This window comes from Heterocephalus glaber, unplaced genomic scaffold (assembly GCF_053883595.1).
Source record: "Heterocephalus glaber isolate CG9 unplaced genomic scaffold, H.glaber_assembly_v1.0 deba00001744, whole genome shotgun sequence".
Taxonomy (NCBI): domain Eukaryota; kingdom Metazoa; phylum Chordata; class Mammalia; order Rodentia; family Bathyergidae; genus Heterocephalus; species Heterocephalus glaber.
In genome coordinates this window covers 3,048,653-3,171,013 of record NW_028258450.1, presented here as the reverse complement: position 1 = coordinate 3,171,013, position 122,361 = coordinate 3,048,653, and the positions used below count along the sequence as shown (strand labels likewise).

Genomic DNA, 122,361 nt, shown 5'->3' with positions numbered 1-122,361 from the left:
CCCAAACCATCGCCTGACTCTTCCACCCCCTGCTTCTCCCTCTCCTGGATGAGATCAGAACCCCCACCTCGGGGTGAACCCCGGACCTTGAGCCAAGACCCGACTTGGTGCTGGCCTCACAGAAGGTTCCAGATCGCCCTAAGAAAGAGCTCCTCCTCCAGTTTCCATGTTTCGAGCAGGGAAACAGAGGCTTAGGGAGGGCCAGGCTCTCTCCCAGGGTCCCACTGCAGTCCCAGGCAGCCAGACTCCAGAGCCTGCCCTCTGGATGCCCGCTCTTCAGAGCCCTTGGCTGGGTGGGCCCCAAAGGGCCTCTGAGCCTCCGTCTCCTCCTGTGTAAAACTGAGTGACTTCCCTTCCCTGCAGGACCACGCGGGGGGGGGGGTTCAGAGGGCCCACGAGGCCTTGAGGGGACTGGGAAGGGGCCTCCCCTCCCACCAGGCTCCTCCTTCTGCCCCTGCTTGCAAAAATCTCAATCCCCCTTCTCTCTCTCTCCCTCTGTCTCTCTCCCTCCCTCTCTCCCTCCCTCTCTCTTCCTCTTTTCCTCCCTCCTTCCCCCTCCCCTCACTCTCTCCCCTCTTCCTCTCTTCCTTTCTCACCTCTCTCCCTCCTCCTCTGGCTCCTCTGAGTCCTCTTTCTCCTCCTCCCCATCTCTCTCTCCTTTCCCTCCACCCTGTTTCGAAGCCCCTCTGAGGCCCCCTGGGAATGAGGGTGCCCCCCCTGGAACTCCGCCCAGCCCACCCGCCCCTCCACTTCCTCCGCTCGTCGTGTCAGCCAGGCAGCCCCACGCAGGCAGGAGGGGGAGGGGAGGAGGGGACTGCCGGCCGCGCTGTCTCTTCTCCTTAGGGAAGGGCACTGAGCAGAACCGCGGGACCAGGGACCAGATCCGCAGAGAGGACAGAGATGCAGGGATGGGGACAGAAGTCAACAGAGGGAGCGGGCGGGACCAGATCTAGAGAGGGAGCCTGATCCACACATAAGAATGGCACAGAGATGGGGGGTGACATCCAGCCACAGGGAGGGGCAGAGACACTGGGGAGGGAGGAGAACTCTGGGGAAGGGAGGCAGCTGAGACCAGAGTGAGGGCGGGGTCAGCCAAGGAGACAGAGGGGCTTGGTGACAGCCAGGGAGGGCAGACCCCAGCCGAGGGAAAACGGGGATCCAGTGACTCCCGGAGGTCAGGGCACAGGGAGCCACAAGGCCAGCAGCGTGCGGGCCACAGGGAGCTGTGACACAGGAGGGACAGGGAGCTGTGCACTGGGCCAGTCAACCCGCCACATGCGTAGGTACTACATGCACAGATTTAGCCAACTACAGATAGAAAATATTTGAAAACATTGCATTCACATTGAACAGGCACAGACAGTAATTCTCTAAGCAATGCAGCCTAACGACCATCTCCCCAGCCTTTACACTGTATTAGGTATTAGAAGTTCTCCAGAGATGGTTCAAGGTAATAGGCTGGACATGGTGGTACATGCCTGTCATCCCAGCTACAGAAGAAGCAGAGGCAGGAGGATCTCCAGTTAGAAGGCCGCTTGTAAAACATAGTGCAATCCTATGTCAAAATAAAAAAAAATTGAAAGGGCTGGAGATGCAGCTCAGGACTCTCTGGGTTCCTTCCCCAGTATGTATCTCACACACACACACTAAACCTAATCTGTCTATTCTGTCCTCCTTGCACTCCACCCTCTGGTAATTACACGGCTTCTCCCCCAGCCTGGACAGTGGCAAAGCACACTGTGTAGCCTGTCTCACTCACTCCAGTGTGCCCAGCATGTCGCCGACATCTGGGACAAGCATGCCTCTCAGTAAATATTGGTGGATCAAATAAATGAACCTTTCTGCTGCCGACTTCTGGATTCAGAGTGTGAGTAAACCCAGGGGCATGGAGCAGAGAGCCAAGGATTCAGAAATCCATGGTAAATAGTGTGCATTGCCAATCCCCCTCCACCTTTCAAAGGAAAATTCATCTTTGCACCACGACGATGATGCTATGTAGGGAACTGAAGGTGATTGTTTTCCTTGCAGTGCTGGAAATCAAACCCGGGATGCTAGGCCTGTGCTCGACCCCAAGCTACACCCCAGTCCTGGTCCTTGGTTCCGACAGATTTTCTTTTTCTATTTAATTGTTTTATTTTGTTTTTATAAGTGCATGTTTGTAGCGCTTAATGGTTACAGTCATCGTAGGGAGTTGGTACATATACGTGACACATCCCAATTCTGTTAGGACCCCTTCCCTGCCTCTCTCTACACCTCTTGGTCTCCTTCCTGTTTGCAAAACATCCATCTCCCTGTTTCCCGTTATCTTTTCCACAGATTTTCATCAGGGGCCATGGCCCATGGCCCGTTCTGACAGATTCTCTCCCTCCCCCACCTCTCAGGACACAAAGTCTGACTGCATTGCCCAGGCTGGCCCCAAACTCCTGTGCCCTAGCGATCCTCCTGCATCAGCCTTCCCAGTAGCTGGGACTACAGGTGCAGGCCACTGTGTCTGACAGCTCATTTTAATTTTTTTTTCTAGTACCAAGGATTGAACTCAGGACCTTTCGCTTGTGAGGCAGTCACGGCGACACCCTGGCAGCTTATTTTTTTACATTTTACTTTTGAAAGTCAGCTATTTTTTCAAACCTTTAAAAGTAGACTTTTTATGCAGATAAAGCAGATCAGAAGGTCAGCTTCTAGTATTTAGGCTTCTGGTTTGTGGCCTCTGATGTGAGCACTTTCCTCGATGTCAGTCACCCTCGAAGTGCCACCACCGCCTCCTCCCAGACTGGAGGCCACCGCGCTCACTGACACACCCACATCACCATTCAGTGCCGCTGCTCCGGGTGGCTGAGGAGCCATTGCAGGGGCCCAGGTGCAGGGCCTGAGCTGAAGGTGATCCCCGCTTAGAAGGACTCTGCCATCCAGGGTCCCCCCCAGATCCCTGCCTGCCCTGTCCCAGAGGGTGAACACCCTGCCTATCCTCCCTTCTCCCAGGATGACCCAGATGGGGAACAACTTTGACGGGAGAAGCATCTTTGAAGCGTGAGAGAGGAGGTTGGTCCTTGGGTGCTAGATTGATACTGTACAGGCGCCTCCCTCGGTTGTACAAACCCTCAGTTTTCAGCCATGATCACTAGCAGATGCAAAAAAGACCAAACCAAGCACCATGCAGGTAAACACTCATGAGTCTCTTCCTACCTCCCTCCCTTCCCTCCTTCCCTCCTTCCTTCCTTCCTTCTTTCCTCCCTTGTTTCCCCCTTGCACTGGAGATTGAACCCAGGGCCTTCACACCGGGCTGCATCCCCAGTCCTTTTTTACTTTTTTATTTTGAGACAGGGTCTCCCTAAGAAGCAAAGTTGTCCAGGCTGGGCTCCAGCTTGTGATCCTCCCTCCTCAGCCTCCCAGATTACTAGGGTTCACACCTGTCTCATGAGTGTTTCTGTGCTGATTGTATTTTGGGATACAAGTTACAGAAAATCTCACTTATGTTTATGGTAGACGGTGGGATCTTTTGATGAAGAAACAGGAGAAATGAGACTGGGTCAAATATTGCAAGCACACACCCTCCTGCACTGGCAGAGCTATGTCTGGAGGAGGTGAAAGGGACTTCAGCCAAGTTGGGGCTTTGGCTGAAAGGAGCCAGAAGTTGGATGAGTGACCAAGCTGCTGCTCCTAGAATGAAGAGTGGCAGGTGTTTATTGATTTGCTGGGACAGGATGGAGTCCAGTAATTCCCATGGCCAGAGGCTCTGATCTGAAAGAAATGGCAGACCAGGATCAGGGGTGGTCAGGGTCATTTCATCCTAGAGAGCTTGTTCAGGTTTTTTTTCTTGGTAACAGTTTCTCATATCATGCAAACATTCTGCTTCCGTGGTTTCATCAGTATCTACGATGGGTCGGGTGATGCTTGCTGTGCTGGGAGGGTGACAGATGACTGCAGTTGGGACTTTATTCCTTCACCCCAGCCTTCTATCCCACCATGGTGGCCCCTGCCTGTCTCAACTCAGCTTAAACAACGAAGGTAATATCCAGAACATATAAAGAGAGACAAATCAGTAACAAAAAGATGACAACTGAGAAGAAAAACCAGGGAATGACCTCAACAGACTCATCACAAAATACAATATCCAAATGAGTAATAAGCATGTGAAAAAAATCCTCAATGTCATTGGTGTTCAGCAATATTCAAATTCAAAACAGGAGATTCTACTTAGGAGACACCACAATAAGCTACATACTGGAACTGCCGAAGTGAAAAGGTCTGACAATACTCAGTGTTGAAAAGGAGATGAGGAAACTGGAACCTCTGAACACAGGTGGTGGGAGTAAAGTGGTACACACATTTGGTTGCTATGGGTTGGGAGTGGGCAGAAAGGGATTGCCGTAAAGGACACAAGGGGATGCTTGGGGACAGTGGAAGTATTTTATATGTTGATTGTGGTGACAATGACTCAAACTTATCACAGCTGACATTAAAAAGGATATATTGTATCAGATGTTAAGTATACTTCAATTAAACTGACTTTTTTTTTCAATCCTGGGGACTGAACCCAGGGCCTCCACTAAATTACATCCCCGACCCATTTTATTTTATTTTTTTATTTTTTTTTTGGTACCGGGGATCGAACTCAGGACCTTGTGCTTGTGAGGCAAACACCGAACTACTGAGCTAAATCCCCGGCCCCCCGACCCATTTTAATTAAAAAAATTTTTTTTGGATGCAGGGTCTCACTAAGTCACTCAATTTCCAGGCTGGGCTCAAACTTCTGATCCTCCTGCCTTGGCCTCTCATAGGTGTGTACCCCCACACTCACCTTAAACTGAATTTTTAAAAAATGAAAATAAAGGTGGAACAGTCTGGAGGTGGGGCTTCTACCTTAATAATGGGTAAATTATTTAAATTCTATGTCTCGGTTTCCTCATCTTTGAAATGAGTTGATAGTAACAATCCTTACTCCTATAGGTGTCATTAAAAGCTCAAAAAGACAGAATATGAGCCTGGTCTGGTGGCACAGCCCATAATACCAGCTACTTGGAAGGCTGAAGCAGGAAGATGGCATTGAAGTCAGCCTGGGTAATTTAGGGAGACCCTGTATCTAAATAAACAAATACCAATAAATAAAGAGCTAAGGATATAGATCCACACTTCCTGGGCTCAATCCCCAGTACTGGATGATGGCAGAAGAATCTCTGTTTTGTTTTGTTTTGGGTTTTTTTGGTACTGGGGATCGAACTTGGGACCTTGCGCTTGTGAGGCAGGCAGCGGAACCACTGAGCTAAATCCCTAACAAGAATCTCTGAAATGGCAAGAATGTTGGCTGTGTAGGTAGTTATCTGTGACATGGTCCAGTTGGATCCTGATTTAGGGTTTTTCAGCTTTCTAATGGTGCAAAAGCAATATGCATTCAACCCGGGTGTGGTGGCGCAGGCCTGTGATCCCTGCACTGGGAAGGCTGAGGTAGGAGAATTGCTGATCTATGCCGTGCAGTGGGTCAGGCAAATTTCAACACAATATTTTCCATGTGGGATGGGGTGAGGGGCTGTAGCTCCAGCGTAAGCCCAGGAACATTCTCATAAGTAAATGCCAAGGCCTCCTGCACCCTGGAGCTGGGGCTGTGCCAGCACGGTGCCTGCGGAGCGGGGGAGCGGGCAGCTCTGCAGGGTGTGGCGGCACATGCAATCCTGGGCTCAGGGTGCTGTAGGAGAGCTCCTACACTGCAGCGATGATGCTCGAGAGACAAGGCCACAGAAGGACACGTGTCAGTTTGGGGACATCCGTCCCAAACTGGATGACTTAATATTAATGGAAATGCAGGTTTTTTTAAATGCACCAACCCAACCTCACCCTAAGACATCCGGATCCAGCAGGTTGGACTCAGGAAACTGTGATTTCTAAAACTTTCCTCAGTGATTCTAATGCATACCCAGAAATGAGAACCATTAATGTAGAGAAAGGTGCTGAATGAATGAACAATGTCCTCAAACTACTGACTTTGCCTCTACACCCACCAAACAGCTTTCAGATTTGATGGACTTGCTGATGGGGGAAGGGACCCCATGCAGTGGGCAGTGTGTTGACCACAGTGCTGCTTCTTGCTGTATCTTTAGGGAACCTACTTCTGGCCCTGGCAGCTAACCCATTGGTATCTGGTTCAGAACTGTCGATAATTTGCATCGTGTCTATTCTAGACAGGGTACTCTGATTTCTGGGCATTTAACACTAGGAACAGGCTAGGCAGGATGTTGCATGCCTGTAATCTTAGGTCTCAGGGAGGCTGAGGCAGGAGGATTGCCAGGAGCTCAAAGCCAGCCTGGGCTCCATAGTGAGTTCAAGGCCAGCCTGAACTACAAAGCAAGACCCTGTTTCAAACAACAAGAACAACAGATTAGGAACAAATCTGATGATTGTGTCAAGATTATAAATGTCACCGAGAAGTCTTACCACGAACCTTACTCAGCATGCTAGATAAATAAACAAATAAATATAAAATGGCAATGAAGGGTAACAGAGGGATTTGAGCCATGTTTTGTTTTCATTCTCTTTTCTGATTTTTCATTTCTTTTAAACAAATAAAAAGTCAGAGCTACAGTCATTGGGTTTTGTTGCTTTTTTTTTGTTTTTTTGTTTTTTGGTACTGAGGATGGAACTCGCGACCTTGCACTTGCAAAGCAGGTGGCAGAACCACTGAGCTGAATCCCTGGCCCAGTCATTGGGTTTTTATTCCCTGTGGCAGCTGGAGAAGGGTCTTTCCTGCCAGAGGCCTGGGCATTTAAGATACCCACAGCAGAACTGCTCAGGGGTTGCACATTTAGAATTTTGACTTCTAGGATGATACTGTCTGCCTTGCATACACACCCAGATTTTTTAAAAAAGCAAACAGAAACCCCAAACCAAACAATTATAGGTGGACACAGTGATGAACATCTGTAATCCCATCCTTCTGGGAGGCTGAGGCAGGAGGACTGCAAGTCCTTGCCTGGTTTGGGTAATTTAGCGATTTAAAGAGACTCTGTCTCAAAATAAAAGATAAAAAAGGGCTGGGGATGTAGCTCAGCGAGAAGGCCCTGGGTCCGAAGAACCCCAGCACCAGAACAAACGAACACAAAAACAACTACAAAACGCCAATTTTTCATCTGCGAAGTCACCGCTTGGAAGACGACTCCTCAGACTTGGAATTCTCCAGCCAGCATTCTCGAAACCTTTGTGTCCCGACATTTACAGTTCCTAGCGGCCTCTATGAGGCGGCCTTTCAGGGAAGCCAGCTCAGGGGCTGAGGCCCAGGGGAACCCGATGGGGAGGGGCCGAGGTCCGACTCAGTCGCTGCCCCGCTGGATCCCTGGCTGCCATGGAGACCGCTGTGCGGAAGCTTCCCCGAGGGAGGGGCGGGGTGGCCCAGCTGGGGCGGAGCAGGGGAGGAGGAAATTCCGGGAATCCCCAGGACCTGGCTCCAGGAAAGCAAAAATAACCGGAGCACGCCAACGCCAACACCAAGGCTCGCAGAGACCGGAGACCGTGAGGCCCTCCACGCCCTGCGTCTTTGTCTGTCTGTCTGTCTGTCTGTCTGTCTCTCTCTCTTTTCCCACCCTTCTCTCTAAACATCTCCCTGGTTCCTTCCCAAATTAAATAAAAACACGTGTTGTGAGTTCAATGAAATTACTCGTGTTCATTTTTATAGCGGTATTAAAGTCAACTTCGTGTAAGTGGCTTTTGTCCCTTAAAAAGATACTTTTTTTGCAGCTGTGTGTCGCTGTAAATTAGTTTCCTTTGCAATACAATGGATGTAATTCCCTGCTTTGAATGACTTTGTTCTGAAAAGGGTCGGGGTGAAGAAGGTGGTCAGTAGCCATGGATGGGCAGCTGAAGGGAGAAGGTGACATTTGAGCATAAGGCTGAGGAAAGTGGGGGAGACTGACTAGAGAAAGGGGGTTGCAGAACACTGGCTGGGAAAGGAACGCATGTGCAAAGGCCCTGGGGTGGCAGCAAGCCTGGCCTGCTGGTACGGAGGGAAAAGGCAGGCATGGGGAAAAGGCAGATTTTGCAGCAGTTACGGGCTGTAGGGCTGTGCCTAAGACTTGGTTCAAACATCAGGGCCTCCGCTTAGGGGTGTGTGGCTTCAGACCAGCCTCAATCCCCATCCACGAATAGGCTCCAGGCAAGGTAACCACCACTGTGATGGTGGTGGTGTGGTCTGGTTTGTTGCTGAGCTGGCTGCCTCAGAATTACCCAGGAAACAGTAGCAAATCCTGACCCAGGATGTTTGTGGTGGAGTCTAAGGACCTTGGATTTTATTGAATTTATTTTAACTTTTGTGTGCATGTGGCAGTACTGGGGATTGAACCTATGGAGCACTGAGTTACATCCCCACTGCCTTTTAAAATTTTATTGTGAGACAGGGTCTCACTAAGCTCTCCAGGCTGGCCTCAAATTTTCAATCTTCCTGCCTCACCCTCCTGAGCAGCTGGGATTACAAGCGACTCGCACCACCCTGTCTGGCTAATTAACGTTTTTGATTGCTGAGTATCCAAGTAATTCAAGTGAAAGCACACATCTCTCCTGCCTGGGGGGCAGGGTCCTCCCTTTTCCCAGAAATAGGCACTGCTGGCAGCTCCTGTATAAGTGACAGCCCAGGTACACGTCTGGACTCTGCTCTGCATGGAAAAATCAGGCTGTGCTGGATGAAAATCCAGGCTCCTTTATGGTGAGGTTTTCATAGAAAGCATATAGCTCAGTGGCTCCACTGCCTGCCTCCAAAGAGCAAGGTTCTGAGTTCGATCCCCGATACAAAAAAAAAAGAAAGAAGGGCCGGGGATTTATCTCAGTGATTCTACCACCTGCCTCGAAAGTGCAAGGTCCTGAGTTTGATCTTGGGTACCAAAAAAAAAAAATTAATTTAATTTAATTTAAAGAAAGAAAGCACATAGAATAAAGGTGGTCCATGAAAAAGTGCTCCATAAATCTTGCCTAGCCTGAGGCACCTTATTCTTTTCTTTGCGTAGCATTTCTTTTTTTCTTTTCTTTTTTTTTCAGTGCCGGGGATCAAGCTCCGGACCTTGCGCTTGTGAGGCAGGAAGCGGAACCACTGAGCTAAATCCCCGGCCCAGGTGCATGGTATTTCACTATAAGTATATTCTTCCTGGTGAGCTTAGGTTTGTTCGTTCACTCTACAGTATTTACTGAGCGTGAACTGTGTAGGAACCGTCGCGCTAGGGACCAGCCCCATGGGGTACGGGGTTGGAAGTGTTGGTACCCACGGTGCTGTGAATTTACAATGGTACTGGTTGGTGTCATGGCTCCCCAAGGCCCCCTACATCAGCACACGAAAAGAGGGCAGATTGGGGCACACAGCCTTTGGGGAAGGTGCTGACGTGGGCCCCAGAGAGGCTGGGGGCGCGGCCTCAGGCCTGGAGGAGGGGAGTGAGGCGGCCCCGCTGGGAGCGGCCGGCGGCCCTGTCAGTCTCGGCTGTAAATTTAGAAGGGGAGGTGGGCCTCGCTCCGGAGGGGCGCGGAACTTCCTGCCCGGCGCCCCAGGGCTCAGGGCTCTTCAAGGTCGCTGTGACAAGGGGCCGGGGCGGCCCCGACCCTCCCGCGGACTGCACTGAGGCCTCCGGGCGCCTCGGCCTGCTGAACAGCCACACCGAGCTGTCTTTGTCTACGAGGTCCTCTCCTAAGTCCCCCGCCGAGTTCCTGGCGCGGGACGGGAGCAGGAAAAGCTCCCGCAGCCCGGGCGCCCGTCTTGGAGCCGGGATACCACGTTGGCACCTCGGAGTGGGCCCTGACCTCCTCCTGGCTCACGTAAGCACGTTGGGAAGGGATTGCCACCAATCCTGGGCAACAAGGCCCGGCCAGGACTGGACTTGCTGCAGGCCGCGAGCTTGGGCGGGACTGGCCCCCACCCCTGGCTGGGAGGCGCGACTCCGGCCGCTCGGCTGGGACCTCTTTCCCCCTTCCCCCGGCACTAGGGGCTCTAGGCAATTTGTTTGGGCTCCTTGCCCCCAACCCCAGATTTCACCCTGGAGATCTTGAAGACTCTGGAGAGAAGCCATGTGGGGGGCTGCTTCCCCTGGGGCTTCCTCCCGTCCCCCGACTGCCTGATCCTCTGGAGCGTCCCCGATGTCTGCAAAGATGTCGATCTGGACGTCCTCGTGGAAGCCTTGAAGCCCGTGGGGACCTTCAAGAAGATCGGCAAGGTGTTCCGAAAGGAGGAAGACTCCACGGTGGGGATGCTGCAGATCGGGGAGGACGTGGACTACCTGCTCATCCCCCGCGAGGTCAGGCTGGCCGGGGGCGTGTGGAGGGTCCTCTCCAAGCCCGCCACCAAGGAAGCGGAATTTCGGGAGCGGCTGATCCAGTTTCTGGAGGAAGAGGGCCGCACCCTGGAGGACGTGGCGCGCATCATCGAGAAGAGCACCCCGCACCCGCCCCAGCCCCCCAAAAAGCCCAAGGAGCCCCAAGCCAGGAGGAGAGTCCAGCAGGCGGTCACCCCAACACCTTGCCTGGTCGTCGGCACCTACGACAGCAGCAACGCTAGCGACAGCGAGTTCAGCGATTTCGAGGCCTCCAGAGTCGAGGGCAACCGAGGCTCGGGGCGGGCCCGGAAGGCGCGCAGAATGCCCGTCAGTTACTTGGGCAGCAAGTTCCTGGGGAGCGACCTGGACAGGGAGGACGACGAGGAACTGGTCCAGGCCTTCCTCCAGCACCAGGAGAAGCAGCCCAGTGCGCCGCCTACTGGCCGCGGCGTCCACCTACCCGTGCCCGTGTTTGAGGACAACCTGGGGCTCCAGCTGTCCGAAGCGGACAGGCAGCAAGAGTATGCCAGCCAGGTGCCCTGGGCGAAGCTGAAGCAGAGGTTGAAGGGGAGTTGGGCCCTGAGACCTGGCCCTGCGGAGGTCGAGGCTCACCAGGCCCCCGTGGCTGCGGAGAGAGATGGGGCGTCCACCAGCGGGGGGGCTGATCCGGCCAGCGCAGGAGCGAGGGTTGTGCCCGAGCGCTCCCCCAGGCGATGGAGACCCAAGATCACCTGGGCCTCCTTCAGGCGTCGCAGGAAAGATGAGACCGCGTCCTCGGCTCAGGGGGCAGAGGTCCCAGCTGAGCAGGGTGCCGAGGCTGCAGATAATCAGGGGGCAGAGGCCTCAGTTTCCCAGGGAGCAGGAGCTGCAGATGATCAGGGGGCAGAGGCCATCGCTGAGCAGAGGGAAGGGGCTGGAGCCCAGGCTATCCAGGAAGCTGGATCTTCAGCTGGCCAGGGCGGCACAGGGACAGCCCCAGGAGCCAGGCCCCAGAAACAGGTCAAAACAGTGAGGTTCCAGACCCCTGGACGCTTTTTGTGGTTTCGAGAGTGCAGGAGAGCCCTCTGGCACACTCCCCAGCCGCCAGCCCTGCCCAAGAGAGTCCCCAGGGCAGGGGAGGGCAGGAGCCTCAGGGTGCTGAGGGCAGAGGCCAGGGCAGAAGCGGGGCAGGGAGAGCAAGAAGACCAGCTGTGAGGGGGGCCCTGCTGCGGCCCTGGGGTCCCCACCTCCCTCCAGAGGCAGGTGGCGGGGCAGGCAGTACCTCCGTCTCCCCTGGGGACCCTCTCTCTGACTTATTATATCTCGTGTGCATTGATACTTGTTTCAGTACTGACTCCTTTTAGCATCCCAAAGACTGTCAAGAAAGGAACTGAGATGGTGGGGTTCTGTTGCCCATGCTTTTAGCTTTCTCAGATGCAGCCCTCAGTGTTCAGCTTGGAAACTGAGGGTACAGGTCGGGAGGGAGGGTTCTGTCCTGCATCCCTTTGCCTGCACACTTAGCATCTATGCCTCCTTGAACTTGAGAGGAGGACTCAAGCCAACATTCGAATAAAAACATTTACCAGTTGATTTCTAGGCCTCAGACTGGGCAATTCACAAGCACTCTGGGGTGATATGGCCCTTGCTGGGTGCTCTCCCATCCCGGATGACGGGCACCCTCTCTCTGTTGTCACTTTGCTTTCCATCCCTGTGTCCCTGGCCTTTGTGAGTTTGGCAGTACAGGGCCTGTGGTTCTCACACTTCAACCAGATATTGGTAATGAGCTACAAAAAGTCAACTGGGAAACACATTCAAAGCACAGATTCTGGGGTCCTTGGCACTGAGAAGTAGCTTTGCCTGAGCTGACCGTGGGACCTTCAAAGCTGTTTAGATCAAGCCCCACAAACTATGGGGCTTGGCCACTGGATGAACTGAAAAGTTGTTATGACCGGAAGCGGGTCTGGAGTCCTGTGCCATGATGGTTCTTATAATCGGGAATGAGGAGTGGTCAAGGCCTTGTGGGGCCGGGGAGGAAACCGAGGGAACATCTCTATTGGCTCATGGCCCTGTGACGCCCAGCAAAAAGACAGCGAAACCAGCTCAAGTCCACCCTGCTCATGGCAATCCTGTTTACAGGTGGGGGAGTTGAAGAATTATACCCACTCCCCCCTTTTTTTTGTACCTGGGATTGAACTTGGGACCTTGAACTTTTGAGGCGGGAGGTGGAACCACTGAGCCAAATCCCTGGCTGGTTTTTTTTTTTGCAGGGTGGGGGATCCAACCCAGGGCCCCATGAATGCCAGGCAAGTGCTCTGCTCGAAGGAAGCGGTTGCTCCTGATGACGCATGGGGCTGTGTGGGGAGCAGTCGGGTTGGTGGGGCTGGTGGAACTGCGCCGTGCTGCTGCAGCCGCAGAGGACAGTGAGCTCATGACCGCAGGGACCTGGGGAGCTGGACGGTAAAAGGGACAAGCAGAGCGATGGTGACACCATGGAGCCTGAGTGGGTTTCTACACGATCTCCCTGCAAGGTCTGGAGCTCAAGGGGTCTTGGGGTGACAGCGGGTGCTCCGGAGAGAAAGAGGTATGCACCACACAACAGAGGAAAGAGAAGTTTGACACAGGGCTGTGCCCTGCACAGGCCTCAGCCACACCCAGCCACACCTCCCTTGCTGCCATGCCAGTGTGCATGTGACACACGCAGACATGACCACAGCACATCCAACATGGGCACAGACGGCAGAGCTACGCTCACCCACAGATCCACTGGCTGATCAAAACAGTGTGGGCTTACACTTTTTTTTGTTACTGGGGATCCAACTCTGGTTCTTGCGCTTTCAAGGCAGGCGGGGGGGAACCACTGAGCTAAATCCCCGGCCCAGGTTTACATTTTAAAAACTTGTCAGAGCAAAAGATGCTACCATGAATCCCCCTGAAAAGTCTCCCCCCTCAGGCTGGGGTTTTAAACTCAGTGGCGCCACACCTGTGTAAGGTCCTGAGTTTGATTCCCAGTACCGGAAAAAAAAGTCTACCCCTCACTTCAGACACACTTATGTCATCATCCGAGCTGCTTCCTGAAGCAGTCCTGGAAGTCCTCTTTTGAGTTCAACAATAGAGTGAATACCGCAGCGCAGCGCCATCCATGGGTCGACTTCCGGCTCTTCCCCAAAGTCCAAATGACCATGAAAGGCAAACACTGAATCGATTCAGGATACGAAGGACCACAGAGCAGCTAAAGGGGTATGCAGCGCTCACGCTTAGCCTCAGACCCATTGGTCTGCACATACAAGGAAGCCCCTACCCGGCACATCCTCGCCCTCACTGCACTCACAAATGCCAGCAATCGTGCCTGGGCACGGGACGCGGGCACACGCACGTGCAGTCACCGAAAATCGTCACTCCTCCCTAGGGTCTATTTTTTACAGCCTTTCTGAGCAGCCCTGAGACATGGGCAGATCTGTGTCCCCTGAGCCTCACTGTCCCTCCCCCGGCGGGGGACACAGACGTCTCTGCCCTCCTGGCCCCAGATGTCCAGCCTGAGCAGCCAGGGAGGCCCCGGAGCGGGGGAGAGCCCCTGGGTAGCAGGGTGTCCAGTACTGGTGTGAATACAAAGGGGTTCCAAGAGGTACCTGTAAGGCCCAGCCCCCGAAGGCGCCTGGCGGTCCGAGGCCCAGTGGAGCTGGGGGTTCAGGGCGCAGAGCAGTGGCCCGGCCCCCGCCCGGCGAGCAGCGCGGTTTGAAGCAGCGGGGTCAGAGCGCCTCCTGGTGGGCATCACAACTCGCGCAGGCCTTTGCAGGCCCTCGAGTTCTCTTTTGGGCTCGAGGCAGGAGAGGGTCCACTGCCCCTCTGCTCTTCCCTGGGTCAGGTCTAGAAAGAGGCCACACCCCTGGGGGTCCCGGAGGCCCCTTTTCCCGACTGAGGAGGCGAGTCCACGTTCCCTTCCTGTCCCTCTGAGCCTTAGTTTCTTTACCTGGGAAATGAAAGTGAAGACCCTTCTTTCACCCTGTTCCCCCCAAAGGCACTCTCTTCCCCGCAGACATGAAACCGAGGGAAACCTTAAATAAACCCTCCAGCTTTACTTGCTTTTAGTTGGGTTAAAAAACCCCTATTTTAGCAGGGGGTGGTATGATGGGATGGGTGGGGAGCCTAGTCCCGGTGAGGCTGGCGGCTGAGGCAGGAGAGCAACTTGCAGTTAGGAGTTTGAGGCCAACCTGGGCAACACAACACAGACCCTGTCTCAAAAAAAAAAAAAAAAAAAAAAATCTAGAGGTCACGCAGTTGAGCAATGTGTTATTCATTTCCCCTAGCCTGACACCAGTAGATGACACCTAGGACCGAACAGGTCTATCCCAAGTGGGGAGACCACGGAGCCCTCACTTGGGCCCAGGCAAGTGTGAAATGTGACTTCTTTGGCTGGGCGTGGTGTTGCACGCCTGTAATTCCAGCACTCAGGAAGGCTGAGGCAGGAGAATCACTGCGAGTTCGAGGCCAGCCTGGACTACATAGCAAAACACTGTCTCAAAAGCCCCCCCCCGAAAGAAATGTGACTTCGTTGAGGCCAAACATAAGATCACGCTAATGTTGCCCCCTCCCCATACTGAGGATTAAACCTTGAGCTTTTGCATTGAGCTACATCCCCAGCCCTTTTTGATTTTTGTTTTTGAGACGGGGTCTCGTTAATTGCCCAGGCTGGTCTCAGGTTTTCAATCCTCCTGCCTCAGCCTCCCAGAGTGCTGCGGTGACAAGTGATCCCCACTGCGCTGGGTTTAGTGCTACCTTTTTCTGAACAGGGCCCGTAGCGAGCCTGGAAGGTAAAGTACAGGTGCGCGGACCACAGGCGCCTTCCCCAGAGATGTCCCCAAGGCTTATCCCCGGGGAGGCGGCTCTCATCTCACAGGGCTGCCTCAAGAATAAACGCTTTCTCCTCAGCCAGGTCCTTGCTCAGTGATTGCATCCTGTGTGCGGGGTAAAATGGGCCAGGTTTGGTGGCGAACATCTACATCCCACTCTATTCAGCCCCAGATCTGAGCAGAACACAGACTCCAGCGAGCTTGGGGGCCCCGCTCCGCCTGGTCCAGCTGGGCTCGGCTTCCCCGCGGCCCTGCCCAGCCGCCCTGCTGCACTCTTGCTCTCTGCTCCCCTGCTCAAAACTCTCTGCGCCTTCCAACGACTCACCGCGGCCTTCAAAGCCCTGCCAGGCCGCAGGTCGCGCCCAGCCCCAGCCCTTTCCTCTCCTCTTAAGGCTGTGTCACGTTCTAAACTCCATTCCACCGAAACAGCGACCCCTAGAGGCAGGTGGCCTATTTTGGAGCGGCATTGAGCCTGGCACGGGAGGGGCCAGTGTTTATTCGCTAACAAATTCCTAAGGTCATGGCTCCCAGACTGCATTTTTTTTTTTTTTTTTTGAGATAGGATCTGAATAAATCGCTAAATTGTCCAGGCTGGGCTTGAATTTGCGATCCTCCTAGCTCAGCCTCCTGCGTAGCTGAGATCACAGGTGCACACCAGCACACCTGGCTGGAATGGATTACAATTCTAATGGGGGGGGGGGGGTCAGGGAGCCCTCCTCAGCAATGTGATGTTTGAAGAAGGGCTGCAGGAAGGAAGAAGCCATGTAAGTATCCTGGGGAAGGTCAACCGCAGTGCAAAGGCCCTAAGGCAGGAATATGCTTGGTGTTCCGGAGATGGGGTGGGGGGTGAAGCCACTTGGGACTCGGAGAGGGTGGTGGAAAATGAGACGGACAGATAAGGTGGAGGCAAAGTGTGTGGACCAGAGCTGGTCCAGACGGCTCAGAGACATAGATGCTTAGTTTTTATTACACTGAATTTGACATTGTCCCATGTGGGTAGTGGCTACTTTCCTGAACAGAACAAAGTCCGTCATTATAAGGTCTTTGGCTTTGACTCTAGTGACACACGAAGCCATTAGAGAGTTTGGAGAGGGTTTATAAGTCACACAGGCTAAGCCTGGCCCGGGTTCAAACTAGCAGGAAAATTCTGTCTCCGAGTGGGAAGCACCAGGAGGCTACAGGGAGCCCACGATGCGCACGCTGCGCCCTCTGGCGGCCGCGGAGAAGCGCCCTGGCATCCAACTCTCCGGAGCATCAGGTCAAGGTGGAGGGGTCACTTTGGTAACCCGGAGGTGGCAGCAAGGATGCTCATTGTTTTTGGGTGCAAAGAGGGTTAAATAGTGCCTGAAGGGCCAGCCCCCAAATTCAGCCTTTGGGCCTGTGGTTTCAAACACGGTGATCAGAGCGTCACCCTAAAACCGAGGCCTCCGAATCTGCCGTCACCTGGACCAGCTCAGCCGCCACTCACTTCTCAGAGAAGAAGGAAGTGACGCAGATGTGGAGGGGACAGAGCCCGCTCTCCTGTCCCAGACCGGCCAGGGGACCCCACCCCCACCCCCGGTTATCTGCCTCAGACCTCAGGCCCGTTACTGCCTCTCGGTGCCTCCGTTTATCCCGAGAATCGCGCTCTGCTAGCAAGCAAAGCGGGGACCTGTGCTCCCCGAAAGCTTCAACCCTGACCCCTACCGGCCATGACCCCTCGCGCTGGGTCCTGTGTTCCCCCAAACCTGCTTCCTTCTGCTTTGGGCTTTTGGGGGCAGCAAGCTGGGGTCATTCAGTCAGAGCCCGGAGTCCCGGGGTTGGAGTCAAGTCAGACTGGCTCAGATTCCAGCATTTGTGATAGATAGCATTTTGGCAGATAGCTCCTCTGAGCCTAAAATGTGCACAGTGAAACCTCCTCAATTTCCGCAAGAGCAATCTGAGCGCTTTCAAAAGTGCCTGGAACGTAGTAAGCGCTATCGAAATATTATCGTTCTTATAATTAGTATTAAACCCTAGCCTCCAATCCAACGCTGCATCAGTCTGGGCACATTATTCCCATCACATACCAGCGCGTACAGGAAGCGCCATTGCTGGGGTTGTTTTGTGTTTTTGAGCCAGGGCGTCGCTCCACTCAGTAACCCAGGCTGGCCTGAAACTCTCGATCCCCCTGCCTCAGCCTCCCTCACGCTGGGACTACAGGTCTAACTCATGGTCCTGGAGCACTGCCCAGTGGGACAGCTGGTCTGGGTCCTGGTCACACTCCAGGAAGTATCGGCCCCTCTCCTGGCCTGAGTGACCTGGGCCTGTTTAGCAGCTGCAGATGGGTGGAGTGGCCAGAGGCGCACCTTGCCCACAGGCTGGTGGTGCACACCTGTGATGCCAGCATTCTGAGAGGCTGACACAGGAGGAGTGCAAGTTTGAGATCAGCCCGGGCAATTTAGTGAGTCCCTGTCTCCAAATAAAACAATACACAGGGCTGGGGATTTAGCTCAGTGACACCGTGCCTGCCTCCCAAGCTTGAGGTCCCGAGTTCGATCCCCTGTACCAGAAAAAAAGAAAAATAATAATAATACAATACATAGGGCTGGGGATGTAGCTCAGTGGGAAGGCCCTGGGTTCAATCTCTAGCACCAGAGTTCCAACTCTATGGACAGTGGGGTGACTATTACAGTGTGAGTGGGGTGCTCGATTTGGCAGCACATATACCAAAAGGTGCAGTGTGTGAGTTGGGAGTGTCTAGTACAATCATGTATCCCTCAACTATAGTGAAACCACTGTATCGACCTAAGTCATCTTAGAAAATGTTGTATGCATTTTGTCCCATATATACTCTTTCAACTATAAGAACGTATGTAGGTAAGGTGGGAAGTTTTGTTTTGTTTTTTGAGACAGGCTGTAAGTTGTCCAGGCTGGCTTCAGGGTTGTGATCCACCTGCTTCAGCCTCCCTAGTGCTGGGATTACAGGTGACACCTACTGTGGTTTTCAATTTTAAAAAGTACAAAGCAGAACAAAATGATATAGAGCTTGAAGCCCTGTCCTAGGGGACTTGTGTTTTCTGTAAATGTTCTTACTGAAAACAACACAGGAGCGCAGGGCAGTGCTGGGAGGAAAGAAGTCACATTTGGAATGGGCAGCAAAAGCTCATTCTCAGCAGAGATTCGCAGTGGCAAGAAGGGCGAGCAGGGCAGGCCTGACCTGGCCCTCTGAGAGGGGAAGGGGAGGTCCTAACCATGCTGTGTGTCCTGTCTGAGGGGCACACGCACTCACAGGTACACAAGGCGACACACCCTTCCCAGCACACGAGCAGCTATTCTACACCCTGAGGGCTGTCACAACAAAGCACCAGCCATGAGGCGGCTTACACAGTGGGAGTTTTGTTTCCTCACTTCTGGTGGCCAGAAGTCCAAGGTCGGGCGCTGGCAGGGCTGGTTTCCTTGGAGATCTCCGTCCTCAGCTTGTGCTGCTTTGCCGGTGCTAGGCTGACCAGGGGCTACACGGTGTGGTTGGCACACACTGGCCCTCGGAGCTGCACCCCATCCTGCTCTTGGTTCCCTCGTGGCTGGCTATGTGCTCCCCGGGCCTTCACACCGCTGTCCCTGTGATCTCTTATGACACTACTCACACTGGACCAGGGCTACCTGCGCGACTCCACTTTACCTTAATATTTCTTTACAGGCTCCATCTCCAAATACATCCCAAGGGGCTGAGACTTCCAGTGTGAATCAGGAGGGCACAGGCCTGGCCAGAAGCCATGCTCAGCCGGGCGGAAGTGCTGCTCTCCACCACGACTGTGGCCACAGGGAACCTGAAACCTGGCCGTCTTCTCGGCGCTCTTCCTGTGGGCTGGGGAATCCTGGACTGAGACAAAACTAACCTCGATTGTTCTCAAGTATAAAGACAAGGCAGGAGTAATGAACAGTGATCTGACCTGCAGGTGGCTGTGTCATTAAGTGCCAGCTAACTGACTTTGTGGTTTCTTATTCGGAATTAAGACTTTCTTTCTGGCTCAAGTATTTTTTGAGAGGTGGTTAAAAAAATAACTGCTCCTGCCCACTGGGCCTGCGAGGCTTTGTAATAAGACATTAAAGTCACTCAGCACAAACTTGCTAGGTTTGTGAATTTGAGGTTAATTTTCATAGCTGTGAAAAAGCTTGGTGCAGCTCGTGGAGGTCAGCTTTGCTGTAGTTCCTCTTTTTGCAATAGCTGAGCTGTTAACAGTCATTGTGAATAGTTTTCCTGAAATGTAAAAATATGCCAGTGTGTCTGTTTTGTGGACCTCACATAGTCCTAGTTTTTAAATTAGATGGATGGGCACAGCAGACTGAGGGGTGCTCACAACCAGCTGGAGCTGAGGCTTCAAACCAACCTGACTGACACGGAGTTAGTGCGCCCTTTTGCTGTGTGGATGCCTACAGCTACTACAGGGCAGGGGGACTGAGGCTCCCAGCCCTGAGGCTCCACAGGAGATGGCTGCCTCAACCCCAGCGCCCGCTGGCTGGCTCCACGGGAGACAAGGTGACTTACAATAATGACTTTATTTTAACATATTTAATTACAGACATAAAACAGCTGGGGAGGGGATGGCCCCCAGCCTAGCCCCACCCTGGGGCTCCCAGGAGGGAGTGCAGGCGAGGCCTCCCTGAAGACCCTCTTCCTCGGGTCTGTCTGCGGCGGGGCCCTATTGCTTTTAGCGGGGGAGGAGCCATGCAAACGAGGGGGCGGGGAAGCATCGAGGCCCCGCCCCCGAGGCGGCCTTCCTCCGGAATGCCCTGGCCCCGCCCTGCCCCAGCGCCACCTCCTGCACGGTCCAGGGAGCAGACGCTCAGGCCAGCCCCGCTCTGCCCCACCCCCTCTGCAAACCTAAAGGGGAATAAATACAAACTTTACAAAGTAAAATGGGGTCCAACGTTGCCCTGGGGTGGGGCCTGCTCTGCCCACCCGGGCTGGTGGGAGCTGAGGGGCCCTGGCGTGCAGCGCCCGCCGGCTCACATCATTCCTAGCTGCAGCAGCGTGTTGGCGTAGGCCATGGGCTTCACGTTGGGATGAGGCTACGGCAGAGGCGGAGGGGACACACAGTGAGCACCGCACCTGGGGTGAGACCCGCTTCCCAGGCCCAGCCCGAGGGGCAAGGGACCCCGGGGCAACTCACCACTGCTGTGAACTGGTGGAACTGGGGCCGCAGGTCGGAGCCCCGGAGGTGGATGTAAGAGGCCTTGTTCCCCATCTGGTCGCTGTGGGGACAGAAGCACAGTGAGTGTGGTCAGGGCTGGCCACTGGGAGAAGGGGGGCAGGCAGAAGGGAGAGAGGGAGACAGGACATCACCAACACGTGTGAGACAGATGTGGAGAGCCCTGGAGGTGGGGACGGGCAAGAGGAACCCGCACAGGCAGAGGAAAAGAAGGGGTGAAGGAGAAGGGGGAGCAGGGTGGGGCGGCAGAAGAGGGCACAGCCCAGGCCATGACAACACACCGGAGGTCAGACCCTGCCACCCCCGAGCACCAGAAGACACAGGGGATGAAGCACTGTCACAGGGCACTGAGGGAAGTCAGCCTGGCCTATGCCAGTCTTGCACAGAGAAACGGGGCGCGGGGGAGGAAAGGCAGGGAACTCACAGGTAAAAGGTAAAGGAAGGAAAAACGTTCCCTGCCAGAAAGGTTGTGGGGTGTCAAGGAAAGAAGATGGAAGGCCTGGGGCTGCCTGGGGCTCCAGTGTGGAGCGGTGACCGTGACATGGTGATCACGATGTGGTTCATCTACTCCTGTGAACCTTTCTTCCCATCACACAAAGTAAAAATCAAATGAGACAAAACCTGTGGCACAGGAAGAGGCCTGGGCAGGGAAGGTGGAGACGCACCAGTAGTTGGGGGCAGAAAAGACAGTGACGCAGCGGCCGCCATGGGCAACCTCATAGCCCTCGGCCTTGACCTCGTGGCTGCGGATGATGTAGTCCAGGTGGTTCTCCTCCAGGAAGGCCGCGGTGATATCCGGCCCAAACTGACAGCTCACGCCCCGCTTGCTGACCGAGCGCCCGTTCTGGGGGTGACAGGCAGGTGGGAGGTCCAGGGCGGCTCCGGCCCCACCCCGCCTGCCGCCCCGACCCCAGCCCCAGGTACTACCACTCACCTGGGGCTGCGGATCCGACCACAGCAGGTCACACATGGGGCCTGTGGGGAGGGAAGGTGTGTCAGGGACCTGCCCACCTCCCAGGGCTGGGCTCGCAGGTCACCCCTGGCCCAGCAGTTAGGCCTCAGTACTGACCCACACTGCAGGCAACTCTTGGCCTTGGGGATCCTTGCCAAGGGCACAAAGCCCATTGGTGGCAGGGCTCGGGTACAGCTCGGGTCTGGGCCCAAGGCACTCTTCCCCACTGGAGACAGAGGCCCTGGAGGAAGGGGCACTCACCAGACCAAGCCCACTCACCCGAGTCTGGGGGCTGCCGATTCCGCTCGATCTTCCGGATGTCATCCAGGGTGACACCGTCTTCACTGAACAGGCCTCCGTGCATGATCTGGGGGAAGCAGGGAGCTGCTGGGATGCGGGAGGAGCCACCCCTCCCCTCCCCTCCCCTCAGCAGCACGTCTGCTGATTGCCCAACTGCCGGATCGTGGGGTGGGGACCCTGCTGCATCCTCACCAGCACTTTGCCATTGATGCACTGGGCCAGCGGGAGCCACTCAAACACCTCGCTGAAGAGCTCATACATCTGGGCTGTGTACTTGGCCTTCACCTCACCCTCAAAGCCATAGATCTGGTTCATGTTGTCAGTCTCATGGTTGCCTGGGTGACAGAGGTGGGAGAGGTTCCTCAGCACCCTCTGCTGGCCACCCTCAGGAACAGACCTGGGGACCCAGGAGTGTGGTCCAAGGGCACAGGCCCCTCAGAGCAGTGTGGACAGCTGTGAGGGAGCACATGGAGGCCGAGAAGGGCCTCTGTACGTGCCACCAGGGCCAGGGCCTGCCCCGTGGACTGCAGACCCCCCTGGTGGGGCTTCCAGGTCGGGCTGGAGAGGATCAGCACACGCAGCAGTCATCTGCCACAGCCAGGTCCCATGCTGCACTGTCCATCATCTGCTCACCTCCCTCTCACCCAGCTGGGGAGGTGAGGCAGGCCCCACTGCCAGGAGCCTAGGTCTCACCCTGGCCTGAGCTCTGTGCGGCCCGCAGGGTCCCTCACTGCCCTTTCCTGGCTCCTGCCTCCACTTTGGTGGCAGACCCCATCTCTGGGGGCTGCTGTCCTGGCAAGCCTTGCTGTCCCTTACCTGTCCACCCATGAATCTGAACTTCACAGCCCCTGGGGACCTACCCCCGAGACATCCCCAGGCCAAACGGGGCCCACCAACTGCAGCCAAGGCCCTCAGGTACCTCAGCTGGAAACCTGCAGGCCCCTTCGGCCCCGCTTTCCCCACTCCCGAGCCTACTCTCCGGCACACACTCGGGGCTCTACCTGGAAGGCCTAAGCCGGCTCCCACTGGGTCTAGCAGCCCCTCGCATCACCTACTGGCACCTGGTCCTCAGTCTGTGCCCATGCTGAGGCTGGGGGATCTGCTGACACCGCAGGCAGCCCAGACCCAGCTCTGCTTAGGGCCCAACAACCGCAGTGTGCTCAGAGGCCCGCAGGATCCATGCAGCCCTCCCCCAGGATTCCCGCTGCTGAAGCCCCACAGACATAGCTGAGGGAGGGACCTGCCAGAGCCGCCCCACTGCCCCAGGACCTTGGTTTGTGCAAGTCCCTGCCTGTCAGCTCCCACTCCCTGTTCCCGTCTTTGCTTCAGCTGCACACTCTTGGCAGGTCTGTCCAGGACAGCCCGAGTAAGGGGAGCCCCACATGCCCCAGCTACCCACTCTGTCTCCCCCTGGAACATGGCACTCCCTGGCAGTGCCTGTGCGGCCTGGAAGCCCTCAGGCAGTCTCCGTTCCCTGCAGTCCACAGGCTGACATCCTTGACTGGCCCTCACCCTGTGGGCCAGACGGAGGCATGGGGAGGGGGCACCAACGGCCTGGGCTACAGTTGAGCCAGCTGGTGACCTCATCACTCCAACTTTGCCTCACTGTTTTGAGGGCTTTTGTTTTTAGAAACGTGATGTATGTATTTCTTTTGGGGGGTAATGGAATAGACTCCCCTGCCCTTACAACCATTGCTTGCCATCTGCGGGAAAAGCCACATACACACACACTAGGATGTGAACGTGTGGCATCACCGGGCAGCCCTAAGAGGCGGCCCTGGGCGTGACTGCTGTGAATTCACCAGGTGAACAGCAACAATGATTTCCCTTGATTTCCAGATAAAGAAATGGAGGCTCAGCTCGAAAGGCAAGTGCTCTGCCCACAATGCCCCAGCCCCTGCTGCCTCCAAGCTCACCTCGAAGTAGGTGAAAGTGATCTGGGTACAGGAGCTTAAAGCCGAAAAGGGTGAGGATCACTTCAACGGAAAAGGAGCCTCGGTCCACGAAGTCGCCATTAAATATCTGCCCGGCTAAGGAGAACGTGGCAAGTGGGGGTGGCCGAAGACGGCCAGAGGGGCTGTTCCTTCCTGGGTCTCCCCCACCACTGAGGCTCCAGCCAGTCCTTCCTAAGGAGGACCAAGGGGGCTCAGTGCCTGTAATCTGTCCCCAGGGAGGATGGCGCCGAAGCCCAACCTCACCTGTGTCTTGGGGAAGCCCAGGCTTGGGGACCCAGGCAGGTAGCTGCTGGGACTGTCCCTTCAAAGTAGGCCCAAAGCCAGAGGCAAGATGGGACAGGCTCCAGCGCAGCGCACAGGCAGCTGGCTCTGCAGAGGTTGTTTATCAAGCAAACAGCATAATGTCTGATCCATGTCGCAAGTGTGGGCCAGGGCCTGTTCTGAGCCCTGCACGTGAACCGGCTGATCTATTCTCAGCCCCCAGGTTGCCAGCGAGGAAACAGGGGCTCTAGGAGGTGAAGCACCCCAGATAATGTGGGCAGTGCAGGTGTCTGTGCGCTCTGGGGGGAGACAAAAAGAGCTGTGGCCCAGAGACACAGGATCCCGGGCCCTGGAGGGGGCGCCTCTCCCTCCCTCCACAGGTCCGGGTGGGGTGGGGGCCAGCCTGGCTGTGCTAAGAAGGATACGTAGGGGTTGGTCTCTGAGGGTAAACCGTTGAGCTCAAATATGTTGAGGAGGTCATAGAACTGGCCGTGGGTGTCCCCGCACACTGTAATCTTCTCTGTCTGGAAGAAAAGAGGCCACCGGAGAGGGAGGGGCCCAGAGAGAGAAGTGGGGAGGGGGCAGAGGTCAGGGCAGACCGAGGAGATCCATGCAAGAGACAGGCAGGGGACACAGCAACAAAGCAGGCAGGGCAGAGATGAAGAGGCCAGGGGGAGAGAGGGACATGTGGGAGGAAAGAAACACAGCGGGGAGTCAGGGACGGAGTGGGGCAGACTGTGCCGGGTGGGCTCGTGAGCTCCTGAGCTCCTGAGCTCCACGCACCCCCACCCCCAGCCAGGGAGCCACCCGCCCCACAGCCGCCCCACAACACACACCTCTTTGAGCGTGGTCTCCACGAGTGTGCTCAGCTTGGACAGGACCTCCTTGACCTGCACCAGGATCTGGAAGGCCGGGTGGGCTGTGAGAGAGCGAGCCGGGATGCCCAGGAGATGCTTCGGGGCTGAGGGGATGGGGAGGTAGGGGCGGGAGGCCCAGGGCAGTGGGTGCTGCCCGGCCCAAGGTGGCCCAAGCGCTGTTCTCAGTGGGCAAACATGGGGATCAATTCATGAGAAAACATTGAATTTTGGTTTCTTGTAAAGTCCTCAGCATAAAGAAACGTGAGGCTGAGGTAACATCAAAGACTTCATCCAAAAGTCACTGCTGTAAAAGTCCCTTCCAAAAGGGGTGAGACTTTCTCTGCTTGAACAGATGTTCTGGGGAAAACGAAAACATCTGAAAATGGAGCTCGTACTACTTTCACAGAGTGAAGACAACCTTGCCAGTGCTTCCCTATTTTATGCACACACCTTGTGGGCCGCATGCACCAGTCAATACTGTCACATCAGCAGGGGGCACAGCTGACCGGAATGCCTTGTTTTTAGGAGGTACAGGTTATGATGTTTGCAGCTTATTTTCAAATAGCTCCAGAATAAAAAGGAGAGAAAAAAGTACACACGCAAACGTGTGTAAGAAGATACTTAATATGGGGTGAAGTGTGTACAGATGTTAACAGCACTGTTCTTTCAACCTCTCTGTAGGCTGGACAGCTTTCAAAATAAAAGGCTGGGGAGAAGAGTGTTTTAAAAAAACCAAACATAGGGCCGGGGATTTAGCTCAGTGGTTTCGCTGCCTGCTGTGCAAGCGCAAGGACCCGAGTTCAATCCCCGGTAACAAAACAAAAAAACAAAACAAAAAAACAAAACAAGTCAGAGGTGTCTACTTCTGGTGAGAATGCAGAAAATTATACAAGATTATTGCTAAGGATGAGAACAAGTCAAATCACCAACAATATTAAATTGTACAAGTCAATCAAAAATCGGAGAGCTAGGATGCAAAGAAACCGAAAGGAATGGACTTGCAGATGGCGCGGAGCCAGCCCTTCCGCAGGGGAACGGGCCACGCTGCTCTCACACTGGCGGCGGGGGGCGGCGTTGCCCAGGCTGGGTGTGAGGGAAGCCGGTGACTGCTGTGGCCAAGCGTGGGCTGTGGCGACAGATGAGACGCCCAGGGAGGCACAGCCACAGCTGGCTCTGACCTCTGCTCTCGGCACTGCCTCCCATGACCTTCACAGCGGTCGTGACAAAGCTGGGGGCAGGAGACCTCCGAAGTGTGACAGTGGGGGCAAGACTGAAGACAGAGAACTCAGCAACCTAAAAATCTGGCAGGCGGGGCTAAGAGTGGCGGCCCCCGAAGTTCCAGAGGCTGGTGACTGAGACACAGGGCGCCCCTGGAATTTTGCTGGGGCTGAGATCACTCGGTCTGCTAAAGGGAAAGTCCTGATTCCTCCCCGAAGCACCAACAGGGGCTGAACAATCTCCAGCCAAAGCCGCCCCGAGCCACAGATGAGGCCGGCAAGGCCCTCGCTCTCAAGCCCAACACGGGAGAGGTGCGTCACTTGGAGGAGAAATTTTATTTACCTCAGTCTCTACGATCTTTCACACAGAATGTCTGGCATGTGTAGGGCTCAGAAACTACAGCCCCAAAACATGGCACGACGGCATGCCGAACCCTCTGAACTGTGAAATAAAAATGATACTGGGCCACTGTTTTAAACTTCCACACGTGGCCCCACAGACCAGGCCTAAAATCAAAATGAAGTCACTCTTGCTAAAACAAAGTGTCACCAAGCCCAAGCCATGTTTTGGTGAGGGCAGGGAAGGTTGAGACAGGGTCTTGCTATATAGCCCAGGCTGGCCTTGAACTCCAGGCGATCCTCCTGCCTCAGCCTCCTGAGTCCTGGATTACAGGCATGCGCCACTACACCTGGCCAAACCATGATATTTATCTGACCTTTTGAGAAGCCAGGAGAGTGAACAGCCAAATTTCCCAAACACAGTATTTTCAACAGGCGTGATAATGAGATTTCCTTTGGCTTTAACCCTCACAACTTTTAATCCTTCCAAAAAGTAACCTAAAGTAATTTCATATTAACCAATTGTTCTCTTTCTATTGTTCTGTCTTAAAGGAAAGTAATGACCAGATCTGCTTTTTGTTCATTTCTGCTTTCTGCAGCCTTTCTCATCTACAAAACCAATCTCCTTCACTTGGTGCAGCTCACTGGGTTTTTGTGTGCCACTGTGCCCGGCTTCACCGGATCTATTTTATGGAATTAAATGTAGGCTCTAGAGGAAAAATAAAGCCAATTAAGATCTTGAAACTCATTGCTCTAATTTATTTAGTCCTTTGACAGAGCTAAAGGAAAATGGAAGGCCTAAGAAGTAGCCTCAAAACCAAAGTGTCTCCGACCTTTTGCACACAACTCCACCCCAACCAGACGCGTTCTGGGGAAGCCAACTTGCCTCAGGGGAGGAGACACCAGGCCCAGCGACCCTGTTACAGTGATGAGCTACTCCACTCTCAAGGCAACTCTGGCTACCCGAGGCCTGTGCTGACCATGCATTTCCTCTCTTGCCCTCCTAACTTGTGCCAGCCACTTCCCCTACCCACCCCAAAGAAAGCCCCTTCCCAAGTCCTCTCTCCAGGTATCTCACACCTGGCCCGTGTCCCTGCACCTGATGAATGGCATCGCCTGTCACTCTGGAAATGACTGCAGCCCTTGGCAAGTGGTGGCAGCTGTGCAGCCTTCTCTCACTGCTCAGCGCTGGCACCTTGTCAGGAGGCCCCAGGGTGCCAGTGTGTGCGTTACCTGGTAGGCGCATTTCCGGTGCAGTTTCTTCTGTTCCTTGTACCACTGCATGAGCTCCTTCATGAAGGTGATTGTCACTTTGCCGTCCTCGAGCTTGGGCCCGCTGTACTCATCCTCGATGGCTGTTGGGTGAACAAGAGAACGAGTCAGTGGCCTCAGCCATCATGGGGTAGGAAGGGGGACCTGGTTTCTAGCCATGGGGCAGACCTGGCCTTAGACACAAAGGTGAAGAGGGACAGAGTGAGCAAGGGGGCCTGGGATACTGGAATGTGCACTTCTGACCTTTCTGGATTTCAGGATTAGTTGCATGCTAACCCTAAAACCCTAAATCGCCTACCTGAGTGTGCTGATGGCCAGTTCTAACAGAGGCTGCTCCTTTGGGAGTTGCCTTTTTCAGAGGTGCCCCCCACCAACATTTTCAATTCTACCTCCATGTTTATTTTTATTTTATTTATTTATTTTTTTTGGTACCAGGGATTGAACTCGGGTCCTTGCACTTGCAAGGCAGGCAGTGAAACCACTGAGCTAAATCCCTGGCCCCATCATTTTCAATTCTAAAAGCACGACCTAAATGACTAAGATGCCAGCTGCTCAATAATCTTCCCTCAGATTTACAGTTTCACAACATCTGGAATATCACATAACATCAGCATGGGTGGCTGGCTGGGCTGGGGAGTTAGCTCAGTGGTTCCGGGGGCTGCCTTGCAAGCAAGGTCCCGAGTTTGATCCCTGGCACCAAAAAAAAAAAGAATATGTAGCTGGGCTTCGTGGTGTACACCAGCTACTTGGGAGGCTGAGTCAGGAGGACTGCAAGTTCAAGGCCAGCCTGGGCAACATAATGAGATAATGTCTCAAAAAAAACAAGGTAGCTAGGGCCAGGGATTTAGCTCAGTGGTTCCGCCTGCCTTGAAAGTGCAAGGTCCTGAGTTCAATCCCTGGTACCAAAAAAATTGAAACAAAACAAAACAAAGTAGCAACTATACAACATACTTCCTTTTTCCTTCTTTAGTTCAGCACGCAGTATATCAACAAACACAAAGGATGAAAAGCATGCAAACTGCTCTGCAGTGTAACCTGCACAAAAGTAGTTTGTCTAGAATATTAGAGAACTAGTCCTGTGGCCAGACAAAAAGAAGATGCATGCCTGAGATGAGGAAGACCCTGCCCAGCATGCGGCTCTGCTCACTGCCCTCTGGCCCTCCTCTGTCCATGTATGAGCACCCTGCACAGCTGAGTTTCTTAGCTGGTACTTTCTTGGAGGATGATAGTTCCTCCACCATCTCAGGGTGCAGGCCCTCAAATATAACCAATTTCCTTCCCAATTTGTCTCCAGCATTGGCTTTTAGGGACTTGGGTCTTTAGATGGACTTGGGTCTGCTGACACATGGCTGCCCATGTGCTCCATGCTATCCAAGTGCTGTAGCCTCCACAGAAACCCAGAGAGGGCTCATTGAGCTCCCACAGCGGGACAGGCAGCAGCCCCAGAACCGCAGCACCCCTTCCTGCGTGCCTGACCCTGGGCATCCCCTCCCCGGCATCCTTTGTAACGTCTTCCTTCATGATAAACTGGCAAACGTTTTCCCTGAGTTCTACGAGCCATCTGGCAGATGAACCAAACTCCTAGGAAAGTGGAAATTTTTAAAGGGTTATTAAGAGTAAGTGAATAAAACTTTTATAGGGATGAAAGTAAAAGGAAGAAGGAAGCATTGAGAATCTTCTTGGTTACTAAGAAACAGGTGAATAAGGTGGAAACTGATGGGGTTAAAGGCCAAGGATGGGTTGGCTGAAGGGGTTTCTGACACCAGGGAATCAGGCAAGTTTGCTGTGCTTCCCCCAGTCTGGAGAGGTCTGCAGCTGCCTGGGGCAACAGGCAGACTGATCAGATGAGGACTGAAAAATGGACGAGGGTCCTTTTGTCCAAACCCCGATAGGGGACTCAAAGCCTCATGTGCACAGCTGTGTGAAATGGTCAGAGTGGGCTACAATTAGACTGAGAGAACAGAAGCATGCAAGGGTGGACAGGAGGACTGTGAGAGCCCGTATGTTGCAGCTGACATCAGGTAAAGGAATGTTGTCAGGGCTCACAAAATGATACCCCAGGGTATGGTGCTTTGGTAGGTGAGCACACTGAATTGACTCAACGCATAGGAATTGCATCCACCAGCTGAGAAATGCTAATCCCCAGAGGGCCCGGAAGTCCTTAGCACTTGCAGGCCGTCTCCTACTCTTCCAGAGGCTCTGCTGACACAAATTTTATCCCAAGACTTTGCATCATAACACAACCTTGCCCACCACGAAGTCCCTCCTGTCCTTTCCATAACTTGTCTCATCTCCCCCAAACCCTCCTTTCCTTTACACTGTTAAAAAATAATCACCCATTTGGGCCTCTTGGACTCTCAAATTCTGTGAAGTTCCTATGTGCATGGGACTAAAATGGCTTTTTTCTGTTCATCTGTCTGCTGTCAGTTCATCTCACCAGACCGGAACTTTCATAGCAGGAAGGAAAAGCCCCTCCACCCCTGCAAAAATTTGTGGGATTAGACAGTATATCTGCCTAGCAAACTGCCCACCTCCTACTACAAAGCCAAAAACTTTTGATTAGGCCCTAATGAAGGCTAGTTAGGAAAGCAAAAAGTAAAAGTTTACAGGTGAGATGGTATTTTTCATACATGTGTACAGTGGACCCTCGAGTTACGACCGGCTTGACACATAAACAACTTGGGTTACAACAGGTATTTTACTTTTAACTTATGACTAGTCTTGAGTTACATCCTGAATGCTAGCTGTTTGTGGTTCCAAGTGGTCTCAGAAACAGATTTAACCTTTAAAGAGTTCTGGAAGGAACATTATAACATCTTTTCCTGTGTGGGGTGGAGAAATCCTGGGCCAGTGTCTCTCTAAGGACACTGAGACCTGCCTGTGTACAGGAGAGAGACTTTGAAGGCTGTGTAGGGAGGAGCCTGAGCTTTCAGGTGACCAACTTGAGTTACAACCAGCCCTTGAGAATGAATTGAGTTCATAAGTCAAGGGTCCACTGTACTTACACTTTTTTTTTTTTTTTGGTACTGGGGATCGAACTCAGGACTTTGCGCTTGCAAGGCAGGCACCGGAACCACTGAGCTAAACCCCCGGCCCTGTACTTACACTTTTTTTAAACCTAGGATCTTGTGCACTAGGCAAGTGCTCTACCGCTGAGCTACAGCCCAGCTCCACAGTCGGTATATTTTAAGAGGTTTCATGTAAAGTGACTGCGCCTCTTTCACCCAACTGTATGGACATAGTATCTCATTGGGAAAGGTCTCCCCTACCTAGCAGCAAACAGAAGGCCTGGACATCCACCCTTCCCACAGTATTAACTGGATGTGGAACATGGGAACCGCTCACATGCCCAAGCCCACAGTGTGGAGGAGGAGTGGATGCTGACAGGGGCGCATTTCTGTGCGACAGTCCCAGGCGGAGCCTCATCTGGCACTCGAGGGGCTGTGGGCTAGAGAATTTCCACTCGGGGACACTTGCTATCTTGCTACAGGGTGCTGGCTGAAGCTGTCCCTATGAGTGAAGGACACAAAATGATCTTAAAACCTGAGAAAACCATGGTGTCTTGGGTGAGGCACTCATGGGGATGCAGAACCCAGCAGCAGTTCACTGTGGAAGGGCACTGGTCTACATGGGCCTGCTGGGTTCTAGTGACACTCGGACAGGGCCTTATAACAGCTCTCAGCAGGCCCAAAGGCTGCTTGCTGTGTCGATGGCACTTCCGTGGGGAACAGACCCATGCTTAGAAGGATGCTGGTCTAATCCAAAAACATAAACCAGATGCGGGGGGGGGGGTCGCTGAACTGCACAGAGGTCCTGTGTTTGGGGGTTTTCGTTGTTGTTTTTTGACTCAGGGTCTCACTATGCAGTTGAGGCTGACTTTGAACTCACTATGTAGTCCAGGCTGGCCTTGAACTCCTGCTGATCCTCCTGCCTCAGCCTCCTTACTGGGATTACAAGCATGTGCCACCAGGCCCAACTGTGTTTGGGTTTTTACTGACTCACGGGCAGTGTCAATAGCCAGGCCACACGGTCCGGCAGGAGGGCAACTGCAGCCTGGCCTGTTAGAGGGGTGTCTGTGTGGAACACAGCCCTTGGAAGCTTTAGGGGTGCGCTAAGGTAGGAGTGCTGATGCCATCAAAACTTCCTAGGTGCTGAAGGACAGAAGCAGATATCCCCGTGTTCACTTCAGCTGGCCACCTGGGTCCTCGAATGAGTGGCACAGGGAGCTGCAGGGACAGCAATACACAGATGGGCGAGTCTGGACGTGCTCCTCCTGCCCCTCAGGGACAGAATGCCATAACCTGTTCTGCCTGCCAGCACCAGGGACAGAGATTGCAATAGCCACAGACTCCCCAGGCAAAGGCCTTGAATGGAGCTGGCAGCCCTGGGGGGACCACAAATGGGACCAGACAGGACCAGCTGGCCCATGAACTGGCTTTGCTTGCCTGGTAGCATTGCAAATACCCAAGAGTGTTCTAGAAAAACCAGGATGGAAGACAGCACAGATGTGGATGGCCAGCCGCCTCCTCGCCACACCAAGGAGCACAGCATATGACCCACCACGTGCAACAACTGGCAGAGACACCCTCCTCAGGGTTGCAGCTCATCACAGAGGTGTAACTGGAAGTCGGAAGGCCAGCTGTCTAAAATGAAGGCAGATAAAGGGAGGAAAGCCAGGAAGGACCAGAGGGCATCCCCACTAGATACTCCTGTCCTCCGAGTGCATGCTGGTGTGACCACGGGCCAGGGCAGCAACTGCAAATGCCGGATGCCAGGATGACTGAGGTGACAAGTATGCTTAGTGTTTAAACCTGCTGTTGGAGTTCCTGAGGGCCTGATGCAGGTGGGCTGGGCTTTAAGCTCACCTGGCAAAGTCAACAGTGACTACCATGATATTACTTGGTAGTGAAAATGGTCACGAGCCCTGCACCCAGGCCACCTTTCCCTATCTGAATAGAAATGGATTTAGGGGAGGCACTTGCTGGACTATGATCAAAGAAAGACTCTGGGCCGTCCTTAATTCTAAGGCTGGAGGATGGAGGGGAGAAAAGACAGAGAAGTGAATCAGTTAACAGCCGTGGATGAAACCAGCAAGACTGTTCCTTCCTGGCGTCTGCTGACCCCATCCTGTGTGTGCAGCACTCTGGGCGGAAGTGGGGCACCCGGGCTGACTCACTCATGCTCTCAATGTCGAGCGAGTCCACGACAGAGCGTTTGTGCTCGTCACCCGCAATGGCACGCTCGAAGGCCTTCTGCTTCACGATCTTGTTGCACTCCTGGTATTTCATTTTGGCATCTTTGTCATGGGGCTTCACCTTTACCACCTGGGGCGGGAAGAAAAAGAGGCGTCAGCATTCACGATGTGGGGAGGCCTGCCTGGTGCACAGGAGCATGCAGGGGGTGCAGGCTCTGCAGACACTGAAGTCACCACCCGGGGCCAGCATGCTAGTGGGGCAACCCTGGGTGTGCCTCATCTCTGAGCTTTGGGTTCTGTGACCCAGTCTGATCAGGGCTGCCATGAGGGGGAGACACAGGAGCCCATGCAGGAGCTGTCAGAAATCTTAGCTGTGACCATCAGTGGGACAAAATGGCCCTGCCTAAGGCCATGTGTTCAGCCTCAGGTTTCTGGTGGGACCTGGCCGTCACAGGTGTGAAGAGTCCCACCGATCACCGTGGGGTGGAAACCTGGAAGGCCAGCCTGGATGGGCCGGCAGGTCGGCCTGCTAGAGCAGAGACCCCGAGCCAAGCTCCCTCATCTGTGAAATGCACCACTGAGGGGTCCCCACCCGGGTGCTGGAAGGAATGATCCAGGGCCTGGGACCTGGCCTTCAGCTATGTGGGAGACTCAATTTCTTCCATGAAGAGGAGCGCCGGGCAGGTGAGCTGGCCTCCTCCTGGGTCTGTTTCCCTCTGTAAGGTGCAGCTGGTGGCAGCACTACCTCATAGGGCACTGAGAGAATACAACTCAGGACCGTAGGTAAAGGGCACATGCAGTGCCAGGAAGGGGGAGCCCCCGTCAGCCCTGACTGCTCCTCACAGCCCCTTTCATGGGGCTGCCTTGCTGATTAAATGAAGCCAAATACAAGAAGCACTGCACACGGCTTTGGGACACCGCTACCAGTTAGAGGACCCCACCCTCTCTCTCCCTGCCTTCTATCCTGTTTTCTACAAACCTTGATCCTCAAAGTTCAAAGGTATGTAGAGCAAGATTCAAATCCTGGCTCTGCCGTTTACTTGCTGTGTGACCTTGGGCAAGAGAATTCACCTCTCTGAGCCTTCCTTTACTTTTCTGTAACTACTATTGTAACTGTGGACCCTCCTAGCATGTCTACCTCCTGGCACGGCCTCCCCAGGAGAGGCACCTGAAAGCCTGAGAGTGAATCAGACACCTGACCAAAGACACTGGCTATGCCCAGCAAGGCCAGTGGCAGGGTTGTGAAGTCCAGGTACCTGAGGCAGGTGGGTGATGGCCTCCTCCCTGTCAGGGCAGGACCAGCCTGGGGTGGCTCCACATAGGTAAGGGTGAGGTGCCAGGCCAGGGAGGCTGGCAGCACCAGGCACCCCTGGGCTTCTTCCCATGGGAAAGTCTGAGTCCATGCCTAGGACAAAGTCCACTGCACAGCCTGGCCTGGGCCACGAGACCCCGGCCACCCCCACTGCTTGCCTGGGACTACCAGGCAGACCACTGGGCTCCAGATGTGTCAGCTATGGGCCTTTGCCAGGTTGCCCCTGCCCACCTTCCTCCTCAGGTCTCAGCGCATCCCCCCAAGCCTCCTCACACTGGGGACCAGAGCCAGAGCCTATTCACAGGCAGCTTGCAGCTGAGGAGGAAGACAACAATGCAGAGAAAGGGCAGGAAGGGTAACAGCAGCCCAGTAACAGGTGTCCTATGAGCAAGAGCTCAATTCCAAGGTCCACTGCGGCTACTGCAATGACCAGGACAGGGTAGTGGCCCTCTGGGCTCCTGCTCTGGGGAAGGTCATTTGCTCAGATGAGAGTGGCCTGGATGGATTTCAGGACCTGAGGCTGCTGGACCAGAACTTGGTACTAGACATTCTTTAAAAATTGGTATTTGCACCTCATGTTTTCTAATCCTGCTAAATTCAAATACAAGTTCTAGGGGCTCCTAGAGATTTCTTAGTATTTTCTCTGTAGATGATCACTTCATCTACATATAAAGATTTTGCTTCTACCTTGCCAATCCTATCCTAATTGTGTCATTTTATTGCCAGACTATTTTGGTTGGGCCTAGGTTTCCAAGTTTAATGGACAGATAGAGTAAGCATATCTGCCCTTGTTCCCCACCTTAAGGAGAAAGCACTGTATCTTCTCCATTCATATAGGGTGTTCTCGCTGGAAGTATGGAGTACATGTTTTTAATCTGTTGAGAAGCTTCTGTTCTACTTCTCGTCTCCTGATAGCTTTTACCATGAACAGCTGTGGAATTTAGTCCAATACTTTTTCTCCAACTAGTGACAGGATCATATGGCTTTTTCCTTTCCTCTGTTAAAATGATGACTTTTGGGGATGGATCTTCCAAAGCTGAACCAACACTGCCATCCCTATAATAAAACCACTTTCTACACACTGCCAGATCTGACTTCTAATACTTTGTTTTGTTAAACTAATTTCTATCCATGTTCATACGTTTTTCTTCTATTATCTTTATCCAGTTTTAGGATCAGCACAATGTTGATTTCCTAAAATGAAGGGAGAAGTGTTCCTTTTTTTTTCTGCTTTAAATGTTTGATACAATTTATCAGTTAAAATGTATATGAGCCTGTTGTCATATAGGTAGGTTTTCAAGCTAGGAATATACTTTCTTTAATAGGTGCTGTTCAAATTTTATATTTCCTCCAGAGTCAGTTTCATTAATTTGTCTTCCAAGGTACTTCTTAGAAGTTGTCAAATTTACTTCAAAAGATTTTTGAAATATGCTTTCTATATCCTTTTAAATTCTGCAAAATCTGTGGTAATGTCTCCTAGGTCTTGATATTTTAATTTTAAAAATGTATAATTGATATTGTGTAATAGGAAGTAAAGGCCTGGGGGGTGGGGGAGGTGGTGGGGAGAAGGGAAAGAGGGTAAAAAAAAAAATATGAGAAAGGGAAAAAAATGGAAACAGGATCTTTGCAAGTGGGGAGGGGTGGAGGGGATGAGGGGAGGGCAGGGGAAGGGGAAAAAAAATAAGAACCAAGATACTCATGTAAAGGTACAAGATCCGAATGATGAATGTAACTGTATTTTATTCCTAAAATGTACCAATAAACTTAATGGTGGAAAAAAAAAATTGGTATTTGCCTGTGGTGTCGCATGCCTGCAATCCCAGCACTCTGGGAGGCTGAAGCAAGGGGATCACAAGTTCAGCCTAGATGGACAACTTAGTGACTCAGCAAGACCATGTCTCAAAATAAAAAAGGGCTGGAGAGGTAGCTAATGGTGAAGGCCCCAAGACTCTACAACAAACATGAAAACACACACGCATGCGCACACATGAGCCGCCACTATCTGGGTCTATCAATGTTAGTGTCCTGACTGGTGTATTTGTGTGGTAGCTATGCCAGACACACTGCTGGGGAAACTGGGATCTCTGTATGATGATTTCCGACTGCATGTGAGTCTACAGTGCTCTCAAACATGTTGCTTTTAAAAAGTGGTTTCTTTGGGCCAGGGATTTAGCTCAGTGGTTCCACTGCCTGCCTCGCAAGCGCAAGGTCCCGAGTTTGATCCCCAGTACCAAGAAAATCCCCAAAATAAAAAAGTGGTCTCTTCCACTGCTAGAGCTCACTGGCAATAATTACAATATGATCAAGGTGACTGAACACTAACATCAGCTCTGAATCCCTTCGGGAGGCCCTGGGGCTGCACCTGTTTGGGAACTGGAAACTGTCTGGACTTCAGAGGCCACTCCACACACACTCTGTGCTCATGACACCCATGGCAGGGGTTGGGCAATGCCCGGTAATCACCTGCGCTCCCATTTCAGCAGCAAACCCCAGTCACACGGGAGCAGCCGAGACCATCCGCACCTTCGCTGCTGTTCAGGTGAGTGTTGGCAGCCAAGGTGCAGCCTTTACCAGAACTGCATTTTCCAGAACTACTTGGGTTCTGGAACAGTCTATGAGCAGACCCACATAACAAAGGGTAATGGGGAGCATTATGGTTCATCTCCAAGGTACAATGATGTGTGGCCAGACGGGCCATGCCTGCTGTGGACACAGCCGGGGGTCGGGCAGGCCGCCAGGACAGGCAGCCCCTCTGCCAGAGGACATGAGGGTCTCACCACACAGGTGAGTTAGTCTGACAGGTCACACCCAGCAGCCCTGTACAGTGAAACAGATGAGACAGGAGGGCCCAGCTGCTGTCGGAGGTCAAGGTGAGCACTGAGCCCAGGAACTCTGCCCACTGCACATGGCAGGTTAGGTGCCCCAGTCGGGGCAAGGCCACCAGCTGCTGGGATTCCTGTGGAGCCTCAAGATAGTGCCCTACCTCCCCCCAGGCCTTGGTTTCCTAGATATCCCCAGAGGGTCTCTGCCATGCAAGGCTGCTGTGCAGACTAAATGAGCTATGGCAGGGAGGTGGTCATTGTGCCCGGCCCCGGGGAGTGCTGTGGGAAGCACCGGCTCTGACTAGCCCTGTTCCTGTTTCATCGCTGTACCAGGACATCTGGGCACTTTTGTGAGCTTGCAGGGTGAAATGCATTTCTAAAGGACCACGTTGGACGCTGCTCTCGGACACCAAACCCGAGCTCGTCACAAACCAAAACCAAAGCCAGAGACCACAGGCACCATGGGGAGTGCAGGCAGGAAGAGTACCCCAGATCTGGGTGGGTCTGCGAGACCATCTGAGCTCCAAGCCCAGACAGGAAAGACACAGTGGTGTTTCTGAGATGGGGACCCATGGAGGAGCAGGCCCACCTGAAAGGCCTGGAAGAGAGGGGTGTGTGTACAGGGCTGACATGGCCCACGGGAAAGGGAGATAGATGGACCACCGAGGGCCAAGGGTTGGGTCTGAAGGGGGAGCAGGATGGAGACACCCAGCACACTCACCCTAGCCATGTCCTGGTGCCCATGGGCAGCCCTTCCTGCAGGGCACCTCCATGTGGCTTCTGCAGACACCCAGAGGCAACAGTTACACCTTCTCTAAAGGCACTAATCTCACTGAATCCTGTGCAGCAGGCTCTAGCATCCTCCCCCTTTTGCAGATGAGGACACAGAGGCCCCAGAGCCAAGGCCCTTGGAGCCACATACCTGGCATCTGAGCTGAGCTGGTCATGAATCTCAGTGTCCTGGCCACGGAGCTGGTGTCTCCAAGGCCTGCACTGGTGACCTCCTGACTGTGACTCACAGTAAGAAATAGGTGTGATTTTACATCATCACACCTGATGCATATCTCTGCTCATGAAAGTAAAAAAATATTTTTCACAGGACAATATTTACACACTTGCTCCAGTAAACTGTTTTTCTTCTTTAGGCATCAGCCATCCAACTGACTTCGTGACTTACTAACAGTTTCAACCATGGACTCTGGGTGAGTCCCAGCTCTGCCACCTCCCAGCTAGGTGACCCTGGAGAGGTCGCCCTTCTCTAGGCCTCAGTGCCCTTTCTGCACGGTGGATGGGATTCATTTCTGGCTGGTGCTCACAGCAGCCTGAGCCCACCGTGAGCATGTGGAAGAGGAAACTCAGGCTGAGCCAGGGAGGCCTTCACCAAAGGGCCCAGCTGCTAAGGGCAGAGCCTCAGGCTCCTTCACTCAAGGTCAGAGCTTGCTCTGCCTCCACAGCCAGCTGCTGAGCGGAGGGGACAGGGCCTGGGCAAGTTCTCCCTGACACTCCAGCCTCTGGTGCAAGATGCCCCAGAGAGCAGGAAGCAAAGTCTCTAGGCCCTGCCCTGAGCCTAAGGAGCCAGTGTGGGTGCAGCAGGCTGACAGCCTTCGGGCATGTGGATGGCAACAATCGCAGGCCTGTGTGGGGCTCTCCAGTGCTGACAGGCCGGCTGCTGGGTGTGGCCCTGCCTCAAGTCAGTTCTACCAAGGGCTCTGGGTTCCCCTGCCAGCCCTCTAAGGCACCCATGAGGCCTGGCCACCACTCAGACGTGGTGCGCAAACAGCTTGCTAGAACTGACTTCCATAGCCTCCTGGAACATGCAGGGACGAACTGGTTCCTTACTCAGGGGTGGCAAAGGCCCACCATCCACCTATCCTGGGCTCCTCCGGGCACCTCCTCTTTCTGGAGCCCTGCTCCCCAGCCCAACCGCCCTCCTGGTTACTCATTACTGAGCGCTCCAGCCCCATTGACCTTTACTCACACCACTTCATCAGAGCCCCGCAGCCAGCCAGGAGGGGGCCACTCCCCTACTCCACTTTCCAGATTGGGACAAGGAAGTGGCATGGCCAAGGAATGGCTTAGGCACCCAAGCTCAGAGGGACTGTGTTGTGCTACCACTTCCCCCACCCTCCCAGGTGCCACCCCAGCCCCTCTCTTGATGCTGTCCCCTCCCTGACGGTGTTCTTCACCCCAGGCTCCCACCAACCCCAGGCATGGCTTCCCAGATGCCTCAGTGTCCCTCCCACAGGACAGAGGCACGGTAGAGGTCAGGGAGTGGAGGTGTGCTGTGCAGGGCGGGCGAGCAGTCATCACTCACAGGCCGACAGCTCCTACACAGCTCCTGCCACGTGCAGGCATCAGGTGACCAGGTGATGAGCAGAACCAGCACACCTGCTCTCGGGAAACTAACTCTTAGAAGGAGGGGACATAGTCTCAGGGTCACACGGGGCTGACTCCTGGCTCTGTCACTTAGTGCTGGACAAGTGATTTAACGCCCCAGGCCTCAGGCTCCTCACTGGGTTCCCCTCCTAGGGCTGCTGCAGTCAGCATAGGGGCACAGGACACACTGTCCAAAGCCACGGGCGCTGTCATCAGGACAGCACTTCTACTCAGGCCTCCAGCCAGGCAGCGGGCGAAGAGGAGCAAGTGCCCAATCCTGCCTCACTCTAGTCCTGCCCAAAGCCAGGGAAACACATCCCCATGTGCTGTCCCTTTACAGCATGTCACCCTGTTCAATTCCCTTCAAAAGCACAGATCCTCATCTGCAATCACTTTGTTCACCTATTTCAGGATGTAGGGGTTTTTGTCTGCCCCCAAACTAAGGTCCACCAGCAGGGCTGTGTGGCTCTTGCTCACGGTCAGTAATAGCAGTGGTGATAATCATAAGGGAATTATTATAGGCCACTGACTATGTGCCAGTGCTGCTCTAGGCATCTGAGAAGCAGAAACGCATTTGTTCCCGGTAGCAGCCCTTGGGGGAGGTCCTAGATTCTCCTCAGCTCACAGATGTCGAAAGGAAAGACAGCAAGGAGTGTGCCCCGTCCAAAGTCACAGAGCTTGTGATGGCAGAGCTAGGACAGGAATCCCCGTAGTCCGCTCTGGACTTGGGCCCTTGTGGGCACCTGCTGGATGCGTGAGTGGAGAGGGGATGTGGGGCAGCCTCTGCACCCCTCTGCTCCCCCCATTCATCCCCCTGGCTCGGGTGCCGGGAGCTGGCCCATGCCCCGAGGCCCGGCTCACCGTCTCGTAGTCACGCAGGGCGGCCCGGAACTTGCCCAGTGCCATGTTGCTGGCAGCCCGGCGGTAATAGCCCTTGATGTACTTCTTGTCGATCTCGATGGCCCGCGTGGCGTCGGCCAGGGCATAGCCGTAGCACTCGGTGCGCAGGTAGGCCAGGCTGCGGTTGCCGTAGTAGATGGCATTGCTAGGGTTTAGCTCGATGGCCTGGCTGTAGAACTTGATGGCATTCTCGTAGTCCTTGGCTATGGAGGAGGAGGTAGCATGAGATTGGGCCCTGGCACTGTCTCCTTGTTTACAGGTGAGGAAACAGTGGAGCTCAGAAATGTCTCCTCAGCCTATTTCCTCTTCCTTGTCCCAGCTGTCCCACCCTTGCTCTGGCTTTGTCCCCTCGGACCACAGTTAATTCCACATTCAATTCTGCCTACCCAGTGCCCAAGCTGGCATTATTTCTTGCAGGACTCCAGAAGGGGCTCACTCACCCTCCCCACAACCAGAAGGGAGTCTTAGTGAGTGCCAGCGCCGCCATCTGCAACAGGCCAACTGGGTGTGCCCTGAGCCCTTGGTTGTCCAGCTCCCCCCGAAAAGAGAGGGCCATGCGGGAGACGCAGTGGAGAGAGGGAAAGCAACGACTTAGGCCTCCAGACTGGAGGAAGAGCGCTCTCCACAGAAGCCACAGCAAGTACGAAGGCCGGAGTGGACCAGGGAGAGGCTGGCGAGGCTAGGGAAGGCAGGAGAGGCGCAGGGAGGCTGATGGCCCCTGGCATCCACAGGGAGGGCTGGATGTTGATGTTCTAAGGGTGGAGTGACAGGGTGTGACATCTAGCCAAGGGCAAAAGGTCAGACTTTATTTGAAATGAGCCACAGCTGTGCCCCGTGCTTTACATCCTGGCCTGTGGAATCCTCATGTCTCCACAGCTTAAGTACCATCTGGCGTGCACCTGACAGACAAGCTACAGAGGTCTTGTTCAAGGTCGGATGCCCAGTCTGTACCTGCAAAGCCGGGCTTGTCTCCTCCCATACACCATGCAACAGGAAGGAGAACCCAGGCCTGGACAGCCTCAGAGGTTTGCCCAAACTGGGAGGCCAGGAGGTGCCTGGTGCCACGCAGGGCTTTAGAACATGAGTCTGCCACTAAACCCTCACAACAACCCAAGGGCAGCTGCCTCAGCCCATTCTCCAGATGAGGAGACTAAAGCTGAGTAAGGAAGATCTGAGAGAGGTCACACAGCAAGTGACAGGCAGGGATTCTAAGCCAGGCCAAGACCAAAATGCCCCCCGCCCCGCCCCGGCCTGGATGTGCTCTATGTGGGAGCCGAGGGTGGCCTGGGCGCAATCCTTGGCTCTGCCTCTTACTAGCTGTGTGTGCTGGACAACTTACATAGCCTCTCTGGACTTGAGTTCCAGAACCTTCTCCTATGGTAACTGGAAGCCTAATATAGGAGTTTTTAGTCCTCTCCAGAGCACTTACCTAACAGCTGTGACCTTTCTACTTTCTTTGTCTGCTTATAATAAATCTCCCACATCTGAGCCTAAGCCAAGGGTGCAGCCCATCTGTCTTACTTTCTAGAGCTCCTGCCCTGTCTGGGGGGACCGAACCCCCCCCCCCAGTCCCGCTCACCCATGGTCACAGCTGAGTGGAGAGTGATCAGACCCCAAGACCCCAGGCAGACAGTAGTGATGCTTCAGACTGTTTAGGGGTCAGAAAGCCCACAGGGGAAGCTGGGGCTGTGACCTGGAGGATAAGAGTGAGTCAGATGAAGATAATGAGAGGGAAGGAAGGAAGAACAGAGGGAGAGGAGGAAGGAGAGGAGGAAGGAGAGGAGGAAGGGAAGGAGGAAGGGAAGTAGGAAGGGAAGACAGAGAGTGAAAGAAACTGAAATTAGAGAAGGGGAAGCCAGGTCCTAGGGATATGGCCAGGGACAATACGAAAATCCTTCCTGGCAATCTTCCAAGTGGCTCAAATGTCTCTCCTTTGGGAAGCCCTACTTGATGGTCTGGTCGGGTGCCCCTCACCCCAGCCAGCCCTCCTCGGGTAAGGTGTTCCTGTGTCTCGTGGCACCGGCTGAGGAGCCTCACCTCAGGCCATGCAGATCCCTGACGTAAGACAGCAGGCAAACAGCCTCCTCCCTCTGAACCTCAGTTTCCTCATCAGAAATCGAGACTCACAATGGGCTCTGCCTCAGTGCTGGCTGGGAGAGTTCTATGAACTTGGGCAGGGTAGGTGGTTGCAGCCAATGAATGACTAAACAAAGGCAAGAGGGAAGGGAGAGAGGAAGGAAATGGGAGGGGCCGCACTGCACAGCTGCCACTGAGGAGGCCCAGCCCTGCTCCACGTGCTTCCCAGACAGCAGCACACCAAGCCCTCCAGGCAGTCCCCATTCCCGAGGGAGGCACAGGCGGGTCAAGCCCTTGCCCAGCCAAGAGCTTTACCACTAGTGCTTCTCCACCCACTCTCACCAGGAAGACCCTTAGGAGTCAAGCACAACCCTGCCCCCATTTTGCGGAAAGGGGCATTGAGACGGGGAAAGGGGAGGAGAGTGGAGCCACTTTCCCTAGACTCAGACTGAGTCCGGGGTCCCCGAGTCTCCTCTTCCCCATTCTAGTCCCTCTTCTTCCCACACAGACCATGACGGTTCTGAAGCTTCGGGGTGAGCACGTGTGGAGGAAGGGGAAGGGGATATCCGGGCCTGCGCTTACACTCTGACCTTCGGCGAGCAGTTTCGCTTCCTCTATAAAACAAACAAGGCTGCTCCTACCTACTTCCCAGGGCCCCGGGGAAGACTAGCCCAGAGTACCTGGCCACCACTGGGGCTCAATTAAAGTGAGCTGTAATTATTCTTTTATTATTATTCCCACAGCCCCTGAGCCTGGGGCTCTGTGCCTGCCACTGCCTGCAAGACTGTGAGGCTTGTCCAGGGGGGTGTTCTCCAAGCTAGCACCTTGACAGGCACCTCTGGCTGCCTGCCAGCCTGCCCCGGGGCTCCAGAGAACACAGGTCCCAGGTCCAGGGGGGGCAAGAGCCCCGCCCCATGTCTTACTCTTTCCCACAATTCTCACCTAGCTTCATCAGCAGCTCCAACTCTCGCTATTTTTCTCAAGTCCCATGGAAGGGACAGCTTCACCTCCAACTCTGTCACCCAGCTGGAGACCTGGCTTCATCCTGGACGCCTTCTGACTGCAGCCCCCAAGCCCAGCATTTTCTTCATTCTGTCACATCAGCCTCCTGAGCATCTCTTACATCCATTCCCTCACTTCCATCCTCATGACCCCACCCCCACCCCGCCCAGGTTCCTGCCCCAGTCCTGCCCCTCCAGAGCCTTCCTAAAGCACAAGCCTGACCACGTCCTTTCTCGTTCGGTGCCAATCAGGGCTTCCTAAAGCCTTCAGCTGAAGATTGGGACCCTAAATATTCTGCGGCCTGCAGCCTCTCTGTTCACTCCCTCACCTCCTCCATTCCAGCCCCCACCCCCAGGTGCCAGTTCTGCTCACCTTTGAGCCTTTGTCACCGGGTTCTTTCTGCCTAGACACACAGACACACACACACACACAGACACACACACACACACACACAGCCCGCAGTCATAGCCACTGTCATTTCCTCAGCTTCCACTCCTCTGCCTGGTCTGAGGCCCTACCACCTCTCATCTGTCTGTCCTCTTTTCTAGCCTCCTTCCTGGGCTTCAGTCTTGCCTTTGTATCCAGTCTCTATCCACCAGCCACCAGCAGGGGATCCTTTTCCAAACTAATCAGACTGTGTGGCTCCTTTACTAAAACCCTCCATGGCTCCCCATCACCCTCAGGATGACACTCTTACTCCCCAGCCCAGCCTCTAAGACTCTACCTCTGGCTGAATCTCACCAATCCTACCTCCTTCCCATTGTTCCCATCTGATCAGACTTCTTCATACTCTGTTCCCACGGGGGGAAGCCCTAGAGATTCCCACCTCCAACCACCCTCTCCAGAGCTTCCCAGGTGTGAGTCTCTCCTCTCTCTTGCAGAATCAACTCTGCCTCTTTGTTGAACCATGCCTGAAAAAGCAGACTCGCTGGACACACTGTCTTTCAGAACCAAACTACTCAAACACTTGTCAACATCTGCTCTCTCACCTTCCTCACCTCCCATTTACCCCACAGTGCCCTCCTAGCTGACAATCACTCTGTCATTCCCCGGCAACAGGTCTTATCAACACCACTGCCTGCATCCACAGAGCCAAATCCAATGGCCAAGGCTTGGTGCTCACTTTGGCAGCCTCCGACTGAAGTAACCTGTCCCTCCCTCTAGAAGCACTGTCTTCTCTCAGCTTTTGTGGCACCTTCTTCTCTTCTACCTCACTAACCACTACTCTCAGCATTCTCCTCTTGCATTCTAAACATTAGAATTTCTCAAGGTTCCATTCCAGATCTTCTCTAGAACCTGTTCTTAGGTGACCTCATCCATTCCAACCAAGTCCAAATTCTTCTCCAGTCAAGACCTATTCAATGTCTCTTCCTGGACAGGTGAGTAAGACAGGTGAGACCTTGCATGATGTAGCCCCTAGCCTCACCTTATCTTGAATCAGTCTCTTCCCTGAACTTGCTCAGGCCACGAGGTCCTCCTTTCACTCCTCACCCCAGGGCCTTTGCACACACTGCTCTGCCTACCTAGAACACTTCCTCCGCAATTCTCTGAGTTTCTGTTTAAATGCCTCCTTCTCCACAAGGCATTCCCTGACCACCTTATCTAAAGTGGTTTCCAACCTTTATTCTCTACTTCATCACCTTGTTGGTTTTCTTTCAGCTTAAGTAATTTACTTATGTGCATGCTTGCTCAATTGTGACTCTGCTGCTATATTACAAGTTGTCTAAGGGTAGGGCCACATGTGTCTCATTCACTCATTCACATGTCCCTTTTCCTCGAGTCACCCCAAGTCTCCTATTCCCTTGGCCCCTCCCAATCTAATGATCTATCCCCTAACCCCACACAGTTCCCTTCTCTATGGGGCTGCCCTCCCACTTGGTGGTACCCATCTCCTCACTTGGTAGCACCATCACTCCTCATGTCACTACTAGGTAGCGCCCTCTTTAGGTCTCATCACATCTCTCTTATTTGATAGCTCACATTCCGGTCCCCCTCCCGCTCCACATTTGGTAGCTCCCGCCTCAGTCTCTCCACTTAGTAGCTCCCGCTCCGAACGCCACTTCTAGGCATTACCCCTCCTCCCAGAAGCCCCCTATGTCGCCCTCTGGTAGCGCCATCCCAGGCCTCTCCACACGCCGTCACTTGGTACTGCCTGCCCTGCGCCCCGGCTGCTGCTCCGCGTTGCCATGGTTCCGCGCGGCACCCCTCGGCCTGGGCCACTGTCCACCCTCTTTCGCCCCGTCCGGGCCGGGCGCACCTTTGAAGTAGTCGTTGGCCTGTGTCTTGAGCTCCTCTGCCCGTTTCAGAGCGCCATCAGCCGGAGGCTCGTCCCGAGGGGGCTCAGCACACTCAGTCCGCTCGCCCTCCGCCATCGCCATGCCGCAAAGCGACCCCCACCCTGGCAACGGCCGCCAGCGGCACCCGGCCGAACCGTCGCGAAGGAGCGCCGAGTGACCGCCGCCGCTGCCGCACAAGTGTCGTAAAGCGCGGGCCCCGAAGGCACCCTTCACGCGCTTGCGCAAAGCCCCTTCTCGCCGTAGAACGCGCGGAGGACAAGGTGACCAGAGGGTCTCCAGGCAGCGCCTCTCATACAACGAGCCAATAAGGAAAGAGAAGGGGGCGCGCGGGGAAAAAAGGCTCTGCGCGGCTTTGACTTCCAGAGTTACTGTGTTCCGAGGCCGCATAAGTTTTTGGGTCTTATGATCCCGCAGTTCTCTCAGGTTGGTACCGGATAGGTTGCAGATGCCGCTGGCGGTGGGGCTCCTGCTGTGCCGGGCCACGCTAGGGCTAAGGGAGGGCGCGGATCCGATCTCCAGCCCTACTGCCAGCTACTCGTGTGACCTTGAACAAATCCTAACCGTTCAGCGCCTCAGTTACCCCTCTGAAAAATGGGTGGTGGCCCAAGCAAAGCTAACTTCCCACCTTTCACGTTAGTGTTTCTGTTATTAACTGAAGGCACCGGGATCCCCAGGTCCTAAGCAAGACTCAAGTTTGTTGCACCATCTTCGTTCTGCTCTAAGAATTTAGCTTCCCGGACCCTGCTGAATCTTCAGAATGATTCTCCTGTTTGTCTCTGCATTTTCTGTTGCCTGGTTCACAGCCTCAGCCCCTCGTGCTGCTTGCATTCGGCCTCCCTCCTCGTTTACCCACCATATGGCAGCTAGAGGGATCCTTCTAAAGGACTATAAGACTGGCACGTACCCTCTAGCTGGCCATGGCCCCCCAGCGCCCTTGGGCTCCTAGGAGACCCTGAATAGTCAGTCCGGCCTCAGGAAACATTTTCAGATCCTGTTTGTACATCCTTCCCACTAGCTTCTTCAACCCTGGCCTCTAATCGGGCCGAACTGTAGCACAAAGTCTTAAAGCTCTGCTTAGATCCCCTTCCTGGAAGCACAGTCTCTCCTACCCCAAACCTCTCCACCATCCCACCACAGCCAATGATCAGCCTAGATACTATACCCCGTCCATTTTACAGACCGAGACACTGGAATTTGCAGGGATCAACTTTCTTACACAAGGTCACAAGGAAAGGAATTGACCGAGGCAGGATTTGAATCTGTCTCACCCAACTCTTGTGGTCTTAATTTCTATTCTATTGACTGTGTATATGCACCACCTGGGTTAGTAAATTTTTTTTGCTTTTTTTTTTTTGTCTAATGAACTTGAATCTAATTCACCTCCTCACCTGCAGGCTCTGTGACCTTGTGACTCTGACCTTGGGCAAGTGATCACCCTCTCTGAGCCTATTTTATCCTCTGTAAAGTGGGGTTATGATGGTTTGCTTAGTGTTGTAATGGGGTGGGGGAGTTTCAGGGGGTTGTGGGAACTCATCCAACTGGGGCAGGTAGGGAAGGCTTCCAACATAGGGAGCATCTTAAGCAAAATCTCAAGTATGGGTAGGACATAAGGCGGGGGGCGGTATTTAAGGCAGAGGAGCCAGCAAGTAGGAAGGCTTGAGAGTGGTTTTCTTCCCTTGCAAAGATCCCGATGTGGAACACAGGAGAGGGCTGTGAGGGTGACATACAGAGACGTGACTGAACAGACACATCTTCCCACACGTGAATCTGTAGACGCTCAATCTCTTGCAGAAACTCATTTGAGCACAGAGAATCATGTCACACAGACACACATCAGTTCCTGCAATTCGTGTCAAACAGTCCCATACAAACATAGCATCACCTCACAAAGATCCAAAAAAATCACAGTGCCTCCCACACAAGTAACCAGAAACACGCGCACACACAGTCATTTCTCCCAGATGCTGACACCCATGTAGGAGGAACTGCAACTTCCCAACACAGGTTCACGGAAGTATGTCACAAAGACCTACATGTATACACAGGATGACATTGCCAGACACACATTACATACACCCACGCAGGAACACAGACGCTCACACACAGAGAATCGGTGTCATGGACACCCAGCCACCAGAGCACCCCACCATAGATGAGTCACCACACCAAGCTCTGGTGCCTACCAAGGCGAGGTCTTTATGGTTATTTGGGGGGCATTAGAGGGTTTCAGAGCCAGCATGGCTGGGCCAGTCCCTTCCCCTTCCCTAGCACAGCACAGTTCCCCCTGATGAGGGCCCATGTCACTGCACAGAAAAGGGGAATCAGACCCTTCCCCCATAGCACCAATCTGGACAGGCCACACCCCAACAGATCAGAGTGAGCGGTGCCTCCCAAAGGGGGGGTAAAGGGGTTGAGAAGGGCCAGTCAGTTCTCCTGTATTAGACCAAGGGTAGCACCATCATGGAAGGCAGCTGGAGGTTAGGAGGACATAGCTAAGGGTAGAGAGCTGAAGTCCTGGCCTATCTCCCCTACCCCAAAGTATGTAGGTGGGGCTGTGCATGAGCCTGTGCAGCTGGAGAAACCTCCTGGATTGTGAGCCTTCAATGTGTAGGGGGAGGCAGGTCCCCTAAGACAGCTGGGAGAAGTCAAGCTAAGTGCATGTCTGGAGGGCTGTGGTGGGGAGTCAGGTTCTAGGACAGCGAGATCTTAGGGATAAGAGGTGGAGAGGCTTGAGCGGGAAGTTCATAAGCAGAGGGCCTGGGGGTGGGAATCTGGAATTGGAAGACTTAAGACAGGGCAAGAACTGGGACAAGTTCGGTGGGGCAGGAAGCCCAGGATGGAATAAGGAGGGTGGGCTATGGAGTTGGGGTGTCAAGGTTTATAAGATTTGGTACCAGAGGAATCTACAAGATGAAGTCTAGATTTTAGAATCAGAAGCATTTGGAATCAGAATTTTAGAACCTGAGGAATTTAGACCTAAAATCAGAGGCAGTCGGAAGCTGTGTGGCCTAGAACCAGACAAATTTATAGAATGATAGATTAAAAAAAGACTGCAGAACCAGAGAGATTTTGGTCATAAGATCTAGAATCAGAAGAATTGAGGTTGTAAGGTTGAGAGTCATAACATTTATAAGGCAGTGTGGAATCAGATGTTTGAAGGCTGAGTTCTAGACCCAGGCTAATTTGAAGTTCTAACATCTGGAGCGCAGGGATTCAGAAACTGTAAAGAGTACAACCAAGGGAATTTACAGGATGCAGTCTAGAGTCAAGACATTTGCAGCTCAGTTCTAGAAGCAGAAAAGGAGCAGATCATCAGATCTGGGATCAGAGGACCTTGGAGGTTGCAAGGTCTAGAACTGGTGAACGGTGGAGGTCATGAGGTCCTGAACCTAAGAAATGGCTCGTGTTATCTGGCTCTGGAAGAACTGGCTACAAGATCTAGATATAAAGTTCATGTTACTTCTCTTTGATGAGTGCAGAATGTTGAAGAGGAATGAACTGAGGCATCATATGGTTTGGAATCAAAATGGTTTAGAAATTCGGAGGTCTGCATTTGGAACCAAGTGTACTTCGGATCAGGAAGACTAGAACCAACTGGAAGCTTGGAGTTGTGGAGGTCTAGAACCAGAGGAAGTTACAGACTGAGTTCCAGAACGAACAGAATCTGTGGTCATAGGCTTTAGAACTAGAGGGAGTTAGAGGTGGTGTAGCTCACATCAATTTTTGAAACTCGTAAGGTTTGAAAACAGGCAGGATTGGAGGTTGTGAGGTCCAGAATGAGAAAGAGCTGGAATCAGAGGGATTTGAAGGATGTAAGGTGTACAGCAGACCATGTTGGAGGCTGTACAGCCCAGGACCAGGAAAGGTCAGAGGTTGCTCACCGTAGAACCAAGCTAGGCTGAAGGTTGTATAGTCTAGAACCAACAGACATCAGAGGTTCTATGGTCCGGAAGCAGAGGAAGTTGGAGGCTACCCCTGAAGTAGGAAGACCATGAACAGTCATTTTCCAGGTGAGGCTGGAGGCAGTGGGAAATCCAGAATGGAAGGAACAGACAGAGCTGGGGCAGCCTGGGAGATCTCTACTCAGAAACTGCTGGGATATGAGGTCTGACCCAGCACCTGCCCCGGGGACACCTGAGGATCACAGTCCCACGTTCTTATGGACCCTCAGCAATTCATAGTGATTAAAAGCCGTAAAAACAAAAATGGCAATACAAGAGGGAGGGAAAGAAGAGTGATTATGGTTATCCATACTCCAGAGCCCAGAAACACAGCTGTGACCCCAACCCTTCTCACCCCTAGTTCCCCAAAATAAAGTCAAGACAGTGGGAGAAAGGGAGAGTGAGGTAACCACATACGGAACCCCAAAGGAAGTCCTGAGAGTGGGAGGAGGGGGCCAGAGACCCCCTCCCAGAGGTCACTGAGCTGAAGCCACCCCAAAGAGCCCCTGAGAAGGTGCAGGCAGAGGGGGCACTGAGGTGGGCCCAAGGCTGGCGGGGCACCCGGAGAGGCCTGCTCCGTGCATCAAGGCCGGTGTGGAGTGTGGCTGAGGTCCTCTGTGGGTGTGAGGAGGAAAGCAGGAGAGGCGCGAGCTCAGGGGGCCTGGGCCAGGCCTGCGGCCGGTACGAAGTGGCTCCTGGGCTGGGCAGCATCCTCGTCTGGGTAGAGAGAGAGCAGCGAGGGGCCCAGGCCTTTGGGGAGAAATGGAAGGTAAATCCCGGAGGATGACCATGCATCCTATCTCCCTTCCTGGAGTTAAAAAGCAGAGAGGGAGGCAGGCCTGCCTGGGTTCCCACCGCTGCTCAATCTTGAGCAAGTAGCTGTGGTTAAGAATCTGCTTTCAGGGGCTGGGCATGCAGCTCACTGGCAGAGCATTAGATTGCCACGTGTGGGGCCCTGGGTTCCACCCCCAGCACCTAGTTTGAATCCAGACATTGCTATTTACTTGCTGTGAAATGTGGGGCAGGGAACTTCACCTCTCTGGGCCACAGTCCCCTCACCTGTAAAATGGGCTAATAACAGTCCTGTCCTTCTCCCACGGGGTGGGGTGGGGGCTGGAGTCAAGCCCACGTGACAAGCTCTGACCATAACTACTGCCAGTGCACATTAGTAAGTGAACCGGTGTCTTTTATGAGAAGTTGCTCCACCCACATTCACTGAGCACCTACTGGGCACCAGGCAGCATGCTTTCCTGAGGGAGGAAACTCCCTGCCCCGGGGCTGACATTCCAGAGCAGAGGGCTGACAGTTCACAGTGATCACATCCGAACAAGACCTAGCTTGTAACTTGACACAGAGCCAGCGCTTGGTCAACTAGCTCTTCATTTACAGCTGTGCCTGGCCGGTGTGTGCCCAGCTGCTGCCCAAGTGCCATGGACACAGACAGTACAGCAGCAGCCAAGACAGCCTTGCCCTCATGGGGCTCAAACCCACAGAGAGAAGACAGCCTGTGATCAAATAAGGACGCAGATGCCTATGTAATTGTGGACCATGCACTTAGGAAGGGATGGAGGGCCCCAAGGAAGGAGTAATATTGGATCTAGGTAAACACAGGGAAAAGCATTCCAGGAAGAGGGATTGAGATATGCAAAGGCCCTGAGGCTACCTCTTCAAGTAAGGCAACTTTGAAGCCAGCACAATGCCCTACAGGGGCCCTGTGCAATCTACCTGTTATGGCTTGTGTCTAGATGTCCCCCAAAGCTTCATGCAGTCATAGGTGGGGCTTTTTCAGAGGTGGCTGGATCTAGAGTGTATGACACTGGAATTGAATCATGGTGCAATGCTGGGATCAAGGGCTCTAGGATTAAGGGTGTGAGTGCTGCCCAACCCAAGTAGTCTGGATAAGATACAGGGATAGAAAGAGCTGTGGTTGGCCCTTGCTTGCTCTGCTACCTTCTGCCCTCCATGAACTGTTTCTCCTCTGTGATGCCGCCCTGCCTTGGAGCCAGCCGACTATGGACTGAAACCTCTACAAACTGAGCTAAATAAACCTTTCCCCCTTTAACTTTGGGTGTCAGGTATTTTGTCTCAGCAATGAGAGAAAAGTAACTAAAGTACCACCCTCACCTTTTCCCTTCTCTTTGCTTTTCCCAAACAGGACAGACACAGCCCCACCTGGGGACCTTGGCACCTGCCTGAAACAGTGCCCTGAATCATTAGGGCTCACTCCTTTCATCTTTGCTTGGCTGTCACCTTCTCTGTGAGGCCAGCCCTGATCAGACTCCTGAAAACGGAAATCACCCCCCCCCAACTCTCTTTTCCCTGGCATTCATAATCTTTTCCACTTATTTTCAGCTCTTGCGTTTTTGTTTTTGTAGTATTACTAGGGATGGAACCCACAGTCTCACACATGCTAGGCAAACATTCTACTGCTGAGCTGTGTACAATCCTAGTCCTTTGTATTTTATTTTGATCTTGCTAAGTTACTCAGACTGGGCTCAAACTGGAATCCTCCTGCCTTAGCCTCCCAAGCAGCTGGGATTACAGGTGTGTCCCACCACATCCAGCTCTCTTGGATCCTTCATTGTGCTTGTTTCTCTGCCGTAGTCTTTTTCCCTTCCTGGAATGCCAGCCCCACATGGGCAGGGGTTTCTATGTTTTGTTCTGTGAATCTCCAGCACCCAGGATAGTGCCTGGCACCTACTGTGTGCTCCTTAAACATCTATGTGTATGAAGAAAGGAGTAAACCAAAAGACTGAGTGACACAGAGCTAATGATCTGAAATGAAGCAGCAGCCAGAGGCCACAGGGCTTGAGTCCAAGGAGAGGAGCCTTCTGGAGTTTCTCTGGAGGGTACTAGGGAGCTGTGGAAGGGTTTTGAGCCGAGGAGGGCTAGGGCAGATTCGGGCTTTGGGAAGATCCCTCTGGCTGATGCACAGCGGTACCCAGTAGAGCACTGGGTAGTTTGATAGTTGCACTGGAAATGACAATAATAACACAAATGCAGCCTTTGGGGGTGGCTGCCGGGCCAGCTCGCCACCGTGGCCACAGGGGAGGATGTTTTGTGACACAGGCCTTGTAAGGAAGGCTCTGCCGGTCCGGCGCCTCCTTGGGGCCTCAATGTCTCCTTCGGACAAGAACTAAAGCAACAGGGCCCAGCTGACAGAGGGGGAAACTGAGGCTTCCGAGGCAGAAGCTGACAGCTCAGTTTGGCTCCCACCCCACAGGGCAGCCTCGGTGATCTCTGTCATCCTCGGGGTCCTCCCTGCACCAGAGCCCAGGAGAGGAGGGGCTGTCTGTGTCTATCAAGGCCACCTCCGTACTGCAGTATCACCCTCGGGATGGTGCCATCCCTCTTGGGGCCAGGGGACCCAGGACTGCTGCATATCCACTTTGCAACTCACCCAAAGGCTCATCCATGTCCAGGAAGTGGGTGTGGGGGTCCTGCTGGATCCCTGGGGCTTGGCCTCCCATCAGGAGGAAACTCTGCGGGAGAGACAGATCCACCACCATCATCATCACCATCTATCTCCAAGGAGGCAGGATGGTGCAGTGGTCAGCGCAGGGCACAGCTGGGATGTGGTGGCCGCTGGTGAGCAAGTCACTGTCCCAGTGTGTCCTCTGTGTGTCCCTCCAGATCCTCCTCCTCCTCCTGCCTTTCTCTCCTGTGCCCCAGGAGGCTGACTGTGCATAGAGCATAGCACCACACAGCCTGGCTGTGGGCTTCTCTTGGGCACAGCTGGTGGGGACCGCAGCAGGTGGGAGGGGCAAAGGGGACATTTTTCTTCCTCACTGCTTCCCTGTTGGAAGGCTGTGGGCTAGCCTTGTCCCTCTGTGGAACACCTCAGCCTGTCACCTCATCACCCCTCCAGGCTGAGGGTGCTGCTGCTTCCCACAGTGCTGGCCCCAGTGCACTACCAGGCCCGTGGCTGTCTCTGTACTCTGCCCACACCCTTGCCAACTGTCCTGCTATTAGATTCTCCCCGACACCCTGTCTGAGAGTGCCATTCCCTGCCTAGACTGACGAAGCCGCTTAACCTCTTGAGTGTGGTGTGCACCTTAATAAGGACACTTCCAGAATGGTCGTGATGGACTGGGGATTTAGCTCAGTGGTTCTGGCACCTGCCTCGCAAGTGCAAGGTCCCGAGTTCGATCCCCGGTACCAAAAAAAAAAGAATGGTCGTGAGGCCTACATGTATTAATCACGCCAAGGCACTTAGTGAAGTCAGCATCTGGCACACAATAAATGTAAGCAACTGGTATTACCAACCACACCCTTCATGTTCAAACAGCGCTCTTTGGACTAAAAAGCCAAGAAACCCTTCTGTGGGCACTAGGGAGCCATGGGAGATCGTAGAGGGAGGATCTGTGGAGGTGACACGATCCAGGCTGCCTTTTAGAAAGTGCGTTCTGTTTGCTATTGTGCAGAATGGACAGTAGGGGTGAGACGAGGCAGGGAGACCGGTGGATGCTACTTTCTTTTCTTAAGGTACTGAGCCTTGTGCATGCTAGGTAAGCATGTTTTCCCACACCATTAAATGACATCCCACTGAGTATCAGCTATGGGGCTGATTTCATTTAATCCTCATGGCAGTCCTATGAGCTGTAACTATCCCCATTTTCCAGATTTAGAAACTAAGGCTCAGGGAGTTGACACCAGCTGCCCAAGTTCTCAGTAACTAAGTGGCAGACCTGGGACTTGAACCCATGTCAACCTAACTCTGATGTTTCAACTCTGAACTCTATGCTAGATGTCCGAGACCAAGCCTGTTCTGGAGGGGGTCCCATGGGAGGGGTCCCATTTGAGTGGGACAGGGAAGGTTCCTGCTGACACCCGCCACCTGCATTGCTCCCTTTACCTTCTTTGATGTTTCTTCTTGGCATTTATCACATATTGGCAAAGCCTTTTCATACCCATTAGCAGAACTAGAAGATCAAGGTCCTGACTTCAGCTGGACCGTTAATCTTCCGTATGACCTTCAGCCAGCCCCTGGCCCTCTCTGGCTTCCCCATCTATAGAACAAGAAGTTTAAGCCTACTAGGTTCTGAGAGCTGAAACATCCCACCAATCCCCAGACATACCAGGCTGACGGGAGGCAGCAGGAAGTTTTCAGGGTCTAGACTGGGGGACCGTTTGGGGGGTCTCACGCCCAGCAGGTCCACCCCCTCATCCTCTGAGCTCTGGGCCAGGGCCCTGGAGAACAACAGGCAAGACTCAGACACGACACAGATGGCCTGGGCAGGTTTGGGCACCAGGGTCAGCAGTGATGAGCATCCTTGCGTGCTCCCAAGCGCCTAATTCCTTTACGCATGTGCCCACCACCCCTTTCGTCTATCCATTCACCCAATCCAGATCTCATTCATCTACCTACTGATCCATTATCTAGCACCCAGCCAACCTCCCATCCATCCCTCCTTTCATTTACCTACCTATCCATCTGTCCGCCCCCTCCTTCCCTACCCAGCCTCCTATTCACTCATCTTTCCATTCATTCATTCATTCATTCATTCACTTATCCAGTTACTATTCCATCTTCCTACCCATCTATCTGGTGATCCATCTATCCTTCCTCTCATCCACCTATCCTTCTACCCACTCACCATCTATCCTTCCATCCACCCACCTGTCCATCTGTCTGCCTACCCACGATGTTCATCATTTCCCTCCCTCCTTTATTTAATGCATGTTTATTAGGCACCCAGTGTGTAACCATCCCCAATCTGGGAGCTTTGGGAGCTACCGAGCTGTATGCTTAACAGCCTTCTAAGGACAGAAAAGTGATCTCTCCTGGAGTCTACATAGGCACATGGCTTTTGGAGAACAAAAGTTTGAGTACTAATAATCTAATATCTAAATTATACGCAAAATGTTGCATGTGTGTGTATTGTGTGTGTGTGCACATTTTAGAAAGAGTCACATTTCAACAGGTTCTCGAAAGTGTTAGGAAACAGTTCTAGTCTCTCAGACACTGGCGATATCTTCTGTTTTCCAGAGCTGAGGTGGAAACCAGGGCCTCACACATGATAGGCAAGTGCTCTACCACTGAACTATACCCCAGCCCTCTTTCTTCTATTATTATTATCATTACCATTACTATTATTATTATTGTAGTACTGGGGATTGAACCCAGGCCAGGGCTCTACAACTCTATACTCCCAGCCCCTTCTTTCTTTTTCAATTTTCTTTTGAGACTGGGGTCTCATTAAGTTGCCCGTGTTGGCCTCAAACTTGTGATGTTCCTGCCTCAGCCTCCGAGTAGCCGGGATTACAATCGTGTGCCACCATGCCTAGCCTTGTCTTCTTCATTATGACAAAAACTGTACCTAAGCCAGATATCAGTATATCCCAGAGGGTCGATCCCTGGCTGTGTGGGGTGTGGATGAATGACAAGAGCAGCAGAGGGTGCTCCAGAAGGCACCAAAGTGCAGGCAGACCTGGCTTGTGCTGGGGACACGGAGGGTCTGGCTGGAGAGCAGGTGAGGGTAGGAGGAACGGTGGAGAAGGATGAGGCGAAAGGATGAGGTCAAGGACACAGATAGGTGGGGACCTTCTGTACGCCCCGTTAACATCCGCCCCCTGCAGCTCACCTCTTCCGAGCCCCGACTGTGTAGGAGGAAGCTGAGGGGTCCCCTCTGGGAGGGCTGGAGCAGCTCAGCCGGGGGTCACTCCCCCAGCGTGGCAGCGGGGCGGGCTCAGGGGTTGGAGGTGACAGGCCATGGAAGCTCTGAGCACGGGGACGGGGCACGGTCCCTGGAGGTCTGTGGAAGGCCCTGGGCAGCTGCTCGCTGGAGCTGAGCTGGAAGTCATCATCCATGGAGATGTAGGGGGCCAGCATCTCCAAGTCCAGAGCATCGGCGTCCTGCGGAGGACGGGCGGGAGGAGTTAGGAGCGTGGGCCTTGCCCTTGGGTGGCCTGGGTGGGTTCCCAGCTCCACTGTTTCAGAGTCATGTGCCAAAGCCCAGAGTCTGAGCTTCAGTTTCCCCATCTGTAAAACAGGTACAAGGACCGAGCCAGCCCTCCATGAGGTTGCCCTCTTGGATTGACACCCTGCTGTGTCCCCTGGCACAGTGATCAGGATGGACCTGGGTGACAACAGGAAGTGATTTTGTGTGACTTCTGCATTGGGCTATAAAAGGCACAGCCCCCCCACCTCCCATTGTCGGGGTTGGGGAAGCCTTGTGACAAGCAGTTCTGTGGAGAGGCCTACAAGGAACCTTTGCCAGGCTAGTGAGTGACCTTGGGAGTGGATCCTCTAGTCCCAGCCAAGCCTTCAATGGCTGTGACCTCACGGGAAACTCTACACAAGAGCATCCACCTGGCTCCTGGACCCCTGATCTTCACGGGTTACGTGAGGTTTTACAAATGCTCACTGTTTTCACCTGCTAAATTTTGGGGTAACCGATTATCTAGAAATAAATATTATATTTTGGTACTTCGAGTGGCAGGGTGCTAAAATATAGTGACTCGAACTGGGCAGGGGCTGGAAAGACTCTGCAGAGCATGTTAGAGAAATCCTAAATTGCCTGAGCGAAGGATCAGTGAGAATGTGAAACATGGCTCCCAGTGAGGCTGAGAGGAAGTGAGAAGTGTTACAGGACTGGGAGCTTTCCTCGTGTAGTGGCTTCAAGTTCAGCGACACTGCTGCCTATAGTTATGTGGAAAGGAGAAAATGGAGCCAATAAACTGGGTGATCCAGCTGAGGAGATTTCTAAATATGGTGTTGAAGTTTTCAGCCACTCCCTGATTTCCCCTTGCTACTTAGGGTAAAAGGCAAGAGGAGAGAGAAGCTAAAGGAAGAAATGGGCTGGGCCTGGTGGTGTACATTCTAATCCCAGTTTCCCACTCTGGGAAGCTGAGGCAGGAGGATCACAAGTTCAAGTCCAGCCTGTGCAATTTACTGACTTATTGAGGCCCTGTCTCAAAATAAAATAATAGAAGAAAGGCTGGGGATGTAGTTCAGTGCAAAGGCTTTGGGTTCAATCCCTAGTATTACATACACACATACACACACACACACACACACACACACACGAAGGAATGAATGGTAAATGCAAAGGAGCTAGGGTTTGAAGATTCTGATACTGTCAACCTCTCTGTGTAGTAAAGAATGAATAAACTTCCCCCAGAGAGCTCTTGCCTTTGTCCTAGCACCTCAGAGGTAACCTTGAAACTCTTGGAGTCTCCCAAGTGACATCAATGTCTTTGCTATTAAGCATCCCCTCCTTGAAGCACCCTTGATAGCTTATGTCACTGAGGTGACCCAGGATGGTTTATGCTAATGAGGTGACCTGGGGTGGGAGCTGCCATGGCAGGAAAACCCACCGTGTGATTCAAGGGCTGGAGTTTTGGGTCACATGAAATCAGCCGGACAGGGACCAGAGAGATGGATCCTTTGCAGATGGGAAGGGGATCTAGTGATGGAGGGAGAGGGTGTTAAAAAGAATTAAGATGTGTTAAGTAGTGTACATGTACCTATGACCTACAATGGATGTAAACTTTTGTAATGCAAATATGAACTAATAAGAATATTTTTTAAAGGGATGGAAGCCTAGAGAGGTCACATGACTCACTCTAGACTACACTGACTAAAAAAAGAAAAACAGGAATCAGGAAAGGCAAGCTTGACATGGAAAGAGAATTGAATCACATCAGCAATAACTCAGTACTGTGCAGGTAATGAAACCTCAATAAAAACTCTGCACACTGGGTCCTGGGTCAGCAAACTTGTGTGCAAATCGCCAGGAGGGTAAGGTGTCCCTGAGGACATGGATGCTTCCCACTGGGGACCTTTCCAGTCCCAGATGCCACCTGCTGCCTCTCTTCCTTGGCTGGTCTGGTTTGTACTCTTTTACTATAATATGATGACAACTGTTAGCAACTTTAGTGACATTCCGCTTAACAGTGGACTGCAGACACGATGGTGGTCCACAAGATGATAACAGAGCTGTGTTCTTGCCACCTACTGACGCAGCTGTCATGACAGCACAAGGTGATGTGTCACTGATGTATTTGTGTAAGCACACCCACTGTGCTTCCAGCTCATAAAGGTTCAGCACATACAATTATGGACCCACAATACCTAGTAATGATAATGGGTGCCAATGTTACTGGTTTATGTATCATTAGGCTTTTTGTGAGGGGGTGGTACTGGGGATTGAACCCAAGGCCTTCACACTAAGCTATGCCTCAGCTGGACACTGTTGGGAAGAGGTTTTTGAGGCCTTGTGAAGGTTCAGGTGTATTTTGCTTGAGGGAGTAACATGAATCATTGGGGGTCCTCGGGGACCCCTGCCTTTTCGTGTTCACCCTCCTGTGTAGTTGCCTGGGATCTGTATGACTAATAGGATGCAGCAGAGTGGTGGCCTGTCCCTTCTGGATTAAGCTGTAGAAGACAGTACCTTCTGTCTTGATCCCTTCCTCCTCCTGTCCCTGATACTGCCATGTTGTGAGAACTCATGCAGCCTTCCAGGAGCCCTGTGGGATGAGGAGCTGAGGCCTCCAGCCAATGGCAATGCAGGACCAAGGCCGGACACACCTTGGAAGCAAGTCCTCCAGCCCAGGAGACTGCAGCCCTGTCTGAGAGGGTGACTTCAACCCAAGAGAGACCCTGAGCAAGACCACCCAGCTAGGGCTGGGGCTATAGCTCAGTGGTACACAGGAGGAGGCAGGTACAAGGCCTGGGTGCCATCCCCAGCACCACAAAAGCCAAACCAAAACAAAAAAACCCACACAGCTAAACTGCTTCCAGGTTCCTGATTGTCAGAAATCATGTGACATAATAAATGTTAGGTGTTTTAAGGTAATAAGTTGTGGGTCATTTGTTATGTAGCAATATACAACTTACGCTTCATGCCTCTGTCATCTTAACTTATCTACTCAATCATTTATTCTAACATTATCCATGTTCATCCAGCCAATGAACCAATGGTCTGTCTACCCAAGTATCCACCCATTTATCCAGCCAGTCAAATATCTCCCTAAATACCATCCACCCACTTACCATCATCAATTGAGTGAATACAATGGCACATCCATCCATCCATCCATCCGTCCATCCATCTGTCCACCAACCCATTCATCCATTCATCTCTTGGCCCCTTTAGCTACCCTACCACCCCTCCTAAGCCTGATGTCAGTCCCCAGAGGACAGAATGAAGACTCCCTCTTCCACAGCCCTCACCGAAGCTATGTTTAGATCTGTGTCCTCGGCCTCAGGGTTCTTCCCAGCAGCACCGAGTCTGTGTATGCGCTCCATGCCCACGAGTAGTTCATCTGGGAGATCAGCCTGCGGGGAGAGAGCATGGGGGGCCCTTCAGCCCTGGGAGGTGCCAACAGCAAGACATTCTGGAGCTAAGGACAGAAACGAGGGTCAAATGTCAGACTGCCGGGGTATCAGGGGGTCCAACAGGAAATGCAGGGCAGCTTGTGGTGCACTGGGGTGGCTGAGCCGAGGTGTTGAAAGGTCAGAGAACCTGGGTACACTCAGATCAACAGGACAGACTAGGAAAGTCAGAAAGGCCAGAGCCTGAAGCCAAGACACTCAGCCCTCTGGGGTTAAAAGTTTTGGGGTCTGGAGTCTGTAGGGTCCAGGTTGTCTGGGGTGAAGGGTGAGGTTAAAAATCTCACAGTCATCTTTCTCCAGTGGAGAGAAGGTATTTTCTTGGGGTAGAAGGTGAGGACGAGGACAGTTGGCACCAGGTAATAGAGCCCACAGAGGTCAAAGATCGGACTATCTGCACTGTGGTAGAAATGGGTGCCGCTAAACTGGGCATGGCGGTGCACACCTGCAATCTCAGCACTTGGGAGGCGGAGGCAGGAGAATTGCTATGAGTTCGAGGTCAATCTGAGCTACATTGTGAGACCCTATCTCATAAAAAAGAAAAAGAAAGAAAGAAATGTCTGCTGCTTGGGCCTGCTGCACAGCTGTGAGTGCCAGGCCCCTCCCACCCAGGTCCCATGCATGATCTCATGTCACCTCCCAGTGACCAAGGATGTGGCTCTTGCTATCCTCACTGAGGATACCAAGCCCTCCAGGATTCACGTGCCAAGGCTGACACAGCTTGTCAGGAGGAGATTAAGGATCTGAATCCAGGACTCTGTAAATCAGGACATTCGACTTCCCTGGCTCTGAGGCTGAAGTGCAGAGGGCTTAGAGCTTGGTCACAGCTAGGGGCGCTGCTTGTACCAGTTCAAACACCTTGGGATCCCAAACCCAGGCAGGAGCTGGACTTTGGAGTTCTCACAGCTGAAGAATCTGGAATCCAGGTCTTAAAGGAACTCCAGCCCTATCTCATCCCAACCTTCCTGCTTAAGCAGATAGAGAAACTGAGGCCCAGAGATGGGCCAAGTGGGGTGGGAACTGCTTACCGCGAGAGGACTTCGGGGGCGCCAGGCGGCCTGTGGTGTGCTGGGGGTGGTGGCTACTGCAGCCCCATCCAGGATGGGTGCCAGGAGGCGGCGCAGGTCAGGGCTACAGAAGCGGCGGGGGTCAGCAGCCAGGGTGGCCTCACTCAGGGCAGGGGGGTGCAGGAAGGCCAGGATCCAGGGACCCGGGGTATCTGCAGGATGGCAAGGACACAGGGTGACCATCTGGGGCTGAGGACCAGAGCCCCCCACACCAAGCCCAGGGAACAACAACTAGTTGGGGCGGCTGCAGTTCTCAGGCCGGGGAGAAGGGGCATGGAGGATGCCACTGGGCCAGGTGGGAACTTTCATTGCCAGATTGTGGGGAGGCCCTGGAGGACCAGGGGAAGGGCTCCGTGGCCCAAAATAGCAAGCAGCTCTTCAGCTCTGGGGCACTTGCATGTTAGGGAAAAAACACGCGATGGTCCCAAGGACATGGGAAGATCCCCAGAGGTCTGAGCCCTAAAAGGAAAGGGTATCGAAAATCGCACCCCACACCCAGGAGCACAGGCTACCAGCAACAAGCTGGAGAAGGTGAGGCCTTGAAGAACACACAAGGAGGGGAGCTCACCTGGGGTGGGGGTAGGGAAGGTGGAAGAGGGAGAAAGGAGCCACTCATGAGGGTCAAGATTACCAGAGGCCAAAGAGCAGTGTGGTGCAAGCAATAGGGAGCTATAGCAGGATTCAGAGCAGAGGACGGCAAAAGACTGAAGCAATCATCTCATAGACATAGAAGAGCGATGACAGGAAAGAGAAGAACATTCTGGGCATTTGCAAAGGCCCTGAGGCAAGAGTCTGGCATGTCCCAAGAGCTGAGGAAGCATGTGTGGATTCAAGAGTGAGTGACAAGTAAAAGGAGGCAGGAGTCGGGTCCTCCAGGGCTTCATGAGCCAAGTCAAGGCACTTGGGGTTTCTTCCAAGGGTCCTGGGGACACAACAGCCCTGCTCCATACCAAGCCTGTCCCCAGGATTAGGGCCATCCTTCTGAGAGGAGGTGCCACGCTGAAGGGGTCTGCGAGAGTGTCGCTCTGTTTGCTCCAGGGACAGCACCACTCCAGTCTCTTCCACCCGGCTGGGGTACAAGGTAGAGAGAGGAGTGAGGGTCAGAGAGGGTCCTCAGCGCCACCCGAGGCAGACCCTTCTGGTGAGGTCCCAGTAGAGGAGGTAGTGGTGTCCAGGGGCTGGAGGGGGTAGTGAGAAAAATAATCTATGACAATTTGTTTCCTATCAGGATTTGGCTTTTGTTGACTGCTTCTTATTGTATTTCCATAATCTGAAATCTTTGGAGCGCCAACATGAGGCCACTGTGGAAAATTTCATACCGTGACAGTTTGTTTCATGAACAAAAATTATTTACATCGATCGTATATAATGACCTTCAGGCTATGTGCATAAGGTGTACATGAAACATAAAGGGACTTCATGCATAGACTTGAGTCCCCCACGACAGCTCATTAAGTGTAAGGAAATATTCCAAAGTCCAAACTCTTAAAATATGCATTTCTTGAAGTGAGCATTTCAGATACAGGATTCAACCTATAATGGTATTTAAAAGACAGTCCAAGTGCGGGAGGTGGCACACGCCTGTAATCCCAGCAGTTGGGAGGCTGAGGCAGGAGGATCATGAGTTCAAGGCCACCCTGGACTACATAGCCAGATCCTGTCTCCAAGGAACAAATCAAACGAATGAACAACAGAATGAATGATGATTAAATGTGTCATTTCCCAAGCTCCTTCTGTGGTAGGAAGGAGGAGAAAGAGCTGGCATCTGGTGCAGTCTGGGGAGAGGAAAGGGAGACTGGGGGTGGTATGGGAGGCACTGAGTGACAGAGGGGGGATGAGGTGCAAGGTCAGAGAGGGGAGACCTGGGGCAGAGTGAGGAAGTGAGTCGAAGCCCTGAGAGCTAACTATTCTCTTTGTAAACATTTACTTACAAACATCATATATGGGCATTGACGAAAGATATATTTTTAACACGTTCTTCATTACATTACCAAATATGAAGAATTTATAGGGCTACATTTTTATGAATAAGTGTTTATTTAGGAAGCTTCTATTCATAGACATTTTTCACTTTGAAGGGAACGGGTTTCTAAATCCATCCTTCCTATGGCTCATGGTCTCTAGCTGCAGAGCCAATGCAGAGGCTATCAGGACAAAGTGGCTTTTGAAGAGTGGGTCTGTTGCTGAGGACCACGCCCCTATCAGCATTCATTTGCATCTCATTAGTATAATCCCATACAAAGCAGAAGACGGCCTGGTCCTCCACCATCTCTAAACCCATCCTGGCCTGGAAACATCCCAATTCAGGCTCTCCCAAAAGTCACAGCCTGCACAATCGCACATGTACCCACACTGGGACACAGGCACCAAGAGGAACACGCATCAACATCCATGCATAGACACTCACGTATACATACACACACACAGGGACAGACACGCACACACGCTACACACATTTGGGCTCACACACATGCACACTCACCACATTGAGCTCACTCTCGCTCATTCCAGACACTTGCAGTCACGCAGTCCCATGTGGTGACTTAAAGCAAGAACTTCACACCCACTGGCCTGGCTCCAAATGCCAGCTCTGCCACTTATGAGCTGTGTGACCTTGCACATGCGGCTGAGCCTCTCCGAACCTCAATTTCCTCTTCTGTTGAGAGAGAACAGTAAGAGTACCACCTGCCCAGGTTGTTAATATATGTAAAACGCACAGAACTGTGCTGGGCAGGTGGTGGGGACTGTGTGTGTTACTATTGTATTTTTTTGTTGTTGAGCAGCTAGTATGTACCAGACATTGTTCTAGGCACAAGGAATTCAGCAGTAAACAAGACAGGAAAAACTCCTAGCCTTCACAGGGATTAAATACTATTGGGAAACAAGACAGACTTTTAATAAAAGATATTATTTTTGTGTTATGTGCATCTATACATCTTTCTATTAAGTAAACCACTTGAACTTGGCTAGCCAGGATTGAGGTATACTATATGATACACACTAGATTTTTAAAAATTGAGCATTAAAAAGGGATCTGGGGACCGAGAGTGTAGCTCAGTGGCAGCGCACTTACCTAGTATGAAAGTTCGATCCCCAGCACCTAGCCCCACACACAAAGATCTAAGGTATCTCAGTAAGGATTACACATTCAAATGGTCATTTTTGTCATATTCTATGTGTATATACACACAATAAGATTTATTTTTAAAATTAATTTTACTTGCATCTTTTCACCTTCATGTGGCTATTAGGAAATTCAAAATGACACAAGTGGTTGGCATCATGATTTTATAGAAAGTGTTGGGATAGTGAAAGTACTAAGGAAGGAAACCAAGCAGAGCAGAGAGTCTCCAGTTCTGAAACAGAGAATCAAAAAAGGTCTGGAAGGCCCAGGGATTTAGCTCAGTGGTTTCACCGCCTGCCTCGCAAGTGCAAGGTCCCGAGTTCGATCCCCGGTACTAAAAAAAAAAAAAAAAAAAAAAGGCCTGGCTGAACACACAAGTAAATAGGATAATTACAAGTAGTTTTAAGGACTCTGGACCAAAAGGTACAGAACATCAAGGGAGAAAATGGGGGAGATCTGACTGCCTGTGGGACTCAGGAAAAGGGTCTCTCAGGAACTCACAGAGCTGTGTGCCAAAGCAAGAAATTCCTGTAAACATAAATTATACTTCAAATTTTTTAAAGAAAAAAGAAGATCCCAGTGATTCTGTTGCTTTTGTGGGCGGGGGGGTGGTACTAGGGATTGAGCCTAGGGCCTTCGTACTGAGCTATATCCTCTGCCCTTCTTTTATTTTTTAAATTTATTATTTCTTTCCAGTACCAGGAATCAAACTCAGAACCTTTCACTTGCCAGGCAGGTGTGGTGCTTATTTTTTCAATTTAGAGACAGGGTCTCATTAAGTTGCTAAGTTGCCCAGGCTGGGCTCAAACTTGCAAGCCTTAGGCTCCCAGAGTGCTTGGATCACAGGTATGTGCCACCATGCCCAGGGCATTTCTTATTTTAACTTAAATACAGAGTCCTTTTAAATTCAAACACTCATACATACACACGTACACATGCATTCACATGGCCACACATTACACATGTATGTACATGTGCTCACTTCCTCACACGCTTATGCACAATGGCGTGCACAGATATATACACACACACTTGTCCATACACACAGACCAGCCCACACACACCACCACTTCTCTGCTCACCTGATCAGGAAGTGGACGCAGATGATACTCTCTGACTGGGGGCCCCGGCCCCCAGACACCACCGTGGCCTGGGTCTGGGTCCACAGGTAGCCACCACTCCGGGCCAGGAAGCGATACTGCCCTGTCACTGCCTGGCCCTTGCTCAGCACTGGGGAGGGGCAGAGAGGGGTCAGGGCCATGGAAGGGCACCTGGGTGGAGAAAGCTCTGGGCCTGGGGGTTAGGAATGTGGGGCCAGGGAGGAGAAGGTTCCGTGGGGCGTAGGGGAGGTGAGAGAACCCTGGGGGGGGGGGGGACCGGATGGCAGCTGGCTCTGGCTGGGGAAATAAGTCACATACAGGTATGAATGCTCCTGCTGACTGCATCTGAGTCCAGGGCGTGGATGTACTCGTAGGCGGAGCAGCCGATCAGGTCATCTGGGCTGTAGCCGGCGACCTCTGCGATCCTAGGGTGCGACGGAGGGGTCCCGTCAGGGCTCAGGGCTGAGGTGGAGCACAGGAGGAGGAAGGGGCAGAGGACATGGGCACAGAGCCCCCAAATGAAGGACAGATTGTAAGAGAGGAAAGGAGAGAGTAAAATATAAAAAGTGTAGGGTGCTGAATTTTGGCCCCCAAAGAGGTCCACATCCTAACTGTTGAAATGTGTGAAGATGACGTCCGACAGGACAGAAAGGACTTTGCATGTATGACGAAGTTAAGATCTCGAGAGAGAATCCAGATTGATTTAGAGAGACAGAAAAAGAATGAAAGACAAAAAGACCTACAGACAATTCAGACCAGCAGACCCTGGAGACAAACGGCGTGGAAGGAGCAGGGACGGGGGTGGAGACTGGGCCTCTGGGCTCCGCCCACCTCTCGTCACAGTAGGTGAACTTCATGTCCAGGCTGTGGCGGGTCAGGAAGGCGCCCCGGCCCAGTGGGGGCTCCAGGTTGCCCGGGTGGGGGATGGCCTCGCAGATGAGCACCAGGCACTGCAGGGGGGGCTCGGAGCTGGGGTTCCCGGCCAGGGCCGGCTGACCTGAGGACTTGTAGGCCCTCATGTGTCCAGAGCAGTGCAGCACCTGGGGGAGGAGCGAGCGTGCGGGGCTTGCATCTGGGCCCAGGGTTGCCCAGGGGGCTGTGAAGGAGAAATCCCTGAAGGTCTCAGAGGGTCAGCTTGGGGTGCTCTGGGGATGCCCACATTCCAGCCCCTTGAGGACTCTGAGTTCAGAGGCCTGAGGACCCCCAGAGATCCAGCCGGAGAAAGGTTACAAGGACCCCTAGAGTCCATCCCCACAGCTTCCTAGATGCCCTAAGTTCCTCCTAGGCCCAGCCTGAGCGACCCAAAGGCTACTGGAGCAGGAAACAGACTCTCACACAGGGAGAACTTCCGGGGGCAGGCCCCGCCTAGACGGCCCCGCCCCCGGACGGCCCCGCCCCTCCGGGTCAGGCCCCGCCCACCTTCCAGGTGGCTGCCTTGAGGTTGAGGGTGCGCCCACGGCTGGTGAGGGTGCTCTTCATGCGCAAGGAGAAGCACCGCTGGGTGGGGGCCTCTGGCTTCTTCTTGGACAGGCCTGGAGGCACCGGGGTGGCAGCGGGTCACCAAGCAGCTCCACAGAGCCCAGTGCCCTCCAGCACCCGGCTGCTGCTAAAGGCTCCCCAGCTTCATCCCCAAAACTAGGACCGAGAGCCAGAGAGAGTCCTCTAGGGATAGGGTGCGACCCCTCAGACCTCAGGGCGGGACTTGTCAAAGTCTGAGGTTCTGCAGGAGGGGATATACTAAGGGAGGGGGTGAGCCTCCGTGGCCTCTGTAAAGTAGGGGCGCCGCCTCCGGGCACTTACTCGGCCTGGGGGTCAGGGCGTCCTGGAGCTCCTCTTGGTCACAGGGATGGACGAAATCAAATATACTGTGTCCGATGAGCTCCAGCTGAGGGGAGCAGGCAGGATAGGAGTGTTGGAGTCAGTCTCCCCTTTCCCCTGCTCAGCACTCCTGCCCCAGTTCACCAGCCTGGATTCCTCCACCAGTCCTCCCATTCCTTCATTCACTCATTCACTCAATCATTCATTCATTCATTCTCTGAGTCCTCTTCTAAACTGTAGGGACACATCAGTGATTACACAGACAATCCCTGCCTTGAAGAACTTACTGGCTAGTCAGGTGAGACAACAGTTAAGAACATCACAATGAATAACAAGGAGACAGACAACTAAAGCAGGGGTAAAGTGATGTAATAATAGGATTTGTTTAGAGAGAACAGCCCTGGACAGCTTTTTTGAGGAGGTGACACTTGAAAAAAATTGCTGAACAAAGCAAGGAGGTGGGCTTGTGCCTCCTCAGGGTAATAAGAGTGTTATTAAAAAAAAAAGAGGGGAGCAGCAAGTTCAAAGGCTGCACATTTGTTTCAGTTTAGGAAATGAGTTTGGTGTTGGGAGGAGGGGACACAGATGAAAGGGGGCTCACAGTGGCTCCCAACTCATTGATGGCAGAATGACATTTTGTTCCTCTAAAAGATCTTGTAGCTGGGTTTGAATCCGAGCTCTGCCACCTCCTATCTTTGGGCCCTCAGGACATTGACCTCTCTGAGTCCAAGATCTCACAGCAACAGAAAAACTGGTACCAGGAGTGGAACAGGGGAGCAGTGGTCAGCTCTGGAACCCATTTATGTAAAATAGGAAAAGGCATAGGAATTATTTTTGGGGGGGGGGGAGGTACTGAGGATCAAACTTAGGACCTTGAGTTTGCAAGGCAGGCTCAGGTGCCACTGAGCTAAATCCCCAACCCCTGTTGGGGAATTCTTGAGGCATGATTAAGGGTTAATTAGAAGTAGTTCTGCTTGCTTGCTTGCTTGCTTGCTTCTTTTCTGCTTTCTAAATGTCTCTTCTCTCTAGTTCCCCATCTCCATGGGTCCTGCTCTACTCTCGTTCTCTTGACCAAGATCAGCATCCACCCCTTGCTGTTCTCCCAGGCTCTGTCTCACTCCCTCCAATGCTAGCTCCATGAGGGACCTTTCTAAACTGTACATGTGATTGTTCCTCTCTGCTTCACATCTTTCCATGACTCCCCAGTGCCCCAGAGACAAACTCTTCTGGTTTGCTCTTACATTATTTAGTCTCTGCTGACCTCTCTAGACTTTTCTCTCAACTTCTCCCACTGCACCCTGCCACTAGTCAGTGGAAATTTCATTATTTTCCCCAAATGCTGTTTTATCTCACCTCTGGGTGTTTGCATGCTCTGTCTTTCTACCCTGCACATTCCTCATCTTCACTGGTCACTGTTTCCCATACCCCTTTGAGTCAAATTCCTTCACAGGTCAGCTCAGATGTCCCTTTCTCCAGGAAGCCCCCATCCCTCCCAGGCTGGCTGAGGTATCCCACCTCCATTTCCCACCCCTACTCTGTTCCATTTCAGTGCTGACCATTTTGTCCCTTGGTGTCTGCTGACATCTGCCCCCCCATCCTGTGAATCCCATAGAGGCAGGGCTAAAGCTGGTCACTCACCATGCTATCCCCAGCATCACCGAACAGGGCCAGGTACAGAGCGGGCAGCTCACCTGACTGAGGCCCAGGTGTTTGCTGACATTCTCAGACAGGTAAGCCATGTCTCCCTCGGTGGTGAGCACCATGACGAAGCCCTCCAGGGCCTTCAGGTAGCAGGCATCCAGTGGTTCTCCCTTGGCTCCCACCTGGTTCCACTCACCTGGTACCCAGGGCAGGGGGATGGGGGTGTCACTCACCAGTCCTAGCCCCACCCTAGCTAGCTTCCCTCGGCCTTTCCCCACTCAGGGTCTTCCAGATACACCTTGGCTAGTAGGGCCGAGTGGTGGCCTGGAGTGCCAAGGAAAAGGGCAGGACCACTGAGCTTTCCCAAGGTACACAATTCTAAGGGGTGGGCCTCCTAGGAGGGCAGAACTCTAAGAAGATGGAATGCTCAGGGGTCAAAAATTCAAAGGGGTCAGGGCCAGGGTGAGGTTTGGAATCCTAGGGGTGAGGACAAGCCTCCCAGAATTCTTGGAGGGCAGGACCTTCTAGACGCAGAATTCTAACAAAGCAGGAACTCCCGGGGGTGGGCAGAATTCTATGGGGGCAAAGCCTCTCAGAAGGTAACATTCTATGGGGCAGGAAACTAGTGGGCAGTACCTGCCAGAGGGGATATTTCCTCTGTAATCAAATCTTTTCAAGGCCCTTGGCGCGCGCGCGCGCGCGCTCGTGTGTGTACTGGGTGGCCGAGCCTCATCGGTATTTATTGTAAGGGAACAGGGCCTTCCCCCAACATCTCCTAAGGGACCAAATCTAAGGCCGAGGGGCATTTCCAGAGGCGGGACCTCAAAAATGATAGACTATGGGGGCGGGACTTCGAAGAGCACCGGGCTCCGACTGGCCCAGCACTCGAGGAGGCGGGGCCTCGGCGGAGAGCGGGTTACAGGGAGGTGGGGCTCTGCGGGGAAGCCTCCCCAGGGGCGGGGCCTTGCCAGGCCGGGAATACCTGGGCGGCCCTCACCTGCGGCGCAGAGGCGGTGCATGCGCAGGTAGCTGATGGTGAGGCGCATGATGGAAGCCTTGTCCAGGTGGGCGCTGACGCCGCGCGCGAAGGGCAGCGTGTGCGCCAGCTGGTACAGCACCTCGGTCTCCTGGCTGCGCCGGCTGCGGGCCGCATCCCGGGACTTCTCCTTGCGCAGCTCCGTGCTCGACCTACGGGCATAGGCGGCGTTCACTAGCGGCGTCCCCCGAAGAGAAAGAAGTGGACGTGGACGGGACAGCCACTTGGGGTCCGCTGTGTGGCCCCGAAGAGTTCTTGGCACCCTCTGGGCCTGGAAGGTTACACACTCCGAAGCCCCTCCAAGCCCCAGATTTTACCTGTCTCGTTGGAAGCCCATGCTGCCCGCCTGGTGCCTTGCTCCTCTCCTAGGCGTGCCTGGGGCCTCTCTGTCCCCACCCTGACTTATCTGCAGTCTATTTCCCAAGCTAGGGACGCCCGGGGGACAGGGAGGCCTCCTGGTGGGAGGGGGCTGGCCGAGCTGGGCCCGGGCCAGAGGAGGGAGGGACCGTGAGATGCATGAGCCTCCCAGGCCTCTGGCCCTCCAGTCTCCCAGAGCCTCTCTTCTGCCCTTTTTCCTCCCTGCTGGGCCTAGTCCCCAGACTCCTGGAGCAGAGATATCTCAAAGTCTAAGGCCCCACCAAGAGGGGCCCTAAGAGGGGCAGGGCCCCAACAGAGTGACACAGCAAACCAACCCCTCTTCTGTCAACAGCCCTTCACCTCTGCCCTCCTCTTTAAATACCTGCATTTTGCGAGTGGGGTTGGGGTTGGGGTGCAGTGAGCACCATTTTATCAGAAACACCTGCCACGTGTCCAGTTTCACTACCATGCCAGCGCCTGTGCCCAGTGTGAATCCCATCTAACGCCCAGACAACCCTAGAATAACATCATTCCCATCGGACAGAGGGGGAAACTGAGGCAGAGAGGTACAGTGTTTGCCATAAACAGCAAAGTGCCTCATAAATAGCAAACACTTATCTGCCTGAACTCTTCAGTTTTCTGTCTTGTTGGCCCTGGGTCTATGTCCAGGTTTTGGTGCTTCACCCTGATTCTGCCAGTCTTCAAATTCAAATTCCAGGCTTGACTGAATCCAGAAGCAGCCCCACCTTGAGAGAAGGTCTTGCTCTGTAGTCCAGGCCAGCCCTGAACTCGCTGTGCAGCCCATGCTGGCCTCGACCCTCCTGCCTCAGCCTCTTGAATGGTGGGAGCTAATTTTTGTTTGTGAATAAAAAACTCCAGGGTATATTACATCTGGTATTGTATGTATAGTTGAATCTATATTTACAATATTCATAAAACCATTCCGAATAAGCAGCTCTGCTAAGCATTGTGGTCTGGCACTGTGGTGTGTTGTCTGCTTGTGTGCACACACGCATTCAATCGTCAGCGGAGCCCAAGAGAGTGGTACTTTAAACCTGCATTTTACAGAAGGGACAGTGAGTCCCTGGAGAGTTGAAGTCCTTTGCCCAAGAAGTCACAAAACCTTCCTGGCCCTCCTGGGATTTGAACCAGGTCAAGAAGGTTTCAGCCTCTTCTCTTTTTGGTTTTCTGAGACAGGGTCTCGCTATGTAGATCAGGCTGACCTTGAACTCACTATGTAGCCCAGGGTAGCCTCAAACTCCTAGCAATCCTCCTGCCTCAGCCTCCCACGTGCTAGGACTACAGGCATGTGGCATCATGCCTGGCTCTTCAGTCTTTTCTCGAATTCCCCTCCTTGTGACCCAGAGAAGTGGAATCTTGGGACGGGTGGCTGTACCTTCCTAAATTCAGGGGAGCAGAGGCCACCCTGGGGGTGACATCAGCACCATCCCCAGGCATGAGGGTACAAAGGAGATTTTAGTGGGGAAAGGACAGGAGGCCCAGTGGAGCAGGCTAGGTGGTGGGCAGAGGGGTAAGATATGGCCCCCATCCCCCCAAGGGGGGGGCAGAGGCCTCACTCCTGCCTGCCCCAAGGACATTTTGTCCAGTTCATTCTGTTCCAGCCCTGTTTGTCTTCCTGCCCAGAGGGTGGGGGTGGGCAGGCCGCATGGAGCTGGGGGCCAGACAGAGGGAACAGGGAGTGGGGAAAGGGATGGGGTGGGGCGGTGCCCCACCTCCCAGGCAGCTGGGCTCCTTAATCCCCTGGTGGCAGCCTCCTTCCTCCTGAGGGGCCAGCTGGTGGCTGCAGGGGGACCTTCCTTCCAGCTCCCAGCCTGTTCTCCGGATGTTCCAGGGGAAGTGTGGGCCTCTCTCGGGGTCTCTGCCTTTTTAAGCCTTTCCATTAAACAGAGTGGGGGCCAGTTCCTCTGGCTCAGGGTTCCAATCCCAACTCCGTTACCTATTAGCTGTGTGACTGGACACGTTTTGTAGCCTCCCTGGACATAGCAACAACACCCACTTTGTAGAGGGTGTTTTGTTCCGTTTTGGTTTGGGTTTTTGAGACAGGGTCTTGCTATGTAGTTCAGGCTGGCCTCAAATTTCTGGCGATCCTCTTGCCTCAGCCTTCTGAGTGTTGGGAATAGAGGTCTGGGCCACCACGCCTGGCTTCTAGAGGGTTTTGAAGATTAAATGAGTTAATATATGTCAAGGGCTTAGTAAACAAGGCTTGGCAACTGGTTAGTGCTAACTGCTCTCCCTCTCTGCAAGTCAGGGATGGAGGCTGGGGCTTAGGGGCCTCTTTGAACTGGAGTAACCTGTGGGCGTTGACGGTAAGTAACCGTGTGATGTGTGCGATTAGGTGTGTGTGCGATTCTGTGCATGGCTTTTACATAAACACCTTGGGAGGAGGACTACATACCAGTGACGGTAACAACAGCATTGGTATATGACACACTCACGGGGCTGGAGACCCCACTAAACCCTTACAAAAACCCTGGAAAGCTGGAGAAGTGATCTCCCTTGGAAAGAGGCAGAAAGCAAGGCTCTGAGCCACAGCTGAACCAGTCGAGGGCCCGGCTGGTAATCCCATCGCCCTCACCAACGCTTGGCTCAGCTCTGCTCTGCTGCTTTGGTTCATCCACCTCATACCCACTACTGCCTTCCCCGAGGAGGGAGAGAGGTGCTGGGATTGCCTGAGGCTGCAGTGGTCAGCAGCAGAGCCACATTTGTGTTTGCTTCCACCCAGAACCCTGACTCGGACTCAGTTTATCATGCACCTGTGCGTGAGCCTTCGGCCTATCTGTTGCTCGCTGGGTTCTCATCATGATTTGGGGTGGGGAGGGGAAGGTATGACTCCCATTTTCCAGGATACGAAGCTGGGGCTCCGAGAGGCAATTATTGGCACAAGGCCATGACGCCAGGAAGTTGGTGCACTGGGATTTGAACCTGACTTTCAGGCCTGTGCTCTTAAATGCCATGCCTCCATGGGTGAACGCCCTACTTCAGGACCCCTCCTTACTCCTCCTTGCCTAGTGGCCTAAATTCCTCCCCCGTCCCACTGCTGTGGCCTCTGGATCTTCCCGGCTGGCCCCATGCCCAGCCCTGCTCCAGCCCCTTGGCACTCTGCCCAGCTGGGGACGTGCGGCTGGAACCCTGCCACCCTTCCTCCGTGTTCCAGCCGAGAACAGGGGGTGGGGCCAGGAGGCCCCAGGGTGAGGCCTGGGAAGGGGTGCTGGGCCGCAGCACCCCACCACAACCAGGAGGGGGAAAAGCCCACTTCCTCCCTGCCCTGAAGAATCAGGACCCAAAAGCAAGGGCATGAAAGTAGGGAGCCCCTGCCCACATTTGGGGCTCCTTCTGGGCTCTCTGTTCTGAATTCTAGCTGGGTCTGGTGGTGAGGCTTGCAAAAAGTGTAGGGGACTTGGGGGGGGGGGTTCATCTGGGCAGGGACCCTGCTTGGCACTGCCTAAAGGTGGCCTGAGAGGCAAGGGGCAGAGTTCAGGTTTTGGAAAGGACATGGGGTAGAGATCTGGAAAAGGCTCTCTGAAGCTGACTTGGTTCCCAAGGAGGTGGTAATCCAGTCGGGTGCCCATCCCCAAAGTCCTGTCTTCTCTGGGAGCCCTCTACCCTCAGTGGACACTCAGGGTGGGCTGCCCAGAACATCCCTGCTAGGGGCAGGATGGCTGCAAGCCTGAGCTGCCAGAAGGGAAAGGTCACAAGAATTCGGGGCCCACTCACCAAAGCCCAGGCCCCCTCTGGCCGAAGTGCCATCCTGGGGGCGCAGGAGGGGCCAGAGTGCAGCCCGGGATCTGGGTTCGAGTTATGAGTGGGTGGTGCAGTATCGTGGGATGACACCACGGGAAAGGGCTGGCCTCGGGTGGTGAGGGGGGAGCACCCCAGCTCAGCCAAGAGGGCCCTAACCCAGCCAGGAGGGGGCGCTGGGGGCAGGGCCAGGATTAGCCCAGAAGGATGGAGTTCCCTGGTGGGCCCAGAGCCAGGGATTGGAATAGAACTGGAGAGGGGGAGTGGGGTGGGGGGTGCTACAAAAACGGGGGTGTGGGTGGATTCAATCAGACCTGCCAAGCCAAGGCGGAGAGGAGGGGGTCAGGCTCACTGGACGCCTCAGATTGAGCAGGGAAAACCAAGGGCCTGGGGACTCTTTCTGGGGTCCCATGGCAACCTGGTCAGACAGGACCCCTGGCTGTGCTCCCAGAGCACAGGTTGTCTCTGCCCCCAGCAGATCTGCACCCGTTGAAAGGTGAACACAGAAACCCACCTCTGCCCAGGGTGACCCTGCTGAGCCCTGAGGCAGGGGACAGTCCCACCGCAGCCGGCGGGGTCACACTGGACCAGGCATGGCACCTCCCTGGAGGGTGCCCCCAAAATAAGGTTGGGTCGGTCCCCGTCCTTCAGCGACAGGATTGGGTCAGGGTTGCTGAGTGAGACACAGCCAGACTTTGGGAAGTAGGTCAAGCTTGCTTCCCTGTTATGGGGGGGGGGGCAACTTTTTAAAAGGATAAAAAAGACCCCATGGGAAGGGTCCCAGGCAGCTGCTAAAGGGGACCTTCTCTACCCATTTCTAGGGAAACCCAAAGTTTGGGAGATTATAGGAAGGGTCGAATTCAAGGCAGTCTCTCTTCTCTGGAACTCAGGACCTCAATCGCCAGAGGATTCCTTGTATCTCCATTTGGGGGTACCCTGTAGATCACAAGGGTCTGATGGCGAAGCGCAGCCTCAGTTCTGGGGCTCCGTAGGCCAGAAGGATCCGTATGTGGAGGGAGAAAGCTTCCCCTAAAGCCTGAGCACTGCTCAAATGCAAGCACCTCCAGTTCCCAGGGGACCTGGAGTTTCACCTCCCACAAGGCAGGGAAGCCAACTTGGGGTGGTAGGAAATCGGGGATCACAACCCCAAAGCCGCTCCTGACAAGAGGGGCGGGACAACAGGGGACTTGAGAAAATCCGCCACCCCTGCAGTCCCCTAGGGTAGAGGGTGCGGCGGGGATGTGCCCACAACCGCGCGCCTCAGGGCGGCCTAGGCTCGCACCCGCTCACTCCCAGTCCAGGTCAAGGGGCCCCCGGAAGAAGAGCCCCTCCAATGCCCATCATTCCCGTGCCCCAACTCCAGTACCTTGCCCGCTGCAGCCCCAGCGCCATGGCTCGCCCGTCTCCGCTCCGGAGCCCGAGGAGGCCACGAGCCCCCTCCCCTGGCCCTGCGAGCCCCCTCCCCAGCTCCGCCCCCGACACCTCATTGGCTGCGCGGAGCCCAGTCCGCAGCTCTGGTTCGACAAAGCGTCTGTCACTCCCAAGAAGGAGGCGGGACCAGAGGAGAAGCCTTGGAACACTGTGGAGGGGACAGTGTGTAGTACACACCCCCAACCACGCCCCTCGCCGCGGACTTCCTCAGCCTTGTGGCCCGCGCCGTCTGCGGCCGCGCTTTCTCTCGCTCAACCTCTGAACTTCAACAATACGGTCTGAACCACCCAGCTCGCTCTGTTCGCAGCGCCCCAGCCGCCACCTCCTCACCCCACCTCCACCTCACTCCGATATTTCCTACCCTGGCCCCGGGCCTCTCCGACCTCCCGTCCCCGCTTCCAATCTCTCAGCCTTGTTTGTCACCCGGTCCTTATTTCCCCACTGCACTCCCAGCTCCCAGCCCTACCCCAGTTCCACCATCCTCAACTTTCGCACCCTACCTGATCCCCCTTCTCCTCCCCATCCTCGGCACCCTGGTCCCTAGGCTTCTCTAACTCCCTTTTCACTTTCCCGCTGATGAATAATTAAGCGTCTGTCAAATAAATAGGCTTTAACTCAATCACACGCACTTTTAAAAGAAGCAAAGAAAAGGTATTATTTTGCCAATCGAGTGACAAGGGCTATAAAGTCTAGGACAAGTGAAAACAGTATACTTGGGGAAGAAAGAGCACACGCATGTGTGTGTGTGTGCATGCATACACACATGTGTGCTAATCCACATGGACAGAGTCCAGTATTCTGGGTGCAGTTTCAGCAGGGAAGAGGTCACTATAGCAGATGTCTATAGTGTAGCAAAAGCAACCTTGTGGATCCATGGACTTTCCGTGCAAGCCCTACCACAGGGCCTTTGCACATGCTGTTCTCTCAGCTTAGTATGCTCTTTCCCCAGAAACTCACGTGGCTCCCCACTTGATCCTAGTATCCCACTTAGTATTCTTTTGGGATTTTTTTTTCTTTTTTTTGAGACAAGGTCTCACTATGAAGTTCAGGCTGGCCTTGAACTCACTATGTAGCCCAGGCTGGTCTTGAACTCACAGCAATCCTCCTGCCTCAGCCTCCTGAGTGTTAGGATTACAGGTGTGCACCACCAGGCCGGGCTTTTTGGGGGGAAATTAAATACACTCCTTTCTCAGTCTATTTCATTTGAATAGGGCTGGCTATCCCCTGCCCTCGACAACTCCAGAGAGCATAGTGGATTCAGACCTAGCTGGTTTATGGTTTCCCTGGTCACAGTAATTACTCAGGGGAGTCATGTGGCCGGTGAAACGTTTGCTGCAACTGTCAGGAGGGAGGTTTTCTATTTCTGCTGGAGTTGCCAATTTGGAACTGATGGGCCTCCCACTACTACAAAGATAGGAGAGGCTTTCTGAGCTGGAAGTCAACATGGAGAGAACAGAAATGAAAGATCAGGAAAGTCGGTCTTGACAGCACCCCTGACGTGTCTGGATCAGGCCACATCTGAACTCTGATCAGTTCAAAGTCACATGAACCATTAGGACGTTTTTTTCTTGGTTGTTGCAATTGTTTTATTTATTTATTTATTTTTATTTTATTTTTTTGAGACAGGGTCTCACTATGTAGTGCAGACTGATCATGAACTCACTATGTAGCCCAGGCTGGCCTCGAACTTGAGGATCATCCTGCTTCAGCCTCCCAAGTGCTGGGATCACAAGCATACACCACCACGCCTGGTGCAATTGTTTTAAAATATTGCTTTATTCATTTACTCTGTCCTGAGATTAGTTTGAGTGGATTTCAGCTGCTTGCAACCACCCCCCCGCCATCTTGGTAAATAGAGAAATCGGCTCTCAATCCTTAGCATGGGGGAGGAAAACGTAGAGGCCTGCATTAGAAAGGCAGCAGGGGAGCAGTGTGCTTGGGACACAAAGCAGAAGAAATGTTCAAGGGAGACACTGAGGGGTGGTGGCTGGTCACAGGGTGAGGAGGGTTCTGGAGGTCGTGTTAGAAAGGTTCGGACAGGGGAAGGAATGGAAGCCTGACTTGGCCAAAAGAATGGATCCATTGATTTTGGGACCAGGAAGTCACAGCAGGTACCCAATCTGAGGGCTTCCTAGTGAGTGCCAAGGGAAGCTGGCAGGTGTTAAGCAAACATTAAAATAGAACCAAAACCATATATATATATATATATATATATATCTCAGGCATCTGTGATCTAGCTTAGCCTTAAACTTCACTAGGAGTTTCCTGGCAGCTGAGGCAATAAGGGGAATATGTTGAAATGATTTCCAAATTATACTAAAAGGATGTGTTCTTGTTTTAAGGAGGAATTTAAGGCTTCACTATTGTTGTTTTTCAGCACTGGGGATGGAATCCAGGATCTTGAGCACGCTAGGCATGTGCTCTACCTGTGCTGCATCTCCAGCCTGAGACCTTGTTATATTGAAAAGGAGAGGCACTGTGGGGCCTTAGCTGAGGGGCCTCACCCAGCCTGAGGGGTGGCCAGGGTTTCTGAGGAGGGGACACCAGAAGGAAGGCCTGGAGGATGCATAAGAGTGAGGCAGGGGAAGGAGAGGAGGGGCCGGGGGAAAGCACTCTAGGCAGAGGGAAGAGAGTAGTAGAACAGCGGGAGGTAAAGAGCGAGGCCTGTGTGCAGGAGCTAACAGTGGACAGACACAGTGGTGACTTGGAGCAGAGCGGAAGGGGAGGAGGTGGGTGCGGCCAGACCTAGTCTGCAGCCGTGAGAGAAGCTGCCAGAGCCGAGGCTGGGTTTTGAGCAGGGCAAGAACACAACGGGAAGCCCTCAAGCTTTCAAAGGACACTTCTTCGGGGAGAGCTGGGGAGGGAGAACGAGAAGCCTAGGGTGCAGATGTGGTGGAAAGAGGAGACCCTGGGCTGGCGCAGGCTGTGGAGTGAAGCGGGAAGGACAGACCGAAGAAATCCTGGGGTTCCTCGAGAGAGGGATGAGCGAACACATTGTGGTGCCCCCGATCCATGAGTGTGGTCATCAAGGAAAGGGAGCAAGCTCCTGATGCTTAGGCAACCTGATAATATCTCAAAAATATGATGAATGAAAGAAGTCAGGCATAAAAAAGTCCATGTTATGTGATTTCACGTCAGGCTAATGTATGGTGGAGAGAAAAGGTCAGGAGAGGAATTCTTTGTATTGATAAGGACTTTGGGTTATGCACGTATATGCATTGCTCAGAACTCCTAAATTTTTTTTTTATTTGGTACCGGGGATCGAACTCGGGACCTTGTGCTTGCCAGGCAGGTGCTCTAACAACTGAGCTAAATCCCCAGCCCCCAGAACTCTTAAATTTGTGAATGGCACTCTTTGGTACCGGAGATCGAACTCGGGTCCTTGTGCTTGCACAGCAAGCGGCGAAACCACTAAACTAAATCCCCAGCCCATGAATGCCACTCTGAAGATGTGTGTGTCTTGTCCCCTGTGACTTTTACCTTAAAATAGAAAACCAAGAAGAGTAAATAAACAACGAGTGTCAGGCTGAGAGACTTAGGGGCAGCATCCTGCTGCGTTTAAAGGTCACTGAAATGCAATAAAACAGTAAGCTGCAGCGGTGGGCAGACGGGCGATGGGTGGACAAACAGCTAGAAATGGAATAAAGCAAATGTGAAATATCAACATCTAGGTGACTGGTATAAGAGTGTTCACTGTCGAATCTTTCAACTTTTTTGTAAGTGTAAAGATGCTCCCGGTACAATGTTGGAAGAAACAAGAACTATTTAGGGCTGGGGATGTAGCTCAGTGGCGCCTGCCTGCCTGGCAAGCACAAGGTCCTGAGTTTGATCCCCAGTACCCAGAAAAAACAAACAAACAATTTAGGAGCCAAGAGGGTCATGGTTTGGAGAGTGAGTGGCCATTTGGATGATTTTGATAGGGCTGACTTTGGGTTGCCGGGATACAGTTTTTTTTAAAGTGTCCTCTGCCTTGGGCAAATGGAAGCCTTCATGTTTTCAAGGTGGGCTGGAGTCTTTGCCTCTCTTTCTCCTTTTCCTGTCCCCTGCATTTATGTATCTATTGGTGCATCCACCCACTAATCCTCCTACTCAGTTTTTCCAGTAAACACTCACAGTGTGGCAAACATATGTCCAGTGCTGTCACAGGCACTGGGGACTCAGGGGTGGACAAACCAGACAGAGTCCCCTCACCTGCTGTCATGAAACTTGCACTGTAACTGGGCAGGCCAAGCCTACACAAGAAATGTAAGGTCAGTACATGGTAGGGAATGTCATGGAGAAATGTAACCCTGCGAGGATGGGTGGTGATATTTGGAAAGGGGGCTCTGATTATTATTTTTATCATTATTATTAGTCCCATACTAGGGATTGAACCCAGGGCCTTTGCACTGAGCCACATACCTAGCCCTTTTTAAAAATGTTGAGACAAGGTCTCTCTCACTAAGTGGCCCAGGTCGAACTCAAACTTTTTTTTTTTTTTTTTTTTTTGGTACCAGGGATCGAACTCGGGACCTTGTGCTTGTGAGGCAGGCGGTGGAGCCACTGAGCTAAATCCCTGGCTCCTGGACTCAAACTTTTGCTCCTCCTGCCTCAGCCTCCCCACCACTGCTGGCTAGAAGCTGTGTCCTTTTCTGAGTGAGCCTTGGCCATCCCTTCCTTCTCGTTTTCTCCATCCAGGCAGCCAGCAAGCCCTGCCCAGCTTCAAGGAGCAGAACACAGACTCCTCTCTGGACGAGAGGCATGAGCTTCCAGAGGGAGGAGCACGTGAGATCAGAGGCTGCAGCGTGGCCTCCGTGTGGCCATCTCTCCTGCACACTCCTCCTGGGGGATGATAGCATGGAGCTCTGCCTATGAACTGCATCCTGGAAGGGAGCTGGGAGCAGTATTTACGGTACTGACAATAAATGCTTGTCTTGCTGGGTGTGGTGACACAGGCCTGTAATCCCAGCACCCTAGGAGGCTGAGGCAGGAGGATCGCCAGTTTAAACTCAGCCTAGGCAAATTAACAACTCTGTGAGACCTTGCTTCACCCTCAAAACAACCACTTGCCTTACTGACAGGGAAAGAAGGTTCAGCAATAAACCCGCAGAACTGTGTGAGCCCTAATTCTGACAAGTCCGTATCTCTAACCACTGTCTCCAGCACAGCTGCTCCACTTCTACTTCCTGACAGTCACCACCTATGACCTTTCCTGACCCCCGCCCGAGCTGGGGGCAATTGCTCCTCATCTCCTGTGATCTGATTTGGTGTCCACTCCCCCCAGGTGTGATTCTGCCTCCCAGTAAGGTGGACTCACACAGGCCAGCCATCTCCCGGGAGCACTTCTGAGGCCCGAAGTCCCTCCAAACTGAGGCCAGGGCCAACCTGCAATCAGGTGATGGGAGTTGGCAGCACAAGTCCCAGTGCCGTGTGCAGGTGCGGGGCCAAGCGCTGCCTGGAGCAAGCCCCCTCCATTCTTGTGCTCTGGAACAGCACATCTGCCCCAGGAAGGAGGTACCATTATGTTCCTCTGAGGAAGCAGCTAAGATCCCAGTCTCTGGAATCAGTCTTCCTAGGTTCAAATCCTGGTTCCACCACTACCAGCTGTGTGATCTTGACCAAGTTTTTTAACCTCTCTATAATTCAGAGTCATTTTTGAAAAAGCATTTAATTAAAAAATAGTAGATTGGATTATTATTTCCAAATCGCCACCCCCTCCTCGCTGTGGAATTATACATCCATGACTTTACCACAGGAGATTACAGACCCTCTTGAGTATGTTCAATACAGTCCCTGGCCCATTACCCCTGGGCTTGGTCACATGACCTCCTTTGACCAATAGGATGAGAGCGTGCGCTTCTGTCTCTGTCTTGCACACAACGGAGACAGCCAATGTGAGTTGGGTGTGGGTGAAGGCCGCAGCCCCTACTCAGTGCTTCCACCACCATGACTGAAACCAAGTCTGACGAAGTGTCCAGTGTGACTACTGGCTGACGGGAAAGCGAGCAAAAGAGGACTAAGTTTGTTTGTTTGTTTTTTGGTATCGGGGCTCGAACTCAGGACCTTGCGCTTGTGAGGCAGGCAGCGGAACCACTGAGCTAGATCCACAGCAAAGGTAACCATTTTAAAGCGCACAGTTTGGTGACATTTAGTGCAGTTAGAATCCAGGACATTTTCATCAGCTCCAAAGGAAACAGACACATCAAGCCATCACACGCCACCCACCTCCCAGCGGTTCCAGCCGCTGCTTGGCTCTCTGTCTATGGATTTACTCATCCTGGATATTTCATAGAAATGGCATCATGCGATACGTGGCCTTTTGTGTCTGGCTTCTTTCTCTTGGCGTCAGGTTTTTGAGGTCCATGCATGCCGTGGCATGTGTTGGTTCTTCTCTCCTTTTTATGGCTGAGTAATACTCCACCATGTGGACAGACCCCACTTCCCTTGTTCAGCAGTTGATGGACCTGTAGGTTGTTTCCTTCTTTTGTATATGGTGAAAAGTGCTGCTGTAAGCACTCATGTAGGAACATTGTTTGAGTCCTGATTTTCAGTTCTTTGGAAAACATGCGTAGAGGGGGGATTGCACAGGCAGATGGTGGGTGATTCTGTTTAACTTTTTGCGGAGCCGCCCAAGCGTTCTCCACAGGGGGTGTGGTGCATCACATCCCCACCAGCAATACGGGAGACTTCTGGTTCCCACCCTCTTCCACTCGAAGACAGTAGATCCTGGGTGACAGAGAAGGAAATTACCCCCTCTACTTCCCAGGGCCAGGTGTGGCCACCTGTGGTGCAGCACTTCCGGTTCTCACTGGCCTTAAAATACCTGCACCCCCTTTTCCCTCCTGAATCAACAGTAAGAGGCTGCCTTTTCTTTTAGCTTGCTTGTTCCATGTTGGGGATTTTATGCAGGTTCAGTAAGAACTGAGCAGGACCCCAAGAGTACCAGCAGGACCAGTGATTTATGTGGAAGAGAATAGACAGATCCACTCTACAGAGTGGGAGCGGGCCAGTGTGAAGAGCTCGTGGCACCAAGGGGCGTGGTGTTGAGGGTTTTAAGCCTCACGGTTTGGGGTGGGATTGAGGGTTTGGTCTGAGGTTTGATTCCTAACAATGAGGGGCTTTATTCGGCCCCTCCATCGAGGCAGTGGAGTTTTTGACATTTTAGGGCCCTTGGAGGAGCTGTCATGGCGCCCAAAGGTGACGGGGGGTGGGGGCAGATCTGCATAGTCGGTGACATGGCATTCAGAGTTGGGGTTAGCCAAGGGTTGCAGACGACCACTGGGCGCTTGTCCAGGGACTTACTGTGCATAGCCGGGCTGCCTTGTGTTTAGATCCGGGCATCCTGGTCCTGGTCTGTTTAGCTCAGATGAGTCCAGCCCAGAAGGGGGCCTCCGTTCCAGGGGGGCAGAGCCTCCCCTCTCTCTCCAGCCTTTCCCCTGGCCACCTCTTGCCTCCTGCTGAGTGCCCATCCTGGAAGGAGGCTGGTGGTGACCCCAGGAATTGGAGAAGGGGCTCGTCCCCTTCATAATTAGGATGGGCAAGTGCTTAGGAAAATACTGGACTTTGAGAAACCTGAGTCAAACCCAGATCCAAAATATCAAGAGCAAAATAAAAGATAGATGGGGCGGGGATTTAGCTCAGTGACACTGCACCTGCCTTGGAAGCACAAGGTTCTGAGTTCGATCCCCAGTACTGAAAAAAAAAAGATAGCTAATAGGAAAGGAGAGATAGATCTCTTGCAAAAGGGAAGGGGGCCAAGAAATGGAGGGAGATGGAGGGAGGGCAGGGAAAGGGGATTTAAAAAAAGAATTAAGATGTGTTATGCACATGTACAACAAAGAACGTAATCATACACTGCAAAGATGTACTAATAAAAAATAAAAACTGAAGGGGAAAAACCCCAGGCTCTGTCTCTTTCCGCTTGTATGGACGCTGACAAACACCACAGCAGCCCATAGCATAATATAAAAATATATACCTTAGCCTTAGACACCTGGATGGTACTCATTTGCCGACAATGGCACACGGATGTGCATTGGTGCCCAGTGACAGTGACACCTATACACGTTGAGGTTCTATAAATAAGGCATCTATCTCCATAAAAACACGTAAATGCTCACACTCATGCCTACGGTCACATGCATGTAACAGTCCCGTAAATGCCGTGACTCCCTGTGCGGATCCTGATGTATAGGCTGGTGTTGATGCAGGTGCCTGCCTGGGACAGTCCTGTGGCGGACCTCCCGGGCTTGGATCCCTACTCGGGTCCTTGGCGCATTAGCGCCCCCTGGAGGACACTCTCTTGCAACGAGGCAGTGGGCCCCGCCAGGCGCCCTCGCACCTCCAGGCCACGCCTGCCTCAGAGCTCAGCGAGTATTTGGAAATCTGGCTTCTGGCCCCGCAGTGGCTTCGGTGCGCTGCGCAGCTCTGACGAAGAGTTTCCTGGAGCCTGCCGGAAGAATCTGTTAACAATCATTGGATCCTGGAGCCTCTCCCAGCAAGAATTTTGCACTATTTTTATAGACTGAGTTTTCCAGGAAAGCACCCACATGTGATCCAAGGCAAGGGAAGATCATACTCAGTTTTGGGCAGAAGCTGGTACTGGAAATGTCACCACTGCACAGAATCCTGTCATCGACCTCTGCCCCTCTCATGGGGTCTGAGACCCAGATAATCTAAGCTGGGCAGTAGAACCATACCAAAGCTCTGCCCTACGATGAGCAATTCCAAGATCCAAATAGCTCCAAATGAGAGAAACTGTTGTCTCCCCGATCTGTGGCAAAACCCAGGCTGAGCTGACACAGGCTGTCTTGGTAGCAGTGTTTGTGCCGCAGCGGTGTGAATACTCCACACTTCACAGCATAACCTGAACCAAGCTGGGGGGTAGTGGTGACATCACAGCTGCTCTGCAGGCGACTCCTTCTTAAACTCCAACACTGAATGCTAAACACATCTCTAGTAAGGGCCATAAACCGTTCTTGGTTTCCCTTCTATATAACAGATAATGTGTGGGAGTGATTTTCTGTTAGAGATTAGGCAGGTTCAATTATGCTATGTGTGAATTACATTTCACAGTAGAAGAAATGTAACAAAGTTCGTTATCAAATAAAAGGGGAGTACTGGGTTGAACAGAGTTGAGGACTGAAGGTCTAACTCAGGGATTCCCAAAATATGGTCTGCAGGTCCCAGGGAGTCTCTGAGGTCCTTTCAGATGATGTTTTATCCACAAAATCAAAACGATTTTCACAATACAACGAATGCTGCTTGCCCTGGTCTTTCTCCCAGGGTACAGCGATATTTCCCAGAGGTCATGTGATGATGTCATTGCTCTGATAATAATATATAAGGGATTTAGTATTGCTATTTATGATTAAATTTTTAAATGTTTAAATTAAACATTTTTAATTTCTACCAGGTAAATATTGATAGGAATGACAAGGAATGACAATTACTGCGGAATTACTTGGGCCACTTGCTAAGCCTTTAATAACTTGAAATGAACCACGTTGGAAGTTTTTACACCATGGAAACTGGCTAACGCTAGTTGAGATTTTTTTTCCCTTTTTGTGGTACTGCCAGTCCCCACCACCGGTTTTTTTGAGGTAGCATCTCTCTAAGTCCTTAACTTACCCAGGTTGGGCTTGAACTTTTACTCCTCTTCCTTCAGCCTCCCAGAGGGCTAGGATCCCAGGCTTGTGCCACCAAGCCCGGCTACAACAAAGGCTATTTCTCCCTCCTTCAGAGAACTGTTTGACCAGTACTCCAATTTTAAATACCCATAAAAGCTCTTGGGGACTCTTCAATAATTTTTAAGAGTATAAAGGATTTGGGAGACGGTCATTTGACAACCACTAGTAGAAGGAAAGGCAAAAGCAGTTACTCGTAAACCCGACACGCCCTCTGGTGGTGGAAATTAGAATAACTCTGAAAATATGTACCGAAACACCTGAAAATGTGCACGTGTGTGATTTGGTTGGAAAGAAATACCAACATACAAATCAAGGTCATATTGGTTACATACTTTTAGTGGCTCGATTTTTACATTGTAACAAATACAATTAATTGAAAGGTTATATGGCAGGAACTATTATAAACATTTCATGTCACATAATTCAATCTCACATTCACTCCCATCATTCATACATGCCGTCACGCTTGTCTTGTCCTAATCCATGTGCTTTAAGAATTAAATCAGGGGCCAGGGATTTACCTTAGTGGTTCCACCGCCTGCCTCTCAAGCACAAGGACCCGAGTTCAAACACCGGAACCAAAAAAAAAAAATTTTGGGCCAGGGATTTAGCTCAGTGGTTCTGCTGCCTGCCCCATGAGCACAAGGTCCTCAGTTTGATCCCCGGTACAAAACAATCGAATTAAACCAGGGCTGGAGATGTAGTTTAGTGGTAGAGGACATGCTTAGAGTGTGCAAGGCCCTGGGTTCCATCCCCAGTACTGCCAAAAAAAAAAAGTTCTAATTATGTAAGTAATGCATGAATCCATTTCTTTAAGAAATTAGATTGTTGCAGATAAAGGTAGCCTCATTTGACTAAAAGCCACCCCTCCTATCTTTTCTCTTAACTGCTATTATGTTTGTTGTACTTCCATCTAGACTTTGTTTTATTTGTGTTTTGTTTTGTTTTGTTCGGTACTGGGGATTGAACTCAGGACCTTGTGCTTGAGAAGCAGGTGGCAGAAGCACTGAGCTAAATTCTCAGCCCTAGACTTTGTTTTATTAGTTTTACATGCACATATTAATTCACTGAAAACATTTTAAAATTACTCTATGAGATAACTATTATTAGCTCATTTTTGTTTCCTGAATTGAGATCATCCACATAATGCAGTATCATCTCACTTCTGAAAATTTTAATGTATAATTCTTACAAACAAAAAAGTGGTGTCCTAATATTACCAAATCTAAGCATCAGGAAATTAAACATTACTACCAGCGAATCCTCAGATCCCACTCGACTGGTTTCATCAATTACTCCAATACAACTACTCTAATAAAAGGAACACAAATGACATTTAGTTGCTGTATTAGTCACTTTCCCATTCCCCGGTCATGATACTCAGCATCCACAACTTAAAAGAGGAGAGGTTTATTTTGGCTCAGTTTCAGTCCACGGTTGGCTGGCTTCAAGGCAGAAACAGGATGGCAGAGAGGTTGGTGGAGGAAAAGATGCTCACCCCATGGCAGCCAGGAAGCAAAGAGAAAAGGGAGGAGTCAGAGAGAGGGACACACCCTTCCAGGTCACCCCCTCAATGACCCACCTCTAGCCAGGCCCCACTGCTTAACAGCACTCACCAGTGGATTCCTCAACTGATAACCTCAGAAGCTGAATGTGCTTCACATTCCAAACACATAAAAATTTGGGGAGACGTTTCAGATCTAAACCATAACAGTTGTCTAAATGTAGTTTGGATGTCTTGGTTTTCATCAAGAAAGTGGAAATCCATAGAATGGGAGAAAACACTTGCAAATGATATACCCGATAAAGGACTTGCATCCAAAATGTGTGTAGAGCTCCAACCATCCAGTAATAAGACAAATAATTAAAAAATGAGCAAAGGACCTGAGCAGACATTTCTCCAAGAAAGATATCAATGGCCAATAAGCAATGAAAAGATGCCTGACATCACTAGTCACTGGGGAAGTGTTTATCGAAACCACTTTGCTCCCACTATGATGACTAAAATCAAGAAGCGAGATAGTAGCAAGTGTGGCGAGGATGTGGAGAAATAATAGCCCTAGACATTGCTGGTAGCAGTGGCAAGCGGTGGAGCCACTTTGGAAAGCAAGCTGGCAGTTCCTCAGGGAATGAAGTTCTCTGAGTTTCTCTGTGACTAAAATGTATAAAATGGGAAACTAAACAGATAAAATGGTTCCTCTTTGCAAGGGTATAATTTTCTACACAGATAATCCTAAGAAGTCTACTAAGAAAAGAGAACCCCACTCAGGGAGGGGGAAGGAGGGCAGGGGAAGAGGATGAAAAAAACTGAAGCTGTGCTGTGTACATGCACCAACTCCACACGGGGAGTTTGATCAGTATGTACTGCAAACGTGTACTGATGAAAAATAAAAATTAAAAAGAAAACTCCAAACAAAATAAAACAGCAACAACAAAATCCCCAAGAATGAACAAACAAACTCAGCAAGGTTGAAATATACAAGATAAACATACAAAAATCAACTTCATTCCTATATATTTAGCAAGGAATATCTGCATTAAAGTGCAATATCAAATACAATTGCTTAAAAAATAAAATGCTTAGGGGAAAATCTAACAAAATGAGCCTAGGACTTGTTACTTGAAAACTACACAATTCTGATGAAATAAATCAAAGGAAATGGAAATGACTGGAGAGATATAGGATTTCATGGATTGGATGACACAACATAGTAAATATATCAATTAATGTTCAGCACAGTAAATATATCAATTTTCCATAAATAGTTGTACAATTGTCCCTGGCATGTACTTAGCAAGACCCTATCTTGCTAAGTACAAAGTAAAAAAGGCTGAATATGTAGCTCAGTGCAAAGGCCCTGGGTTCAATCCCCAGTATCACACACACAAATCACAATGAGTAAATTTTGATATTGTTTTGCATACAATTTATTTACTAACTACAGGGATGATTCTAATGAAACTATATTAATGAAAGCCTCTTTGAAAGAGGCTTGAACTTGCAATCCTCCTGCCTCCGCTTCTCAGAGTAATGGAATGATCAGCATGCACCATTGCCTCTGGCTTGTTTTAAACACAAGGAAACCATGACAAACAGGCATAAGCACTGTGATATTGCCACTACAGTTTGATAACTTAGCTACTAAGTGACTAACAGGTGGGTAGCGTATACAGTGTGGATACTCTGGGCAAAGGGATGATGCATGCCCTGCACTGGATGATGGGACTCGCACTAGACTTCATCACACTACTTGGAATAATACACAGTTTAGGACTGGGGATTTAGCTCAGTGGTTCAGCCACCTGCCTTGCAAGCACAAGGTCCTGAGTTCAATCCCTGGTATCAAGAAAAAGAATAATACACAGTTTAAAACATGAATTGTTGAGCAGGGGATGTAGCTCAGTGGCACAACACCTGCCTGACAAGGATGAGGCCCTGAGTTCAATTCCAAGTATCAAAAAAAACCACCAAACAAACAAAAATGAACTATTTATGATTTATGGATGGAGGCTGACTGGGGTACCTGAAACCCCAGAAATTGAATGTGCAGAGAAGAAGGGACCACTGTAAGTAAAACAGGAGAATCTAGGGAACTGGAGGAGATTGAGTCTCTACTGTAGCTGGAAGTGGCTTTTTTTCTTTCTCTTTTTTTCCCTCTCTTTTTTTTTTGTACCGGGAATCAAACTCCGGTCCTTGAGCTTGCAGGGCAGGCGGCGGAACCACTGAGCTAAATCCCCAGCCCTGGAAGTGGCTTTTTACTTAGCTAATCATCTGCCAACAACAGGTTACATTTGGACACACACTAAAATGCAGTCACCTGAGATGCCATCATCTCCCATTCAGCCTCATGAGTAGCCTATTTCTTACCTGCCTCTGTGGGAATGGGACAAAAGGCTTATTTGAGCCGGGTAAAAATCCCATCTCTTTGCCTCAAGGATCAGGGAGAGAAAAGGAAAGAATCTGAAACGTGAGTTTCCCTGTACTACCACACGGGGGAGGCAGAGTCCATGTTTCTTACTCAGGGGTAGGACGCGGAAGTGAGACTCATTAAATCTGCTTTTCACGCCAGGCTGAAGACAGAGCCTGGGGAATGTAGAGATCTTGGCTTCGATTCAGATAATTGCCTAAGTGAACAGGCTTCAGACTTGTTTTCTTTCTCCAGTGTGGTTTTCTTCAATTCATGGCTTCTGGAAGCTGTTAATGTTGTCCAAGTTTAGAGGCCCCAAACCACTCAGCACATTCAGATTCTGGCTCAAATATGGATTTTCCCCATATAGTAGAGAATAGGGGCAACTCCCCAACTCCTTCCATGTGGGTCAAGTTATTCTGTTTTGGTTCCCACCCTCTGGCATCCCAAACAGGTGGAGAATAAGTGGAAACTGTTCATGAGGTCAGCGCCACGTTGATCACACAGAAAGGTCACAGCAGGTTTAATTGGATGGTTAACCCAGTGATCCCTGGATTTCAGTTTACTGCAGCTGCCAGAAAGATATGGCTCGAGTTGAGAAATGAACGTCCCACAGAACCCCATATGCTGAAGGCTTGCTTATCCGCCCACTGCATTTTTAGGAGTTGGTGGAACCGTTAAGAGGTGGGGCCTAGTGGAAAGAAGTTAGATCCTTAGGGACTTGCCCTTGAAGGGGATATTGGGACTTTGGTCACTTCCTTGCTCTCTTTGCTTCCTTGCTCCCATGAGATGAGCAGACCTCCTCTGCTCTGCCACCCATTCCCACCATGATGTACTGTGCTGCAACAGAGGGACCATGGACCAAACCCCTTGAAACCATGAACCAAAACAAACCCTTTCTTCTTAGATGATTATGTCAAGTATTTTGTCAGAGTAATGGAAAGGTGACTAACCCAGATATCTAGTTGTGAACTAAAGAAAGAGTTACCTTAATTGAGGCACTGGAAAGAACCAGAATGTTCTATGAGGAATTATATATTCTATGAAGAACCCAATTAAAGCAATAGTATTCCTCTCTGTGGCCTGGGGAGCCTCCACTTCTGCTTCTACATAACTGACTTTCTGCACCACATTCCTGTTTGTCCTTGGGAGGGGAATCCTAAGACCAGATGGAAAGAACATCCTGATGCTACCATTCATTTTCTTATTTCTGTGGAAAAGGACGAGCTGGTAAGAGCAAGAATTGCCCATGTCACCCTGGATTTCACATTCTGGGAGCCCAGCTCCACCAGCCCCTCTCAGCAGCTGTGAGAAGCTGCGGCTTGCATCTCACCCAGGGGTGTCTGTGGCCAGGGCCTTCTGCCCATCCTGGCCAACTGGATCCCTGAGCCTACAGCTCTGTACACCTGGATTCTAGTCCAGTCGAGTTTTAGTGTGTTGCTCAGATCCAGGGAATGGGGTGAGTAGATCCGACAAATGTTAGGTTCTTATACATGCATTCTATACACTCTGTCCTAGAATACTAGAACAATCTTTAATCATAGATAAGGGAGGAGCTCCAACACCTGATAACCCTGGTGAGACCACACGGTCCTGCTTCACTGGAGAAGACAGACCCATCCCAAGCAGTGGCACCCCACAGTGGGCAGAGCAGACTGTGGAATTCAGATGGGCCAGTGGTGGGATAGGAGAGTGTTGTGTCCCAAGGGTTTTGAGAAGGTGCAGGGACAGGATTTGAACCCAGGGCTGAGCCTGGACAGTCAGGGGCTCTCAGTGTCTACAGTGTCACTCAGACCCAGGAGGACACTGGCTCTCCCTTGCTCAGGGGCACCCTCACACCCTACCCTGAGCTTTGGAAAGCACTGCTCCTGGTGGACTTCCAGGCCTCTGCCACACCTCAGATGTTGACAGAGACAAGCAGACCTGGGTCCCATCCTGCCTGGGCCACCCTAGGAAATCAGTGCCACGGCTCTATCACGCTGTTCCTCTGCTTTCTCCATGCTTTGCCCAACTCAGCAGCCTGGGGAAACAGGCTCAGGTCCAGGAGAGTGCCAGCTCCCTCCTCCGCACCACAGCCTGCAAAAAAATACTTCCTCTCTTTCCCCCCAGGCTGGCCTCCAGGCCTCTACCTCACCCCAGACTTTCGCAGAAACAGCCAAGACCTAGGTCCCATCCTGCCTGAGCCATGAGGGAAGAGACCCATTAAGAGAAGATGTGACAGGCCAGGTGGGTCAGGAGCACTTAGCCAAGTGGAAACCAGCCTGCCCAGGGAGCCCGCTTTGATTCCATCTGCCTGAGAGACACTGGAAAGAAATAACTATGACGTAACTACTGGGCCGTGCAGCAGCCACAGGGAAAGCTTCAGGAGGAGCAACTGGTAAGACTCTGTGCACTACCCCTGGATATGCGTTCTATTTCTTAATTAAAAGATAAGAGTCTTTATGACCAGCTCTAGGACTTAGCCCAGACTAAATGCTCTGTCCTGCAGCATCTGGTGGGGAATCCCGAGGAACAGGGGAGAAAGAGGCAGGGACGTCTCCTCCCCAACAGAGAAAGGACAGGGGAGACTCTGGTCATTGCCGCTGACCTGTCTGTAATCTCACCCCCCTTCCCCTCCCAGGGCAGGGGGAGACAGCAATACTCCACACACAGGAGTCCCACCACTCCCCTCCCCTGCTGGGACCAGGCACTGGTGCCAGAGGCCCTGGGACAGAGTCTGGAGTCCTCCAGGGACACGGGGACATAGACTCACTGACTGTACAACCCGAACAAATGGCAGGATATACTTTGGAGAGCTCTGCACAACCAAGGAAGGGGAAGGCAGAAGAGGCTAGAGTAGCAGAAAAATGGGCTGGGAGAGAATTTGTCACCCCAGCTCACCCAGGGAGAAAGGGGGGTCTTTAGTGCTCCAGTACTGAAGCGTTCTTGGCTGCTCCAGCTGCCTCCTGGCCTGCCTCCTGCCTCCAGTCTCAGCCCTCCTGCCTGCCCTCTTCACAGTAGAGGGACACAAATCCGAAGGCTTCCATTCCCTGCTGAGGACCTGTCCAGCAGGCTCCAAGTGCCCTGAGGATAAGGCCCGTTTGTCACAAAGACTCACAAAGCTACCAGGACTGCCACCCTCTGCAACCTCCCTCCCCAGCCCTCTGCCCTCTCTGGACTCAGCCTCCTGCAGCAGTCCCAGTGCTCAGTCACTCTGCATATGACCTGTATGCTGGGTCCTGCGGTTGCCCCGCTGCTTGTGTCGATGATGCCAACCTTCAGGCCGACAGTGGCTGCCACCTTTCTACTCTGCAGCCATCAGCTCTGTTGAACCATCTGTGAACCACGAAAGATGTCAGAGTCTGCACCTAGGAACTGTGGTCACCATTCTACCATGGGAGTGGCAACTTCTCAGAGGAGCAGGCACTACTCTGCCTGCAGTGCACCAGGCACCTGTTCATGACGCCTGCTCACTCTCCCTTCCTGATGGGGACACACCTCGGGTGTCCCTCCTCCGTAATGTTTCTGCTCTGCCGGAATGGCCCCATAGTGCCTTGCTGTGTGGACCAAAGACAGGAAGGGCTCGGTCTGTTGGGTCAGGCTTTTGGTTCCAACCATGCCCAACAATAGTTTAAAAGGTGTTTATCAGAACGTGTGTCAAAGGTGGCTGCTTCTGTGAGGTCACAAGCCCAGAAACCTAGGGGTTGCGGAACCCTGGTGACTTTTTCGTTTTACCAAAACCTCCATTCTACAACTTCCTCAGTCTGACTCCTGATATAAAACAATATAGCCGGATTATGGAAAGGAAGAAGCAGATGCCACTCATAGTCCACTAGCACTAGGCAGGGATGTCTGCTACAAAGAGTCGGAAGAATTTGTTGAGAGAAAATAGCTTCTGTCTAAGAGGGACAGAAGTGCATCTGGAAGTGGGTTGCCCATGGACCCTGCCTTTCAAAGCAGTTTTATAGAGAAAAACCAGGAGGTGAGGTGGGTATAAAGTGGGACAAAACTATAGTCAATCAATAAGATTACAAGTATAGTTCCTTAGGTAATATTGGTTCAGTGGAGAATCACAAGGTAGGTATAAAGTGGAACAAAACTATGGTCAACCAAAAAGATTATCAGTATAAGTCACTTAGGTCATATTGATTACATCGAGATCAAATGGGGAAGCAAGTCACGTAGCAAGTGTTCCATGGAATGAACAAGGATTTTCCAGGAAGGGATGGGTCAGGGACCTTTCCTGGAAGGACTGGGTAAAGTCTTGGTTACCCACCCAGGTGATTGATGCCTATTTAGAATATCAATTACTGCTGTTCATCCCGGGGGAAGTATGAGGGTACAGAAAATTCTCTTTGTCTTGTAGCCTGGTCTTTAGTGAATGCTTCTCCAGCCACAGTTGCCTTTTGCACTGACTTCTTTGAGGGCCCAGCCCTGTCTGACTGTCTATAATGTTTCTAAGTAACTTAGCTTCCTATAATACTTGGACTTCAGGGTAGGAGGCCTGGGGTTCAGTCCAGCCTGCATCACTGACCAGCAGTGGACATCACCCAGTTGAACATGTATCCAGGCAGTGAAGAGAGAAAGTTAAATAAATGAAAAGATCTTATATTTACTGTCTGAAAACCCAGAACCACCCTTGCCTGTGGATATAGTCAAAGTCCCAGTCTTTGAAGACTATGGGAAGATGGTGCTGTCCTGGTCCTGCCTCAAAGAGTTTGCCTCTCTTGCAGAACATACACCTGTCCTCAGAGAGAAAAGAGAATAGGATGGGTGATGAGGAAGGCCTAGTGGTAGTGTTAAACAATACTGTGTGCAAATGGTTTTGATACTTTCAGAGGGGGCAAAATAGTATGCAACCCCAGGGAAACCTTACCCAGAAGCCTCTTGATTGCAGGGTCGGACACCAACAGCACCCACAGAGCCCTACACTGTTCCCTCTGCCCATCCACTGTTCCAGCCTCTGAGCCCCCTCCCCATGATGCCCTTGCTTCACTTTCTCACCCTTTGCCTGACTCAGCAGCCCTGGGAAACAGGCTAAGACCCAGGAGGATGCCAGCTCCATCATCCTCGGGGCCACGGCCACAGCTCTGATGTGCAGGAAGCAATGTCTCCTGAATCCTTTCCAGCATCCAAGTCTCCACCTCATCCCAGCCGCTGGTAGAGACCAATACCCAGGTCCTGTCCTGCCTGAGCCATTGCAGGAAATCACTGTGACCAGGGCTGAGTCCCATCCTGGGAAGACGCAACAGGGCAGGTAAGACAGGAACGCTTAGCAAAGCTGAAACCAGCCTGCTGAGGGAGCCTGCTTTGATCCCATCTGCCCCTGAGGCACTGGAAAGAAAGAAATCTGGCACACTTCTGGGGCTTGTGATAGACACGAAAGAAAGCCTCAGGAAGAACATTCATAAGTGTGCACTTTTATCTGGTGTCTAATATTACATAATTTAAAAGATAATATTATTTATGACCAACTCCAGCACTTACAATAAAGAAAAATGAGTCATCTCTAATTAAAAATTGCTCTGTGCTGTGGCTTTAAGAAGGGGACCCAGAGTGGCAGAGGAACACCTGGCTGGGCGGGGACATCCCCTTCCCACTGATGAACAAGAGTGGAAAGGACTCTCTTCCTTGCACGATTACCTGCCTGTTGCCTCTCCAGACCACTCTGGTAGGACAGAAGGAGACAGGTGTGCTCCACACCAAAGAAGACTTCCATAGGTCAGAGTTTGGGTTATAGATCAGAGAAGGAGCTCAGAGGGGTTAGGCAGGCAGCTTCAGGGACAAATGCAGCCCCTAGAGCCTCAGGTAAAAAACAATTATTATGGAATTGGAAATGAGTCAAATTTATAAGGAGGGCCATTGCAGTTTCTCCACCCAGAACAGCACTACCTTTATAGTGGAAATCTGATAGTCCTATCTGGGTTGATCAATGGCCCCTAACTAAGAAGAAACAACAGATTTTAAATCAATTGGTAACTGAACAGGTAAATGAAGGACATCTTGAGCCCTCTGTCAGTCCCTGGAACACATCAGCTTTTATCATCCCCCCAAAATCAGGAAAATGGAGGTTAATACAAGATTTTTGTGCAGTGAATGCTAGCTTCCTTCCAATGGGAATTTGACAGCCAGGGCTCCCAATCCCAAGTGCTATTGCACAAGAATAGCCAATAATTGTTATTGATTTGAAAGATTTTTTTTTAACATTCCTTTGTTTCCAGCAGATAGGCCTCATTTTGCTTTTTGTGTTTCAAGTATAAATTTTCAAGAGCCCATGAAGAGGGGGCAGAGGAGGTGAGCCAATCCCAGTGCCCAGGAGGAGGCTCCCCCACAGCCATTCCACTGCTCCTAGGGCAGAGGAGGTGAGCCACGTAGGTGCCAGCAGCACCCACCCCCATGGAAATGAGAAGACACATAAACAAGACTCAAAAACAAACTTCCAGATCATCTATATCAACCCCAAAGGGAAACGAGATGGAACAATCTAATACTCAACCACCTGAACTCCCTGAACTGGCAACAAAAGACGATCTGGAAAAAATGAAATAAGAAATAATTTCTCAGATAACAGCAAAGATTGTGCCCATAGTGCAAGACATGATTAATAAATCTAGAGAGGACACAGATAAAAAGATAGAGGATCTGAGGAACATGATGGAATCCCAACATAGGAAACAAATGGAATCCATAAAACAGATTTCCAGGAGATTAAAAACTCCATTGAAAGTCTACACACCAGAATGAATCAAAGTGAGGACAGAATTTCAGTTTTAGAAGATAAGATTGCAATTAGTGACCAGGAAAAGAAAAATTGCTTCAAAATTGTAAGGGACCAGGAGAAATCAATCCAGCAGCTGCTAGATGATGCAAAGAAGAATAACATAAGACTGACTGGAGTCAACGAAGAAACAGGAGAGAGTGCAGATGACATAAAAAAAACTGTTCACAGAAGTGATGGCACAAAACTTCCCAAGCAGGGGAAAAGAACTTGATATACAGATAAGTGAGGCATATAGGACTCCAACTAGCCTTGATCAAAATCTACACATAGGCATATAATAGTTAGGATTCCAGAAACTCAACAGAAGGACAAAATTCTACAAGCAGTGAGAGAAAAGAAGCAAATCACATACAAAGGAAAGCCCATCAGAATCACAGCAGACTTCTCAGTGCAAACCCTCAAGGCAAGAAGAACTTGGAGTGATGTATTTCGAGCCCTAAAGGAAAACAGCCTCCAACCCAGATTGATGTACCCTGCAAAACTATCTTCCAAAATTGATGGAGAAATAAGATACTTTCATGGTAAAGAGAACCTTAGGAACTTCATGAATATCAAACCAGCACTCCAAAAAATTTTAGACAATATCCTAGGAAAAGACAATGAGGGTCACAACCCCAGGAAGCCCAGCAGAATGAATCCATTGGGCGTGACAAATTAAATGCAAAGGGGGAGAATCCAACGAAAAGAAAAAGTCCTGACAAGGCTTTTAAAACTTTTGACTTCATCTCCCTAATGAGTGTATAATTCAATCTTGTTATTGTACTAATTAGTATTTTTCTGATTCTAGTGTTGCACACCTTTCCTGGTGCTGTACTGGTTATCATCTTCTTGTGTCTACTTTTTAATTGGGTTGTCTATTAATGTTCTGGAAGAGTTCTTTATATATTCTGGTCATAGGTTATATGCATTGGAAATATGGTCTGTTTAAGGACTACTTTTCATTTTAACGATGTCATTTAAAGTTCTACATTTTGATGGAATCTCATTTATCAATTTTTTTCTTTTATACATCATGTTTTTTTGTATTCTAGGAAGTTCTTGCCTACCTTAAATTCATAAACATTTTCCCTTATAATTTCTTCTTAAAGTTTTATAGTTTTAGTCTTTCATATTTAGGTTCATAGATCCTTTCAAGTTATTTTTATGTATGGAAATAAAGGGTTGAGGTTAATTTTTTATATACGGATACCAGGTGTTCTTGTGCCATTTTCTGAAAACACTATCTTTTCCTCAGCTCTTGAATTGAGTTTATATTCTATAAAATGTTAATATTAAATAATCTTTCAAAACTCAGTGGACCATATATGTGTGGTTCTATTTCTAGATTCTCTGTTTTATTCCAATGATCTGTATGACTTTCCTTACACCAACACTGCCTTGATTACTGTAGCTTTAGAAGAACTCTTAAAATTAGGCACTACACGTCTTCCAACACTGTTCTTTTTTTTTTTCTTTTTACTTTTCTAGGTCCTTCGTACTCCTACATAGCTTTAAAATCTCAATATCCAATTCTTTATTTATACCAAGTATACATAGACCTGAACTTTTATATATACCTTGTGTTCTCTAATCCTGCTAAATTCAAATACAAGTTCTAGGGGCTCCTAGAGATTTCTTAGTATTTTCTCTGTAGATGATCGCTTCATCTACATATAAAGATTTTGCTTCTACCTTGCCAATGCTATCCTAATTGTGTCATTTTATTGCCAGACTATTTTGGTTTAGGCCTATGTTTCAAAGTTTAAGGGACAGAGGAAGAGTAGGCATATCTGCCCTTGTTCCCCACCTTAGGGAGAAAGCATTGTATCTTCTCCATTAATATAAGGTATTTTTGCTGGAAGTGTGGAGTACATGTCTTTAATCTGTTGAGAAGTTTCTGTTCTACTTCTAGTCTCCTGATAGCTTTTACCATGAACAGCTGTAGAATTTAGTCCGATACTTTTTCTCCAACTAGTGGCAAGATCATATGGCTTTTTCCTTTCCTCTGTTAAAATGATGACTTTTGGGGATGGATCTTCCAATGCTGAACCAACACTGTCATCCCTATAATAAAACTACTTTCTACATACTGCCAGATCTGACTTCTAATAGTTTGTTTTGTTAAACTAATTTCTATCTATGTTCATACTTTTTTCTTTTATTATCTTTATCCAGTTTTAGGATTAGCACAATGTTGATTTCCTAAAATGAAGGGAGAAGTGTTCCCTTTTTTTTCTGCTTTAAATGTTTGATATAATTTATCAGTTAAAATGTATATGAGCCTGTTGTCATATAGGTAGGTTTTCAAGCTAGGAATATACTTTCTTTAATAGGTGCTGTTCAAATTTTATGTTTCCTCCAGAGTCAGTTTCATTAATTTGTCTTCCAAGGTACTTCTTAGAAGTTGTCAAATTTATTTCAAAACAATTTTTGTAATATGCTTTCTATATCTTTTTAAATTCTGTAAAATCTGTGGTAATGTCTCCTAGATCTTGATATTATAATTTAAAAAATGTATAATTGATATTGTGTAATAGGAAGTAAAGGTCTAAAGGATCAGGGGAAGTGGGAGGGGTAGGGGAAAGGAAAGAAGGGAAAAGAAAAAATATGAGAAAAGGAAAAACATGGAAACAAAATCTTTGCAAATAGGGGAGGGTGGAGGGGGTGAAGGGAGGGCAGGGGAAGGGGAAAAAAATAAGAACCAAGATACTCATGTAATGGTACAAGATCCCAAAGATGTATGTAACTGTATTTTATACCTAAAATGTACCAATAAACTTAATGGTGGGGAAAAAAAGAGCCTATGAAGAGATTTCAATGGACAGTTTTGCCCCAGGGAATGGCAAATAGTCCCACACTTTGTCAGCTCTTTGTGTCTCAGGCTTTACAGGCCGCTTGAAGGAAATTCTCTCAAATATATTTGTTGCATTTCATGGATGATGTATTGATAGCATCTGATAAACAAGAGACTCTTACAGGCATGTCAAATATTTGGATTTAATCCTCAATTTATAATTTTGCCATTAGATAAGGCACAAATACAATCGTTTCTACAGACTGCTGTCTACTGGCAGGTTGGATTTGCAGATTTTATTGGCCAAATTATAAATTGAGGATCAAATTCAAATACTTGACACATCCTTTTCTGTCCTATGGAAACTACCTTTGTGATTTGTTCCACATAAAATTGTAGTGTCTTCACCAATCCATTAGGTTAAAAATAACCACTCCATAGAAAAAACTTGTTTATCATAGCTGGCGTGTTCCAGGGACTGACAGAGGGCTCAAGATGTCCTTCATTTAGGAGACAGGTGTGCTCCACACCAAAGAAGACTTCCATTGGTCAGAGTTTGGTTTGTAGACCAGAGAAGGAGGAGCTGGCTGTAAGGCAGATAGCTAAATTAGTTAGAAATTATTATAAGGCAGTTGGACAAGGCTGGGCCTTCAGCATATAAAACAATTGAAGCACATTCACTGGGTAGCATTATAAAAAGAGAAAAGGTACTGTACCCACCTACTTCCCCTGGGGATGAATAGCAGTGACTGATATCCTAAACAGGCATCAATATCCCCAGATCATTTCCTTTTTGGAAATTCCTTTTTTATTCTATGTATACTTGCTATGTGACTTGTCTTCCCATTTGATCCCCACTTAATAAATATTACCTGGGTGACTGTACTTGTAATTTTATTGGTTGATCATGGTTTTGTCCCACCTCATGCCCGCTTTGTGATTTTTCACTGCATCTTATAGTTTTGTCCCACTTTGAACCCGCCTCCCCTCATGGTTTTGCCCTATAAAACACCTTAGAGAAGCGGGGTGGGCGGGCAACCCACTCTGCTCCCCCTTCTGTTTCTCTCAGACAGAAGGTATCTCTCTCTCAATAAACTTTCCCTGCTCTTAACTCCCGTTGTTCCTAGAATTCATTCTTGGATTTTAGAGATCCCAAACGTGAGTTTTGGATATCTAGCAGGCTGGGAGTTATAATAGTTTCCTTGTTTGGATTATTTTTCTTGTTTGGATTACTTGGTGCCCTAAATCGGCTGCACATCTGAACTTGTGCCCGTTTCTCAACGGAGCTGAGTCAGGCAAAGGAGAGAAAGTGAAAGGAGAGGATTAATGAGTGATTAATGAGCCTGATCACTCTCCTCCCTGCTGTCCTTGGTGCCAGCACCCACGGGAAAAATCCAGCGTCCTCCAGGGCCACAGAGAAATTTGATCTTGCTGGTTCCACTTAGAGCATCCCTGCCCTCCTCCTGTCCCTTCTAGGCTCAGTCTGGCTGAAACAGTCATGGACCTGGCTGATCCTTGATTTCAAAGATCCCCTCCTCTGGAAGCCCTACCTGACTTCTCAGGCCAGGTCGCTGTAAGGTCAGTCTGAGGCACCATTGAGAGCACCGAGGCAGGCAAAGTCGAAGCAACATGCGATGAGTTTATTGCAATCTGGGTGCAGATGGGCCAAGGGCAAAAATGCTGTTGGGCACTGAGAGGAGGGTGCTCATGGTTCATATGGGGCATTTTAGGTTGGGGAGGGGGCACTGGTCAAGGGGGTAGGAAATTTTAGAGTCCCATGGGTAATGGGCCTGGGGCTGGCTGATAAACAGGGCGGTTGTGAGAGCAGCAGGGTGGCTGCTGGCTTCCTGTTATCTCCACGCTCCTGCGGATTCGTGTCGTGGATCTGCTTGGGCAGAGAGATCCAACTTGAGGGACCTGTCAGTTTCGAAACCACAGTTGATGCCCAGGCCTATGGGCTTCCCCAGACCTGTCCTAGCCTATCTGAGGCATCAGGTGCCGAGGAATGTGGGATCCCCCAGTAATGTCACAGGTTCTGCTTTAAGCCACTGCTTCTGCCCCAGCAACACCTCAAATAAGGCTGTGCAGCCAGGTGCTGCTCGGTGGATATTTCTATCACTTTGTGTTTCTTCAAAGCAAATGTATCAACCTTGCCCAGTTAACTCCATTCACAGGGAAGAAAATTGAAGCACAGAGATGCAAAGCCCTTTGTCTAGTTTCCTCAAAAAATACCTGAGCTTGGGGCCGAGGATTTAGCTCAGCGGTTTCACCACCTGCTGCGCAAGCGCAAGGACCCGAGTTTGATCCCCGGTACCAAAAAAAAAACCAACCCTGAGCCCAGGTCTGTCTGTGTGCAGGGCTGCGGTCTCCCCTACCCATGGGGCAGCTCAGAGCCTGGAGCTGGCACCTGTTCTGATTGCTGGGCAGGACATGCGTGTGGGTGCAGAGAGAGGAAGTCAGGTTCGGGGGAGTCCAAAGGGACCCGAAGGGCCCTGTGCGTGGGGCAAGGACAGGAATCTCCTTCCCCAAGTGGGACACAGAGAGTTGATCAAAGACAGAGAATGCTCATGGAGTCTCTCGGAAGCGAGAGAAGCAGGTGGGCGCTTCAATGACAGCCAGCTCCACAGCCACCACAACCAGGTGACAACAGCTCCCTCCCCACTTGATACACTCCAGGGTGGGATCTAAGGATGACCCAGGAGCTAACCAGGAATACCACTTGGATTTGGGCCCCTTTTGGGCCAGGACACTGAATGTGTCTCCCACCACAGGGTGGCGCGCCCCGTCCTGCCTCCCTGGTTACCCATAGTGGTGGTTTGGTGGTGACAGGAATGGCTGTAGGTCATGGAGCAGCCTGTGTCCCAGGGCTGGACAGAGACGCGGGGTGGGGCTGGGGGCCAGAGTCAGGGTCCCTGTGGGAGGAGAGACACAAAAGCAGTGACTGCCCAGGCAAGTGTGTGTCGAAGTGCCCACCTGTCCACACGGTCGGAAAAACTTCTTTGAGTCCTCAAGACCACAGAATCCTACAGTACATTCAATCCACCCACCTTCCCTGCTCTCCCTGCACACAGGGACAAGAGCAGACAGACCTGGAAGCAAAGCCCTGCTCTGTTCTGTTGGCCTTTGAGCCTCTGTCTCATACCCAGAGCCCAGGACGGCTCCTCCAAAGTTCGCACACAGCCAGCCCCTGTCAGGACGCACACGAGAGCAGGTGCCCTGTGGCACTTTGGGCTGCCTGTGGAGTTTCTCCTCCTGCCCGTGACAGCAGCAGCCCCTCTGCTCTGGCCATCACTTATCAGGATTCGACACTTTTCTGTAGAGCTCATAATCTGCTTTGTTCTTTTGTTTTCCGAGAAGTCCACTAACGTCTACATCGTTTTTTAAAACTTTACTTGGCTGCGTATTTCCACCAACTCTCATCGACACTTTTTCGTTGTTAAGTTTTCAACTACACTCCTTGTTTCCTTCTAATTCTGTGGCTCCTCACAGAAGGAGCTCTGATCCTCCTCATCCTGTGGCTTCCCACATCAGGTCACCCTCAAATTCTCCTTGTCTAGTTCTAAGCTTTTGGAATCAGTGACTTTCACAGAAGCAGTGTAGTGCCCTTGCTAACTGTAATCCACTGTGCATTACAACTGCAAATAATTAGAACTGTCATTAGCTGGCTTTGTGCTCCTTTTGTGTGTGTGTGTGTGGTACCAGTGATGAAACTCAGGACCTTGCACTTGCCAGGCAGGCGTGGTGCCACTGAGCTACATCCCCAGGCACTGCGCTCCATTCTTATAGCAACAATTTAAGAGGTGTCAATAAAGGAGTGTTGATCTTGGAAATTCCACCACCACAACAATCAAACTCCAAGCCACTGGCACCAAAGCACTTCAAATGAATGTCTAGAACTTCAGGCACTTTGTCAAACAAGATTTCGTATGGCTTCAGTGTAATGATGGCAGTTTTCACATAAATATTTACCTTCTCCTACAATCCTCTCCATGAAGCTAATTGTGAAATTGCCCATCACAAGATCTTCATTTCTGTTTTTGGCTGTGGAGGAATTTCAGAATTCTCCTCTACTTTGGAAAGCGCATCTTCTTGTACTGTCATGCTGATGCCCGGCAAGTCTCTTTTTGTGTTCAACTCTCACATTCCAAGCAATGAGATATTTATATCAGCTGATCTTGAAACACTTTTCCTACTAACTCAAAATCAATTTGTTCTGCACCTTTGTTTATGGGCTTAATTAGTTTCTCGAGATTCAAGTCCACAATCATTAGTTGTGGTATGACTTTTGTACTTCCCAAAGTCCTCTTCAAGATCATACTCATTCTTGGGGCTGGGGATTTAGCTCAGTGGTTTCACCGCCTGCTGCGCAAGCGCAAGGATGCGAGTTTGATCATGGGTACCCCTGCCCCCGCCAAAAAAAAGATCATACTCATTCTTTGGCCCGGGATGTATCTCAGTGGCGCAGTGCCTGGCTGGCAACCTCAAGGCCCCGAGTTCAATTCCCGGTACCAAAACAAAACTCATATTATTTTCTCCAGATTGTCCTTGAATCCTTGGTTTATTGTTAGTTTTTCCAGACTGCCAAATTTAGAAAGATTGCTGAGTTGCTTCGTTGTAGTCTTTAACCAATTTAACTCTTGATTTCTTTTGTGAGGGTCTTGTGCTCTCATTTTCAGAAACTCATTGTGGATTACTTTAGGTGGCTCCAATGTATCAGCATTATTGATCTAGGTTGTTTCTGGCTTTCATCCAATGACTGGTGTTCTTTGGAAACTTTGACTTTTTTCTTCACGTTACCAAATTCAGTGTCACTTTTTCTTTCTCCATTCCCTTTTGGGTAGTTTTCTCTTTTTTTGAGACAGAGTCTCCTTATGTAGTCCACACCAGGCTTGAACTCACCATGTAGCCCAGGCTGGCCTCAAACTCACAGCTATCCTCCTGCCTCAGCCTCCGGAGTGCTGGGACCATGCCTAACTCTCTTTTCTTTTTTCTTTCTTTCTTTTTTTTTTTTTTAAGCACCAGGGATCTGAACTTGAGTCCTTGTGGTTGTGATGCAGGGGGCGGAACCACTGAGTTAAATCCCCAGACCTTTTCTTTTTTTCAATGGTAGCAAAGTTTTATAAAGGCAGGAAAAGAAACAGGTTCTGAAGAATGAGTTTGGGCCAAGTAAAAGCAGGGAAGGAACTACACCCTACAGTGTGAGGGCAGGCCATCCATGCAGTATAGATCACAGTGGCTGTTTTTCCTTCATAGCCCTCAGAATTTCTCATATTGTCAACCTACATGCTGTTTGTTGCACCCAGTGAGAAAGAACCAACCAGAGACCGATATTAAATCCACACAGGAGTTTATTACCGGCCGGGACCCAAGCCAAGCATCGGACTGGAGCCCCGACTGGGGGGAGACAAGCATGTTTTATACACCTTTCAGGCCAGCAGTTTCTAGGGCCCCCCCATGGGATAGAACTAGCAAAGCAAGCGAAAGGTACAGAAGCGGAACGTCCTGCCGTTAGAACATTTGTAAAACAATAGTTGATTAATTGTTATTTCTAAAGAGACTTTCTAAGGGGAGGAGGTTTCTAAGCTTCCTCCTTCTGGGTTCATCTAAAGGGCAGGCAGGTGGGTCAAGCAGCAATATGGAGTCTGTCTTGCTAACTGGGGTCCTTCACTGTTAATACCACTCATTTCCTCTTTCTGATGAGGTTTCTCTTCTACCTTTGTAGATAATTCTGCCACTTTTTTTTTACTTCTGTTTTTAGGAGTTGGCATGTTTCTTGAATGTATCCCAAAATACACTGTAATATTTCCTGTGCATCTTGCTGTAGATATCCTTCATATATAGGGTTGAGTTCCCTGAGTGTGTTCAGCCATTGGCTGGCCTGAGTAGCAAGTTTACCAGTGTATATCTCAGGATATAAGAGGGAACCCGCCTGAAGCTGTTTAACTGAAATGCCTATTGACTGTCAACTGCATTTAAGTTCATAACTTGACACAGAATCTTCTTTGGATTTTCCCTTGTCTTTTCACTGGCTTCAACATTTAGTGCCTTTTTCTTCCTTGAAGCAATATTAAATAAGTGCTTCACTCCAGGTTTGAAACCAGGACTAAAATATAATGCCTGAATTGGTGGTGCATGCCTGCAATCTCAGCACTTACAAGGCCAAGGCAGGAGGACCACGAGTTCGAGGCCAACATGGGCCAATAGTGAGTTCAAGGCTACCCAAACTGCATAGTGAGACACTGTCTCAAACCAACCAGGGGACAGAGATTTAGCTCAGGGGCACCATGCCCGCCTCGAAAGGGCAGAGTCCTGAGTTCAATCCCAGGTACTGAAAACAAAAACAAAAACAAACAAACAAACAAACCTGACGCCTACTATTAAGATAACAAGTACGGCCAGGAAGAGTCAGTCCCACAATTGGCATCAAGTTTTCTTTCTTCTCACGGTTTATAGACAAGGACCGTGCTGCAACAACTTGGTCCATTTCTGAACCTCAGTATTCAGCAGCTTTTCTTCGTTTTCTTGAGAGTCTGCAGAATCTAAGGCTCTCTTCGGTTCCTTTTTCTGAAGAAAACTTCAAGGGAAGTCTGTTTTTCCTGGATGGACTACGCCTTGAAAGCCGTTACTTTCACTCGGTGTGACACCAGGCATTTTCTTTCCAAATCCCAAGAGCTGACAGGCATTTACAGAGTGAGACAGTAATCAGCCATTTGTCCTGGTCGGCCCGCTCTGCATCTGCCCAGCCCCTTAAACATTCCCGAGGTCCCCTCAAAGCCCTGTGTTACTAGTGCACTATCTCACAATATGAAGTGTGTACCTGGGCTTCTAAGATCAATGCACTGAAATTTATGTAACATGAATAAAGAGCCAGAATGTTGCCAAAATCTCCCAGCTCATTATTTGCTGCGCTTCTTAACATTACTACCGATTTTGCTTGCATAAGTCTCCTTGGGGGAGGTATTGGAACCAGTCTTGGCACAGATTAGGTAATGAGGAGTCTGGAGGGGCCCTGGGCCAGGTCACGACAAGGAGCCTTACAAGACCTGTCACCAGAAGGGTCACCCAGCCACCCCAACATCCATAGGGGTGGATCCTCTACCCAGGTTGGTATCTATGAAAATTCTCCTTGGGACACAAATGGGAGATGACTGTGGAATTTTGGTGACATTTTATCATACATGTTGGTTACATTCCATTTGTATTTTTAATGAAATAAATTGAAAGATTTCCAGGTGGGAGGGCTCATTGGTGGGGAGAAGGCATGGAGCCAGCACATGTGGGCCTGTCAGTACGGTGGAAGCCCTCCAGTCCCTGCACTGAAGCTTGTTCTGCCAGTCTCACTCTGAGCAGTTTCTTTTTGCTGCTGCTTTGCAGCCTTGGAGGCAGGAAGCAATCTGGCCTAACCCACCTCCTGGCTCCTGAGACCCTGGTACAGGGAGCAGGCACCAGGCTGTCAGCTTGCAGTGTGCAGGTGAAGCACAGAGCGCCCTCCCCCGCCAGTCACTCCTGGAGGATGCATCTCTGGCTCTGAGGAGGCCAAGGCCACCCCCACGCTGTGACACCCTGCATAGGTCACATTCGTCCTGAAGCCCTGAAATGCTACTCGGTTTCTGCCTGTCACCTGGGAGAGGCTCCTTGGGGCCAGATGGACATAACACCCAGATGCAGGAATTCGGTGCACAGCCGGAAGTACCAAGATTCTCTGTGTGTCACACACCATAGGTCTCCCAGCACCACCTGGGAGAGGTGGGAAATTCTCACCCGTGGTCTGGCCAGGGGAGCCTGGGATCAGGGCCTGCTTCTGCTTTCTTGAGGGACTGGCCTAGGACTGATGTATTGGGAGCTGGGGTGTCTGCTCCAGACCAGCCCATGACTTGTACACACAGGGAATTGTGGGAGAAAATACAGACCATGGGCTTGAGGTGACTTCTTTTTCCCTTGAGATATGTGACAGGATCCAAACAAGTGACGAATACAGTCCTGGCTCTTGTCTTACAGCACTGGGGCACCACAGGTAGTGACTTGTCCCCAGACAGTGACAAGCCAGAGTTGACTGCTTTGGGAGGAGGATGGAGTGGCAGGAGCTGTGGGGATTTTAATATGGGCTTAGAGCTCAAGAATCACGGTGGATTCCACCAAAAATGAGAGGGTAAATTTCTGGACAAAAAGAGCCAAAATTCTGGTCTTTATTCATCTATGTCAATTACATGAATTTCAGTGCTTTGCTCTCAGAAGCCCAGGCACACATGGTGTAGAGTGAGAGAGCACACGACTCACACAGGACATTGACAGGACCTCAGCCATTTTTAAAGGACTGAAACTTCCAGAAGTTACACCCAATAAATGTTGATTTGACCAGAAAAAAGTGGAAGGAAGACCAGATTTGTCTTCCCCCAGGTGCTGAGGATGTGAGATGAGGTTTATCGCTCACACAGGCAAGAAGCATCCCTGAAGAGAAGCCCTTGGGCCTTGTGCTGGTCCAGAGGCAGCAAGTGGGAAACAGACAGGGGCTCTCACTATGTGGTGGCTCTGACCTGGCAGCAGGGTGAGGGCTGCTGCCTGTGGGCTGGGATTCAAGGGTTTGAACTTCCTTCCACAGCCCACAGAAGGTGGGTGGCCCAGCTGTGGGCCACACATGGTTTGGAATCAAACCATCCCAAATCCATCTTCCCATTTAGACAGGAATACCAACAGCACCACTGGGAAAGGCCTCCTTGATTCTTTGAGAAAAGATTTCCACACAGGTTGCCTGATCTGGGAGCTTTGTGACGGCTGAGTCAGGGTTTTTCAACTTCCATGGCACCCTGGACTGTCCCCTCCGCTCTCCAGCTGTCCCAGCCTCTGAGCCTCCTGCCATGTCACGGTGTCCTTCCTCCTTCCCACCTGAGCCTGCCCCAGCTGCCTTGAGAGACCACTTAAGCCAGGAAAGACAAGTGGGGCCGCTCTCTCCTCGGAGATTCCATCCCTACCTGCCCCAAGCAGCACTTTTCTCTGTCACTGCTCCCTCTCCCAACCACCTTCACCCAGATTGTGGGCAGAGGAGGGAAGTCTGGGTGCCCAGAACGAGGCTGTGAGAATGGAATGCGTAGTGCACAACACATGACAAGGTGGCAGAGTCATTGATAGAAAACGAGGAGCGGAGTCTCTCCCTGAGTCCTTCCCTCCCAGTGTGTCCTGACCTTTCTCTGAGACTCGTCAGGAAAAGTTGCAGTTACTACACCCTGAGGTGATTTACACATGACCCCAAGAGAAGTTAATTTCCCAGTGACTGACAGGATTCTGTGCCATGTACACTTCATTTTACCTTTTAAAAAGCTTCTCATCTCCAACTCATTGACTGTACCACCCATACACGTGTCCCCAGGCAAGGTTTGGAGCATGCTGCTCCCCCAGGAGGGTCTGGGTGGGAGAGGCCAGGGGAGCAGAGAAAAAGGCTGACTGCCAGTGGGGACTGTGGCCTTATCACTGTCTGTGATGCAGTCCCTGCGTTCAGGAGTCCTGGCCCCTTCCAGTGTGGGAGCTGTAGCTTCTCAGGAGGAGCAGGCACAGCTCTGCGCGCACGACCGGGGAGATTTTCCTGCCATCTGCCCACTCTCCCTCCCTAGAAAGAGGCTCAGCCTGAACGTCCCAGCTCCCTAGCTGCTGCTGCTGCACTGCTGGGAGGACCCCTTAGTGTCTAGGTCTTGTGGGCCAAGGACAGGAAGGGCATTCTGGGTGGGCAATGAGTTCAATGCGTTGGGTCCGTGCTTTGGTTTCACCCAGGCTCACTATGTGCAAAACCCAGGAAAGGGCCTATCAGCCTTGCTGCCAGGGGAGCTGATGAGGAGATGAGGATGTTTTTGCTCCAGAAGGTGCTGCACAGCCCGAATGGATCACCCAACGATCCCAAGCCACAGATCAGCAAGTGGAACTTGGCACGGTTCTCTCCTTGGGTGCTGTCCAGCAGCTGAGCCTGTGGCCAATTCCGAGTGACTTGCAAGTTCCCTGGGAAGCCTGGTGCACAGAGGATGGGGCAACCCTGACTCGTGGCCCCTTGAGGGAACCGTCAGCAAGCTTGCCCTGTTCCAGAGAACAGGGATGGGAACCGAAGAGTAATGACAGCTAAACACAAACCCTAAAACCCCTAGCAGAAGATGCAATGACTGACACCGGGTAATACTGAGGTCCTTGCAGGCTGTGCAGAGTACTGGTGCAGACCCGCAGGAGGAAGTCAGAATGGGACAGGAAGTCAGAAGAGCTAGGGCAGCGGAACCGCAATCAGCCACTCTGGAGAGCTGCCTCCCCAGGGTGCCATCAGGAATTCCCCATCCAGTCTTCCCCACACTGCGAGTGTCTTCACCTGCCCCTTCTCCCCAGGCCCACAGCCCTTGGCACCTACTAGTGTGAACGTGCAGACTGGCCGGGCCCTGAGTTGGGGCTGGGGCGCCAAGGGACTCTGGGAACCTTGGAAGAACTAGGGAGGGAGGTGCTTGCTGGGGGTGAGTGAGGATGTTTGGTGCATTGAGGAAGATGGAGCAGGGTGTGGTGGTGCACACCAGTGATCCCCATACTTGGGAGACCGAGGCAGGAGGATCGCTGCAAGTTCACGGTCACCCTGGACTACATACTGAGTTCAAGGCCAGTGTGTACTACACATGGAGATCATGTCTCAAAAATTTTAAAAGATAACTAAGTAACTAAAAGATGGAGAAGATCACGTGAGCCCAGCCAATGACCGCAGACACCATGCCAGAGGCCTCCGGTGCCTTTTGTCACCAGGATGGTATTGAGACTCTGGTGCCAGGCAGTCTAATACAGCACTTAGACTTGCTGGGCAGTTGTTAGATGCCAGGAACCTGGGCTTTTCTGGCAGGCAAACCAGACTGGGAAAAGCAAAAATGATTTTCAGCAATAACCTGCATGGACTAGGTCCTTGGCAGATACAGCAGTAGCCTCTCCCATAGTGACAACATTTCCATTTTTATGGAGTCATGAGTTTGAGAGGCACAGCAGTTCTGGTTCATGAACTCACTCTACAGTGATGGCCCGAACATGCCCCTGGCTCGTGTCGTGGCAGCAGGGCCCCAGCCCCTCCCCCACAGGACCCAACCCTGTGCAGCCCCACCTGCCTGCTGCATTAGGGAGCTTCCGGCAATCCAGAGGGAGCACCTGCCCTTGGGCGCATTCTCTCCTGTGGAGATTACCAATCGATGGCTGCAAGCCAAGGAAAACAGGTTGCGTAACCGTGTGGCTCATGCACAGTACGAGAGAGGAGAAACCAGAAAGAGTGGGCAGTGCGCAGTCCTGGGCGCGGCTACCTCACCTTCCAATCCGGAAGCTACCTCACTCTCCTCAGAGCAGCACAGTCCGGGGTTCACTCTGCCCCATGAAAGACACCTTCCCTACCCGTCCTCAACTTTCTGGGGCCGTGGCCTATTTGACGGATGGTACTGGTTGTGAACTGTTTTGCTGAGGGAATACATCAATTAGGAAAATGGAATTGATCGTAGCACTCAACTCAAATTCCATTTATTGTTCTCGAATCTCCAGATCCAATTTGATATAATTTTCATTCTTTTTTCTCTCACCTTCCCCCTGTGCTTCTGTGAAGGGAATGAGAACGGTGACCTTTGCAGGGACATTTCAGCCATGAGTCTGAGCCTGGAGCCACTCCTGGGCTTACAAGGTGTTTCATGCTTTTGTGCCTGAGTAAATGACGGTGAAGATGAAGAGATTCAAGCCTACGGGCAGAAGACACTGTCGCTGAAGAAGTGGGGACTGCCATGGTTTCCGGCCATGACCCCAGAAGCGTATAATTTCCCATTTTGCTAACTTAGTGAAATTGGAATGTTCACATCTGGAATAAAAGGCCCCTAGCGGAAAGAGTTTCTTTTTTTTTTTTTTTAATAAGAAAGGAAGAAGTCGAATTATCCTTATTTGCAGATGATATGATCCTCTAAGAGAAGACCAAAAAATTCTACCAAAGGACTGTTAAAATTAACAAGCAAATTTGCAACATAGAAAAATACAAACTTAACACACAAAAGGAACAGCGTTCCTGAATGCCAATAATCAACTCACTGAGAGAAAAATTAGGAAAAACAATACCATTCACAATAGCACCGAGAAAAATTAAATGGAATTAACTTAGGAATTAACCTAAGTAAGGAAGTGAAAGACCTGTGTAATAAAACTATAGTACTCTGAAAAAGGAGAACAGAGAGGACATCAGAAAATGGAACGATATCCCCTTTTCCTGGATAGGCAGAAAGCACAAGAAAAAGTGATATACTTCACATGACATACTTCACGTGACATACTTCAGCCAGGGCTGGCGGCCAACATCCATTAGATTGGCACGGTTCCCAGAAGCTCTGCACCCTGAGATTTTCCCTTCCAAGATGGTTGCTGGGCCGATTTAGAGAGTTCCTCCAAAATAGGACACACATGTGTAAACACCGAATAGTTTCACTAGTGGGAGAAACTGAGAGTGTAAACAAGGGTTAAAAGGATTAAAATGAATAATTGATCATTAGAGAGTTCCTCCGCAAGGAAGAGTTTCTTGCAGCTGAGTCATACCTGCCACGCCAAAGGAGCTGTTGTCACATCCTGAGCTGTGGGCTGGAGGGAAAGCTCAGGAGAGTTTAGCAGGGCACCAAAAACACGGGCAAGTGGAGAGGTGCTGGGTACCTTAGGGAAGGCGCCACTCACTGTGTCAGTGGCAGAGAGGAGATGGCGCTGACATGGATTCAGTGGCTTCCTTTTTGCTTAAAATGCTTTAGTGGTGGGAGGAGGACTCACTTCAGGGAGAGAGGCTGGTGGCGGCATAGGTCCTCTACTGGAGACTCTGACATCAGCCCCTGCAGTGACAGATACCTGTGTGTCATCTGCTGCAGGGCCAAGGCCAAGCAGCACCCTCAGTGGGGCAGGAAAGAGGGGTGCAGACACCCCAGCATCACCAGGATTCTCCTCACCAGGACCTGCTGCAGTCCCATGACCGCACTGAACTTGCTGTCAAGGACACGCTATCCAGAGCAGCCTCCAGGGTAATGGGGACCGAGCTCCATCTCCAGTCGCAGGCAGAGCACGTCCACATCTCCACCCCACAAGAAAACTCCAGCCGAAGCCCCTCCCTGATCTTTCCCTGCCCTATTCTCCCTCGGAAACACTGTCCTTTCTCAAGATCACTCCAGGACAGTTGCCCAAAGCGGCCCTCATATCAGAAATTGATAGCCACCTAGACAGGTCAGTAAGGGAATTTATAATTTCAAGAGGAATGTACACGGACTGAACACTCCACCCAGCCACAAAGGCCAGGCGGGCCCCCAGCTCACCACCACTGGCAGACTAGGTTCTTGGTTCATCAGAATCCAAGCCCTGGCCGCAGCGCTCGGGAGCCATGGAGCGTGTCTGTCTGCCCTGCGTCTCCTGCAGGAGACCCCCAGAGCAGATGCAGTGGGGCCGGGCAGGAGTGTTTGGAGGGCTGGGTTCTAGCTTACCCTGGGTCACTGACCCGCACTGGGCTCATGGCTGGTGAGTGCCTCCCTTGAATTCAAGGAGTGAAAGAGGAAATTAAACAAACGGCCATCAGAGGCTCGGATCTTCTAGTATCAAAATCCAATACCTGCTTTCACCATGGACAGAGGCAGAGTCCCACCACCTACAACCCAGCGCCCAGCGCGATGTCCTTGGTGCAGATCTCCCATGCAGAAGACAGAGAAGGATGTCCTTGAAAGGACACATCAGGACAGGGGGCTCCGAAGGCCTGTTGGTGAATTAGACAGTGCTCTGTGGTTAAGGATTTTGACACCTTGAGAAGAGGCACAAACAGGATTTGAACCCAGAGCCCCGTGACTGTGGAATCAGGAACATTTCTCACTGATGGAGCTCTAAACTGGTCCTACTGCACTCTCAACATGTCTTCCTCTGAGCACCCCCTCTCTGTCCGGCTGCTGGCTCATCTTTGAAACCTTGAGTCCCCTGCTACAGCATCATCAGCCTCCACTAGGCTGGGTTGGGAGCCTCAGGCCTCCCCACCTAAGGCTTCCACATCCACCCCTGACCCTGGTGGTCACAGGGTGTGGCTGGGTCTGAGTCCTCCACTGTTTGGGGGGTGGGGACAGGCTGCTGTGTCAACACTGTGTCCTCGGCATTACCTGGGAGACGGCTGGACACAGAAATGGCCCTCAGTGACCTTGCCCAGCTGCAAAAAGCAGCCCAGAGTGGGGAGCCGGCAACCGTGCTGCTTGCTGTCACCTTGGGGCAGGAGCTGGGCTCAGGTGCAAGAGAGGGAAAGGGACAGACGAGCAGCTGTGCACATTGCAAAAAGCAGGCGCCACATCCTGCAGGGGGCACCGAGGGGCTCTGAAAGGGCAGCGACCCTCAAGGCTCTGTGGAGCTGGGAGCCCAGGTGGTGCAGAGCAGGGCCAGGGCTCTCAACACCTGGGCCCCAGCCTGGGCACATCAGAGCCGGTGCCTAGGGTGCTGACGGTGATGAACAGGGACGTTTCCCAGCCTCCACGGCTCCTGCGGCCTCCGCACTGATCCTGGGCATCTGTGGGGTTCCACAGACGCTTGTTCCTGATGAGTAACCGTCGCTGAGGAGAGGAAATGACATGTGAGGCAAGGGTCCCAGGACCTTTCCCACACTTCCTGGTTCCAAGGTGCCCCACTTCTTGGACCTGCATCCCCTTCTGCCAAAACTTTTTCTACCGGGAATTGTCAATGGCCCCAGGTCACTGCATGCCACCGTCTCTCCCCTGAACGCCATGGGCAGCACTGAGTCAGCACTTACCACTTCCCAGGTCCCGGGCTCGGACTGTGAGGTGCAGGGGTTGCTGACCCCGTGAGAATGAGGCCTGGGTTAGAGAAGTACAGAAAGGGGGGTGAAGACTCAGCGGGATCCTGGGGCAATCTCCATGGCTGTCCCAAGGTGAGACACTGAGATAAGCCCAGGGAACATCCTTCGGACTCCTGCTTGTCAAAGCGGTCTTCCTTCTGGGGATTCAGGGGAGGCCTGAGGGAGCGCATTACATTCCCTAAGTTACACCTGTGTGCACCTTCAGCTCATGCATTGGAGCCGGGCATGTCCCTGCAGGTATGGCAAAGAGGACAAGAGATCTGATATCATCACCACTCTTATCTCGATATAAAGACCGGCTGACAGGCACTCTAACCCGGGAGACTCTGCTGCAGCCAGCCTGAGCCATGCCTGCCTGCTGCCGCATCCTGGGTAAGGAGGACAGAATCCCTTTCCACCTGAGCCATCTCCACTCGGAGACACCACCCGGGTCCCTCTCTATCCCACTGCAAACCTCCCTCTCCCCCGCTCCTTCCTGCTCCCCACCCACCCCAAATCCAGCCATCTGCAGCCTCAGCGAGGCCCTGAGCCAGCCTGGCCCTCAGGACAGTCTCTGCCTCTCTTCCACACTCATCCCCACCGCTGTTCCAACAGCGTCTCCTTCCAGATCCACCGATGCCAACGCAACCCCTGACAGCCTGGACCCAGCTGCTCCTGCAATCTCTGGCCCCCTCCTGGCACCCCCTCCTCTTCCTGAGCCCTAAACCCATTTCTTCCAAGATTCCTGTCCACTTCCCCTTTGTGGAGAGCGGTGTGTGGAGAGCGGTGTTAGCCATAGAGGCTCCATTTTGAATCTTACCCTCCATTGTATAGAGCAAGGAGACTATGTTATGAGGAACCGCGTCCTTGCCGAATTAGATTGCCCTGGAACGTGATGAACGTTCTGTAACCCCGAGAAACAAGGAAGCTCATGAGGGTGGGGAATTCCCAAAGAACTAGAAAACAAGGAAGCAGGTATCTCTGGGTAAGGGTCATGATTAACAACCGAACTCACCTGCTGTATAAAAGAGGAGAAAAATAAGCTTGGGCGCTCGGTCTCTGGGAGCCCTCCGGACTCTATCTCTTTGTCTTTCTTTTTCTTCATCCTCACTCCCCCATTCAGGTGCTGTTCGACAAGTGACGGCGGGCTCCGTCACCCCTTGCTCTACACAAACCTTGACCACAGGGAGACTGAAACTCTCCACCTGCCTGAGCCTCAGTCAGGACGCAGACCCCCGGGTCCTCCCCTCACCCCGACCGAGCTCCCTGAGCAGGGATGCCCGGGTTCCCCTCATCCCCTCATCTCCCTCCTCTCCACAGCGTTCCGGGCAGCTGTCTGCCTCCTCTCACTGCTCTGCACACGTGCAGTCCCAGGTGAGCCCCGGAGGGAAGAGGACCCCAGAGGACCCCAGAGGACCCCAGGTCGGGACCCACCTGCCCCTGCTGCCTGGGGCACCGGAGCTCTGTCTCCTCCATTGCCGCCCACGGGAACCACTGTGCCGCTGTGCCAGGCCCACTTGAAATGTGGGGACCAGTTCTACCACCCCCTGCAACACTGCTGCCTGAACGGTGCCCTCGTCCTCGTAGCCCGCACCCAAGGGTGTGGCAGCTGCCGCTTCAGAGTCTGCTTTGAGCAGTGCTGTCCCCAGTGGCCTCTTGGCCTGAAGGAGCCCTTCCCGGTGACGCTGAGGCTCGAGAATTGCTCCTCACCCCGTCTCCAGATGACGGGCTTTGTCACAAGTGAGGGGCCGTCCCCTGCATGATTCCAGGTGCAAAGGCAGAGGGGGTCAGGCTGCCTCTTCTGTGCATGACGGAGCCTCTCTGCTCTGTCTGCCTGCTCGCCCTTTTCTTCTCCTGGTTTTTCTCTCCCGTTTTCATTTCTTCGGACGATCTCAGCCCAGTGTCTTTGTCCTGTGTATCCTTTTCCTGCCACATTCCTCCCACCTGTCCCCGTGTCTGGTGCTCTTTGTCTCTCACTGTCTGTCTCTCTGCTCAGGGCCAACTGATGAACCCCCAGGCCATGGCACTGGAGGACTCCCGGATTCTGCCACCTGGATGAGCATGGAGAGTCAGCCTTGGACCCCTAAGAGGCGAGATGTGGAGTGGAGTGAGATGCAGTGTGGCTTTCCTGCTGAGTCCCCTGTGTCCCTAGCCCGCCTCTGCCCTGAGTGAGGACTGATCCTCTTTCCACAAGAGCATGCCAGTCTTCTCTAACTGAGGTTTCCCTCAGGGCAATTGCCATGACTCCTGTGGCTCACAGCAGGCGGGTACCGGATCCTCGGTGACCCCGAGACCCTTCTTCAAGGCATGACATTGCCTCATATCCCTTTCATCCCTGGGAGGGCTTTATTCCACTTGAACAGTTTGTGTGTGAAGTGCCACCGGCCATGAACAGCCATGCTGGTCCCCTTTTCTCTGTCATCCTGTGACAGCAAGGCACATCCAGTTTTTTCTTCAAGTGTGCGTATGTCAGAAAACCTCCTTCGTCTCCTGTGGCCTGAATAAAAGTCCTCCTCAATGCCGGGCTCCATTTTCTTGTGGGGACCTCACTGCGCTGAGGGACAGGGAGGGGGACAGGCAGGGAGGAGCTGCAGTCCACCCGTGGGCTCAAGCAGAGGGAGGTACAACTGGCGCCCCTGGTGTTGGAGGGGAGCAGCGCCGAGTGGGGCAGCGCTGTGTGGACCGGGAGGGGAAACGGTCAGTGCTGGTCCCACGTGAAGAACACGAAGAGCATCCACAGTGGTGCGGAGAAAGTACGGAGGAAATAACAGACGCCGCTCAGCTCTGCACAGCCCTACACAGCCAAGGCTGAGAGTCCCCTGCCTGTTCCCGACAGTCTCCTCACATCCCACATCCCTGGAGCCCTGCACTCCCTCTCCTGCACCACTGCAGCCCAAACCATTCAGACTCTTGTGCTCTGCCCTTGCCCTGACCAAGCCCACGGCAGGCCTCAGCCCATGTCCCCACCGATCGAGTTCCCAGCTACATAAAATGGCCCTGACAACCCTGCCTCCTAAAATGGCACCTATTTATGGGAAACAAGTCACTCTGGGGAGATCAAAGATCTACTTTTCCCCGCAACTGACCTTCCTGCCACTGATCCTTCCCGCCTAAAGGTTCCAATCCAACAATGAATTCAAACCTTGTCTCCAATTAGTTATAGCCAATCATCTACCTCCATGACATTCTCCCAGCCCTTACAAACCTCACCCAGCCAGCCCGTGGCTGCTGTTTTCCCCATTGCTCAAGACAGCCCAGCAGCTTTGTCCCCTAATAAAAGCCTTGCCTCGGGAGTACGTGTTTTGGCTTATTTTATTTCACTCACCACCTTTCAATGTCACATTGTTTTGTAGCATGTGAGTGAATCACAGGGAGAATCACCGCCTCCAATGGGTTTTCTTAGAATGAACAAAAGCGTACCAGGGCTGAGGCATTCTGGAAACTGCTGGGTCTTGGTAACAGAGGAAACCATGAGTGGAAGGTGCTTCAGCCTCCCTCTCAGGGGAAAGGTAGACCATCAGCATCCCTGCATGGGTTCAGCTGGATCTCACCCGCACAGGATCAGAGATGGCTGAATCTTCAACCAAGAGCTCTTCCAACTTGGGCCCTTGTGTGCTCCACATCCGGGGCACCAGCAGATCCTTCCAGCTGTAAAGAGTGGGGAGGAGAAGGCTGCTTAGCTGAGTCCTGCTGTGGGAGCCCACATGGAGAATAATCAATCAAGACATTCATTGAAAGCCAGCATTGTAAAAGAAGAAAAACTACCACACCCTCATGACATGAGTTGCAGTGTTTGATATTCTACATAGGTATCAATCACCTGGGTGGGAGAACCAGATCTTCCAAGAAAGATCCCTGACCCACCCCTTGCTACTGAAAATCTTTGCTCATTCCTTATATGCTCGCCCCGCACCGGATCCCCATTTAATCAATGTTATCTAGGTGACCATACTTCTCATAATCTTATTGGTTGTTGAGTTTTGTCCACCTTGTGATTTCTCATTGGATCAATATTGCCTAAGCGACTGTACTTGCAAACTCACTCATTGACTATAGTTTTGTCCCATCTTCAACCCGCCTTACCTTGTGGCTTTGTCCCATAAAACACCTTTGAGAAGTTGGGTGAGTGGGTGACCCATTTTCCGGTCCCACTTCTGTCTCTTAAACAGAAGCTTTCTTTCTCTCAATAAATTTTTCCTACTCTTAACCTCCATTGTTCCTAGAATTCATTCTTTGATTTTAGAGAACACCAACTCGCACTTCAGATATCTAGCAAATTTGGGAGTTACATCTCTTCCCCCTATATTTTTTGCATTGGAATGATGCATGTCAAAGGAAAATCAGCTCAAATGTTAAAAGAAAATATGGGAGAATGGACTTAACCTATGCTGGTAAGAAATCCCTTGAACAAAAAAAGAAAAAGAAAAAGAAATGCCTTGTGAAGGCAGGAGAAGAAAATGAATTCAGACTCTCCTTTCAAATCTGCATGTGATGTAATCATTTTATGTGTGTGTTTCACCCAAAGATAATGTATTTTGATTTGGGAGAGGAGCCATGGTTTTTTTTAGCAGGAGGATGGAGTTAGAAATGGGGCACTGGATGGGAACTGGAGCTTCCAGTATGAGATCTCAGTTCCCAAAGACCATTCTTTTGTTGTACCTGATTTTTTTTTTTTTTTCAAACTCGGGACCTTGCACTTGTGAGGCAGGTGGCAGAACCACTGAGCTAAATTCCTGGCCCTTCGAAAGACCATTCTCATGTGAAGTCCTTGTAGAAGTGGCTGTTTCCAGCCAGGGGAAGCAAAGATTTCTGATGACTGTAGAAAATCTTGATACCAACAGTAGAGATGTTCTTTAGAACTCCTCAAACATTTTCAGAAGGCTTCAGGGCCAGCATGCACGGGATCCCACTGTATAAACTCCGGGCAATTTGAGCCTCCAAAAAAAATTACAAGACCTGAAATCTAAGACATGGAACACAAAATTTTCTTGAATCCTTTGTGCTAATGAAAAGAGAGCAGAGGAAAAAGAAAACACTCTGCCCCACAGAAGAATACTAATACAAGAAAGAAAAATAAAATCAAAATATTACCACTTGGCAACCAACACTTGAGAAATGAGTCAATCACTGTTTTTTTTTTAGTTTTTTTTTTTTTTTTTAGTCAATCACTGTTTTAACTGTCCTCAGACGTGGTCCCAGATTCCCACAGAGATAATGAACCTAAACCTGAAGGATCTACAGAATCTGCTTGCAGGTTCACTGAACCCTATTGTAACAACAGAATTCTCAAGCCTGGTCACTGGAAGTGTTTCTCAGGCAGAATTTTAAATGACACACTCAACAGCAGAGTCCAGGCATTCAGAGAAAGGAATATCTCAGAGAAATGCTATTTCCTAGCACTGGGGACATTTATGCTTCTCTAGAGTTGTAGGAAACCCCAGGGAAAGGTGGTGGACACCCCCCAAAATGGGTACCACCCAATTTTGCAGGTACCAGCCCAATTTTTAAAAGATGGGCAATTGAAGCTTGTTTGAATTCTCTCAACTGTGGCTTTATATTAAAATCCGGCTCGTGCTGTTACTTTCTCAGCTAAGCCAGTTTGTGGTGGCAGAGTACTCTTGAGGAAGTTGGGGTGTGGTGGGAGGAAAGGAGCCTCAGTAACAGGGAAATGCTGATGTGCATGGCGTCCCGCGCCTTCACCCGTGTCCCGGAAGTTGCAGTCTTTTTAAAAGTACAATTCTTCATTATGATTTTCCTTGTCTCCTCTCTGCCTATCTTTATGTCTTCTATCCTACTTTACACCTTTTGGAATGAACAAAAACCCATTTTCTTCATTGTACCAAAAGTCTAAATTCTTGCCTTCGGTTTTTGACATTTCCAACAAGGGATATTCAAGTCAGGCTGTTTTCTTTCTAATGGACTTTCCTAAGAAGCGCCACCCTTCCCTCAGCCAGATCCTGCCACTGATCTCTGTTCGCATCAAGTTAGAGGCCAGCCTGGGCAACTGAGCAGATCCTATCTCAAAAAAAAAGAAAAAAGAAAAAAAAATAGCTGGAGACATAGCTCAGGAGTAAGGCTCTGAGCTAAATGCCAGACGGAAACATGGGCATGAGTCATTCAAATATTTTAAAAGTGACAGTAGGGAGAGGACACTGGAAACGGTGTCTGTGGTCTGCAGACCCCTGCACCACCTACCACTCTGACTGCTGCTCCTGGAGGCTCCTGGGGCTCCTGGGGGAGAAGGGGAACCGTGCTCGGGTCTGTGTGTGGTGGGGACGGTGGGCCAGGGTGGTGGTGGCGGGTCTGGGTGATGAGTGGCAGGCAACTGTCTCCAGGGAGACCAGTGAGTCTGCTGGGCCTCCGGAGGGTGTGGGGTGTTGGATGGATGCCGCAGGAGGGGCAGCACTTGGCGGGGCCCTAGGAGGTGGTGTGGTCACGAAGGCTCTTGCAGCCTTGGCCTCATCAGGAAGATGCATGGGGGTGGCCGCTATGGGGTGCAGAGGTGCTGGGCCCCAGAACTGGGGGCCTGGAGGTACCTAGAACAAGGTGATGCGGATGGTCTTTCTGAGGCAGAGGGGTCGGCAGGAGGGGATACATGTCCCTGGGCTGGGAGTGCAGGAGGCCCCTGAGTGTTTGAGCCTGTGCAGGGGTGGGTGAGGGTTTTGAGTGTGCCCAGTCTTGTCAGATACATGGGGGTGCAGCACGGATGCAGAGCAGGGTGATGTGGGCAGGGGGTGTACACAGGGAGCCGGGAAGGTCTCTGGGTGCCCTGCTGTGGGCGGGAGAAGCATGGGGTGGCAGGTGGGGCGGAAAAGGCTGAAGCTGAGGGAAGGGAAGCGAGTGTCTGGTCGCCATGGAGGCAGGGAGGGGACACCTAGGCAAGGAGCAGTGTCTGGGGGGAGGACTGCGGGGAAGGGAAGAGTCGGGGTGCGGATGTGGGCGGGGGGGACCCGGGGGGTCAAGTGGGGGGCAGCAGCATTGCCAGCCCTGTCCCTGGGCTCAGGGTCCCACATCCAGGTTCTGCTTGAGCTGTGTAAGAATGCTGTTTCACCCTTCAGCACTTAGAAGAATTCACCAAGGAAGCCTGCAAACCAGCGAAGCCTTGGCCTAAAGCAAAATGTTTCTTTGTGGTTGAATATCTTAAACATTTGAGGGACTTTAACATTTTCTCCTTCTTTTGGTGTTGGTTTTGGTAAGATGGTTTTCTTTTGGGACATAGGCACCATCAGAGAGATATATTTGTGACAACTGCTGAGCGTAGGTTGGCACATCATTATCATCGGAAGTCCATACTTCTCATCAGGATTCCCTCCTGGTGTGGTGCATTGTAGGGGCTCAGAGAAATGCGTAATGTTGTGTCCACCCTCACAGTGTCCAGAAGAGTAGGGTCACTACCCTGAAAACCTTCTGTACTCCACCTACTCAACACTTCCTTTCAACCCTGTTATTCTTTTGGTTTTAGTGTCTGGTGAGCTTCGGGAAAGGCTCCCAGGGCAGAGCGAAATAGTGCGAGTTGCATCTGTTCTACGCACATGAATTCTGTAAAGCGAATTCTGGAGCTGAAACTTGTGTCCTTTGGGTTTGATCTCTGCCTGCACAATGGTTATTCAAAGAGATGTGTGAATGCCTTTTGCAGTGTTTTGTGTCTATTATTTATTCTGCTCATTTTGCTTTATGGGTATTACAGCTCTGTGATTGGGAGCATTCTGAATTACGATGGTAACAGTTTTCTGTTGCACTGACTCTGTTAGTCTCTAATAATATTTCTTGTCTAACACCCTTCTGTGATGTTAGTACCGGTACAGTGGCTTCTTTGGGTTAGAGTCTGAATTTCTATACTTTTTCATGCTCTTGATTTCATACTTCCCATGTTTGTAGTGTATTTCCTGTGAGCAGCATAGCTGCTTTCCTAGTTTTCTTTTAAATGTGTCTGTTCACCCTAGTTTTTTCTGTGGGACTTTCCCCACTTATCTTAACATAATTATGGATAAGTTTGCATTTAAAACTTCCATCTCACTATTTCTAGTTGGCCAATTCATACATGATGGTTTTCTCCTTACTTTCTTTGGAGATCTAGCTTTTCCAACTCCATTTTCTTTTCTTCTAATTTGTTAATTTACATCTCTTATTATCTTAGCAGTGGCCACCAAAGAGTTTACACCACGCATTTGTATTCAGTCAGACTCATTACTGCTTCTCACAAGTTCCTAATATGACTGCACCATTACAACCCACTTACCCGATGTAAACTCTCCCATTGTTGTTGTCATGTGTTTTATTTGTGCACATAAATTCCACTGAACATTAAAATTACTGTTCTGTGCCTTTAGTGTTCATTCCTACTTGTTATTGAGATGGGATTTCTAAGACACTCAGTTGCCCAGCCTGAGTTTAAATTTGTGATTCTCCTGCATCAAGTCCCAGAGTGCTGAGATCTCAGCCTTGTAAATATAAAAATCTGGATTTGAACTTGAACATTTTGGCTTCAACTATTGTATTAGTTTCCTCTTCATGCTGTAATGAATTATCACAAACTCAGTGGAGTAAAATAAACAAAATTTATTCTTTCACACTTCTAGAGTACCACAGTCTAGGATGGACATGTCAGCGGGACCACACTCCCCCTGGAGGTTCTGGGAAGAATTCTTTCCTGACCTCTTCCAGCCACTGGTGGCTCCCAAGGTTCCTTCAGCTGCAGCCGCACTGATACAGTCTCTGTCTCTCTCCCCCCACAGCTTCTCCTCCTCTAACTGGTCAAATATCCCTCTGCCTCCCTCTTGTAGGGACACATGTGATTGTAGATGTGGACATACCTAGTTAATCCGGGATAATTCCCTCATCTCAAAACCTTTTACACAATCACATCTCTAAAGCATCTCTTTGGGGTTGTGTCATTGTTGTTCTTGCCTTGCCATAGCCATTAGCACTCCCGGGTTCCAGGGATTAGGGTACAGGTGTCTTTGGGCGGACTACTTTTCAGCCTAGAAGTAGACTGCCTTTCAAAGATACAGTAGATACAACAGTCCTGATCACCTGGCAAATAGAAAACAAAAGAAAAAAATTTTAAACTCCATGTACAGAGTAGCAAAGGGAAGAACTGTGTCAGAGGGTTGACTTTAGCGGAGGCTAATTCCAGTGGCCCCAAAAAGACCATCACAGACTTGGGTCTCTTTCTGAGTCTTCTCTCCCTCCTGAGGTGCTAACCACACTAATTTGAGCTTCACTTGTGGTTGAAGACTGGCTCCTAGAAGCTTCCTTGGTTACGAGATTCCCTCAAGAGTGCCAGTGCTCGCCCAGACCCTCTTCTTCTCTGCTGCACACAACAGCCAGAATGAGTCCCTAACAATACAAAATGGGAGGCACCACTCCCACCTGAAACGCTCTTTCTCGACTCCCTCCTTCCTGCAGCATGAAGTCCCGACCC

General features: G+C 51.4%; 4 protein-coding genes, 1 long non-coding RNA gene and 2 pseudogenes across 19 annotated transcripts; 3 read left to right on the top strand and 4 right to left on the bottom strand.

Moving 5' to 3' along the window:
• The first annotated feature begins 9,015 nt into the window (after positions 1 to 9,015).
• On the top strand, positions 9,016 to 11,840 carry Ccdc8 (coiled-coil domain containing 8 subunit of 3M complex). Its single transcript, XM_004867108.3, has one exon. It carries the CDS (start codon positions 10,206 to 10,208, stop codon positions 11,463 to 11,465), a length of 1,260 nt encoding a protein of 419 aa, XP_004867165.1. The 5' UTR covers positions 9,016 to 10,205; the 3' UTR covers positions 11,466 to 11,840.
• A 7,756-nt stretch (positions 11,841 to 19,596) lies between these two features.
• On the bottom strand, positions 19,597 to 45,576 carry Ppp5c (protein phosphatase 5 catalytic subunit). Its single transcript, XM_004867110.4, has 13 exons — positions 45,361 to 45,576; positions 39,987 to 40,228; positions 32,598 to 32,745; positions 27,383 to 27,504; positions 24,573 to 24,638; positions 24,162 to 24,260; positions 23,437 to 23,542; positions 21,713 to 21,855; positions 21,500 to 21,587; positions 21,203 to 21,243; positions 20,934 to 21,112; positions 20,230 to 20,311; positions 19,597 to 20,128 (listed from the first exon to the last, which is right to left on the bottom strand). Exons 1-13 carry the CDS (start codon positions 45,479 to 45,481, stop codon positions 20,066 to 20,068), a joined length of 1,500 nt encoding a protein of 499 aa, XP_004867167.1. The 5' UTR covers positions 45,482 to 45,576; the 3' UTR covers positions 19,597 to 20,065.
• Positions 45,552 to 54,269, top strand: LOC147821350 (uncharacterized). Its single transcript, XR_015447154.1, has 2 exons — positions 45,552 to 45,823; positions 46,059 to 54,269. It is a non-coding gene; the product is annotated as an uncharacterized LOC147821350 (long non-coding RNA).
• Positions 47,572 to 75,034, bottom strand: Hif3a (hypoxia inducible factor 3 subunit alpha). 14 transcript variants are annotated; one of them, XM_087200634.1, is made up of 16 exons: positions 71,778 to 74,931; positions 69,781 to 70,875; positions 69,425 to 69,615; positions 68,478 to 68,623; positions 66,769 to 66,853; positions 66,388 to 66,500; positions 65,800 to 66,008; positions 65,287 to 65,393; positions 64,951 to 65,098; positions 61,695 to 61,813; positions 60,706 to 60,896; positions 59,519 to 59,623; positions 55,926 to 56,197; positions 54,420 to 54,531; positions 52,742 to 52,823; positions 47,572 to 52,314 (listed from the first exon to the last, which is right to left on the bottom strand). In XM_087200634.1, exons 2-16 carry the CDS (start codon positions 69,798 to 69,800, stop codon positions 52,109 to 52,111), a joined length of 2,106 nt encoding a protein of 701 aa, XP_087056760.1. In that variant the 5' UTR covers positions 69,801 to 70,875; positions 71,778 to 74,931; the 3' UTR covers positions 47,572 to 52,108. The 14 variants fall into 14 exon arrangements, 6 of the variants coding, with proteins under 6 accessions (XP_087056760.1, XP_012921779.1, XP_004867169.1 ...); XR_015447148.1 differs by lacking the exons at positions 69,781 to 70,875; positions 71,778 to 74,931 and adding exons at positions 54,252 to 54,350; positions 74,946 to 75,034 and having other exon boundaries at positions 50,075 to 50,091; XR_002389831.2 differs by lacking the exons at positions 69,781 to 70,875; positions 71,778 to 74,931 and adding an exon at positions 74,946 to 75,034 and having other exon boundaries at positions 47,572 to 50,091; positions 52,742 to 54,372.
• A 26,373-nt stretch (positions 75,035 to 101,407) lies between these two features.
• Positions 101,408 to 103,389, bottom strand: LOC147821349 (ubiquitin carboxyl-terminal hydrolase 1-like; annotated as a pseudogene).
• A 395-nt stretch (positions 103,390 to 103,784) lies between these two features.
• Positions 103,785 to 104,770, bottom strand: LOC101717288 (ubiquitin carboxyl-terminal hydrolase 1-like; annotated as a pseudogene).
• An 8,144-nt stretch (positions 104,771 to 112,914) lies between these two features.
• On the top strand, positions 112,915 to 115,455 carry LOC110346088 (uncharacterized). 2 transcript variants are annotated; one of them, XM_087200546.1, is made up of 4 exons: positions 112,915 to 113,030; positions 113,196 to 113,330; positions 114,258 to 114,706; positions 114,934 to 115,455. In XM_087200546.1, the coding sequence occupies exons 2-3, from the start codon at positions 113,306 to 113,308 to the stop codon at positions 114,698 to 114,700; spliced, it is 468 nt and encodes a 155-aa protein (XP_087056672.1). In that variant the 5' UTR covers positions 112,915 to 113,030; positions 113,196 to 113,305; the 3' UTR covers positions 114,701 to 114,706; positions 114,934 to 115,455. The 2 variants fall into 2 exon arrangements, with proteins under 2 accessions (XP_087056672.1, XP_021101703.1); XM_021246044.2 differs by lacking the exon at positions 112,915 to 113,030 and having other exon boundaries at positions 113,205 to 113,330; positions 114,258 to 114,311.
• Positions 115,456 to 122,361: the final 6,906 nt, after the last annotated feature.

Excerpts from the sequence above, each read along its gene's own strand:
- Hif3a (XM_013066325.3), bottom strand. The coding sequence starts at position 74,971 with ATGGCGCTGGGGCTGCAGCGGGCAAG. Across the intron at positions 66,854-68,477 it reads AACACCTGGGCCTCAGTCAG|CTGGAGCTCATCGGACACAG; the intron begins GTGAGCTGCCCG and ends TGCTCCCCTCAG. Across the intron at positions 66,501-66,768 it reads CGCCCTGACCCCCAGGCCGA|GCCTGTCCAAGAAGAAGCCA; the intron begins GTAAGTGCCCGG and ends CGGTGCCTCCAG.
- LOC110346088 (XM_087200546.1), top strand. The coding sequence starts at position 113,306 with ATGCCTGCCTGCTGCCGCATCCTGG. Across the intron at positions 113,331-114,257 it reads TGCCTGCTGCCGCATCCTGG|CGTTCCGGGCAGCTGTCTGC; the intron begins GTAAGGAGGACA and ends TCCTCTCCACAG.
- Ppp5c (XM_004867110.4), bottom strand. The coding sequence starts at position 45,481 with ATGGCGATGGCGGAGGGCGAGCGGACTGAGTGTGCTGAGCCCCCTCGG. Across the intron at positions 21,244-21,499 it reads TCGGCAGCCCCCAGACTCGG|GCCCCATGTGTGACCTGCTG; the intron begins GTGAGTGGGCTT and ends CCCTCCCCACAG. Across the intron at positions 20,312-20,933 it reads TTTTCTGCCCCCAACTACTG|CGACCAGATGGGGAACAAGG; the intron begins GTGCGTCTCCAC and ends CTGTCCCCACAG.
- Ccdc8 (XM_004867108.3), top strand. The coding sequence starts at position 10,206 with ATGCTGCAGATCGGGGAGGACGTGGACTACCTGCTCATCCCCCGCGAG.